At 45.9% G+C, this 144,179-nt stretch overlaps 3 protein-coding genes across 8 annotated transcripts; 2 read left to right on the top strand and 1 right to left on the bottom strand.

Moving 5' to 3' along the window:
- The first annotated feature begins 54,662 nt into the window (after positions 1-54,662).
- On the top strand, positions 54,663-64,442 carry LOC146556047 (uncharacterized). Of its 5 annotated transcripts, XM_085249805.1 has the most exons (7): positions 54,663-54,817; positions 55,480-55,552; positions 58,390-58,472; positions 59,916-60,109; positions 60,192-60,347; positions 62,211-62,303; positions 63,310-64,442. In XM_085249805.1, exons 2-7 carry the CDS (start codon positions 55,488-55,490, stop codon positions 63,625-63,627), a joined length of 909 nt encoding a protein of 302 aa, XP_085105931.1. In that variant the 5' UTR covers positions 54,663-54,817; positions 55,480-55,487; the 3' UTR covers positions 63,628-64,442. The 5 variants fall into 5 exon arrangements, with proteins under 5 accessions (XP_085105931.1, XP_085105930.1, XP_085105928.1 ...); XM_085249804.1 differs by lacking the exon at positions 54,663-54,817 and having other exon boundaries at positions 55,096-55,552; XM_085249803.1 differs by lacking the exon at positions 54,663-54,817 and having other exon boundaries at positions 55,520-55,552; positions 58,768-60,109.
- A 2,004-nt stretch (positions 64,443-66,446) lies between these two features.
- LOC146556045 (heat shock 70 kDa protein 12A-like) lies at positions 66,447-137,198 on the top strand. 2 transcript variants are annotated; one of them, XM_085248672.1, is made up of 8 exons: positions 66,447-66,754; positions 66,983-67,204; positions 67,526-67,697; positions 67,815-67,988; positions 75,489-75,584; positions 77,950-78,019; positions 78,106-78,180; positions 137,042-137,198. In XM_085248672.1, the coding sequence occupies exons 1-8, from the start codon at positions 66,473-66,475 to the stop codon at positions 137,172-137,174; spliced, it is 1,224 nt and encodes a 407-aa protein (XP_085104798.1). In that variant the 5' UTR covers positions 66,447-66,472; the 3' UTR covers positions 137,175-137,198. The 2 variants fall into 2 exon arrangements, with proteins under 2 accessions (XP_085104798.1, XP_085104797.1); XM_085248671.1 differs by lacking the exons at positions 75,489-75,584; positions 77,950-78,019; positions 78,106-78,180; positions 137,042-137,198 and having other exon boundaries at positions 67,815-69,366.
- On the bottom strand, positions 112,069-113,751 carry LOC146556046 (uncharacterized). Its single transcript, XM_085248500.1, has one exon. The coding sequence runs from the start codon at positions 113,749-113,751 to the stop codon at positions 112,069-112,071; it is 1,683 nt and encodes a 560-aa protein (XP_085104626.1).
- Positions 137,199-144,179: the final 6,981 nt, after the last annotated feature.

The raw sequence follows: 144,179 nt of genomic DNA, 5'->3' as shown, positions 1-144,179 counted from the left end.
TTCGAAATTTCCAAAATGTCTCTCAAATATAGTGTAGAGTACACCCAGCACAGACGCACGCACACACAGGCAGGTATAGCCAACTTCCACGTTTATTGATATATTTGTAGTTTGACAGCTGACTCAGTCGCACCGTCTGACAGCTCGAGCCCAGCTGATCTCCCTTGGCCGCTCCTCCTCGTCTCACTATAAACACAGCGGAGGAGACCATCATTAGTCCATAAACAATATCAGCTGTTCTTACCAGCCTCGCGGCGCCGCCCCGTTGAGCCTTCCGCTCCACTCCTCCCCTGCAGCTGCGCCCGGGGCCACGCCTCCGCCACACACCCCCACCGCCCGTTCGAGGCCGGGGAGCCGTCCGGCCGAGCCAACTCCCCCCCCCGCGAGCGAGAGAGGAAATCGGCCACTGCCATCTGCGCCCCCGGCCTATGGATCACCTTGAACTTAAAGGGCTGCAACGCCAGATACCACCGGGTGATCCGGGCGTTGGCATCCTTCATGCGGTGGAGCCACTGCAGCGGGGCGTGGTCCGAACAGAGGGTGAATGAGCGTCCCAGGAGGTAATAGCGCAGGGAGCCGACCGCCCACCGGATGGCCAGGCACTCCTTCTCCACGGTGCTGTACCGGCGCTCGCGCTCCGCCAGCTTCCGGCTGATGTATAGGACAGGGCGGTCGGCCCCCCTTACCTGCTGGGACAAAACGGCTCCCAGCCCTCTGTCCGAGGCGTCAGTCTGCAGAACAAAAGGGAGGGAAAAGTTAGGAGTGTGAAGCAGCGGCTCCCCACAGAGAGCCTTTTTCACCTGCACAAACGCCGCCTGGCACGGCCCCGTCCACTGGACCAGATCCGGGGCACCCTTTCGAGTGAGATCGGTCAGGGGGCTGGTTAGCTGCGCAAACCCCGGCACAAAGCGACGATAGTAACCCGCCAACCCCAAGAACCGTCTCACCTCCTTTTTCGTCCTGGGGCGCGGGCAGGATGCGATAGCCGCCGTCTTCTCCACCTGTGGACGCACCTGCCCGCCCCCCAGGTGGTACCCCAGATACTGCACCTCCCTCCGTCCAACCGCGCACTTCTTCGGATTGGCCGTGAGCCCCGCCCCCCTCAGGGACTCCAGGACCGCGGCCACCCGCAGCACATGCTCCGCCCAGGTGTCGCTGTGGATGATCACGTCATCCAGGTAGGCGGCAGCATACGCTGCGTGCGGACGCAGTACCCGGTCCATGAGACGCTGGAAAGTGGCCGGGGCCCCGAACAGGCCGAACGGAAGTGTCACGAACTGGTACAAACCGTACGGAGTGGAGAAGGCCGTTTTCTCCCTGGCCTCGGCAGACAAGGGAATCTGCCAATAGCCCTTGGTTAAGTCCAGTGTCGTGAAAAAGCGGGCCGTGCCTAACCGGTCCAGGAGCTCGTCGACCCGAGGCATGGGGTAGGCATCAAAGCGTGACACGTCGTTCACCCTGCGATAGTCGACACAGAACCGTATAGACCCATCCTTCTTCGCCACCAGAACGATGGGGCTACACCAGGCGCTGTGCGACTCTTCTATTACTCCCATCCTCAGCATTTCCGCCAATTCCCTCTGCACGATTTTTCGCTTGTGCTCCGGGAGCCTGTAGGGCCGTGAACGCACCGTCACGCCAGGCTGCGTCACGAAATGGTGCTCGATGAGGGACGTCCGGCCGGGCAGGGGGGAGAACACGTCCGCAAAACGCTGTTGCAACGCGACAACATCCGCTCTCTGGGCCTGTGTGAGATGGTCATCACAAGGGAGGGAGGCGGGAATGATAGAATTTGGCACCTCCGGCCCCAACTCATCTCTCTCCTTCACCAAGCTCACCAGAGAAGCGGTTTCAACCTCACGCCACAGTTTGAGGAGATTGAGGTGATAAATCTGCGTGGCTCCTCCCCTGTCCGACCGAGCGACCTCATAGTCCACGTCCCCGACTCGCCGTGTGACCACAAAGGGTCCTTGCCACTTGGCGAGCAACTTCGAGCTGGAAGTAGGGAGTAACACAAGCACTTTATCTCCCGGTGAGAATTGCCTGAGCCTAGCCCCTCTGTCATACAGGCGTTGCTGACGCTGCTGAGCCTGGAGCAAATTCTCCCGTGACAACCTCCCCAAAGTGTGGAGTTTTGCTCTCAGGTCCAACACGTACTGAATCTCATTTTTGGCGGGGCTCGGACCGTCCTCCCAGCTTTCTTTAATCAGGTCGAGCACCCCACGTGGCCTCCTGCCGAACAGCAGTTCAAAGGGAGAAAATCCCGTGGAGGCCTGGGGCACCTCCCGCACTGCGAATAACAGAGGGTCTAGCCAGTGATCCCAATTGCGTTCATCCTCGTTAATGAACTTCCGAATCATGGACTTTAAGGTCTTATTCAGCCGCTCCACCAGCCCGTCAGTCTGAGGGTGGTAGACGCTGGTCCGAATAGATTTAATGCCCAGTAATTCGTACAGTTCCCGCAGTGTACGAGACATAAACGACGTGCCCTGGTCAGTCAGTATCTCTTTCGGGATTCCGACTCGGGAGATGACCTGAAACAGTGCCTGCGCCACACTCTTTGCAGAGATGGTGCGCAGCGGAACTGCTTCCGGGTACCGCGTTGCGTAATCCACCAGGACTAACACAAAGCGGTAGCCGCGTGCACTCCGGTGAAACGGCCCGATGAGGTCCATGCCGATGCGCTCAAACGGGACCTCAATGAGGGGGAGAGGGCGCAGCGGCGCCTTCGGTATGGCCGGCTGGTTAACAAGTTGGCAGTCCGGGCAGGACGCGCACCAGCGGCGCACATCCGCTCGGATGCCCGGCCAATAAAATCGGGCCGTTATTCGCTCCAGAGTTTTCTCGTAGCCCATATGCCCTGCCATGGGGTTATAGTGGGCCGCCTGGAAAAGCGTTTCCCGGCGGCCCTGCGGCACCAACAACTGGGTGTGTGTTTCCTCGGTCTGAGTGTCACGACTCACTCGATATAACCGGTCGTTTAATAAGACGAAACGCGGGTAGGTCTGCGCGGCCTCAGGGCGCACCACGTGACCATCAATAGCCATCACTTGGTCAAAGGCTGAGCGTAGGGTGCCGTCACGAGACTGCTCCAGTGGGAAATCACCCATGGGGGACACTTCCGGGGCCGGCGGGACGTCCCGTGAGGGACCCGCCGGCTCCTCCCCCCCGGAGTCGGTGTCGGACGACCCCGCGTCACCGCTGAATGCCGCGCACACGCTACACCCCGCTTCCGGTCGTGATCGCACCCCCGCGTACTGCCCCAGTAGCTGATGAAACCCCGGCCAATTGGTACCCAGAATCAGGGGGTGCGACAGGCGCGGGCTAACCGCCGCCGTTACTCTATGCGTTTTGCCCTTATACTTTAATAACAGCGGCACAATGGGATACCTGTGAACGTCACCATGCACACACCTCACCTCCACCCATTCTGCCTCCAGCAATGCCCCGGGGCGAACCAAGCTTTGGTGTACGAGGGTCTGCGTGCAGCCCGTGTCCACCAACGCCTGGCGTATACCCCCTCGAGTCCTTACCGGAATACGGTATGTCCCTCCTGGACCGGGGGAGGGTGCTGGGGCGCCAGCAACACGAAACACCTGCCCCACTTCCATAAGCGGACAATCCCTCCTCAGGTGCCCCGGCTGCCCGCACTTCCATACTCCGGCCCCGGCGTCTGTGCTGCTCTCCGTGGCTCGGGGGCGGCTCCACTTGGCTCGGCTGCCCTGGACGGCACCAACGCCGCGAAAGGGTTAGTGGGGCTCAGCGCCGGCAGCCGCTCTGCCTGCCCTGGTGCCGGCACACGGCGTCTCGGGGCCGGCACTGGGGCCTGTTTGTTCGGCCTCCGTCCGGCGTCCCCGGGTTCCCCGGCTCCAGCGGCAAGGTGGTCTTCCGCTAGCGTCACCGCTACCTCCAGGCTTGCGGGCCGGTGGCACCGGACCCACCTCGCCGTCTCCGCTGGCAATCCCTCCGTGAACTGTTCCAGCACCACCTTGTCCACCAGCTTCGTCTCGCCCTCCGACGGTCCCGGTTGCAGCCAGCGAACCGCCGCGTCGCGCAGCTGCCGGGCCCAGGCGAATGGTCGGTCCGTTGGAGCCAGCCGACTGGCCCGGAACCGCCGGCGATGGTCTTCGGCGGTGAGCCCCAGCCTGTCCACCACCGCCCGGCTCACGTCCGGGAAGCTGCTCCTCGACGCCGGAGGCAGACTCAGGGCCGCTGTTTGTGCCTCCCCAGACAGCAGGGGGAGCAGCCGCGGAGCCCACTCCTCCCGCGGCCATTGGCAAGCCTCCGCCGTAGCACGGAAGGTCTCCAAAAAAACTTGTGGGTCGTCCCCGTCCCCCATCCGGGGCACCGACACCGACAGCGGCGAGGGCTTTGGCGTGGCAGCGGCCCCGACCAGCCGTTCCAGAACTTGCGTCTGTCGGTCCGTCTGCTCCCGCAGCGCGGCCAGGTGGGCACGCTGGTCGGCCGCCTGATCCCGGCTCATCGTCGCCATCTCCGCCAGCATCTGCGCCAAGAATTGCAGAGGCTGGGCGGGTGGCGTGGCCTGTGGGTCGGACATTCCCCCACCCCACTCCTGGGTTTCGGCACCACTTGTAGAGTACACCCAGCACAGACGCACGCACACACAGGCAGGTATAGCCAACTTCCACGTTTATTGATATATTTGTAGTTTGACAGCTGACTCAGTCGCACCGTCTGACAGCTCGAGCCCAGCTGATCTCCCTTGGCCGCTCCTCCTCGTCTCACTATAAACACAGCGGAGGAGACCATCATTAGTCCATAAACAATATCAGCTGTTCTTACCAGCCTCGCGGCGCCGCCCCGTTGAGCCTTCCGCTCCACTCCTCCCCTGCAGCTGCGCCCGGGGCCACGCCTCCGCCACATATAGGTTTTCCCTTCATCTACCATTTTCAACAAATTACCATTCAGCCTCTAAAATACTTCTGTCAATCTGAGAACATTCATCATCAAAATTAAGGGTTAGCTTATGTAAATAAATGCTAACATATATATATATATATATATATATATATATATATATATATATATATGATATGCAACTCTTCCAACGCCGGGAAAACAAAGGAGTTGGTGGTGGATTTCCGGAGACGCAGACCCACCACAATGACACCGGTGAACATCCAGGGAGTGGACATTGAGATAGTGGATTCTTATAAATGGCCTGCATTTGTATAGCGCTTTTCTAGTCCTTAGGACCCCAAAGCGCTTTACACTACATTCAGTCATCCACCCATTCACACACACAGTCACACACTGGTGATGGCAGCTACATTGTAGCCACAGCTGCCCTGGGGCGCACTGACAGAGGCGAGGCTGCTGGACACAGGCGCCACCGGGCCCTCTGACCACCACCAGTAGGCAAACATGGGGTTAGTATCTTGCCCAAGGATATTTGGCATGCAGCCAGGATGCAGCCTGGGATCGAACCACCAACCTTCTGATTAGTGGCTGACCTGCTCTGCCACCTGAGCTACAGCCACCTGGGTGTTCACCTGAATAATACGCTAGACTGGAGCCAAAACACTGATGCTCTTTACAGGAAGGGTCAGAGTAGACTCTACCTGCTGAGGCAGCTGAGGTCATTTGGAGTACAGGGAGCGCTTTTAAAGACCTTCTATGACTCTGTGGTGGCATCTGTCATTTTTTACTGTGTTGTATGTTGGAGCAGCAGTTTATCTGCAGCTGAGAGAAAGAGGTTGGATAAACTCATTAGGAAGGCCAGCTCTGTGCTGAGATGCACCCTGGACCCGGTGCAAGTGGTGGGAGACAGAAGGACTCTGGCCAAAATAACATCTCTGATGGACAGAGTCTCCCACCCCATGCATGTAAATGTTGCTGAACTGCAGAGCTCCTTCAGTGACAGACTGCTGCATCCTCGATGCATGAAGGAGCGTTTCTGCAGGTCCTTCCTCCCTGCAGCTGTCAGACTGTACAATCAGAACTGCTCCCAACAAACATAGATGTTTACATCTGTGCTGTAACTTGCATTATTTTATCAACCGATTCACACTATAACCAGGGTCACCTCTTATCTGTATTTAATTTTATGTAATTTAACAACAGTATGGTACTCAGTTTTTGATAACCATTGTCCTTCATGTAAATATGTAAAAAATTGTGTATGTTTCTGTTCTGTGTCTTGTGTACTGTTTGTTTGTATATGTGTTTTCTTGCTGCTGTTACACCCAAATTTCCCTTTGTGGGACAATTAAAGGATTATTCTATTCTATTCTATTCCTAAAATGTGGGTATACATAAAGATTCCCCAGGATATTTAAACAGGTTCCATGCAAATTATAACAACAACAACAACAACATGTGACAACATTAGTTATTCAAGATTTGGTTTGATACAGACAAAAAACTACACTAAAATTACTAACCAGTACCAACCTTTAAAGAGGATGCTTGGTTCTTCATTCAGTTAAAGAGGTGCCCTGAGGACAGACTCCCTCCCCTTTTCAATAGTTTCCTTCTGTAGAGATGGCAGAGATACAGGAAGAGAAAACAGAAAGACTTTAGGATGACAGAAACTCACATTATTTGCAAAATGAATGACATATTTACTGCAGAGACAGACATGTACAGAAGACCAACTAATCATCACATGAACATGAATGGTTAACATGTTGGGCAGGGTTTTCACCACATTATGTATGTGTAGCACCCCACTCAAGTAGCTCAGGATTAACTCTTGGTTAAGTTGGTGATAGTACTATGGGTGCATTACTTAATTTTACTGGTAAACAGGAGAAACAATAATTAACCAGTTTTAACCTTTGTAATTAGAAGTTTTAATATTGGCGGTGCCTCCACTTGGTGATCATGATATGAGTTCTGTTTAATCTTCACAAAGAATAAAGAATTTATCTAACATGTTAACCCATTTTTACTTTTTAGTAACCATTATCACTTATAAACTCTGTAAATAATAATTGTGACACAACACAAAACTTTAAAGTCAAGATGTGAAATATAATCAAAATAAAGTATGATTTAAATAAAAAAAAATACAATATTCAAAGTCTTGAAGTGTTTCCTTAAAATTCAATTGGATGTTTTTTCTTCACAAAGCACATTCAATGTTTTAGAAAACACATTTATCCAAAATGCTCCCCTTTAAGTTCAGTTCAAATTTGTAACCTTTGTGAGCTCATTTACTGAATCCATTGCAGGCCTGGTCATTGCTCGGGCTCGTTGGGCCAGAAAACACACAAATGGCCGCTTCACTTGTTAAACAAGCAGAAAACAAAAAGCACATGCTCAGGTATACTCAAGCTGAGGGCAAGCTGAGGGGCAGGCTCGGTTTGTGACCATGCGGTCTCCACTCAGCAACATGGTCGGAATTAGTGGCATACCTGCTGAGTACACTGGGACAAACTCACGGAAATCCTATACACAGCAGAAAGGTCCAGAGAATTCCTATCGGTCCACTGTGCATTAGAAATTACTATTTAGCTCCATTGAATAATCTGTAGCTTACATACTCGACATACACAGCTATTACTGGCTCTAAAATGCTAACATGCTAACTCGCGATTAACATCATACCTTTTAAGTACTTCCACATTTTGTTTAAGCTCAATACTAACTCTACATTCAGTACTCACTCATCACAGGGTAAACCAGTACATAACAAGAACGTAGATTCTGCATCCACGGCTACTGTTTGACTATTCTCCGTTAGCTCTGGTATACAACCACCTCCAGTAACGTGCAGAGGCCGACTCTAACGTTCTTCCCTGCAGCGCATCCATTCTTCTTGAAGACTTTTATGAGCTGGTCAGTGTATTGGCCAAGTTGCGCAAAAAGCCTTGGAACAAGTGGAGCAGTAGTAATCCTCACAAATTCTGCTTCCACCTGAAAACATGCCAACAAAAACAACATACTGTACTGTAAATATACATATTATATGTATACATATACATACTTTACAACTAAAAATAATGTAGAAAGACCTGATTAAAGCTATAATTTCACACAAACATTTACACAAAATGCTAATGGAGCCATTACAGCTTATATCATTATTTATCAAGATCAAAAAAAATATTCATCACAGTTGATCTGAAAAGAATTTCATACCTCAGGTCTTTGAACTGCAACCTTTACACTGGTTCAGATCTGGAGAAGAAATAACAGGGACATGGGTTGGGTCACTAAAGAAAATTTAACTTGTAAAACAGTTTTCTTTTGAAAAGTATAACAGTCACATAACACATACACGCTCAGCAGTACCAAACACCCCACATCAGTATAGGAGGTAGCAGGTAAAGGCCAGGATCTGAAAATTAGAAAGTAAAACAAGAAATTCATTACTTAACTTCAAGCCCAAGCCATGAAACTTTGTTGTTCTTCGGGGTTTTATTACAACTGTTTTTGCATTAGTGCCACCTTGTGGATATACTAAGTATATATGAAGTATCGATCCTAATTAACTTAACTTAAATCTTATGCCATCAAGTAACACATTAGTATACTGTACAGACAATAATAAACACAATTACGCAGACTTTATTAGATAAACATATTTTAACTTAACAAAAACATGTATTTTAAGTGAAATGAAAATAAATAATTAATATACACTGAACAATCCACCTCATTAATTTTTGGAGTGTACCGTGGAATAACCTCCCTCTTGATATCCGTGCCTCCTATTCTATTGCATTGTTTAAATCACGACTAAAGACCCACTTATTCCATCTTGTTTTTTCTTCTAGTTAACATTTCATTTGTGATTTTACATTATGTACTTTTATGCTCATTTTAATTCTTTGTTTGATATGTATCTGCTGCTTCTCCTATGTATCAGTGACAGTTATCTGCTAGCATACCTAGTACTTGCTTTGGTCCTATTTCTATTTACCTTTCTTTTATTCTGTGTTTACTTTTTAAGCACCTTGGTGTACCCTTGGTTTTAAGTGTGCTTTATAAATAAAAATTATTATTATTATTATTATTATTATTATTATTATTATTATTATTATTATTATTAATAATAACCCAATATAATAATTTTGCCATTCAGACTTTGCTTTCTACAAAGTATAATTCCTTTGATCCATAACAGACTTGCCAGTTTATTGAGTTAATAAGATGAAAGTTTCCACAAGCTTCCTGAATTTACTGAAATTCAAATTTGCTCAAATGAGCACATTTTTAGAACATTTTCTGCTCAACTTTCTCTGATATACATAAAGCTTTCATAGTCAGAAGTCTAAACCAGTGGTTCTTAACCTTGTTGGAGGTACCACACCCCACCAGTTTCATATGCGCATTCACTGAACCCCTCTTTAGTGAAAAATAAAATATGATTTTTTTCAAATTCAAGACATAGATATGTTTTTTACTGGTGCACAAAATGAGGCGTGCATGTCATGGCGGAGGCTCTGTCGAACCCCAGAGACTGACTCACCGAACCCCTAGGGTTCGATCGAACCCAGGTTAAGAACCCACTGGTCTAAGCTAATATTTTTATTGACCATTAAAATAGTCAATATTGTTTGAACATGAGTACCTCAAAAACTATTAAAGATAAAACATTAGAAATTGAAAATGGATTATTTGGCAAATCATTTGGCAAAATGATACATTCATCAATCCATTCAGCCATTCATCCATCTTCTTCCCCTTGTCTGAGGATGGGTCATGGGGGCAGCAGCCTAAACAGAGAAGCCCAGACGTCCCTCTTCCAGCTTATCCAGGGGAACACTAAGGCATTCCCAGGACAGGGAAGAGACGTAATCTCTCTAGCATGTTCTGGGTCTGCCCTAGGGCCTCTTTCCGGTGGGACATTCTCAGAACGTATCACTCAGGATGCATCCTTACAAGACGCATGAACCAACTCAACTGGCTCCTTTCGATGTGTTGCAATAGCAACTTTATTCCAGAAAATCTTGAATGATTGAGCTCCTCACCCTGTCTCAAAAGTTGAGGCTAGCCACTCCTCACAGAAAGCTAATTTCTGTCGCTGGAGTCCAACATGTACCACGAACAAGTCCGACTTACTTCCATTGCTAACGTGGACCAGTGAGACAAGGATTGAATGGCTTGTAAGTCCAAAAAATATGTAGATGGATTGGACAAACTCCCACCCACCCTGGCATGGACTTCAGAGGGAAGCTGAGGAGTGCAATCCCCCTGAAATCGGAGCACACACTCCGGTCCTCCTCCTTTCAGATAGCAACAACCACCTCAATCTGCCAATCCAGATGCACCACCCGAGATGTCAAAGCATTGTTGTTGTAGAGTTGCTTCACCCAACACAGCCCTAAAATATCCAGAGCCTTTAGGAACATAGAGCAAACCTTATCCACTGCAGAGGCCTTGCCACCAAGGAGTTTAACGACCTTGGTGACCTCACCTCAGTGATGGAAGAGCTGTCCCCATCCCCTACAGAATGCGTGTCAATGGGATTAAAGATGTCCTTGAAGTATTATTTCCACCTTTAATATGTCCTTAGTTGAACTAAGCAACTCAGCATGTCCTGATTTAACACACGGATGGCCTGAGGAAAGAAGCTCCTTTTGAGCCTCTCTGTTCTTGCCTTGATAATGCGGAACCTCCTGCCTGATTGCAGAAGTTGGTACAGTTTGTTGCTGGGATGGGATGAGTCCTTCAGTATCTGAGCTGCTCTGGACCAACATCTCCTGGTGCAAAGTCCTGCAGCAGCGTTCTGTTGTACAGATCACTCTCTGAAGAGCATTTTTATTATTCACGCAGCTGTTCCCATACCAGGATGAGATGTTCTGTGTGAGGATGCTCTCCACAGTGCCTGTATAAAAAGTCATGAGGATCACTGGAGAGACCCCGAACTTCTTCAGTGTTCAGAGGTGGTACAGGCGCTGTCCAGCCTTTTTGGACTGCACCTGAATGTGGGGAGACCATGTCAGGTCTGAAGAGATGTGGACAGAGACATACTTCAAAGACTGCACCCTCTCCACTGAAGCTCCATTTATGATAATGGGCTTCTAGTCTCTGTGCTGACTCTTTCTAAAATCAACCACCAGCTCCTTGGTCTTGCCGACATTCAGCTGGAGGTGGTTGTCCTGGCACCATGATGCCAGATTCTTCACTTCATCCATGTAGGCCGCCTCGTCATTGTTGGAGATGGCGCCCAACACCACTGTGTCGTCAGCAAACTTCACAACAGTATTGAAGCATGGGTGGCCATGCAGTCTAAAGTGTATAGGGAGTAGAGCAGCACTGAGACTACACACCCTGTGGTGCTCCCATGTTGATGGTGATGCTGTCAGAGACGCACCTACCTACCCTCACCATCTGAGTTCTGCCAGTGAGGAAGTCCAACACCCATGCACACAGACGGCTGTTGAGTCCTAGATCCCTCAGCTTTGTGAACAGTCTGCTGGGTACTATTGTGTTAAACACTGAACTGTAATCAACAAACAGCAGTCTCACATGGTTAACCTGTTACCCATGTGGCTGAGAATGGTATGCAGGACATGGACGATGGTGTCCTCTGTGGATCTGTTGGGTTGGTAGGTAAACAGAAGCGGATCTGTGATGTTTGGGATGGAGGAGATTATGTTGTTGAACAGCCTCTCGAACACCTTCATTACGACCAAAGTCAGTGCAACTTGCCGGTAGTTATTCAATGAGTACCAGCCGCTTAGTGCCACTAGGACGTCGTGCTCTGCGATCCTAATTGCCGGTCCCTCACCGATGATGTCACCATCCTCAGTTTTCAGGCGGTTGTTAACATTAGCCACCTAGCTACCCTCGAAGCCGGCATGTAACTTGTTCAGCTCATTGATGAAAGCAGAGTCGGCGTTGATCGTCGCAGTGTCCCTGGCTTTATAATGCGTGATTGTAGGCTGAGGAGTGTGATTCCCCTGTAGCTGGAACACACCCTCCGGTCCCCTTTCTTGAAGATGGGGAACACCACCCTGGTCTGCCAATCCAGGGGTACTGCCCCTGATCTCCACGCAACATTGCAGAGATGTGTCAACCGAGACCGCCCTACAACATCCAGAACCTTCAGGAACTCGGGTCAGACCTCTTCCACCCCAGGGGCTCTGGCACCAAGGAGTTGTTTAACTGCCTCAGTGACCTCGCCCCCAGACATTGGCGGGTCTTCTCCTTCGTCCCTAGACTCTGCTTCCGCCACGGAAGACGTGCTAGTGGGATTGAGGAGATCCTAGAAGTATTCCTTCCACCACCTGACAATTTTCTCAGTCGAAGTCAGCAGCACTCCACCCACACTATACACAGTGCAGGTAGAACACCGCTTGCCCTTCCTGAGTCACCTGATGGTTTGACAGAATCTCTTCAAGGCAGTCTGAAAGTCTTTTTCCATGGCCTCTCCGAACTCCTCCCACACCTGAGTTTTTGCTTCCGCCACCGCCCGCGCTGCATTCCGCTTGGCCTGTCAGTACCTATCAGCTGCCTCCGGAGTTCTACAGGCTAACCAAGCCGATAGGACTCCTTCAGCTTGGTGGCTCTCCTCACCTCTGGTGTCCACCATTTGGTTCGGGGATTACCGCCACGACAGGCACCAACTACCCTGTGGCCACAGCTCAGTACAGCGGCTTTGGCAATGGAAGTGCTGAACATGGTCCATTCTGACTGAATGTCCCCTGTCTCCCTCTTAATGCTGTTGAAGCTCTGTCAGAGGTGTGAGTTGAAGATCTTGTGGACCGGGGCCTCTGCTAGACATTCCCAGCACACCCTCACTGTACATTTGGGCGCGCCAGGTCTGTCCAGCATCCTCCCTCGCCACCTGATCCAACTCACCACCAGGTGGTGATCAGTTGACAGTTCAGCCCCTCTCTTTGCCCAAGTATCTAAAACATATGGCCTCAGGTCTGGTGATATGATTACAAACTCGATCATCGGCCTGTGGTCTAGAGTGTCCTGGTGCCACATGCACTTATGAACACTCTCATGTTCGAAGATGGTGTTGGTTATGGCCAAACTGTGCTTTGCACAGAAGTCCAATAACAAAACACCACTCGAGTTCCGCCGCACGGCTCATTTTGCACCCAACCACTTGTGGAATATAATACACATAAAGATAAAAAATAAAATGAACTTAATAGAGAAATAACATATTAAAGTGTCAAAGTTTTTTTTTTAAAAATGTTTCTCTTTAATGTTGAATGTTGAATCATTCAAGATGCTAGAATTAATTCTCCAAGTTGTTGATTTGCGGATTTTGTTTACAAATACAGGAGGGTTTATGGGAGAGTGATCTGATAGGTCAATTGAGCCAGTATCGCAACTTTATGTTTATCCTTATTAAATGAGCAAAAAAATAATAATAATTCTTGATTATGTAGACTGAGTAGCCCAAATATATTCGTAGTCCTGCCCATTAGGTTTATCATTTCTCCAGATATCAATAATTCCTGTTTAATCTATAATACAGTTTTTTTCTGTATTGTATCTGCTTTAGGATGATCTAATTGGGATAGCCATATATTCATGTCCCATCCACATATCAAGATTCCTTTAGTTTCAGATGTAATCAACTCACATGTGTTTATAGAAAGCCCAGTCACTCCCAGGAGGTGCATATATATTGAGGCTAGTCAAAAACAGAAACAGCCAATATTCCCTTTTACCAATACATAACATCCCTCCCTATCCCTCATCAGATTGTTTGTTTATTAAAAAAATGGTTTGATGTAAATAAGTTATCATTAAATATAAAGAAAACAAAATTGATTATTTTTGGCACTAGACAAATGAAAAATGTATCTAAAATAAGGGTTAATGGAATTGAAATTGAAAGAGTGTACGAAAATAAATTTCTTGGAGTGATGATTGATGATAAGCTGAGTTGGAAGTCTCATATAAACCATGTGAAAACAAAAATGTCAAAAACCATTGCTATTCTCTATAAAACAAAGCATGTCCTTAACAAAAAATCATTATACACACTTTATTGTACTCTGTTGCTTCCATATATGACTTACTGTCTGGAGATATGGGGTAATGCATATAAAACGAACACTCTTCCTATTTTCAAGTTACAAAAAAGAGCTATAAGAATTATAAACCAATCAAACTATATAGAACCAACTAACATTTTGTTTATTAATCTGAATACCCTGAAATTTTATGATTTAGTTGAATATAAAATGGCACAGATAATGTATAAAGCACAAAATAACTTGCTTTGCCCCAGTACTCAGAAGCTGTTCAAAGTCAGAGAGAGTCAATATGACTTAAGGGGAACAGATTTCTTTAAAAAAACAAAAACAAGATAAGGACAAATATAAAGCAGAGATGTGTTTCTGTTAGAGGAGTTAACCTGTGGAATAGTTATGACAGTAATTTAAAAAGGTGTAGTTCATTTTCCTTGTTTAAAAATATGTTTAAAAACAGAGTATTAGAAAAATATATAAATCATGAATGAAAAGAGCAAAAGAAAAAAAAACCCTCTTGATTCTTTTGCTTTGATGTAGATACTTATCTAAGGTGGAAAGGTTTTTTGTTTGGTTTTTGTTTTGTTTTATTATTTGCTTCAAGCCCTGTGTACAGGAGCTGCATGCAAAAAGATATTTTGTGAAAAGGGTTGGCGTAATAAGCAAATGCTTCAGCCAATACCTTTTGATTAGCCTTGTCTCATGCTTTCTAGTGATGTGCGATACCACTGATTTCCTTTCCGATCCGATACCAAGTAAAATTCAGGGTGGTATCAACGATACTGATCCGATACCGATACTTTGTACAAAAACGTATTTCAGTTATTGTATCTCAAATTATAGCGTCATAATGATTACAGGACATCGAATTACTTGTTCTTATCGCTTAATAATGCACAGTTATCATATAGAAATAAAATAAACTGAAGTTGTGCGCTATTTGAACACGTTGCCTGCTTGCAGCAGTAAAGGATTCCGTGAGAGACGTCTGTCTCGCCCTTGCAGCACCTGTCCCTGTCCTCCTCTTCAGTTCACCTCAACATAAGCTTGTCATATTCTGTGATATGACTTACTCTGAAGTGCTTGATGAGGTTAGTAGTGTTGCCACAACACCTCCCATTCTTGCCACATGTATTGCAAACTACGTCTCAACCATTTGTGGAAGTAAAATACGTCTGCACATGACTCCATTTATGCTCAGCCATTGTTGTGAGTGTGCACAACAAGGGGCTGGACACATTTATACAAACATATGTCACACATGACTATGACAGGCGGAAGACTAAGTAGTTCCTTCCAATGTAGACAATCCAAATGATATAGTTTATTTGCACTCTGTTCCTGTTAATGATAACCTACAAATTTACTCTAAATTACTAAAATATCGATATTTTAATATGAGTATCGATTCTACAACATAAATGACTGGTATCGGAGGAATCGATATTTCAGTATCGATCCGCACATCACTAATGCTTTCTTGCTTTGTAGTAGATCTTTGTTCTGTTTTCACTGAGATATTTGAATGCTAATCAATAAAGAGCAATAAAATCAATCAATAAAGATAAATATTCAATACGGATCTGTGGTGCCCAGATCTGGATGATGACATAGGCATATTTATATAAAACTCATTCTAGTTTTTGGTAGTCTTGATCTGACAAATGTGTCTCCTGTAGAAAGGCTACATGAATCATTTCTTTTTTAATTTAATCTTGGACCTTTTTTGTGGGATGACTACTCTGTTCACATTTTTTTTTAAAAAGGGTCTGGAACCTGTTGTTTTAGGATCGTCTTAGCTTTTTTGTATGCCTTTCTCTGTTTGAAGACATTGAGTGCATTGTTGTGATCCATATTGATCCGTTTACCCTTTTATTGGAACCCCATGAAAGATTTTCAACAAAGTCTATCACAGTGTGAGCACTTTTCTCTTCATTCTTAACTACATCATATGTCCTGACTGTCACAGCTGTGGTGGTAGACATGGAGGTTAGGTGCAGAGACCAACAAAACCAGGCACAAACCAAATGCCGGAGTCCAGAAAAACAAAGTCGAAAAGTCAAAATCCCTGGAGCTGGAGACCAAACCAAAGTAGTCCAGGAACCAGCCATGTACCAGAAAATCAGTCCAAAAATCAAACCGTGAGTGTGGCCGGCCAAGTGACCAGAGCAGAGATAGGTCCAAAGCAAAGGTCAGGGGGCCGGCCTGGAGGTCGACAGCACCAGAGTCCATGGTCCACAAGTCCACACACTCTAGCAGAGGCAGACGCAGGGTCAGCAGGTATGGAGACCCTTGGCTGAACAGATAACTGAGCTGCGGGGAGACCTAATGGCTGCGCTCCAGGCAGAGATAATGGCTGAGCTGCAGGCTGAAAAGAAGGCTGAACAGATTCCAGAGCTGGTGACAAAGCAGATGGCTGCGCTAACAACTGAGCTAATGACTGGACGGGAGACTGAGAAAGTGACTGGACAGGAGAGTGAGCTGGCGACCGAACTAGAGACAGCACTGAAGACTGAACCAGTGCAAAAACCGACACTGGGCAGCTGACGGGGCTACAGGCTGGGCAGCTGACTGAGCTACAGGCTGAAGTGGGAGCTTAGTAGGAACACAGATCGACAGGGGAGCGGGTTCAATGAAAAGAGACTTAGTGAAATAAACTCTCTGTTCAGAGTGAGCAGATACAGATGAAAACCAGTCCTTAACAGTGGTTCCCCAACTTCACCAGTGATCACAGAGACTCCCTTTTCTGAAGCCACTCCTGAGACGGTTAACCCTGTCTCGGGAGTGGCTTCAGAAAAGGGAGTCTCTGTGATCACTGGTGAAGTTGGGGAACTCACTGTTATCCCTGTGATTCATCCCCGTGATCCATACAACAAACAGCCCCAGAATAAATAGTCCCAACATCCGAAAAAGCAGAAAAAGTGTCTCTTTCACTAAACACAGCCAGTTGCTCTGAAATCCGAGGATCCGGTTGTGACAAGGGGCGATGGCGGTGTCAGCACCGGTGCCTTCCTCAAGTCAGCCTCGACGGGCCGGGCAAAATATCTCCCGGTGGGCTGGGCATGAATTCTCCGCTGGGCTGGGAAGGCAAGCGGCTTTGGCTGGGTGGAGATAATCCTTTGCCAAAGGGTGCAGCGAACGTAGTAGACACGGCAGACCGGAAACGAACCGCTGTAGATGGTTCGCTACAATGTGATGAAAATCTCTCCCCCCTCATGATTCAGCCACAGATTTATCAACTTCTCTTCTGAGTAAATAATGTCCTCACAAAGATCCTCGGACGGGCTGAATGCTGCTGGGTCCATCATGGCTGGTTTGTACAGTCAGGGATGTGGTGGCAGAGGTGTGGGTGTTTGTGAGAGAGGACCCAAAATGCAGGCACGGCTGAGATGTGAGTGAGCTTTACTCCAGGGGGTTAAAGAGGTGGAGAGGGCATGAACAGAAACTAAGGCTAACTTATACCGGAAAGGTAACAAAACACATCTGAAACCTACGGCAGAAAAACAGCGAGACAACAAAGACAAACCAGGGACGAGCTCGAGATAACACACACTATAAATAGACAAGCAGGAACATGAGAGAACAAGAAACAGGTGGCAACAACTGGAACTAATTGGGCAAAATGAGACAAGGAAGCAAAACAGCATACACTAACATAAGACACAGACCATCAAAGTAAAACAGGAAATCCACAGACACTTCTCAGTGACACGACACAGAGGGAACACAGAGTACAGGGACCAGAGTGACAGGAGAGGCATAATTGGCCGTTTTTGAGTACTTGTGATTTTTCTTTTATATTTGTATGATGGTTGGCTTTGTGGCAGGCAGGAGGAAGGACACAAAAGTAGGAGTTGAACATGGAGACATAACTTGAAATGTCAGCTTTATTGCTGGAAAAAAACACTCAAAATAATGAACTTGTGAAAAACAAACAAAAGGACCTGAACATGGAATCTAACGATTAATGCCAGAAAACTATGAACTGAAACTACAAGGAAACAGGGAACATGGAGACCACACACAGCATGAAGAGGGTACGACGCAACACTGACAGAAAGGAACACAGGGCTTAAATACCAAATACATTGAGGGAAATGAGGGAATGAGACACAGGAGGGAAAAACATCTGGGAGAATTTGACCTAACAGGACAAGGTAAGCAAAACTAGAGACACTGACATGAGACAGACTGTCAAAGTAAAAGAAGTAGTAAATTGTAGTAATAGTAGTAATAAATTAAGATGAAACAAAAATTTATATATTTTTTATATATTATATCTTTTAGACATATACAACAAACCAATATATAAACACATACACATGCTCAAGCACACACACACATATACATATATAAATATATATATGTGTACCCTCCATGGAGAAGGAGGCTCGAGGCTGAGATCAAGGTATCATGGAGGGAGGTTAGCCAACTATCGGAGTTGCAGAAAGGTGCAATGAAGAAGGTGCCTAAGAAGTACATGACACTGTCCATGCCTGAGGCCCTGGAAACTGCCAAACAATGAGTCACAGCCTTGGCCAGCCGCTTAAAGAGGTACACCAGAGACAGAGAAGGCAGGAGATAAACCAGCTGTTCTTCACACAACCACCTAAGGTGTACTCTCAGTGGCAAGGGGAACAATATGAGAACAGCACCACCAAGGCTGGAGACCCATAACGGCAATACTCAGTGGCTAGTGGATCTGAGAGCAGACCACAGCAACCTCCCTGAACAGGGTCCAGTAACCATCACAGTGATAGACATCCAAGAAAGGGTCTCCAGTATGAAGAGTTGGACAGCACCAGACCCCGACATGGTTCATGCCTACTAGCTGAAGAAGCTGACTGCACTCCATGAGTGCAGCTGGCAGGACAAATGAACCAGCTGATAATTGACGAGAGACACCCAGAATGGTTAACCGAAGGCCGGACAGTGCTGATCCTCAAGGACCCCCAGAAGGAATCAATCCCCTCCAACTACCAACCAATAACCTGCCTCAGTACCACATGGAAGCTCCTGTCAGGCATCATACACTGACATAAAGACAAGAAAGCTCCTTACCATGCATGGAGGGTTTCACCCCAAGTCCAGCATCCTGAGGCTCTATGCTAAGCGGAAGGAAGGAGGCCGGGGACTGGTGAGTGTCAGCACCACAGTCCAGGATGAGACAAGGAACATCCACGAATACATCACAAAGATGGCCCAGACTGACAGCGTGCTCAGTGAATACCTCAGGCAGCAGAAACCCAAGAAAGAGGAGGAAGGCGAGGAACCATCATGGAAGGACAGGCCCCTGCACGGTATGTACCACCAGCAGATAGCGGAGGTGGCTGATAACCAGAAATCCTACCAGTGGCTGGACAAAGCTGGACTGAAAGACAGCACGGAGGCACTAATCATGGCAGCACAAGAACAAGCTCTGAGTACAAGATCCATAGAGGCTGGGGTCTATCACACCAGGCAAGACCCCAGGTGCAGGCTGTGTAAAGATGCCCCAGAGACAATCCAGCACATAACAGCAGGGTGCAAGATGCTAGCAGGCAATGCATACATGGAACGCTATAACCAGGTGGCTGGCATAGTGTACAGGAACATCTGTGCCGAGTATAACCTGGAATTCAATTCAATTCAATTCAATTCAATTCAATTCAATTTTATTTATATAGCGCCAAATCACAACAAAAGTCGCCTCAAGGCGCTTCATGATACAGAGAAAAACCCAACAATCATATGACTCCCTATGAGCAGCACTTTGGCGACAGTGGGAAGGAAAAACTCCCTTTTAACAGGAATAAACCTCCGGCAGAACCAGGCTCAGGGAGGGGCGGGGCCATCTGCTGCGACCGGTTGGGGTGAGATTATAAAACTTATAATCTAACACAGTCTAGGATGACTGCTCGGTCTACCAGCAGCAGCCCCTCTGGTGTTTCTGCCTATCCCTTTCTGTGCCCTGCTTATGTATTGAGAGACATGTGCCTGTTCATCTTAGCCACTATGGTGCCTGACAGGAGCTTCCATGTGGTACTGAGGCAGGCTATTGGTATTTGGTCCTTTCTGGTCCCTTCTGGAGGTCCTTGGGTAACAGGACTGTGGCCTTCAGTTAGCCATTCTGGGTGTCTCATCCATTACCAGCTGGGTCATTTGTGCTGCCAGATGCTCATGGAGTACCTGAACATCTGGAGCCTGGTTATGTCTAACTCTTTTTACTGGAGACCTGTTCTTGGATGCCTACCACTGTGATATATATAATTTCTTTCTTTAATTCCCGTCTCACCCCTGCGGGCAGTCTATCCTTCAAGCTTGTGTCCTCTACCAAAGGCCTGGGAGGCTGAGGGTCCTGTGCAGTAGGTTAGCTGTTCCTAGGACTGCGCTCTTCTGGACAGAGATCTCCAAACTTGTTCCTGGGATCTGCTGGATCCGCTCACCTAGCTCCAAGTGCTCCGATTACCACTGGGACCACTGTTACCTTCACCCTCCACATCTTCTTGAGGTCTTCTCTAAGACCTTGGTGCTCCTCTTAAGTACAGGGTGGGCCATTTTCCTCAAGATGGGTGGTGACCATGGTGGCCATTTAGTCTTGGATACAACTTTTGTTTTTTCAATAGGAAGAGGACCATGTGACACATCAAACTTATTGGTAATGTCACAAGAAAAACAATGGTGTGCTTGGTTTCAACGTAACTTTATTCTTTCATGAGTTATTTACAAGTTTCTCTTTGTTCACAGCCATTGATATGTCGAAGAGGCTAACACGTGAGGTGCGGATCAAAATTGTGCTGATATCTGGTGAACGCAGTAACCGGGTCATTGCAGCAGATTTCAATGCAAGATACCCTACGAGACCACCCATGTCCCATGCTACAGTTAGCAAACTGCTTGCTAAGTTTCGTGAAACTGGTTCAGTGTTGGATTTGTCAAAATGTGGACGCAAGAAAACTGTCACTAATGAAGAAACATCAGTGGCTGTCCTAGCTTCATTCAGCAGGAGCCCACAGCGTAGCACTCGCCTTATGTCACTGGAGAGTGGCATTAGTTGAACATCCCTTCAGCGGATATTAGCTACTCACAAATGGCACCCTTACAAACTCCAGCTGCTGCAGCGTCTCAACGAGGATGACCCAGATCGGCCACAGAATTTGCAGAATGGGCAAAACAAAAACTGGAACAGGACCCTCAGTTCACGCAGAAGATTTTGTTCAGTGATGAGGCAAACTTTTATGTGAATGGTGACGTTAACAAACAAAACCACCGCTATTGGTCTGACACTAACCCACATTGGATGGATCCCTGCAAGACTGTTGGCACAACAAAAGTGATGGTTTGGTGTGGTATATGGGGTACAACGATAGTGGGGCCATTCTTCATCAATGGAAACCTCAAGGCCACTGGATATTTGAAATTGCTACATGATGATGTGTTTCCCTCTTTATGCACTGAAGCTGGCACGTTCCCTGAGTTTTTCCAGCAAGATGGCGCACCACCACATTATGGGTGCCAGGTCCGAGCATTCCTAGATGAATAGTTTCCTGGAAAGTGGATTGGTCGTCGTGGGCCAGTTGAATGGCCCCCAAGCTCTCCCGATCTGACCCCCTTAGACTTTTATCTTTGGGGTCATCTGAAGGCAATTGTCTATGGTGTGAAGATACGAGATGTGCAGCACCTGAAACTATGGATACTGGATGCCTGTGCTGGCATTTCTCCTGCGATGTTGCTATCAGTGTGTGAAGAGTGGGAGAAGAGGGTTGCATTGACAATCCAACACATTGAACACATTTTATAAGTGTTTTTTTTTTATAAACTTGTAAATAACTCATGAAAGATGGCCGACTTCTAAATGGCCACCATGGTCACCGCCCATCTTGAGGAGTTTGCCCCCTCACATATACTAATGTGCCACAAACAGGACTTTAATATCACCAACCATTCCCATGTTATTACGGTGTATCCATATAAATGGTCCACCCTGTACTTTTGGTCTAATCCACCAACTTTCTCATGGAGCAAGCTCTTGCACCAGACTGAGGGTAATTGATGGTCTTTAATATTTCTCCCATTTCCATTTAATTGCACCAGCAGTTGTTACCTCCTCACCAAGCTTCTTGCTAATGGTCTTGTATCCGATTCCAGCCTTGTGCAGATCTATAATCTTGTCCCTGATATCCTGATCTAAACAAACAAACAAACAAACAAACAAACAAACAAACAAACAAACAAACAATGAAAACTGTAATAACTTTAATTTTTCAATCATATGTCTTTCACTTCCACTCTTCTGTTAATACCTATTAACACCTAATAAAGCATACTGGTGGGCAGGTTTAGGACTGAATATAAAGGAAGTAGCTCAAAGGGCAGCTTTATTGTTGGCACTCACAGGTAAAACCAATAGAAATACTAACAAGGCTGGAAAGGCGCCAGGAATGCAAACACTAATATCAGAAGAAGGGAGAACACAAAACAAGGGAACACTTTAGAATTGAAAGTGAATTAAAAATAAATAAATAAATATGACAAAAGATAAAACACATTTCAGAAATACACATGGAAACACTCACTGCACAGCAGGAAATTATTTCATATGGAAACACTTTCTTCTGTGTTCCCTTCACAGTCAGCCGATTTGTCAAATATACTGGATATGGCAATGCTGCAGGGCTGTTGGCAGCTCGGGGACTGCTTAATGGTAGAATGAGTTCTAGTAACAGCCAGTACTCCAGCGACTCAGACTCAGACACAGAAGAGTACCGAGAGGCCAAAGCCAAGATTAACCTGGTGACTGGCAGGGTAGAAGCAGACCAGCCTGATCCAATGGAGGGCATGACGGACGAAGAGAAAGAAGAGGAGGCACGTCACCTCATCAGTATGATCAACAAACTGTCACGGTGAGTGTGTTAATAATGCAGAACACACAGTATGGTTAAAGAGAAGCTTTCATTTATAATAATGTATATACTGTTTCTTACTCAGTGAACAAATCATTCAGCCAATGGGTGTGACAGCAGAGGGCAGACTGGCTCCACTTTGGGGCCAAATGAGTGACTGCACGCTGGAAGAAGAGGAAGAGGAAGAATTGAATCTCATGCCAGAGGGGGGCAAAGACAGTCAGATGGAGTAGGATGATGTAAACAAAGAGTGAGGCAGAGATGCTAACACATGTATATCCAGTGTTGGGAGGGTTACTTTTGAAATGTACTCCACTACAGATTACAGGATACATGCCCCAAAATGTTGTTTGCAATGTATTCTATTAAGTTACTCAGTGTGAGTAATGTATTCTAAGTACTTTGGATTACATAATATTGTCATGCTTTTTACAACTACGTAAATGTACTATTACTGAAGGCTACTCGCAAACAAGCTAACATTGCTAGCTGGCGTTAGCTGGGGTTAGTTCCAAGACTGCATTCAGAAGTGCACATTTGCAGCTAGCAGGTTGTTAATGCTATCCAACAAGTCTAACAGTCTATGAACTAACCTCAGCTAACGCCAGCTAACAATGTTAGCTTGGTGACGAGTAGCCTTCAGTAATAGTAGTAAATCACACAGCAATAGTACATCGAAGATATTAAAGTGGCACATAATCCAGGTAGCTACCAGAACTAAAACAAGCTAGCTGCAGTAGGCTAATGTTAGTGTTTTTAAAAAAACAACTTACTTCCAGATGTTTTTTAGGTTGGAGTCTTTTGACGCTGAGAGCAGATTGGTTGCTGGCAAACAAAGTTTGCATTGCACACTCAGATTTCATCCATCCCTTTCTTCTCTAAATGTAAATTGGTGATTGCTCTGGCTCCGGGTCCATTGTGTAACTGAGGCCATTAACAGGACACTTACATTAGAGCCTCTAATTGTGTGTTTTGTTGGAGACTTAGAGAGTGGATAGCCTAACATATGAAACAGGAAAATACCGCCATGTAATCCATTTATTTCAACAAAGGAACTGCATTCTAATTATCGCCTTTTAAACGGTAACTGTAATGGAATACAGTTACTCATATTTTGTATTTTAAATACAGGGAGTGCAGAATTATTAGGCAAGTTGTATTTTTGAGGAATTATTTTATTATTGAACAACAACCATGTTCTCAATGAACCCAAAAAACTCATTAATATCAAAGCTGAATGTTTTTGGAAGTAGTTTTTAGTTTGTTTTTAGTTTTAGCTATTTTAGGGGGATATCTGTGTGTGCAGGTGACTATTACTGTGCAGAATTATTAGGCAACTTAACAAAAAACAAATATATACCCATTTCAATTATTTATGTTTACCAGTGAAACCAATATAACATCTCCACATTCACAAATATACATTTCTGACATTCAAAAACAAAACAAAAACAAATCAGCGACCAATATAGCCACCTTTCTTTGCAAGGCCACTCAAAAGCCTGCCATCCATGGATTCTGTCAGTGTTTTGATCTGTTCACCATCAACATTGCGTGCAGCAGCAACCACAGCCTCCCAGACACTGTTCAGAGAGGTGTACTGTTTTCCCTCCTTGTAAATCTCACATTTGATGATGGACCACAGGTTCTCAATGGGGTTCAGATCAGGTGAACAAGGAGGCCATGTCATTAGTTTTTCTTCTTTTATACCCTTTCTTGCCAGCTACGCTGTGGAGTACTTGGACGCGTGTGATGGAGCATTGTCCTGCATGAAAATCATGTTTTTCTTGAAGGATGCAGACTTCTTCCTGTACCACTGCTTGAAGAAGGTGTCTTCCAGAAACTGGCAGTAGGACTGGGAGTTGAGCTCGACTCCATCCTCAACCCGAAAAGGCCCCACAAGCTCATCTTTGATGATACCAGCCCAAACCAGTACTCCACCTCCACCTTGCTGCCGTCTGAGTCGGACTGGAGCTCTCTGCCCTTTACCAATCCAGCCACGGGCCCATCCATCTTGCCCATCAAATTCAAATTCAAATTCAAATTCAAATTTTTTATTTGTCACGTACACAGTCATACACAGTACGATATGTAGTGAAATGCTTGGACAACTGCTCGTGACCTAAAGAAAACAAAAAAGGAAAAGGCTATGAATAAGATAGGAAATAAATATGAAAAATTAAAAATGGTAAATTTAACTAGGAAGGAATAAAATATAAATTAAGGTTAAAAATGAAATAACTGTACAACAAAATACACAATATAGAACTATATAAGAATGTATGAACAAAATACACAAGAAGTATAAATAAATATATACACAATAACAGCAGCAGTGATTTAAGTGATGAGGTGAAAACAATGTCCAGAATGTCCAGTGTGTGTGTAAGAACTATATGTGTGGGTCAGTACTGTGTGGTGGTGTGATTGTGATTGAGAGACCGTATCGCCTGCGGGAAGAAGCTCCTCCTCAGTCTCTCTGTGTTGGTCTTCAGGGAGCGGAATCGCTTTCCTGACCTCAACAGAGAGAGCAGTCTGTTGTTGGGATGGCTGAGGTCCTTCACGATCTTCCTGGCCTTGGTCCAAATCAAGACTCATCCATCCATCTGGCCCATCAAGACTCACTCTCATTTCATCAGTCCATAAAACCTTAGAAAAACCAGTCTTGAGATATTTCTTGGCCCAGTCTTGACGTTTCAGCTTGTGTGTCTTGTTCAGTGGTGGTCGTCTTTCAGCCTTTCTTACCTTGGCCATGTCTCTGAGTATTGCACACCTTGTGCTTTTGGGCACTCCAGTGATGTTGCAGCTCTGAAATATGGCCAAACTGGTGGCAAGTGGCATCTTGGCAGCTGCACGCTTGACTTTTCTCAGTTCATGGGCAGTTATTTTGCACCTTGGTTTTTCCACACGCTTCTTGCGACCCTGTTGACTATTTTGAATGAAACGTTTGATTGTTCGATGATCACGCTTCAGAAGCTTTGCAATTTTGAGACTGCTGCATCCCTCTGCAAGATATCTCACTGTTTTTGACTTTTCTGAGCCTGTCAAGTCCTTCTTTTGACCCATTTTGCCAAAGGAAAGGACGTTGCCTAATAATTATGCACACCTGATATAGGGTGTTGATGTCATTAGACCACACCCCTTCTCATTACAGAGATGCACATCACCTAATATGCTTAATTGGTAGTAGGCTTTCGAGCCTATACAGCTTGGAGTAAGACAACATGCATGAAGAGGATGATGTGGACAAAATACTCATTTGCCTAATAATTCTGCACTCCCTGTACGTAACGCCGGTACATGTATTCCATTACTCCCCAGCACTCCCCAACACTGCACATATCTGTGTTGAAGATGATTGTTAAAGAGAGATAATCCATAAAGTGAAGGGTATCAGTCAATAGATGGCGAGTGAGCTGAATTTGTTTCCTATGTTACTTTGTATTTTACTATTTTATAGTAACCCTGTTAGCAGCTTTGTAAAAATATAGTTTCTTTTGTAGAACATGGTAATGTGTTATTGAATGTGGAAATTGTGTAATGTAAGCTTATAAAATGAAAGCGTTTTCTGTATCATCCTATAATACTGTACACATCATTACAGTTAGTACACATGCAGAACTGCAGCATCTGATCCATTTATAGAAGGCTTGCATCCTAACAGTTGAAGTATTGTTTGGATCCTAAAAGGCACATGAAGTATCTTAGATTAGCTGTACTCAATGACGAGTGTATAAATATACAATGCTGTCATGTCTCTTTTCTTTCTTCGTCTTTTTTTGGCTATTCCCTTTGGGGGTTGACGCAGTAGATCATCTCCCTTTATGCCACCCGATCCCTAGCATACTTTTCTGTCACAAAAACCCTTTGCCTGTCCTCCTACATCCACTACATCCCTAACCTCCTATGAAGGCTTTCTCTTTGCTTCCTGCATGGATCCTTTGTCCAATATATCCACTATCCCTCCTCTGAACATATCCAGAAAATCTCAGTTTTTCTTCTCTTACTTTGTCACCAAACCGCTCAACCTGAGCTGTCCATCTGATATACTGATTTTGTCCTCCTGATCATAACATCTTCAGCTCTTCCACCTCCAGCACCTCCTTTGGTCAGTGTCACAATCTCCAAACCATACATTGTAGCAGGTCTTGAATGCCCCTGATAACATCTCCACCCACTCAACCCTGCATGCCTGTGTCTCTCCTTCACCTCTCTTGGGCACGGTCCCTTGCTTTGGATGGGAGACCAGGAACTTAAACTCATCTACCATAACTGCCACTACTTGCTGTAGCTTTGCTGTTACACCTGTGCCCTTCACATCATCATTCTCACTCACCAGTATTCTGTCTGGCTCTGGTGACTTTCATTCCTCCTCTCTTAGAGAAGAGAAATGAAAATGTAGCATACTTTCACTTGTCCAGGTTTCAGAATTGGAACACTTTATTAGTTATTATTAATTATTATTAAGGAAATTATGTATGTTATGTTTCAATTACATACAGTCTATGGAGACTATATGTACATCATCTTTACATCAACTTTACATCATCTGCCAACCTATTCATCACCATTGCAAATAGGAAGGGCTCAAAGATAATCCCTGATGTGATTGCTCCCCCACTTTGAACCAATCTGTCACTCTTGCTGGACACCTCACCAACGTCCCACTGTCCTTATACATGTCCTATACCAGCCACACATACCTCTGCTCCTCCTGGCTTCCTCATGTAGTTCCTATCATATGCTTTCTTTAAATCCACAAAGTCCCAGTGACGCTACCTCTGACCTTCTCTATACTTCTCCATCAGCACTCTCTCAAAACAAACATTGCATCTGTAGTGCTCATTACTCACTATAAGCCTTCTCCTTTGCTGTACACCCAGCATTACAACACTCCTGTCTACTTTTTTCACCTCCCTGACTCCCCCACATTTGTTTGCTAACCTCTTCCTTTGAATACTTTGCTGAAATACAAAATAAATAATAAATACATAAACTGTCAAAGGATTTTTGTTTTTATATAATGTGATCAGCTTCATGAAATGTATTCTTTTATTTAATCACTAAGCAAACGTTTACGTGACTTTTGACATGTACTTTTGTGTGATAAACAACTGATAGCTTCCTCTTTTTTGTAAGAACATACAGAAATAGAAAAAGGGGAACCTCAGCTCAGAGTTCTTAGAATAAGAAGCTATTTGTACACACACACACACACACACACACACACACACACACACACACACACACAGACATGTATAAATAAAGAACGCATGCAGTGATGAGACGCAGATCGCAGAGTGTGCGTCACTGCCCACGCGTGTAAAGACGACTGCAGTGTTTGTGTTTTCTAACTCAGGTGTCTTAGCTGAAGAACTGCGGGGTGATTTTTAGAAATCCCCCGTCATTTAAATTGGTCCTTCGAGCTTAGCGATGGAAACAACAGACACGTTTCTGTGACTCCAATTCAAGATCTGACTGCTATATCCTGACGTCGTGGGAAGCCAGCACCGAAGTCTGTCGACAGCCCTCTCTAGGTAGAGGTGAAAGACCTGGGACGTAAATTCGGGTCCAGGCCGGTGAAGTTTTCTGGTCCATGACCTTGGGATCCAGCCAAGACAACTTGAATAACCAGCAAAAGACAACTGAGGGTGAGAAAACACTGTTTAGGTTTAACCTGCCGCAAGGGTCTAAGGTTTAACCCGCCGCAAGGGTCTAAGTAGGTCTAATCCGCCGCAAGGAATAAAAATAGACGCGTGAAATAAGGTTTAAGTTTGCCACAAGGAACTGTGTTTAGAGTGGTTTTAGAAGTGGCCGTGAAATACTTCGTGACAAATTCACGCGCAAATGTCTATGTGTGTGTATGTATATGTGTTTTGGAAGTAAGTTGATTTTACAGCACAACACGCTGCTGAACTACTTCCATTGTTTTTTATTGTTTTCTTTGTGTCTCCTGCAAAAGCCCATGTACTGGTGACAAAGGGGAAATGTTGAGTTCCGTCTCATAAAACTGACACCGCTCCGTGAAGTAGCGCGGAGTAGAAGGGCATGTCAGCCACCACCCCCGAGTCTAGTACCAGAGAAGCCTCTGCAGTTCTGTGATAATGGGGAATCAGCCCACAAAACTCACTGCTGACGAGCAGTGGCTAGAAAAGAAATGTCCAGGCGCCGGACAAATCAGTGCTAATAGATGAAGAAATCCTAAGAAAACAAATCTTAAGAAAACAAAATGTCCCACTTGGGAAGGAAATTGCAGCCCCTCAGCATTAACACAACTGAAGGACGCTCTTTTGAAAGAAATAGGAGAAACAAAAAACTTTAAAAAGAAAGGAAAACGTACGCAAGAATTACAATATTTCCAGGCCTGGAAAGAAGAAGCAGTTAGGCGAGATGAAAATAAAAAGATAAAAACAAGAGAAAAAAGATAAACAGAAAAACAGAACTTTTTTTTTAAACTTCTATTTTAAATTTTTTTTTTCACAAATCATGGTCACAATTCATAATGAAAATGTTGCCATTATACAAAAAACCCCAAAACAAAAAAAAGAGAAACCCCCCTCCCTCCCCACCCGAGGCTCATGTAAAGAGAAACAAAAAAAACAAGCAAAAAATGTATGTCACACATCTGGAAAATACGTTTTTATATAGTCAATAAATGGGTTCCAAGTCGCAGAGAATTTTTGTTGTGATGAGAGAACTCTGTATCTAAGTTTTTCCAGTGGTAAAAAGAAAAGTACCTCCTTTAACCATTGTATGTATGAAGGAGCCTTATCAGACTTCCAGTGGAATAGAATAAGTCTACGGGCAAGCAACGTAGCAAATGCTGTGGCATTTTCCTGAGATTTACTAATTTTGTATTGAGATGGCATAACTCCAAAAACGCCAATGCGGAAATCAAGCACTAAATTCTGCGCACTGATGTGAGATAATGCTTTAAATATATTTCCCCAGTAATTATCCAGGTTCGGACAAGACCACATCATGTGACCCTCATTTGCTGGATTATGTCCACACCTGGGACAGGCAGGATCGACTTCTGGGAAAAATTTTGAAAGCCTCTCTCTTGTATAATGAAGACGATGAAGAATTTTAAACTGAATTAAACCATGGCGAACGCAAAGGGAGGAAGTATGTATACGATTCAGACAAGATCTCCACTCATCATCAGATAAATCCACCCCAATGTCTTTTTCCCAATTATTTTTAGTTTTTTTCCCAAGTAATAGGCCTTAAGCTCTGCATCAGTTTGTATATGACGGAGATTCTCCTTTTGCCAAAAGGATCCATTTCCAAAATGGTATCCACTTGATTTTTAGGAGGTAGGTAAGGGAAAGAAGGAAACAATGTTTTTGCAAAACTTCGTATTTGCAGGTATCTAAACATATGTGAGGTTGGTATATTGTAATCTCTCTTCAGAGCATCAAAGGTGTTAAAAGTTTCTCCTGAAAATAAATTGTAAAAAAACTTCAAACCATTATTGTGCCAAATTTGGAATGCTTTATCTGAAATGGATGGCAAAAAAAAAAAGGGTTAAAAGCAACAGGGAAAAAATTACTAACCTGTTGCAAACAGAAGTGCCTTCTGAATTGAAGCCATATTTTAATAGATGTTCTTACAACTGGATTTGTTATTTTCTGTTTTTGATTTAGAGCCAGGGATGAGGTTAGGCGGGGAAGTGGATTCGACATCAGTTCCATTTTTACCCAAGCCTCACCCTCGCTGTTCTCATAAACATATTTCCAGTGCAATAATTTGGTGATAATAGCCGCCCAGTGGTAAAAGATAAAATGTGGCAACCCTAGCCCACCAGCCTCTTTTGGTACTTCCAAATATGTTTTTTCTATTCTGGGAATTGTTATTGAATTTTTCCAAATAAATGTTGCTATTAATCTGTCTAAATCTTTGAAACTTGATTTGGTTATAAAAACAGGAACCATTTGGAAAACATAGAGAAATTTTGGTAAGACTGCCATTTTAACTATATCTATTCTGCCTGCTAATGAGATTGGAAGTGTTGCCCATTTTTTTAAATCTTGTGATGTTTGTTCTAACAAAGTGTCAAAATTATGAATCCGCAACTCGTTCATTGTAGGGGTTATATTTATTCCATCCATCCATCCATCTTCATCCGCTTTATCCGACGCCGGGTCGCGGGGGCAGCAGCCTAAGCAAAGAGGCCCAGACCTCCCTCTCCCCAGCCACCTCCTCCAGCTTATCCGGGGGAATACCAAGGCGTTCCCAGGCCAGCCGAGAGATAAAGTGTAAAGTAAAGTAAAGTGTAAAGTGTGCGTGTTAGTCCCCATAGGGAAATAGTTCCTCTGCATTTAACCCATTCACCCAGTGAAGCAGTGGGCAGCCACCAATGCAGCGCCCGGGGAGCAGTGTGTAGGGACGGTACCTTGCTCAGGGGTACCTCAGGGTCGCCGTTCAGTGGAGTCGAACCCCCGACCTTCCGATCATGGGGCCACCACTCTACCTACTGAGCTATCCCTGAGATATAATCTCTCCAGCGTGTCCTGGGTCTGCCCTGGGGCCTCCTCCCGGTGGGACATGCCTGGAACACCTCACCCAGGAGGCGCCCAGGGGGCATCCTTGTCAGATGCCTGAACCACCTCAGCTGGCTCCTTTCGATGTGGAGCAGCAGCTGCTCTACTCTGAGCCCCTCCCGGATGGCCGAACTTCTCACCCTATCTCTAAGGGAGAGGCCAGCCACCCTTTGGAGGAAGCTCATTTCTGCTGCTTGTATCCGCGATCTCGTTCTTTCGGTCACTACCCACAGCTCGTGGCCATAGGTGAGGGTAGGGACGTAGATCGACCGGTAAATTGAGAGCTTCGCTTTTACACTCAGCTCCCTCTTCACCACGACGGACCGGTGCAGCGTCCGCATTACTGCAGCTGCAGCCCCAATCCGTCTGTCGATCTCCGGCTCCCTTCTCCCATCACTCGCGAACAAGACCCCGAGATACTTGAACTCCTCCACTTGGGGCAGGAACTCATCCCCGACCCGGAGTGGGCACTCCACCCTTTTCCGGCTGAGAACCATGGCCTCAGATTTGGAGGTGCTGATCCTCATTCCCGCTGCTTCACACTCGGCTGTGAACCGTTCCAGTGCGAGCTGGAGGCCCTCACCCAATGAAGCCAATAGAACCACATCATCCGCAAAAATCAGAGATGAGATTCTGAGGCCACCAAAGCGAAAGCCCTCCGCCACTTGGCTGCACCTAGAAATCCTGTCCATAAAAATTATGAACAGAACCGGAGACAAAGGGCAGCCCTGGCGGAGCCCATCACCCACTGGGAACGAGTCCGACTTATTGCCGGCAATGCGAACCAAGCTCTTGCAACGGTTGTATAGGGATTGAATGGCCTGTAGCTATGGGCCAGACACCCTATACTCCTGCAACACCTCCCACAGGACACCTCGCTAGCAGCATGTCCTCTTCACCTGTCCCTCCTGCACTTTACTGAATCGGAGACTCGGCTTCGCACCCTTCATTCACCCGATTTGTCTTGTCAAACAGAACCAAAGGTGTTACGTAACCGAAGTTGTTATGGTAACCAACAAGTTGCGGCACGGTCTAGCACGGTGGGTTTCAGCATGTGCTTTATCCCATGCATTTTACCTTTAGACCACACTGAGCAATCAAAGATTCAGTTCAGTTCAATTTCATATATCTATACCAGCCAATTAGAACAATAGTATGCTCAAGGTGGTTTATATTGTAAAAGCCTTAAACAACACTCAGGAAACTCTAACAATCAGACAACCCACAATGTGCAAGTACTTGTTGACAGAGGAAAGGAAAACTCCCTCCCAAGCAACCAGACTTTAAGATTAAGTTCCATATGGGCTGTGGCTCGACAATGTTAAAAGATAAATATATATTCTTAGTGCGTATTTTCTGATTATATTGTTTTATGTATTTTAATAAGAAAAGCCTGTAAAGCAAGGCCAGCTTTGACCCACAAACCAAGTGCTCAGCCAGACTGAAGAACAGGAAGTTTAGTGCAGAGCTGCAGAGGTATATTACTAAAATACAGGAAGCCAGACAGAAAAAGCGGAACTAAGTAACACACACACACACACACACACACACACACACACACACACACACACACATTAGTCAGACCAGGAGTTGTTCTGCTCGAAATTGCGTGTGTCTGTGTGTGACATATAGCAGAACTATATATACGTATTTTTCCTGCCATACTGTGCGTGGCAGGCAAAACTTTGCGTGCGTGTTCGTGTCTGCAGTCCTCCATTTCTGGAAATGTACAATAAAGATCATTTTTTGAGCTTTGACCACTCTGAGTCGGAAGTCTTTCTGTGTGTCGCCAAAAGAATTCAAAAGAACAGGATTTAATAATTGGTGCCAGCGACCCGGATTCTTTTGCGGCTGAGAGGACAAATTCAGCTTAAGGTGGGATCTGATATGAGGCAAACAGGAGACCGGTCTAAAAAGATTTAAAGGTAAGCACAAGCCTGTTCAAGGTAAAAGCAAAATGTGCAGATTGGATGAATTTTAAATTCTCTGTTTGACGAGTTGATGATCTTCACCATTAAATTGGCTCAGTAGTGGTGAAATGAAACTAAATTATAAAATCTGTTAAGTAAGATTTCGGGTGACATGTCCATGGTGATTTTGGGTAACTTGTGATAAATAAAAGTAGTAAAGTCTGGGGAATATTTGAAGTGTGTGAATGTGTGTGTGAATGGGTGGATGACTGGATATGTAAAGCGCTTTGGGGTCCTTAGGGACAAGTAAAGCGCTATATAAATACAGGCCATTTACCATTTAATGCTGGGGTGAAGTTGATGTGACGTGTGTGTGTCAATTGAGATATATCAGCTAAGGAAAGAGATTAGATTAGGACATTCGGTTAAGGGATTTAATTCCCAAATTTATTAGAGGGTTGGACCCGAACATCAGATAAATAAATTCGCGGCTAGAGTCGACAGTGGTGTTTCTAAATTTATTTAAATTAATCTAGGACAGGAGTTAGACTCCGAGGAGTGCGGTTGTTCAGCGTGTGGCAACGACTCCAGATCGTGGATGTACGGTCAGGCCCGGGGGCGTCCGGATTAGCTCGGGTGGTTCCCACGGGGATTCAAACTCCCGTTAAAAACCAAGTGGTCAAGGATCACTTCTTTACTGTGCTGTTTGAGTGAAGAGCTGGGCTCAGGCGTGACCATTTCAACGGGGGTGACCGGTAGAGCTTTAAGTAAAGCTTTAAGGCGCCAGTTAAATACGGAGATGCTGGTCAAGTGGAGCTTCCGGTCAAGCTGTGACGGTGACGGCGTTCCCGAAGCGGGTTGATTGACCAGCAAGGTTGGACCTAGGCTTAGAGACTTTTAAATTTGTTGAAATTGTGTTGAAAGTCTGGTATCAGCAGAAGGGGGCATAAGGGTTGGATCCGGGCGTTGGACGCCAGAAAACCCCCGTAGGGATCATGATGTTTATGTCTGTATGTAGTTGGGTTTTCTGATAATTGTGTATTGCTGCAAGTGTAAAGTCCTGATTATAAAACTCGATGTTGTCCAGTGTGTGTGTGTAAGAAGATTCGGTAAACGAAATTGAGTGAATTGTGCTAAAATACCTCTGAAAGAATTGTGATGTGTGTGGAAAAACTGTTAATTGTGCTGAAAATTTGTACCAAAAGAGTTCTGCTAATCACGCTGAGGATTTTGATGTGAATGCTTGCAAATGCAAAGATCTTAGTATATGTGTGTGTGTGTGTGTGCGCTGAGGGTGCATTCTTTTATATTAAAATTAGTAGAGTTACAGAGGGTATATAGAGTGTGAACATAAAATAAGAGCTCGATTAAGCTGTAGAAAGGGATGAAAATCCAGTAAAGTGAAGAGTGTGTGTGTGGCTGGGTGTGTGTATCTAGCAGGAAGTAAAGCAGGAAGTCTGAAAATAGCTTGTGAGCTTGTGAAAGACGTTTCAAAATGAAAATAGAGGAATTAGAGAATAAAGGTGCTAAGAAAGAGTAATGAAAATGAGATTAAATAAATGTCTTAGTGTGTTAATACAGGTGCCCATGGTGCCCATGCAAAGATGCATGAATTAAATCTGATTATAAAACACGTAGATGCAATGAAGATCAGCTTACACTTATGAATATGAATACATGACATAAAGACATAAATGCTAAATGGTGTAGATTTAACACGCTTAAAGGCTGAAGCTGAGGGATAACTCGGGGAAGTTACATGACAATAGAGTGACTTTTGTGAAAAGGAAAAAGAAACTGGGATGACCAATCAGTGATTAGAAGCTTAAAACAGTTTTAAAATAGTGAATTGGAAGTGCTCTTGTGCTGACTGAGCAAAAGAAATGATTACTGTAAAAATAAAACTGAAAATAATTTAATTATGCGGCAATGTTTTGAATATGCATTTCTCTTGTCAGGGCAACTTGTTGAGATATGACTAAATATGCAAATCAGTTGAATGAGTGGAGAAAGAAAAAGAAAGAAAGAAGAGAAGACATGAGTGATATTATACCCCTTATGTCAAACTGAGTGATTTATGGCCCCCAATAAAGTTTTATGGCTAAAGGAAGTAATAAAGTAATAAAGGAAGTAATAAAAATATGATATTCATAAAAATATGATATTCATCAAAAAATATGCTAGTTCATAGCTCATTGCTTCCCCCCCCCCCCCCCCCCCCCCCTAAAAACAACTAATCTATTATTTGGAAAGTTTCTTATATATCAAATAACATTCTTTTATTTTTTAAGCCATTAAAAAGTTTTCACTTTTTATGCTCAAAAAACGCCATCTGGTGGCGGGTCAGTGTGTGTGCGTGCACGTGCACACACTGGCTCCGCACACACACACTAATCAGCCTGTTAAGGATCTTGCATAACAAGGATCTTGCATAAAAATGGATAATAATAGATTTATAGGGTATTATCAAACGCAGGCTGGTAACGGTCTGCCCGGCTTTTCAGGTGTGCCTGTAATTTACGGGCGCGGAATAGCATCTATTTTCTCTAAATTGTTTAGATTTGTAACCCCGTTCATAATGAGGGGTGTGAGCATCGCAAAGCCTCACCTCAAATCTGCTGTCAAAGGTTTTGCTTCTGATATTGTCACCTCATCACTCTCAAATTTAACTCGGTCGAACACACCAGAACAGCAAGAGGGTTCGGGGTTGACCCTAATTTCACGCAGACCGTTGAGGCGACCCCCTGGTCAGAGGTTGAGAGAGTTTAAAAAGCGGAGGAAAACGGTGAAAAAGAGACAGACTGGGAAAACCGTCAGACGGACAGGACACAAGTCTAAGACTGATATATTCTAAAAACAACATCAACTAAGAAGCAAACAGCAATGTCTTTACTTCACGAGAGATCAAACGAATGCACCTTGAGTGAATTGGATTTGTTTACAGGCCCATTGACCCAACTTTCTAGGACAAATGTTATTCAGAAATTCTACCAGTAACAGCGCTCACAGATCGGGGACATCTGGAATTTTATGTCCCCGGAAATGGCTTGCATTACTTAGATCTGAATGATACATGATACTGAGTTTAAAAAAAAAAAAAAAAAAAAAAAAAAATTACACATAACATATAATGTAATTACAAGGAGGTATTTCTGTAGTCTATTGATACTAGATAGTGGAAAAGGGGTGGGATTAAATAAGCTTATGCTTCTTCCTGCTCCTTTTTGAACATGGACGTTATTTGGAGTTGTGGTTGCTCGTTTTCCTTTTGTTTGCTTTGTTCATTTGTCTCTTTTAATTCTATTTTTTTTTATACTTTTTCAACATGTTCAAAATAAAGATTCAATCAATCAATCAATCAATCAATCAAAGGCTGAAAATAACAAACCATGACGGTAGCGATATCGAAGCAGACGCTAATGTTGGAATTATAAATTACCCTTTAAACACCATCTTCAGTCAGTGTGACGTCACATTGGGCGACAGACTGATTTCACAAGCGAGTTCGACACATGCATATAGAGCGATAATTGAAACATATTTAAATTACTCAGAAGAAAGTCTGAAAACTCAATTTAGTGCAGGTCTGTTTTACAAAGATACAGCTGGCTCACACGACTCCCATGTTGTCAATAACGGGCCGAATAGGGGCTTAGTCCGGAGGGCAGTTTACAGTGAACGCTCGCGAGAGTTCCACGTGATCGGTCCGCTACATTCAGACATATTTTTCTGCGAAAAACTCTTATTAAATAATGTGGATCTACGGACTAAACTCACAAGAGCCAACGATGCTTTCACCCTCATGGCGCCTCAAAATGCCAATTACCATCTCAATATTGTGGGGGCGTCATTGTTCGTAAGGAAAGTCACGGTGTCCCCCGCTGTGCGTCTTGGCCACGCGTCCGCTCTCATGCAAGCGAATGAATTGTATCCCATCTCCCGGATTAATGTAAAAACATTTTCAATACCCGAGAACTCGCGGTTATCACATCATGAGAATCTGTTTCTGGGCTCACTTCCCCGTTACCTAGTCATAGGCATGGTTAACCATGAGGCTTTTACAGGTCGACATGATTTATGCCCTTTCAATTTCCAACACAACAATCTAGAGTTTTTGGCTCTGTGTCATGAGACTAAGCAAATACCAGCCAAAGCGTTTCAACCCAATTTTGCTGAGAATCAGTCCGTAAGAGAGTTTTACAGCCTGTACACTGCTACCGGGAGAAACCTGAAAGATTTGTCCTTGTGCATTGACAGACAGGAGTTTCAACAAGGATATACATTGTATGTTTTCAATATGAATCCTTCAGATGACAATCAGGCCTTGTCACCTGTGATAAATGGCAACTTGAGACTTGAAATGCGCTTCAGAGTGCCACTGCCTCACACAACGACACTGATCGTTTATGCTTGTTATGATTCCATTCTCGAGATCAATTCCAAAAGACAAGTTTTGGTTGATTATTACTGAGAGGTTTCACCTTTTTTTATTGAATCATGAACAATCACAAATTGGAAAGTATTATGAGACTGTTAGTGGGCGATAGTTTTTTGGAGTACTGTATATGCAGAAGATGAATTATTAACATTACTCAAACGCTCGTTTAAACGGCCTACATGTATGATTATAAATACAGATCCTAGGAACAAACCTGGAACTCACTGGCTGGCTATTTCTTTAGATGAAGATGGAGGTGCTAGTTTTTATGATTCGTTTGGATTCCCACCAGATTATCCTTTTTACCCGAAAAGTATTGTAACATTTTTGAAAAAGCATGCTAAACGAGTATCTTTCCATCAAAGACAGCTACAAGCCACACTGTCCACTGTATGTGGCCAGCACTGCATATTTTTTCTGGCTAACAAATCGCGTGGAAAGAGTTATGAGGATGTACTTGCTTTATATAGCTCTGACCAAATCAAAAATGATAGCATGGTTAGGTGTTTTGTAAAACGACTTATCAGATGTGTATTAATATGTAAGGCTAGCAATTTTAATCAAACTTCGTGTTCTCTGAAAGCTTTTAATGATTGTCATTTGTGCTAAAAAAAATATTTGAATAAAAACTAACAAACGTTTCTTGGGAAAAAAGTGGTGTATTTGTGCTTTTTTGTTATATAAAAAAAAAACCATGAGAGACAATTAACTTTTAAAAACAATAACGTTTTTTTTTTTTTGGTTTTTTGATTACATCAGAAATATTCGATGCTCTTGCTTTTCTTCTTCTTCTTTTTTTTCTTAATAATAACATCATCCTCAGATGATGTGTGGTATTCTCCTGTTTCTCTTGAACCTTTTAACGCTGCTATTTCCCTTCTGGCCGATAAGTTTGCAATAGTTGATAGGGGTATTTTTACATCCGCCAACATTCGCGCGAGCGAGCTCCAGCCTATGGGTTTCACACTTGCACGGGAACTATCTAAAAATTTCATCAGGTCCAACATCTGACTTCCTGGTATAGGCTTTTGTCTATGCATCAATTCGCTGTCGTCACTCACCCACCCTGTATGCAGAGGCATTAAAGAAATCTGTCATTATGCACGCTCCCTGCCACAGGTCAGTTTTTTCTATACGTTGATGATATTCTCGTTACAGGAGACACGCAACACAACTGCAGAAAAAACACCATGACTGTGTTGCAACACTTAGCAGAGCAGGGTCACAAAGTCTCACAACACAAGTTACAGTTGTGGAGCAAAGAGGTCACGTACCTCGGACATAAGCTTACAGGAGAAGGCAGAACACTGTTAGACAGCAGAAAACTAGCAGTGCAGAATGCTCCAAAACCACTCACAAAACAACAAATGATGAGTTATTTAGGTCTCTGCAATTTTTGCAGATGCTGGATACCTGAATATGCTCTGTTAGCTGAACCATTGCAAAACTTAGTTTATGGAAAAAATCTAGCACTGAAAGATAAAATAGAATGGACACCACAGGCTGGTTTCGTTAACATCTTTGCAAGACGGTTCAGCGTTCAAAAATAGTCTCGGGCGAAACTGTGTAGGTTACGCAGTCACCGCAGTAGACACAGTTTTAGAAGCAAAAGCTCTTACTTCCTCTTTTTCAGCACAGAGTGCAGAACTAACGGCTGTCATACGTGCATGCTGCACAAAGGTCAGGATATAAATATTCACACTGACACACCAAAAAAGATAATTCAGAAATTACTAAAGCCAATAACTTCGCAGACCAAGCCGTGTGAGCAGTTGTTGGTAGACATAAAGCCCATCTTGAACATCCGATGGCCTGTATAGTGCACTCTATGTAGTATTTTGTATTATAGGGTTAGGGGCTAACCCTAAGATTGAAACATTCCCCCCAGAACAAATTTATATTTGTGTCATCTGCAAATAATACTAATTTTAATATATCAGATGCCTTACAAATATCATTTATATAAATAATAAATAATTTTGGAACCAGTACAGAGCCTTGTGGAACACCACAAGCAATGTCCAAGCATGATGAGGAATGGACACCCAGCTTCACAAATTGTTTCCTGTCAGTTAAATAATTTTTCACCCAGTGCAGTACAACCCCCCTAATCTCGTACCGTTCCAGTTTATCAATTAATATGTCATGATTGATTGTGTCGAATGCTTTCTTGAGATCCAGAAATACTCCAGCTGCATACTGTTTCTGATCTATAGCGTTCGTAATCTCCTCAATTGATTCGATTAAGCGAAGTGGAAGTGGAGTCACAGCTGCTTCATCTACGCCAGGGCAGCCGACCCGTCTGTCACTTTGCCTCTCAATTCCGCACCCTGGCCGCTAAGCTACAGTGGGGAGACGCTTCTCTGCGCTCTATTTTTCTGGAGGGACTGGCTGACTACATCCGAGACGAGATGACCGGCCGTGAGGCCCCTAAAACCCTGGATGAGGCCGTGGACCTCGCGCTGAAGATTGACCAATGTGTGATGTCGCGGCCTCGCCATACCCCTCGGGCCTTCAAACCCTTCCAGCCTCAGAGGACCACGTCTTCGCGACCTGCTCCCCCCTCTGATGGAGCCACGGCTAGCCCAAGCAGCACATCCAGCGAGGAGCCCATGCAGCTGGGTGGACTCCCCAAAGAGGAGAAAGAGAGACGCTGGCGTGAGGGCCTCTGCGCCTACTGTGGATCAGCTCGACACCGTCGTCCCCAGTGCCCGCTACGGCCGGGAAACGACGACGCCAGGCAGACTGCGGGGGTGTCCCACCTGGCCCTTCCCACTCCTCTGACCCCTCTCATTTTCTGTTACCGGTAACATTTCACCTGAAACACCAACGGCTCTCATCCGAAGCCCTCCTGGACACCGGAGCCGCTGAGAACTTCATCGATAAAAAACTAGCCTCTCGGCTTCGCATTCCGTTGACTTCCGTCGACCGATTCCTCCCAGTGACCTCAGTAGACAGGCGACCACTCCAACCCTACCCGATCCAGTTCCAGACCCAGCCAGTCCGCATGTCTGTCGGGGATCATCAGGAGGAGATCCAGTTTTTAGTAGTCTCGGCCACTTCCTCTCCTCTCATCCTCGAAAACCCCTGGTTCCGTCAACATGACCCCCACATCTCCTGGTCTTCCTGCCAGATCCTGGACTGGGGTCCCCAGTGTTCACGCCGCTGCCTTCTCTTCCGGAGTGGAAAGGACTCAAAGTCAGAAGAGGCGTCACCCCCGGAGCCCATTGATCTGGATAAGATCCCTCCGGCTTTCCATGACCTGTCTGAGGTCTTCAGTAAGAGGCAAGCCTCTGCTCAAATCAAATCAAATCAAATCAAATCAAATCACTTTTATTGTCACATCGCATGTGCAGGCACACTGGCACAGCACATGCGAGTGAAATTCTTGTGTGCGAGCCCCACAAGCAACAGAGATGTGCAAACACAACAACACAAACCAGCAAATACAAGAATGGCTACATCTGAAACTAATAAATATATGTACAATATATAATAGTGTATGCATTTCTGGATGTGTATACTAAATATTATCCTACATGTGTGTGTGTGTGTGTGTGTGTGTGTGTGTGTGTGTATACACATTTTACAAATTAAATAGTAAAAAAAAAAAAATAATAATAATAAATAAAATATATAAAAATATACAGAGTTGAATATGTGTAAAACAAGTGGCATTTATATACAGTGTGGAGTGCATAGTGTTGCAGTTCCCGTAGTGAAGCTGAGGTGTCTATGAAGTGTTCAGCAGTCTGATGGCCTGATGGAAAAAGCTGTCTCTCAGTCTGCTGGTACGGGACCGGATGCTGCAGAACCTCCTTCCTGATGGAAGCAGTCTGAACAGTTTATGGCTGGGGTGACTGGAGTCCTTGATGATCCTCCCCGCTTTCCTCAGGCACCGCTTCCTGTAGATGTCTTGGAGGGAGGGAAGCTCACCTCCAATTATCCGTTCAGAGCACCGCACTACTCGCTGGAGAGCTTTGCAGTTGTAGGCGGTGCTGTTGCCATACCAGGTGGTGATGCATCCAGTGAGGATGCTCTCAATGGCACAGTGATAGAAGGTCCTGAGGATGCGGGGGCTCATGCCGAATCTTTTCAGTCTCCTGAGAAAGAAGAGGCGCTGCTGCGCCTTCTTCACTGTTTTGTTTGTGTGTACTGACCACGTAAGATCCTCAGCCAGATGTACTCCAAGGAAACGGAAGCTGCTCACTCTCTCCACAGCAGCGCCGTTGATGGTGATGGGGGTGTGTACTTCTCTGCACCTCCGGAAGTCCACTATCAACTCCTTTGTCTTTGCGACGTTGAGGGTGAGATGGTTGTCTTGACACCAGTGGGTCAGGGCGCTGACCTCCTCCCTGTAAGCCGTCTCATCACCGTTGGTGATAAGACCCACCACTGTAGTGTCGTCCGCAAACTTCACAATGATGTTGGAGTTGTTAGTGGCTGTGCAGTCGTAGGTGTAGAGTGAGTACAGGAGAGGGCTCAGTACACACCCCTGTGGAGCACCAGTGTTCAGTGTGATGGGGGATGAGGTGATGCTGCCCAGTCTGACCACTTGGCGTCTGTCAGACAGGAAGCTAAGGATCCAGCTGCAGAGGGAGCTGCTCAGTCCTAGATCCTGCAGTTTCCTGTCCAGCTTCGAGGGAACGGTGGTATTGAATGCTGAGCTATAATCTACAAACAGCATTCTCACATACGTGTCTCTCTTCTCCAGGTGTGACAGGGCAGTATGTAGTGTCAGGGCTATGGCATCATCAGTGGACCTGTTGTGGCGGTATGCGAACTGTAGAGGGTCCAGTGAGTCGGGTAGTGCAGAGCGGATGAAGTCCCTGACCAGCTTCTCGAAGCATTTGCTCACGATGGGGGTCAGGGCTACAGGTCGCCAGTCGTTCAATGAGGAGATGGTGGAGGATTTGGGTACAGGGCGCTGACGTCATCCGCGGTGCGCACACTGTCCGGTCTCATGGTGTTCGCTGTGTCGAATCTAGCGTAGAATACGTTTAGATCCTCACACAGAGAGGCCGTGGTCTGCGGTGTGCTGGTTTTCCCTCTAAAGTCTGCGATCGTGTTTAGTCCCTGCCACATACTCCGAGGGTTGTCAAACTGTTGCTCCACCCTGTCCCTGTACTCACGTTTGGCTGCTTTGATCGTCTTCCGGAGTTGGTAATGTGCGTGTTTGTAGTCCGATGTGTTCGCGGAGGCAAAGGCGGTGTTCCGTGCCGCCAGTGCCGCGCGAACATCTCCGTTAATCCAGGGTTTTTGATTTGGGAAGGATTTAACTGTTCTGGATGGGACGACATCTTCCACGCATTTCCTGATAAATCCACAGACTGAGTCTGTGTATTCATCAATGTCTTTTGCAGCTACGTGAAACATTTCCCAGTCCACGTGATCAAAACAGTCCCGCAGCGCAGACTCCGATTGGTCCGTCCAACAGTGCACCGCCCTCCGGGTTGGAGCTTCCTGTTTCAGCTTCTGCCTGTAGGCGGGCAGGAGCAGGATGGAGCAGTGATCTGATTGGCCGAATGGGGCGCGGGGGAGGGCTTTGTACGCATCCCGGAAAGAGGTGTAACAGTGGTCCAGAAGCCAGTTCCCACGTGTATTAAAGGGAATGTGTTGATGGAGTTTTGGTGAGACTTTCTTCAGGTTTCCCTTATTAAAGTCTCCGGCTGTGATAAACGCTGCCTCTGGGTGTGCGGTTTCCTCACTGCTGATCGCGCTGTACAGTTCCCTGAGTGCACGGTCAGTATCGGCTTGTGGGGGGATGTAAACAGCCGTAATAATCACTGCTGTAAATTCCCTCGGTAGCCAGAATGGCCGGCACTTAATCATCAGGTACTCCAGGTCCGGTGAGCAGAAGGATTTGACCGGGTGCACGTTCGCATAATCACACCAGCTGTTGTTGATCATGAAACACACACCACCGCCTCTGCTTTTCCCAGTAAGATCCTGTGACCTGTCCGCGCGGTGCACAGAGAACCCCGGCAGTTGTATTGCGGTGTCCGGTACCTTGTCCGATAGCCAGGTTTCTGTGAGGTAGATCACGCAGCAGTCCCGCATCTCTCGCTGGAATGAGATCCGTGCCCGAAGCTCGCACAGCTTGTTCTCCAGAGACTGCACATTAGCCAGTAATAAACTGGGTAACGGTGGTCTGTAAGTGCGCCGTCTCAGTCGAACCAGAACGCCAGATCTTCTCCCTCTGCGTCGGTGTTTGCGGCCTCCAGGGACAGAGAACAAAGGCGTCTCAGGTGAGATGAATGGGGGGTCTGCAAACGGAGCGTCCGTGTTGCAAAACTTGAACTCCGGAATGTTATAAGAAAGACCGTCTTTTATGTCCAGTAAGGTTTGTCGGTCATACACAAGGAGACAAGTGCTGCTCGTGAAAAAATAAAGGAAAAGTAAAATTAAACACAGAAGAAAGCTGTTGCTTGGGGGAGCTCGCGACGAGGCTGCCATACTCGGCGCCATCTTGGTAGACCTTTCTCCCTCCTAATCGCTCCTACAACATGGCCATCGAGCTCCTCCTGGGAGCGGTCCCTCCTCGTGGTCGCCTGTTCTCGCTGTCACCCGCAGAAAACAAAGCCATGGAGGAGTACGTCGCTGAGGCTCTCCAACAAGGCTTCATTCGCCCTTCTACCTCCCCTGCAGCTGCGGGATTCTTCTTTGTCAAGAAGAAAGACGGCGGGCTTCGCCCCTGTATAGACTACCGGGGCTTGAATAAAATCACTGTTAAGAACCACCATCCTCTTCCTCTGCTATCCACCGCACTCGATTCCCTCTCCCATGCCTGCATCTTCACCAAACTAGACCTACGCAGCGCCTACAATTTGGTGCGGATTAGGGAAGGGGACGAATGGAAGACGGCCTTCATCACCCCTAACGGGCACTGGGAGTATCTGGTGATGCCCTTCGGCCTCTGCAACAGCCCTGCTGTCTTCCAACACCTGATCAATGATGTCTTGCGGGACATGCTGGGCCGGTGGGTGTTTGCCTATTATTGAGGAAAACATCTTATTTTACTGGCACTGTATATCATTCATAAAGCACCGTCATTATTTCATTATTATTTCATTAGTCCGCATCAGCTTATCATCAATATTATCATGTATCACTTATCATTTAGTAAATCTGCTACAATAGAATTCTATATACAATACTCTATCAGTTAGTAAAGCACCAGTTTAGCTGGGGGTCCAGTCAGCCCGCAGTAAAGTCATATGAGGACACGGTGAACTTTTGTTGGCCGGAAACGGACACTCTCACACAACTACACATTCTACACACTATTGGTTATGTTCCCAGGAAAGCCTGAGTGGAAACATCTGGAAAATGTTGTTGTTCTGGAGATAGGGGAGATAGGGGAATTCTGCTGAATTCTGCTGACGTCATATTAGGCTATAAAGCTTTCTGTATCGAGCAGAGAAGCTGGAAGACCGGCCTCCCACACTCTGTCTGCGCTCCCTGCGGGGGGAGATGGAGTCTGATGTTTTGCAGTGCCTATCTTCCCCATATGTACATATGTATAATAAAATCACTATTCTGACATCTACTGAGAGACCATGCAGTCGTTTGTCTCTTCCTCAAATTCGAACCGTGACACTATCTGGATGACATCTTGATCTACTCCCGCACCGAAGTGGACCATATTCGCCATGTGCGGGCCGTGCTGAGCAGGCTGCTCGAGTACCAGCTGTTCTGCAAACTGGAAAAGTGTGCCTTCCATCAGCGGTCCACCACCTTCCTGGGCTTCACCATCTCCTCCAATGGCCTGACCATGGACCCGCAAAAGCTCCAAGCCGTGACCCAGTGGCCTCAGCCCTCCAGCCTTAAGCAGCTACAGAGCTTCCTGGGCTTTGCCAATTTCTACCGGCGCTTTATCCGCAATTTCAGCACCATTGTCGCCCCACTGACATCCCTCACCAAACCAGCTAACCTGCCCAGGCCCTTCTGCCTCCCCCCTGGTGCGAAACAGGTATTACGAGACCTTATCTGCCGGTTTGCTACGGCTCCCGTCCTGCTCCACCCTGATCCTGCCGGTGATTTTGTGGTGGAGGTGGATGCTTCCGATGTTGGCACTGGCGCCGTCCTCTCTCAACACGGCCCGGATGGGAAACTTCACCGGTGCTGCTATTTCTCGAGGAAATTCTCTGACACGCAGCGACGGTACGGTGTCGGCGACCGGGAACTCCTGGCCATCAAATGGGCCTTGGAAGAGTGGCGGCATTGGCTCCTGGGAGCAAAAGAACCGTTTCTGATCTGGACTGATCACCAGAATCTGATCCATATTTGTTCTGCCAAGCAGCTCAACCCAAGGCAGGCCCGTTGGGCCTTATTCTTCGAACCTTACAACTTCCACCTCGCCTACCGCCCTGGCTCCAAGAACACCAAGGCAGACGCTCTCTCCAGGCAGTTCGCCCAGGACGGCCTCACGTCAGACCCTGGACCTATCCCACCGTCTCGTTGTTTCGCTGCCCCCCTTCGGTGGCCCTTGGAGGACTCTATCCGGGATGCCCTGACCGCCGAACCGCCTCCACCTGACACCCCAGCTGGGAGGCTCTATGTGCCATCCCGGTGCCGTCAGGAGGCCTTGCTCTGGGCTCACTCCTCCCCGCTCTCTGGTCACCCTGGGCCCGACAGGACCCTCCAGCTCGTCCGTCGTGCCTTCTGGTGGCCCTCCATGACTCGGGACGTCCGTGACTTCGTTTCCGCCTGTGACACCTGTGCTCGGGCCAAGTCCTCCACCCAGCCGCCCGCTGGCGACCTTCGCCCTCTCCCTGTGCCAAGACGTCCCTGGTCCCATGTCGGCCTTGACTTTGTTACCGGCCTCCCATCTGTGAACGGTCTTGACACCATCCTCACCTTTGTGGACCGATTTTCTAAGGCGGTGCACCTGGTTTCCCTGGCCGGCCTCCCCTCTGCCAAACGGACGGCCGAGCTCCTCCTGGACCATGTCGTCCGGCTTCACGGATTCCCCAAGGACATAGTCTCCGATCGGGGGCCCCAGTTCACCGCCAGCTTATTGAAGGCCTTTTGCCGCCTGATAGGAGCATCTCCCAGCCTCTCGTCCAGCTATCACCCTCAGACCAATGGGCAGGTTGAACGGACCAATCAACAGTTGGGGCGCTTCTTACGGTGCTTCGTCTCCGCCCAACCGCCGCTTTGGCCTCGTTACCTGGTGTGGGCTGAGTTGTCTCATAACCTTCACGTCTCTTCCGCCACCGGTCTCTCGCCCTTTGAGGACTGTCATGGTTTTCATCCTCCCATCTTCAGCCATCAGGAAGCGGGGGTCGACGTGCCTGCTGCTGAACGGATGGTCCGCCGCTGTTGTCAGGCCTGGATCAAGGCGCGGGCTGCCATTACCCGGGCCAACGCTCTGTACACCCGGCAGCATCGCCGCCACCGCCCGGGTCACCCCTTCCAGCCGGGGGACCGCGTCTGGCTCTCCACAAGGCACCTGCGGCTGCGCGGTGAGTCCAAAAAGCTCACTCCCTGGTTCGTCGGCCCGTACGAAGTCACTGCCCGGCTCAACCCCGTGGCTTACCGTCTCCGGCTTCCACCCGCCATGAAGGTCCATCCGATTTTCCACGTCTCGCAGCTTAAGCGGCACGTCACTTCCTCGCTGGCGCCCCCCTCCCGGGCCCCGCCCCCGCCCAGGATCGTCGATGGGGGTCCTGTCTACACTGTCCGACGGATCTTGGACTCCCGTCCCCGGGGCCGGGGGGTCCAGTATTTGGTGGACTGGGCTGGCTACGGCCCTGATGAGCGCTCCTGGGTGCCATTCCGCTTCATCTTGGATCCTTCCCTCATCTCGGATTTCCGTCGCCGCCGTCCTGGCCCGTCGGGTGCCGGTCCTCGGGGGGGGGGGGGGGGGGGTCCTGTCAGCCGGTGATCAGCTGATCACAGCTGATCACGGGGCCGGGGTTAAAAGGGAGACGCCACCCACCTGTTCGCCGCTCAGACATCATTCTCTTCGTGTCAAGGAGCTCCGAAATTCTGCCGACGTCAGTCTCCGCCTGATTCAGCAACCGTGAGTTTATTTCCCTTCAATCCTTTTTCTCTTCCCGGCTCTGCTCGCTCTCTGTCTGTAACGACAGTTCCGAAGCCACGCTTCGTCCACTGATCGTTACTAGAATAACTGCGTGTCTGCTCCAAACCCACCGCTAGCCGAAGCCGCGCTTGGGTCTAGTCAGCACGCTACACAGGCACGCCGAACTACTGTGCGTAGCTCGCCCCGCCGTGACATAAACTCAAACTGTACATAGTGTTTAGGAATTCGTCGGTCATTTTATGCTTTTTCGGATTCAACAGGTCAATATTAAAATCACCACAGATAAACATAACTTTTTGATTTGTTTTAGAGAATATTTCCTCTATGAAGTCATTAAATACTTGAATACTAGAGCCAGGTGTTCTATATATACAGCTAATTATTACATTTTTCTCTTTTTCCTTATAAATTTCAATTGTTATACATTCTACTAACTTATCAATTACAGTTGTCATACTTTCTACCACCTTGTAGTTTAGGTTTTTATCCACATACACAGCTACTCCCCCTCCACTCTTGTTCCTTCTATTTACAAAATTCACTTCATATCCCTCCAGTCCAAAGTCCATTCCTTTCTCCGCATTGATCCATGTTTCAGAAATGGAAATAATTCCAAATGGATTTGTCAACTCATTTAGATATTCCTTTATATTGTTGAAGTTGGCATACAGACTTCTGCTATTAAAATGGATTATTGATAATTTATTTTCCGTACTGATGGTGTGCTTAAACTGTTCATCAGTGAAGTAGCAGCAGTTACTGCTGATGTTGTAGAAGAAATTATTTTCCGGGTCTATATCCTTTTCTAAGTCTAGAGCATTATGGTCTGTGTATCGAAATGTTCTCAGTTCCAGATTATCATAAATAGAATTCCAATGAGTTATGTTGATATTGTTGCCGGATGCAGATGAAGTTCTTTTGGACTGTGCCATGTGTTGTGTGTCATGTCACATGTGTATTCATACCTCCAGAGTAAGTTGACCTCAGTATTTGTCCAGCTCTTCCATATTTCTGATGACCAACACTTTGGATTGTTCCGGTGTTCCATTGAGTTTAATGAATACTTTGCAGTTGGTAGTCCATGTATTTTGAATTTTTCCCTGTTTCTTCAAGTAACGTGCTTTCCTGGCAATGTCCTCATTTCTTTTTATCAGATGTTCGTTCATGAAGACATCGGATCCTTTCAGTTTCTTTCCTTGTTTTAACAGTGCTGTTTTGTGTTTTCTGTTTGAAAATCTCACAATGATGGCTGGTTTGTCACTGTCATTTTTTCGGGGTAGAGTGTGGCAAGCCTCAATGTTGTTATAATCCACACCTTTGGACCGTAGAAAGGTAACCACTTGATGCTCCGTGGAGTTGAAATCTTCCTCTCCTGGCCCTCCTACATTGTCAGCGGCGACCGCCCGGGCGTATGACCGGGGTTTGATGCAAAGCCCCAATTCATTCTTTTTGTCATGGTCCCTGTGCCCTGCTGGTCAATCCTCTATTGGGCAATATGTTTGTGGTTTGTTTTCTCTCTCACTCTCTCTCTCTCGCCACGGCGATGCTCACTGCGGGCTCCCGCTGCTGGCCCACACACCTGCTCATCACCACACCGGCCGCTGATCCCAGCTGATTACTGCACTACTTAGATGGCGAGTCTGCACTAGTCTTCGCTGGATCGTTGAACTATCAGCGTCAGTCAAACTTGTGTATCTGCCAACCTGTATCTTGAAAGCCCTTTGTTATTATCCCGCTAACCCGACCTTTTGTGTTTAGATCGTTTTTGAACCGGATTCTGAGAGGAGTGACTGAGGAGGAGTTTTTGTACAGAAAGTGTGGAGCACCTTTTCCCCTAACCCTGTTTCCCACGGACCCTGGCGACCCGGACCCTTTTCCCCCTGCACATTGTACATAGCCACTTGGTGATTGTGTTCACTGTGAATAAACGCACTGTTCTTCGCTTAAAGGGAAACCCTGGCCTGCGCCTGAGTCTCTTTCGGAACCCTTAACAGAACGATCCAGCCATTATGGACTCAGCAGGACAGGACCCCGCAGGACAGGACCCCGTGGGCCGGGCTCTGGCCGCCCAGGAAGCCGCGCTGGTCCGCCATGAACAAATGCTCGGGCAGCTACGGCAGGATGTCGCCGCATTGACCCTGGCAGTGGCGCAGTTAATACCGCTGGAGGGAAATGCGCAACCAGGGAATCCCCAGCCGCCCAGCCCGGCTCCCCAGGCGGCACCGCCCGCCGTAGCGTCAGGTAGCTCACCGCGGGTCGGTACGCCGTCTGACGGACCTTTACCCACACCGGAACCATTCTCGGGGGAGTCTGACAAATGCGCCGGATTTTTGGCTCAGGTGTCTCTGACGTTTCGCGAGCTGCAGCGTTTTCATGGCAACGATGGGGCGAAGATAACTTATTTAGTTCAACTTCTGAGGGGCCGTGCACTAAAGTGGGCCCAGGTTGTGTTAAACTCTGATCCTGTCATCACCTACGCTGACTTTCTCTCCAAGTTTAAGAATGTGTTTAACCCAGGCACCGGGGCAGAGGCCGCTGCTCTCCGTCTCCTCAACTTCAAACAAGGTAGGAGAAGCATGTCTGAATACGCTATCGACTTCTGGATTCTGGCAGAAGAGGCAGGGTGGAATCAGGAGGCGCTACGGAGCACGTTGCTGAACAATGTCAGAGAAGAATTAAGGGACGAGCTAATCATGCGTGATCTCCCTGCCTCCTTTAATGAGCTAATGTCCCTGTGCATTAAGGTGGATGAGCGGTTACGGGCTCGCCGGTCGCAGCGGAACTACAACTTCCATGAGGCTGCGGGAGTCTCTGGCACCGGCGCCATGGCGGATGCCGGCCCCTCCCGGACTCACGAGAGCGGGGACGGAGAGGAACCCATGCAGCTGGGCGGCTCCCATCTCACCGCGGCGGAGCGTCAGCGCCGGATTACCGCCGGTGAGTGCCTCTATTGTGGTCACAGGGGACATGTTGTGGCTACCTGCCCTTCGCGGGCAAAAGGGCGCGCCCGCCAGTGATGGTAGGAGTACTGGTGGGCGAGCTGAGCCAGGAAGAAGCTCCTCCCCGTTTAACACTACCGGCCACGCTTTCCATTCACTCTAAGAGCCGCTCCCTATCGGTGTTAATCGACTCTGGGGCGGAACAAAACTTTATTGACTGTCAGTTAGCCCGGCAACTTGGGTTACTATTGGAGCCCCTGCCTCATGCATTACGTGTTACGGCATTGTCAGGTCAACGCCTTCCAGACATCACTCTGGTGACGGAGCCTGTCGAGCTCACCCTCTCTGGTAATCATTCTGAAGAAATCTGTTTTTTGGTGTTTAAAGCAACTCGCACTCCACTAGTTCTCGGCCATCCTTGGCTACAACAGCACAACCCTCACATAGATTGGCTAAAGGGGCGTGTCACTGGGTGGGGGGAGGACTGCCACATGACCTGCCTTAAAGCAGCCTCGCCTCCAAGCGTTGAAACGCCCTCTTCTGGGGTATTGGAATCAGCTGATTTAACTAATGTGCCCTCTGTTTATCACGACCTAGCTGAGGTGTTTCAAAAGGCCCGCGCCCAGTCACTCCCTCCGCATAGACCCTATGACTGTGCTATCGAACTGCTCCCGGGAGCTCCTTTACCCACCAGTCGGCTATATAGCATCTCACTTCCAGAACGAGACGCTATGGACAAGTACATCACGGAATCCCTGGCTGCCGGCCTCATTCGGGCCTCCACCTCTCCAGTCGCGGCAGGCTTCTTCTTTGTCGAAAAGAAGGATAAAACCCTCCGGCCATGCATTGACTATCGCGGATTAAACAACATCACAGTAAAGAATAAATACCCTCTGCCGCTCCTCAGTTCTGCCTTCGAGCTCCTCCAGGGGGTTACTGTTTTCACCAAACTGGATTTGCGAAACGCATACCATCTGGTTCGCATCCGTAAGGGCGATGAGTGGAAGACCGCCTTCAACACCCACCTCGGCCACTTCGAGTACCTTGTCATGCCCTTTGGTCTCACTAACGCCCCTGCGGTGTTCCAAGCCCTGGTGAACGACGTGCTCAGAGACTTCATTAACCGTTTTGTTTTTGTCTATCTAGATGACATCCTGATCTTTTCCAGAAACCAATCCGAGCACGAGACCCATGTCAGACAGGTCCTGCAACGACTCCTCGAAAACCGATTGTTCGTCAAAGGAGAGAAGTGTGAGTTCCACGTCTCCACCGTTGCATTCCTGGGGTACATAATCGACCAAGGAAACCTCCGCCCGGACCCTGTGAAGGTAAAAGCCGTTGTTGAGTGGCCGGAACCTCCTAATAGGCACCAACTGCAACGTTTCCTTGGATTTGCCAACTTTTACCGGCGGTTCATTCGGGACTTCAGCCGAGTTGCCTTGCCGCTGACCCAGCTAACCTCTCCCAAGCTTCCTTTTCAGTTGAACAAAGAAGCTCAGGCAGCTTTCCAAGAACTGAAGAAACGATTCGCCTCAGCCCCCATCCTGATCCAACCCGACCTCACGCAGCCATTTGTGGTCGAGGTCGACGCGTCCGACTCAGGGGTTGGAGCGGTTCTGTCGCAACGGAAGGACGGTAAGCTCCACCCTTGTGCCTTCTTCTCCCGCCGTCTGTCCCCTGCAGAGAGAAACTATGACGTCGGGGATCGGGAACTGCTGGCGATAAAACTAGCCCTGGAGGAGTGGCGGCACTGGTTGGAGGGCACGGCTCAGCCTTTCCTCGTCTGGACAGACCACAAGAACCTGGCATACCTACAATCAGCTAAGAGGCTCAACGCTCGACAGGCCAGGTGGGCCCTGTTTTTCACCCGTTTCCACTTTTCCATCTCTTACAGACCCGGTTCCCGGAATGTCAAACCCGATGCCCTGTCCCGTCAGTTCTCAGTCTCGGAGGACACCACTGAGCCCGCTCCCGTTCTCCCCGCCACCTGTGTCGTGGGCGCCATCTCCTGGGGGATCGAAGCAGCCATTCGGGAGGCTCAGGTGTTGGAACCGGATCCGGGAGGCGGGCCAGCCCAACGGCTCTACGTCCCTCAATCAGTACGTTCTCAAGTGCTTCAATGGGCCCACACTGCCCGCTTTACGTGCCACCCAGGGGTCCACCGCACTATCAACTTCCTCCAGCGCTACTTCTGGTGGCCCTCTCTGACTAAAGATGCTCGGGAGTACGTCTCCGCCTGCGCGACCTGTGCCCGGAATAAACCATCTCATCAGCCGCCCGCTGGACAGCTCAATCCCCTGCCGACTCCGTCCAGGCCGTGGTCCCATATAGCTTTGGACTTTGTAACCGGACTGCCGCAATCAGCAGGCAACACTGTCATACTTACCATCGTGGACCGTTTTTCTAAAGCTGCCCACTTCATAGCTCTACCCAAGCTTCCCACGGCCATGGAGACCGCACGACTGCTTACCCGTCATGTGTTTCGTTTGCATGGGATCCCGGAAGACATTGTGTCTGACAGAGGCCCCCAGTTCACGTCTGGCGTCTGGAAGGAATTCTGCTCCTCATTAGGAGCAAAGGTCAGTCTGACCTCCGGTTACCATCCCCAAAGCAACGGTCAGTGTGAGCGAGCTAACCAGGAGCTCGAGGCAATGTTGCGGTGCACAGCGTCCTCCAACCAGTCCATCTGGAGTGATGAACTACCCTGGATTGAGTACGCCCACAACAGTCTGACTTCCTCCGCCACTGGTCTGTCTCCCTTCGAGGTCTCACTGGGTTTCCAGCCGCCTCTCTTCCCCTCTGTCGAGGGTGAGCATTCTGTGCCATCTGTCCAGGCCCATCTACGGAGGTGCCGACGAGCTTGGCGGGCCGCACGGACGACGTTGCTGCGCACGAAGGACCGAACCAAACAGACCGCAGATCGCCGCCGCACACCAGCTCCAGCATACAGCGTGGGACAAAAGGTATGGCTGTCCACGCGCTTTGTTCCTCTCAGGACTGAGTCCAAGAAGCTCAACCCAAACTTCATTGGTCCTTTTGAGGTTTCGGCGCTGATCAACCCCGTCTCTCTGAAACTCCGGCTGCCCCGCAACATGAGGATTCACAATGTGTTCCACGTCTCCCAAATCAAACCTGTACAGAATAGCCCCCTGTGCCCTCCGTCCAGGCCCCCTCCGCCCGCCCGGCTTGTGGACGGCTTGCCCGCCTATTCCATCACGCGGATTATGGACTCTCGCCGCCGCGGGCGTGGCTTCCAGTACCTTGTGGACTGGGAGGGCTATGGCATTGAGGAGCGATCCTGGGTTCCGCGGGCCGCTGTCCTGGACAAGCGTATGCTGCGGGCCTTCCATCTGTCTCATCCTGGTAAGCCTGGTGGGTCGCCGGGGGGCTCCCGTTGAGGGGGGGGTACTGTCATGGTCCCTGTGCCCTGCTGGTCAATCCTCTATTGGGCAATATGTTTGTGGTTTGTTTTCTCTCTCACTCTCTCTCTCTCGCCACGGCGATGCTCACTGCGGGCTCCCGCTGCTGGCCCACACACCTGCTCATCACCACACCGGCCGCTGATCCCAGCTGATTACTGCACTACTTAGATGGCGAGTCTGCACTAGTCTTCGCTGGATCGTTGAACTATCAGCGTCAGTCAAACTTGTGTATCTGCCAACCTGTATCTTGAAAGCCCTTTGTTATTATCCCGCTAACCCGACCTTTTGTGTTTAGATCGTTTTTGAACCGGATTCTGAGAGGAGTGACTGAGGAGGAGTTTTTGTACAGAAAGTGTGGAGCACCTTTTCCCCTAACCCTGTTTCCCACGGACCCTGGCGACCCGGACCCTTTTCCCCCTGCACATTGTACATAGCCACTTGGTGATTGTGTTCACTGTGAATAAACGCACTGTTCTTCGCTTAAAGGGAAACCCTGGCCTGCGCCTGAGTCTCTTTCGGAACCCTTAACACTTTTGATTTACTAAAGGTTTTAAAGACTATTGAACTTTTTGTGTCATGATTCAGGGTTTGAGGGTTTATGTAGCCCAAATTCCATTCATCTGGGAGTGATATGATTCTCATCTGCCAGTGTGGTTGTTACTGAAACTCTATTCTTCGCCATGTGGACTGGTTCAGCCGCATTTTTGTCCAAAAATCAGGTAAGAAGTCATTTTTCTTGTAAAGCCCGTCTACATATATATGTTCACACGTCAGTTAATGTCGCAAGTGCTACTAAGAAAAGAGTACAGGCAGGGTTTTGACCGGTAAAGGTTTGCTAACGTGGACTTGCTGCACGTGAGTTTCCAAATGATTTTGGAGGGGACTCCATTGCAATAGCAAAGCTCTGTTTTCAGCCCAAATGTAGTGTAGCGCTAGCATCGGTATGCGTCGGTACAGGCAGCGCATTCGGTCAGGCACGCACTTTCGCGCCGAGTTTATACTCGGACGCTTGATTGCGTTGCACTTTAGCCAACAACAGTGGAGAAGCGCTCCTCGCTAGCAGACAGGTTAGGGTGTATTTTCTGTCTAATATTTCAGCTTACGTTTTGATGTAGCTTGCAGAAAGCATTTAGTAAGCTGGTGTAAGATGAACTGCATTAATGTTGTACAATGTCCATGGGATTTCTCACTCGACTTTTAATGTCAGATTACACACACATTTACACAATATGCAGTTGTGATGATGTAGATCAATAAATTCATTGTTGTAGCATACAATATTAAAAATAAAACTGATTAATATGAAACATTAACAATGTGCAAATTATTTAGTTTTTTCAGGGACAGTGTAATGAAAATGTCTTTTGTGCTTCTCCCCCAGATACGTTGATGTGGCAGTGCAAATTGTGCAAAAAAGTGGTGTCATCACGAGCTCTGTTATTAAAACACTACAGGTTAGTTCATAGTAGACAGCAGTATCCATGTGCCTATTCTGATTGTGTCTGTGTTTTCAAAACATGGAATGCTCTACATAGCCACTTAAGCAGATCACATACCCAAAGAACTCTAGACAAGTCTGTGAGTTTGGCAACATTTAACTGCCATTTGTGTTCCTGCTGCAACATAGCTTCAGAGCAGAAGTATTTTTCTCACATTAACAACCATCTAAAATGTAACGAGACTGTGCATTGCATGTTTGAGGGTTGTTCTTTCAAAACAAATATCTATGGTACATTCAAGTCTCATCAAAATAGGAAACACAATCCTTATACCTTAAAAGACTTTAAAATCGGTATTGCTAACACTATTGTAGGCCAAACATCAGCTGATGACAGTACAGACACTATTGTAGAAGAGGACATAAGTGCAAATATTGATCACGATACAACTACAAGTGAGACTGAAGATTTGGCAAATGTAATAGAACTTAATTTTGCATCTCTTTTACTTAAGTTGGAAAACTATTTTCATGTTCCCAGCATAGCAATTGACAAGTTGCTTTCAGAATTGCACTACCTGATAAGCTGTACATCAGTGCCTTTGACAAATCAAGTAATTGTAGACATACTCAAGAATCATAACCTTTGTCTAGACCAGCCTGTTATTGAAGAACTGACAAAGGCAGTTTCTTTTAACCCTTTGTTAAAAGCCATAGAAAAGGACGTCACACTTGCCACTGCCTTCAAACGCAGACAGTATTACAGAAAACATTTTGAAGTAATTGATCCAATTGAATACATTCTCGACTCCCAAAGCAAGAGGACCTTTCAGTATATTCCTATTCTAAAATCATTACAGCAGATATTTAAACAAGAAAACATACTGAACAAATTTGTCACTAGCCACAATCAGAATCCTTTTGTAAATAAGGAAAAGTATACATCATATAAAGATGGTCTACATTTTCAAAATAATGAGTTTTTCTCAGGTGGTGAACTAAGAATCTCTATTTGTCTTTATGTTGATGATTTCGAAATTTGCAATCCATTGGGGACATCATGGAAAAAGCATAAACTTTGCTCAGTTTACTGGATTTTAGGTAACTTGCCACCAGGTAGTCATTCATCCCTCTCGTCTATTTATTTGGCTCTCTTGTGCAAAAGTGAGGACCTTAGGACCTTTGGCTATCCAAAAATATTTGAGCCACTTTTGCAAGACCTTGTCATTTTAGAGCAGCAGGGAGTGTTCATTGACAATTTAGGGGTCAACTTTAAAGGCACTGTCCAATATGTAGTGGCAGACAACCTCGGAGCTCATGGATTGGCCGGTTTTGTGGAAAGTTTTTCTGGAGATTACTTTTGCAGGTTTTGTACCGCTACACGCTCAGAGATTGAATCAAAAGCTACAAATAGTGACTTTTCTCTGAGAACTGAGGAGCTCCATCGTGTACACATAGCAACTGCACGTGAGACAGGGGTAGCTTGTTGTGGTGTGAAAAGCTCGTGTGTCTTGGCAGACAGTCTGTCTTTCTTCAAGGTCACTGCAGGATTCCCCCCTGATCTTGCACATGACCTTTTTGAAGGTATTGTGCCTTTTGAGATAGCTGAGTGCCTTCGAATACTAATAGGCAAGAAGTACATCACTTTTGAAAATCTAAATAGACTTGTTCAGTCATTTCCCTACAAAGGAGGGGATCAGACTAATCGCCCTCAGTAATTGCCTCACAATTTTCTTAGTAAAAAAACTGTTGGTGGCAATGCACATGAAAATTGGTGTTTACTAAGACTTCTGCCACTTATTATTGGACAACACATACCTGAAAACGAACCAGCTTGGGGACTTCTACTAGATTTGAAGGATATTGTTGAGCTTGTCGTGTGTCCCGTTCATAACAGTGACTCAGTTGCATACCTGGAGAGTAAGATTTTAGACCACCATCAAAGGTACAAAGAAGTATGCCCAGATAGAAGACCATTGCCAAAACATCACTTTCTGGCTCATTATCCCTCAATAATTCGCCATTTTGGTCCACTTGCCTTATTATGGACAATCAGATTCGAGGCAAAGCACACATTTTTTAAAAAAGTTGCTAGACACACAAACTGCTTCAAAAACATAACCCTGTCTTTGTCAACCAAACACCAGCTCATGATTGGCCATTACATGCATTCATCAGGCTGTAGCAAAGCCACTTTTGAGGTTTCACGAGTCTCGGCAGTCCCAGTAGAACTTCTCAAACGTGAAATTGCACATTGTCTTGCTGAAAAGTACCCTGACACAGCTGTAGTTAGCCTTGCCCAGAGTGTGTCTGTTGCGGGCATCTACTACAGGAAGGGCATGTTAATAGTACATGGATCACTGGGGGGTCTGCCAGAGTTTGCTGAAATCCTGCAGATGTGTATTTTGGCAGATTCGTTGGTGTTTATAGTAAAAAAACTGAGCTCGTGGTACACTGAACACTATGGATCCTTCAAAATTGACCCATCTCCAAAGGAAATTTCTCTTGTTGCACATGAGGATCTGGTGGATTGTTATCCACTTTGTGACTACCAAGTCGGAGCTTCTCGCATGGTTACATTAAAGAGATACATACACTGTTCAGGTAATTTTAATGTCCATGTTGCCGATGTAATTTTTGTGCTGTATAGCAGTTCTTCTCAAAATTTGGTTCTTAAAAGTAGTTGGACCAGAACTTAAATCTACTCGGATATGTTTCAAGCCTTGTAGAAATACTAGAAAAAAAATTGTGCTGCAAAATTCTGAATACCACTAAAAAAATACCTGCTTCACCATTGTAACATGTACTGAAGTTTGGGAACCACCTGCTCATGTTCTTGCACTTATTTTTTAGAGTAACAGTTGGAGATTGGGACATCAGAAATGACAGCCCCAACAAAGCTTCTGATAATCCTGGGGGAGAACAACGCACTCAAGGTAACCCTTCCTTTGGGGATACCAAAGAATGTTAACAAGCTCAAAGCGGAGATTGAAAATCAGTGCGGAGTTTCTGAACAGTTCAGATTGCAGTACATGGACACAGATTTTAATCAGTTCCTTAACTTGACATCCACATTTGATCTAAAAGACATGGACAAAATAAAAGTGATTAAAACAGGTGTACCAGAAACATCCACTGGTAGTAATGAAAGCAGTGTGTCCTCATTTAACTTGGGTAGCCCCTGCTCTGGCCACAACCCTGATTATGACACAGATATACTGTCATCGCCAGAATCCAGGTCATCAAGCTCCTCGAGCTCAGCAAACTCCACGCTGCGATCAGAAGCCTGGCCACTGGACTTTCGCATACCTGAGTTTAGCTTCGATGTAGAGCTTGTTACGTCTGGTTCAGTTTGGGTAAGAAGGAAAAACAGCCGAGTCCGTGTAGGTGACAAAAATAGTGATTTTATTACATACTTCTAAGACAGAAGCATGGGAAGACAAGCGTACAGCCACAGATCTCCAAAGAGTGGACCGTTCCCCATCCTTATGTAACCCATGATGACATCACACAGTTAGACCTTAATGGAAATGATAACAGTCTCCCCATAGTCCAAAGTTCTCCTTATACAAACATCAGATGATACTTTAGAGAAAAAGAAGTGTGTGACATGTCATGTTGTGCAGTTCTGTGAGCCTGCGTGTCCAACTAGAGAATGTCCTGACATGACCTCCCTGTGTAAATAAGGGTGAACGTGCGTGTTTACATAACTCTCTATGTGCATGTTCTGATGTAGGCCTGCAAATGAATTAGAACAAGGTCCTGCTGGACCCTCCAGTTATGGACGGTGAATACAATGCTGTGGATACCATTTGAGACTTGATTACAATGATGATAACCTGCATACATTAATCTTTACTCAGATTACCATAGATATAAAACAAAGATTATACTGTCATCAGATTCCACAATGGTAAATGATTAATGATTGATACTTCTAATTATAACTGTGATCATAAGAATACAAAATAAAATATCTCCTGGTCACAAGCTGCAATTGACAAAAGGCAACCAGGAATTCCAAGCCAATGGAACACTTTTAACCCTAAAACCAAAGCTCAAGTCTGACATTTTAGAGAGCTTGTCTTCAGAAATTATGAAGTACAAAGCTTACCCTTCAGACAGCAATCTTAGTGATGTTTGCCAAGCTTTGGTTGTAAAGCATCCATGCTTGAAAGAGAAGGGTTCAGAAACTGGATTTTCTGCATGGAAGATCAGTTTGAAGTATAAAATGTCAAACTATCGTGGAAAACTGAAGAACTTAGGGTGTAGTGAGTTGGTCATCAATTCTCTCAAAAGAAGAGGGAACAGTGATGTGCATCCCAACCAAGTCAAGAAACCCAGGAGAGCGGAGGTGAATTTCTGCCCTGATTATCCAGCTGGAGAAACCCGAGAGAGTCAGGAAGAAGAAAGGTTGGTGCTGCTTTCAGAGTTCAAGAAGAAGAACAACGATGAAACCATCAAAGCAAAAATGGCCCAAACCTTTCCTCACCGGAGGCAAGAAATTCTTCAGGACATGCCCTTCGTAGCTGACTTTAAAAGCCGATGGCCAGCTCTTTTTTCTCCACGTGAGGTAACTGAATCAGTTGATCTGCAAATGCACTCCACATGCAATATTTTAAACCCATCACGCTAAACATTTGTTTATTTTACAGATAAATGCTGAATTCCAGCGCATCACTACGGTCTCGCTAACATCCACATTTATGGCACAGCTGGACAACAACACAACCAAACTGACCAAAGTCTTCAGAAACAAGGGAGGAACATCTGGACGCAAGATCACAGAAATCATGGCTGCAATTGATGAGGTTTGGAATTAATTTTTTGAATGCTTCATTCCCTCTTTTAATACATATGATTTTGTTGTCTCCTTCTATTGTAAGGTAAAGTTTAATGTTGGTATTATGGGATTGTTTATTCTTTGTCCTTTTCATGATAGTGTTGTCACAGTAATAAAGTTTTAAGTTGATTTTGATACTTCATAAAAAAAATTGCCAGAATTAAAAGCTGTTTTTACAGGACCGTAGCGTTTCCAAAACGGGATTTGCCGCGGCTCCCTGGGGAGAATTTTGGCATTTACAGTAGAAAAGCTGAAGCTAGAATAAACTGCCATCAGGCACCTTTCAAACCAAGACGGGATAAAGGGAGGTCTCTGAGCCCCCCCCCCCCCCCCCCACATGTGACGTACAGGGTCACGCATTCAGCGTCAATTGCAGCGACCATGGTAAACAGACAGTAGTTTTAGCTTGGAGCTCACCTGTTGTCTCTCCCGCTCCACGCTCCGCTCTGTGAGTGTTTTTACCACTCAATTGAACCGCTGGCTGTCTCTCACTGTCCCTAAACAGACGAGCGATCTTAACGGCCAAAAGAACGTAGTATCACTGCGTCCGTCCAGTTGATCATAAACAAGCTGAGCAGCCCATGGTCCGCCTGTGTTATTTACTTCTGCTGTCAACCGAGGCAGCGCGCTGCTCTGGCTCCACTACGGGGGACTTCCCTCTGTGACAAGAACGCTTGATGTGCGTTCAGCGAACAAAGGTGAGGGACTCAAGCAGCAATATTACTACGAGGCAAAACGTATCAGAATCGAGTTTTATCACTTTTCACCTTTGCGCCTTGCCGCATTTACGCAGCTCACAGATTCGGATTTATCACTCTGTAATGATGCGATGGTCTGTCTTATAAAATCAGCTCAAAAGTAAAGCTATTGCACCAACATGCTTTACCTTACAAACAGTTTTGAATCTGGTACTTGTTGGTGTTGTCTGTAATATTCAGATTGTGGTCCTGGATGTCCTCTGCTGTTGGTTGTTTTGTGCCGGGATCACACCGTGCGTTTTTTCGGCCGTCGCACACGGCTGCCCATGCCACACTCTTAGGACTCTAGAGACGTGACACACTGTGCAACACACGAGTTCAGTGACCCAAACTCAAGCAGAGACATGGAAAACATGCAGAACAGTGGGCCCTGAGGACCAGGGTTATGGGAAACCCTGGCTTAGTACTACAACTGTTTTTTTCATTTGTCCTTGCAAAACCTCCTGTTCAAGTCCTCCAAACACACCCACGTCACCCCGCTTCTCTTCCAGCGTCACTGGCTGCTGGTTAACTTCAAAGTTCATTTCAAGATCCTGGTTCTGGTCCTTAGGGCCTTACATGGACAAGCACCATCATACAATGGAGATCTTCTCAGTCACAACACCCCCAGCAGGTCCCTGAGGTCCAGTGATCAAAGCCTCGTAGTGCACAACAGTCTAAAGACCAAAAGTGACAGATCATTGCTGCTGTGGCCCCCAAACTCTGGAACTCTCCTCCTAAGCCTTAGATCAGTGGACTCAGTGGTTTACTTTAAAAAAAAAATCCTCTGTTCAGGCTGGCTTTGGTGTGACCTCTTGTTCATCCTCTTCCTCACTGGATTCTTCATGCTGCTGTTTTTGGTCGGGTTTCTGTTTTTTTTGGGATCCTGTGGTTACCTTTTTTTGCTCGTCACATTTTTTCAAATGATAATGTTCCTTCTTTCCTTAATTTTTTTTTTATTTTAAATTTTGTTGTTCTTCTGTAGTGTGTCATGGACTTTTTTTCTCAAAGCATTATATACATTTATTTTGCTGAAGTTAACTGAAAATGTCTTTAAAGTTAAGCTAAGTCAAATTTGCTTTTATGTTTTACAGAACGACACAGTTGCAATGAGAAGAGTGTGTACACTGAAAGGACTTGCAGTCTACCTCAATGAAGATCCGAACAGCTTGATCAAAGAATATCAGGCAAGTAATCAAATAGAAACAATTTCCAGTAATAAAAATTTAACTGACGGTAATTTTTCCTCACACACATTCATTAGATTATAACAAAAAGTTAAAATTAGAACATTATTGGAGATATAAAAGCACAAGCTTATGCGGGAGTGACCCTTGCCATTACAGTTGGGGTGTAATGTGGGCTGAGTGTACTGTCTTTCTGCTTTGTTGATCTGCCGTGTAATCTAGATGATGGACCAACACCTCTCATCTCGCTCTGAGCTGTCTACTGTTTTGCAGCTTAAAGGGATATTCCACCCCAAAGTGAAAATTGGTCTATTACCATATTACCCAGAGTAAGATAAGTGAGAAAAAATAATTTTGTAACCAGTGCAATAATTCTCCTGATCCGGCAGCAGTCTATTTGCTTTTGCCTAGCATTTAAAAAATGGAGTGAATGGGAACTATAAGCATTTTGGTTGCAAATGACTCTTTAATGGTACGAATTATTCCTGGTGAGCTCAATAATCATGTCGACTTTAAATGAAAAGTAATAAGTAACTTGAAGGATTTGGAGGAGTAGATTTAGACTTGGGAATACATTATGGTTACCACATACAACACTGTAAGCCGCCACTGCATGGTGCATGGATATTCAAATATGTGTTTATTTATGGAAACCAGAGGCTTTTTCAGCCACTGTTGTTGTATCCAAGTGCTATGCCATGGCGGGTTACAGGGTGCTTTGGCGTAACCGTAATGTAGGCCCAAGTCTAAATCGCCTCCTCCTGCAAATCCGTCATGTTACTTTTTACTTTTCATTTGCAGTCAACATGATTATTGAGCTCACCAGGAACAATGGGTATAAGATCAGAAATGTACTGTGCTGGTTACAAAATGCTTTTTTCTCACTTATCTAACTCTTGGCAATATGGTAATAGACAAATTTCCACTTTGGGTGGAATATTCCTTTAATTGATAAGAAACCCTGCAACTTGTATTATTATGTTTATTTATTTATTTATTTTTTTAGGATGTGGACTTCCATGAGGCCGAAAGTGAAATGGAGAAGACGCTCATTGGCATCTACGTCATCAAACCAGAAGGAGAGCGTGACCTTGACCCGGCAGAAGACATTGGTATCATAATTGAGGGTGTCGCTGTGCTCAGAGATCTTCCTGATATTGCCACTGCTGTTGTGTTGTTGTTCGGCCTGATCTACACTTTAAACATAAGCTACCCATCCAACCTCAGGTACACTTTTGAGTTTTTTCAGAAAGTACTGATGGGACTTGATGCTAAGAAGCTATCAAACAAAGTTCAAGTGCTCAGAAACAAACTCCTTGAATAAAGAGGAGGAAGCGGGAGGCCCTTATTGCTTAACTTAGTTTGAATGTTTTACGTTCAGGTATAGTTAAGTTGTTCATAAACAGTTTTTTTCATTGTCAGTACTGTTTCTTGGGAACATTCACCAGTTTTAGAGAACAATAATGTTCATTTACATTTTAGCAAAATACTGTTACTTAAAAAATTGGTGTTGCACTTCTTCTACTGCTACTTGACAACATACAGAAAATGACAGACATTTTAAAAAGTTTTAGCGGTTAGGCCGCTGTGATTTGATATTTCAAAGAATGTGACATTTGGCAGCTGTCTGCAACTTGGGATGTAACCATAACTTGAAAAACTGAGTAGCACTGTTTTACAGTACAGTTTTTGAACAAAACAGCCAATTTTCACTGTTTTAAATGAGTTTAGTTTGCTCTTTCATGCTTATCAGTGTTTGAAAATAATTCCTGAAACGTCTTGTAAAATGTAGGATTTTTTTTTGATAATTTGGATGCTTTCTGGACCAGTTGAAAGACAAGTTGGTTAGCACTTCACTGATCTTTGAAGTAAAATATTGTTTTATGCACAAAGTATTTACAAGTTGTCTGCATTGATTGCACTTTGTGTTAAGCTCTACAGTCTTTTCAGTCTGTCAACAAGTATTTAATATGCACTGAATGTGCTTAGTAAAGACAGGACTTTGTTGGATCATTTTTTTTAATCATTTTAGTTTGACGACAAGTTGGTTAGCACTTTATACAGATCTACATTTTCTGCACAAAATATTCACTTGGAATTTGTAACAAGTTGCATTGATTGCACTTTGTGTTAAGCTGTTGTGCTTGGAAAAAAGTATTTTATATGCACTGAATGTGCTTATTAAAGGATTGTGTTTGATAATTTGGGTGCTGTCTTCATTTCTTCCTAAAAGATCTCCCTAAGATTTACTTAAAAATGTTATGTCAAGTGGTTCCACATAACTGCTTTAAGTAACTTTTAAGAAACTTTGCTATTTTGTATGGAAGTAACCAGTGTAAATGATTTATTTGTAATTGTATTAAATAGAAATTACTTAACATTTTTATGTAATTCAAAAGCAACAAAGTTATGTAGCAGCTACATAACAGTTTTACAAAGATACTACCTAACCAGGTTATGTCCTTCTAAAGCAGAAAAGTTATGTACCAGCTAAGTAACCGTATTACAAAGATATTGCCTAAACAAGTTATGTAGGCTTAAAGCAACAAAGATAAGTATCAGCTAAGCATTGCAATTAAGTTACATTTAGCCAATACACTTACGTAAATCTAACTTAACTGTATTGAGTTCAAACTAAGTAACAACATTTCTTAAAAGTTACTTAAAGCAGTTGTGTGGAACCACTTGACATAACTTTTTTAAGTAAATCTAATGTTTTATTTTTTTGAGTGTACAGACTGTAAATGCTCTGGTCATAGCAGTAACTTACAGTCAGTAGATTTTAGGTATACTTGACATATCTGCCAATGCTTTCCTCACTAAAAAGATTGTGATTTAAGTCCATTGTGGTAATGGTTATGTCCTTTCAGAACTGCTTTGTGCATTTCTCAAAAACTGAATTATTATGATTCAAAAGAGAAACAAAAATTAAAGTGAAGAGATAACAATCGCAAATACCTGAAGAAAATGAAAGGCCATGTCAGTCACACTGGATCTAATGATAACTCACCTTTGTCTTTTTTCTATTTAAACCCATGCTGTTTCGTCTGCCAAGTTTCTCTTTCATTTCAGTTTGTTATCTGGAATCTGAAGGATGAGTCACATAAAAATGAGGGTGCTCTGTGAGGTGTGTCAGTTTCTTTACATTCCTGATTGTTCAGTCTCCCTGTGCATTCATGAAAGGGGTTTTTAAAACACACAAGTTCTGGATGTTAACCTAAACTATAAAACATAAATGTTGACCCCATATGATGCTTTAAACCCTTGGATCCGCAGGTGATATTTCCTATTAAATATAAATTCTGATTGACCAGCTACCAAATTAATTTACAATGTTCATGGTTTAACAGAACTTCTGCCCAACCACCTTCATAGTTTGTCTTCCAGTTACAGTCATTGATCAGTGATCATTACAATTTTGCAATCAGTCAAGCAACGCTCTACTGATAAAAAGAGAAAAAATGGGGGGGGGGGGACCCTGAAGAAATGTGCACCTTGCTGCTCTCTATAAAAATCAGAAAATAAGATTGTCACCATATATCCATGTAAATGAACAAAAAAATCTATCTAGTTGAGTATTGGGCCCAGTCAGTGGTATTGATTGTTTTATCGTCCAACAGCTGCCTACATACTCTCACCACATGAGACCAGACATGTTCATGAACCAACAGGAACCCAGGACCCACTAAACCAGCTGATTGTTAGACAGTGTTAGACATTTTTCACTGAAGTTGTAATAATGAAGATATAATAATTCAATAATTCAACATGTCAATATATGGACTTAAAAATCATGAAGGGAGCAGCGCTAGTGGAATGGATGTGGGAGAATGTATAAAGCAGGAAAATTGGAGCGATAAATGTATTTAGCTGAAAAAAAAGACCACATCAAAGAGAGGGGAACCACAAGGGAACAAAGTCTCACAATTTTATTTCATTATATCATGTTAGGCATCACATGTAAAACACTGGAATGTGATCACAAAGTTACATTACCACATAGTGTATGATATGTAGGGGTGTTGTAGGCTCTTTCTGACAAATCAGCATCAATGCTACTGTGAAGAAAACTATGGGTGTGGCTTAGAGAATATTGTATAAATTCACAGTTACTACTGCTCATTACCACTTTCTTTCAACAAGCTCAACAAGTTGGATCTGTTGCTACAATGGGTGACTCATGCATTATAGCAATAGATTTTGGCACTGCATACAGTGGCTATGCCTACACTGTAGCATCCAAAGAAAAGCAAATTGATCCATTTTTGAAGAAGTGGGGAAAAGAACATGGATACGACACACCAAAGACCCCAACGTGCATTCTACTCAACGAACATGGAGAGTTTCTCAAGTTTGGTTATGATGCTAAAACAACGTACATGAACTTGCGTGGAGAAGAGGCAAAAACAAACTATTTCTTCCAAAACTTCAAAATGGACCTCTATAACACAGTAAGAGCAATTTCTTTTTGTACTGATTGCTTGTGCTTACAATTGTTTTTTACTTTAAAGCCTATAGTGAGTCAAAAACCACAGATTGACAGGGAAAAGTAATTACATTTTGTATGATTGCTAAACTTAGTGCTTAGTCAAAATCAGGTTAACAGGCATGTTAAATTATGTACATGGAAAAAGTTGGCAGATACAAACATCAACCAAAATCTTTTGAAATGTCTCCAGAAACTCAACAATGATGTGACAATTAAAGCTGCAAATGGGAAGTCAATGAAGGCCTTGAAAGTGTTCACAGAAGCTCTGAGATACCTGAAGGAAGACGCACTAAAAACCATCATTAATAATACAAGGAGGGAGTTCATAGCCTCTGATTTCACTTGGGTGCTGACTGTACCTGCCATTTGGGATCCTTCAGCAAAGCAGTTCATGAGAGAAGCTGCAACTCAGGTAACATCATCTTCTTATAATAGTTTGTATAAAAAGTGACAAAATCTGATTTAGTAATTTGTTTTATGAACAGTATATTGCATATTGTATATAGTATATGCATATTGCTGTGAAAAAAAGAAACAATTGCCACTAGAAAAAGTTTGTGGTGGAAGTGTAATAGGCCACACAAGTAAAATAAAGTAAAGCAACCAAAGAAGAACACAAACAAACATTGAAAAACCCGAAATAAATAATAATAAATGAATTGCATTTTATGAATACTTCATTGAGACAGAGCCATGATTTTTTTTTTTAATTGAGTTTTTATTTCACCGACAGGCAGGAATTGTGAGAAAAGAAACTGAGCACAACCTGATCATCGCACTGGAACCAGAGGCAGCCTCAGTCTGGTGTAAGAAGCTGCCAGCTGATGGCTTCATCACTCAGAACCATGATGAAGGATCACTGGATCAGTCTCCAGGAACACAGTTCATAGTGGTGGACTGTGGAGGTACTGTGTGTTACTCTGTTACACTCTGTCAGACATTCATCCACAGACATGCTGGAAACATATGACTGTGTCTGCCACTGCAGAAAGTCATTCTTTTCATTGTTTTTTGTGTTGCAGGTGGAACCATTGACATCACTGTTCATGAAGCCCTTGATGGAGGAGCCCTGAAGGAGCTGCACAAGGCCTCAGGAAATGATTTGGGAGGACAAACTGTGGACAGAAAATTCAAAGAGTTCCTCAGAGAAATCTTCAGTGATGGTGTCTGGGATGAATTTGAAGAAAACTTTCCCAGTGAGGTTCAAAGAGTGATGTATGAGTTTGTGTTTTTCAAACAGGTAGATGATGATATTCAGATGGCATGTCCATTTAAACTGGGAACACTGGCTCAGAAAAGACAGGAAATAGAACAGTTCTTTGAATCGGTGGAAGGTGCTTCCTGGGATGAGGGATCAATCAAAATCTCTAAAGGTAGACTAAGGTCTTTCTTTGCTGAGAGTCTGAAGGGCATCACTGATAGTCTCAGAGAAATCCTGAAGAAAGATCTAAACGTCAAGTACATTCTGTTAGTGGGGGGCTACGCGGAAAGCCAGATTCTACGTCAACATGTTATCGATCAGTTTGCTGACCAGTGTAAAGTCCTGTGTCCTTTTAGGCCCCAGGAAGCAATTGTAAAGGGAGCTGTGCAGTTTGGAAGAAACCCAGGTCTGGTGGCATCTCGAAAATCTGCCTTTACTTATGGGGTTTCTGTTTGTGAGAAGTTTGATGAGTCCAAGCATAAGAATGAAAAGAAATTAACAAATACAGAGGGTGAGTGGTGTAAAGACATATTTATGAAACTGGTGGAAGAAGGTGAAGACGTTTGCTGGAATGAAACTAGAAGTCACATCTTACAACCCTTAGAGAGCGACCAGAGAGCAGCAAATTTCACATTTTATCGCACAGAAAGAGAAATACTCTCTTATGTGGATGAATGGGGAGTAGATGAAGTTGGATCTTTTCTCGTTGACATGCCTGATGCTGCAGGGGGCATGAATCGAAAAGTCAAACTGGAAATCAAATTTGGCTCCACGGAGATAACAGCCACAGGTACCGACTTGATGTCTGGGATGACAAAATCTGTCAAGATTGATTTCATGACCAAAGCATGAAGATGTTTCAGAAACATGCAGAATGTGGCAGCTAGCTCAGTTGTTTCCTCTAATGGCCACATGAAAAAATGAAGCTAGAAACTAGAAGTCTCATGAAACTCCTTTGTCTTTTAATATGATCACAGGGTGGAAAGGGTTTATGATTTCATCTTTTTTAGTTTTAATTTTTATCATATTATGAATCCAATATACATTTTATATTAAATTATATATATTGTATATATTATATAAATATTTTACTTCTATTTGGCTGTTTTACACAACTGACAATAACACCTGACATGAATGTTTTATCAATTTGTTATGATGCAGATATCATAAAAAATCTAATGACGGACAATTTGAATTTTTTTAGTTGAGCAGTTCATTAATCTTGACTTGACTAAACCCATGAGATTATCTAACTTTAATGTAAGAACAGGAACATTAATTAAGCAATTTTCTGTTTGCTTTTAGAGTAGTACCTTGTTTTTATATTATCTACTGTAACAGAAGAGGTGCTAATTAAATCACTGTTCTGTTTGCTTCTTCATGATGAAAAACATTGTGCCTGTGTGCATGTGTTGTTTTGTGGGGATGTGTTGGTAAGGGAAACAAGAACAGATAATGTTTTCAATGGTCATGAGAATTTGCATATTAATGCATATTTGCATATTAATAAGCAAGGAACTGACCTCACAGCGCTGATCCCACTGGGTGGCACTGTCACTTGGTGTTCGCTCTCCCTGCAGCAGAGTATTACTTCCTCTTTCAGTTCCAACACACAGTGGTGTTTTTGAGTAGCTTATCTACATAGCAATTTAATTAAAACCGGATAACTTCTTCTTTCATAGTATAATCTTCACGTCGTTCATCCAAAGCACATTATCTGTGTACTCACTCCTTAATATATAGTCAAAGTATTCACTCACTGTGTCTTCACTATTTCGATAGCTTAGCTTACCTTGTAGCCGACTCGCTAGCACCATGGCTACTTCACCTACTTCCCTCCTGCACGTTCCTGCTCATTGCGTCAGATGTTTATGGTTTAATGGTTTAATTATTTATATAGCACATTTAATTACAACAGGAGCGTTGACCAAAGTGATGTACAAGAATACAGCATACATAGCAAAATAACTTAGAGTATTGATAGCAAATACCAAATATGAATTAACAAATAACTCTCATGCTGTATTAAAAGCCAGTAAATAAAAATGCATTCTAAGATAAGATTTAAAAAGATTGACAGTGGGAGCCTGTCTGATGTATAGGGGTAAATTATTCCACAGCTTAGGCGCTACGACTGCAAATGCTCGATCGCCTCTATGAACCAGCCTTGACCTTGGTACGGCTAAAAGCAAAAGATCACTTGATCTAAGAGATGTAAAGGGGTTATAAGTCTGCAAGAAGTCAGACAAATACCCGGGAGCCTGTCCATTCAGGGCTTTGTAAGTCAACAATAAAATTTTAAAGTTAATTCTGAAGCGGACAGGGAGCCAATGAAGAGAGGCGAGCACCGGGGAAATGTGTTCACATCTTTTAGTACGTGTCAGAAGACGAGCTGCAGCATTCTGGACCAACTGCAGCCTTGTCAGGCAGGTCTGGCTAACTCCAGAATATAAGGAGATACAATAGTCCAGCTGGGATATAATAAAAGCATGAATCGCTCGTTCAAAGTTTTTAAAAGATAAAAATGATTCTTAGATAAAAGCCTCAGTTTGAAGAAGGACCACTGTACGACTGAGCTAATTTGTTTTCAAAGGTGAAATTGCTGTCAAATATAACCCCCATATTTTTGGCATGTGATTTGACAAAAGGCTCAAGACTGTGCAGGTTAAAATTACAGGTGCTGGTATTGCCGCTTGGTCCAAAAATTAGCACTTCGGTTTTGTTCACATTGAAGTTAAGGAAGTTAGAGGCCATCCAAGCTTTAACTTCACCGAGACACTGAAGTAAAGGTTCTAGTGAGGCAGGACTGTTTCCCTTCAGTTGAAGATAGATCTGAGTATCATCGGCATATGAATGAAAACAAATGTTATATTTTCTAAAAATTAGACCTAGAGAAACCATATACATGGAGAACAATATTGGCCCCAGTATAGATCCCTGGGGAACACCACAAGTAAGGGGAGCTGAGGAAGAGATAAAATCACCAACGCTCACAGAGAAGGTCCTATCAGACAGGTATGACCTGAACCACTCTAATGGGGTGCCCTTTACCCCACAATGCTCCAACCGTGAGATTAAAATGCTGTGGTCAACAGTATCAAAGGCAGCGGTCAGATCTAAAAGCAGAAGCACAGCTGAGTCACCTGGGTCAGTGGCTAATAAAAGATCATTAAGAACTTTTAAAAGTGCAGATTCTGTGCTATGAAGAGTTTTAAAACCAGACTGAAACCTCTCAAGAACATTGTGCCTGTTTACAAAAGATTGCAGCTGAACAAACACAATATTTTCCAAAATTTTCGACAAGAAGGTGAGCTTTGAAATAGGCCTGAAGTTAGTGAGGACAGAGGAGTCAAGATTAGGTTTTTTGAGTACAGGCTGTACAACAGCATGTTTAAAGCAGGCTGGCTGCTATTAAAAATAGCTAAGATGTCAGAGCTTACAACCTTAAAAATCTTTATTAGAAGATGTGTTGGAATAATGTCATTTGGACACGATGATGTCTTAGTGCCACTTCCTCCACCTGATCAATACAGGGAGTGCAGAATTATTAGGCAAGTTGTATTTTTGAGGAATAATTTTGTTATTGAACAACAACCATGTTCTCAATGAACCCAAAAAACTCATTAATATCAAAGCTGAATGTTTTTGGAAGAAGTTTTTAGTTTGTTTTTAGTTTGAGCTATTTTAGGGGGATATCTGCAGAGATGGGCAGTACTGTAATCAGATTATTTTTTTCAAGTAACGAGTAAAGTAAGGGATTACTATTGCAAAAACGGTAATTAGATTACTGTTACTTTCCCATATTAAGGCTGCGTTACTCCGTTTCTAAAACCGTGATTTTTTTGCGAGAATATCTCACGACAGTGACGTAAGCGAGTGCGCCGTTAGTGACAACAGCTGTGTGCAGATCAACAATGGATCACATATCGATTGTGGGAGAGAGTTTGAGCGTGCAGCGTTTAAAGCGTGGAAGTACTGACCTTACTTTGAGTTTGATGGATTATGTAGAAAAAGTAGAATTGGGCTAAAAGATCTATCGCTTTATCACCTCTTCAGGTTGTAAATCATGTTTTAAAAAAGTAACTAAGTAACTAAGTAATTAATTACTTTTGAAAATAAGTAATCAGTAACGTAACGGGATTACTTTTTGGGGAAGTAATCAGTAATTAGTTACTGATTACTTTTTTTTAAGTAACTTGACCAACACTGGATATCTGTGTGTGCAGGTGACTATTACTGTGCATAATTATTAGGCAACTTAACAAAAAACATATATACCCATTTCAATTATTTATTTTTACCAGTGAAACCAATATAACATCTCCACATTCACAAATATACATTTCTGACATTCAAAAACAAAACAAAACCAAATCAGCGACCAATATAGCCACCTTTCTTTGCAAGGACACTCAAAAGCCTGCCATCCATGGATTCTGTCAGTGTTTTGATCTGTTCACCATCACCATTGCGTGCAGCAGCAACCACAGCCTCCCAGACACTGTTCAGAGAGGTGTACTGTTTTCCCTCCTTGTAAATCTCACATTTGATGATGGACCACAGGTTCTCAATGGGGTTCAGATCAGGTGAACAAGGTGGCCATGTCATTAGTTTTTCTTCTTTTATACCCTTTCTTACCAGCCACGCTGTGGAGTACTTGGACGCGTGTGATGGAGCATTGTCCTGCATGAAAATCACGTTTTTCTTGAAGGATGCAGACTTCTTCCTGTACCACTGCTTGAAGAAGGTGTCTTCCAGAAACTGGCAGTAGGACTGGGAGTTGAGCTTGACTCCATCCTCAACCCGAAAAGGCCCCACAAGCTCATCTTTGATGATACCAGCCCAAACCAGTACTCCACCTCCACCTTGCTGGCGTCTGAGTGGGACTGGAGCACTCTGCCCTTTACCAATCCAGCCACGGGCCCATCCATCTGGCCCATCAAGACTCACTCTCATTTCATCAGTCCATAAAACCTTAGAAAAACCAGTCTTGAGATATTTCTTGGCCCAGTCTTGACGTTTCAGCTTGTGTGTCTTGTTCAGTGGTGGTCGTCTTTCAGCCTTTCTTACCTTGGCCATGTCTCTGAGTATTGCACACCTTGTGCTTTTGGGCACTCCAGTGATGTTGCAGCTCTGAAATATGGCCAAACTGGTGGCAAGTGGCATCTTGGCAGCTGCACGCTTGACTTTTCTCAGTTCATGGGCAGTTATTTTGCGCCTTGGTTTTTCCACACGCTTCTTGCGACCCTGTTGACTATTTTGAATGAAACGCTTGATTGTTCGATGATCACGCTTCAGAAGCTTTGCAATTTTGAGACTGCTGCATCCCTCTGCAAGATATCTCACTATTTTTGACTTTTCTGAGCCTGTCAAGTCCTTCTTTTGACCCATTTTGCCAAAGGAAAGGACGTTGCCTAATAATTATGCACACCTGATATAGGGTGTTGATGTCATTAGACCACACCCCTTCTCATTACAGAGATGCACATCACCTAATATGCACATCACCTAATATGCTTAATTGGTAGTAGGCTTCCTGATCCCCAAGGATCCCCAGAAGAGACTGGTCCTATCCAAATACCAGCCAATAACCTGCCTCGGTACCACATAGAAGCTCCTGTCAGGCATCATAGCAGCTAAGATAAACAGGCACGTGGCTTGACACATGAGCAGGAATACCAGAGGAGAAACACTGGCTTCTGGTAGACATAGCAGTCACCCAAGACTGATTACCTGAAGGCCTATGACTCGATGCTCTACACATGGATCCTAGAACTATATAAGATCAACGGGACCCTAAAAGCCTTCATCAGAAACTCAATGGGGATGTGGTGTACAACACTAGAGGCCAACTTCAAGCCAATAGCACAAGTCACCATCCATCATTTAGACTGGAGAAGTGTAGTCTGATGGTAACAAGAGAAGGAAGGTAGTCAGAGGGGACTGAGGGGATCGTGCTACCAGAAGGCAACATGTAGACACTGAGGACAGTTACAAGTACCTGGGGATCCCACAGGCAAATGGGAAAGACTAGGAAAGCTGCAACCACCAAGTACCTGCAGAGGGTCAGGCAAGTCTTGAGGAGTCAGCTGAATGGTCAGAACAAGATCTAGGCTGTCAACGCCTACAACCTGTTGGCGATCAGGTACCCTGCTGGGATAATAAGGTGACCAAACGAGGAGATAGAAGCCACTGACAATAAGACAAGGAAGCTCCTTACCGGGCATGGAGGGCTTCACCCCAAGTCAAGCATCCTGAGACACTAAGTGGAAGGAAGGAGGCCCGGGACTACTGAATGTCAGAACCACAGTCCAGGATGAGACAACGAACATCCACGAGTACATCAGGAAGATGACTATAACTGACCACGTGCTTAGTGAATACTTCAGTGCCAAGTATAGCCTGGAAGTCCTAAGGTCAAAATGGGAGACGCACCCTAGGGCGGTCAAAAATGACTGAGCTAAGATCCTGTGGGACTTTTAGATACACATGGACAAACTGGTGATGGCAAACGAACCAGACATAGTAGTGGTGGACAACTAGAGATAGCCGCAGTAATAGGTGTAGCTATTAGAGATGGACCGATACCGATACGTAATATCGGATCAGTCCATCTCTAGTAGCTATACCAGCAATGTCAGGAAGAAGGAACACAAGAAGCTGGAGAAGTACCACCGGCTGAGAAAAGAACTCGAAAAATGTGGAAGGTGAAGCTAACAGTGGTTCCAGTGGTAACTGGAGCAGTGACTCCCAAGCTAGGCAAGTGGCTCCAGCAGATCCCAGGAACAACATTGGAGATCTCTGTCCAGAAGGATACTGTCCTAGGAACAGTAAAATACTGAGCAGGACCCTGAAGCTCACAGGCCCACAGGGGCATTTGTTGTGTTTGGAATTGAATTGCTTCTTACTGTGGAAATGGTGTGGAACAGTGACATAGTGGTGGAGTGGTGATTTAGTGTACGGGGGAAGTGCATTAAAGTAAGAGTGCTTTACATAAAGCTTGATCTGGTCATAAAGACTTTCTTCTATGCTTAGTGGTTGCAGTGGCACAGGTTTCAGAGACAGGAAAACACAGTCTAAATGCACACAGTCCAACCAGCTCGTTTTGTTTCAGAAATTCAATTAAGTTTTATTTATATAATGCCAAATCATAAGAGCAGTCACCTCAAGGGTAAAGACATTAATGCAGAGGGAAGCCCGTCAGTCAAATGAACCCCTTTGAGCTGTAAGAAATGTAACCAGGTCATAGATGGAAGAAATCTGACAACAGTGTGCCAGGAGACATGAACCTCTGCCTGTTGTGCTTGAGCAGGTTTTTGCAGGACTGTCATTAGCCTGGAAATCAGAGTGTTCCCTATGATGCATTGTTTCCAGGCAGTGACTCCACTGTCATCATTTTTTAGAAGGCACAAAGTGGCTGGAGAGCAAAAAATCATTAAAGAAACACTGGAAAACCCATTAAAGTACTCTTTTTCTATCTCTCTCTCTACAGGAATTAAAGTGATAGGTGGCGTGAAGGAGCTAACAGGAGAGGAGTTTGGAGTCTACGTCAAACGGATTTTACCAGGCGGCCTTGCTTCAACTGATGGTAAGACTTGAAATCCAGAAACCTTTGGTCAGGGTGTGCTAGAACAGCACAGTCTCCCATTTGAATTTAGACTCGTTACTTTGACCCCCAACACAGAAGATAATATTTCTAGAACAAAGGCAGTAAAAGTTTCTACTTCAGCCTCTGAATTGGGGCGATAAGAAAAAGAGAAAATACTTGTGGGACTATAAATGTTCAGTCATTCTCCAACATCTCTGTTGGAGAATGACTGAACATTTATAGGCTCTATGTGAAGCAGTATTACTGAATGGGTAATTCCTGAATATTTCCCAGAAAGTTCAAAAGAGGTGAAGAGGACCAAGGTGGCTTGGCCTATAGAAAAGCCACATAACAGTACAGCAGTTATTTGTGGACATTTCCATTGTCTCCTCCGATATTTCACAGCAACATCTTGAACATGTCGGTTGAGACCAAGCATGCAGTCAGCAGCGGTGCTGGTGTTATTTTAAATGCACAAATCCTTTGTTTGTGCCTTTACTACATAATGTAGAAATTTAGCGAGCCCTTGTGCTAAATTTTCCCATTCATGAAGATCATGTGAATGACTCCAAAAGCCAAAGAATAGAAATGAATGTTGACAGTGGCCTGACTGAAGACCTTTGCAGTGAGAACAAGTATTTTTGGAGCATCTCCTGTGAGTATTAAAACATGAATAATATACACCACAAGATTGTCTTGGCCTACTTTTTGTGTATCGCACCATGAATGATGGATATAGGGCAAAGAGAGAAGTGTCTGTAAAAATTGTTGTTTGTTTCTTACAGCTTGTCCAGATGCTTGACTTTAGTTAGGCCACATTCTTCTTCAGCTGCTGGTATACAGATCAAAGGGTTTTGCTGTATTGTCGCAGTGCTGGTCTCTTCCTGACCCACCAGTCTGACATTTAAACTGCAGTCAGAAGAGCTGAGCTCACAGTTCACATCCCCGACTCCTCACTAAGAGTTTCATGTCAATTCCAAGTGAGTTCACACTAAAATCAGAATCGTGTTTATTGGCCAAGTATATGTGCAGGCACATACAGGGAATTTGGTTCCGGTAGATGGTGGCTCTCAAGCACAGCAATGTAAATCACACACACACACACACACACACACACACCACACACACACACACCACACACGTGTCTATATATACACATTACACATACATACACAAAGCTGTGTAAACCAACTATAAATAACGAATCTAAACTTATATACATAAAATACAGAAATGAATGAGGTGGAATGAATACTACAAATGTACATACGTTGCAGCTGCAGTCTGGCAGTGGGAGCAGTGTGACAGGTCAACTGTTTAGGAAGGAGATGGCGAGGGGAAAGAAACTGTTCCTGTGTCGGGTGGTCCTGGTCTGCAGGCTTCTGTACCGTCTGCCAGAGGGCAGCAGATCAAAGAGTCTGTGTGCAGGGTGTGAGGGGTCTGTGATGATTTTCCCTGCCCGTTTCCTGGTTCTTGAGAGGTACAGATCCTGGATGGAGGGCAGGGGGGTGCCGATGATCCTTTCTGCTGCCAAAAATGTGCAAGATGTTGCTGTTTAACTCATAACTGAGTCTCATGTTGGTTTAAAGCTGAGGTACGCAGCATGTTTGGTGTCACTAGAGGGAAAAAAATCCATCATAACCATTCAGCATGTCTGTCAGACATCTATCTCAGTGAACACAGTCTTTGAAGGGGCCAGATAAATGTTACCATGAGCAGGTTCAGAATACGGCACACAATGTGCAGAATCAAAGTCCTCAGCATCAAACGGATGGTCTTTAATCCCAGTGGAACTCTCTACAGTCTTCTTGTTCTCATTTACTGTACAAGGATATTTGGCCTGCAGACTAGGGTGGAGCCACGGATCAAACCACCAAGTAGATGTAGATGACTTGCTCTACCTCCTGAGCTACAGCCACCCCCCATGGCTGGATGGACTTCATATCATAAATCCTTTTTTCTGTAAGACACATCCATGGGTCCTATAGGATATAAGGCAAAAAGAGAGTTCATTTAGTTCCAGTGAATTTGAAAGGGAATATTTCCATTACTTCTTGATACAGTAATGGATAATTGTTATTGATTTAGAAATAACTGAGCATGAATAACTTGAGCTTTTTATATAATATTATATTGCATTATATTATTATTTTATTTATATTTATATATTTATATTATATCATTATATATTGTATTATATTTCAAACTACCCTGGCAGCTCTTGACAACACTTTCTTTAAAGATATAACACGTTTTGGGGTCAACCCGAAAGAAAGAAAGAAAGAAACATCCAAAATGAACCACTGCTGTCCAGCTGACAGCTCCCCTCTGGACTTGGATGTAATCTGTGTTTAACCTTTCACAGGAAACCTGATGCCAGGGGACCAGATCTTGGAAGTGAATGGGGACAGCCTAGTAGGTGTCACAAGTGAAAGGTAATCTGCTAAAGTCACTGCTCTCATGTTAACAGTAGTGATGCTGGAAGACAATCTGTGTAAATGTCTTTGCATGTGTTTCACAGAGCTGTGGATATCTTGAGAGCAGCCTCTGCAACCAATCACATGCGACTTCTTGTAGCCAGAGATGAGGAAGCAAAGTAAGCAGAAGTCTGTCTACAGTCCTGTGTGTTAATGCCACTGTTTCTCTGCAGACTATAAAAATGAGCTTGTATGTGGTAGTCAAAATCATTTTTTTTGCCCTAAACAGCAGTGCTGCCCCCTGAATGCTGTTCAAAAAGGAGTACTGTCTTGGTTTACTGTAGGTCCTGCTTTTGTAGAGGGCCCAAAGGTTCTGTGAGTGATGTCAGGGAGCCAGGCAATTAAATGATCAGTTCTCAGGCCTTGCTGTCTAGTCGAGCAGTGGAGTATTTGGATGCATTTCATGATGCCTACAGAAAGACCATGAACTTGCACCTGCACAACTGTTTAAAGGGAATCAAACTCCCAGCAGGTTTGAGAGTTGATTATTAAATCCTTCCTTAAGCCACAAAGTTTACTATGGACTATCTGTAGTGCTGGCAATGCAGAGCGAGTGCCTGTGGTTTGTGGCTGGATTAGTGATGCAGCCACAGGCCGATGTATCTGGTCCATCCAGTCATCCACCCATTCACACACACATTCACACACTGGTGATGGCAAGCTTGTAGCCACAGCCACCCTGGGGCGCACTGACAGAGGCGAGGCTGCCGGACACTGGCGCCACCGGGCCCTCTGACCACCACCAGTAGGCAACGGGTGAAGTGTCTTGCCCAAGGACACAACGACCGAGCCTGTCCAAGCCGGGGCTCGAACCGGCAACCTTCCGAATTACAAGGCGAACTCCCAACTCATGAGCCACGATCACCCCGGGTGTCACTAGGGGTGGGTTTAAAAAATCAATTTCCCTGATTTCATTTTGAATTATGCATTCATTAAATCCTGAATCGATTTTTAAATATTTATGTATTTTACCAGAAATGCCAGAATCTCAGGTTAAAGCTCACAAAACTATTTCAACAATCACCAAACAGCTAAAACAGTAAATGAGAGCAGGTAAACAAGTTCCCTTCAAAAATGTAAACACAGAGCGTGGAGCTCCCCCGTTCTACTCACAGATTCTGATGCTGCAGGTGTTGGGTCTGTGTTTCCACAAGCCCCGCTAGTTTATAAACGTATTCTCGTTAACGACAAAAACAAGACAAACATCTTTTACTTGCTAGCAAGGGAGGCCCCGGCCGGTGTCTCAGAAAGCACTCTGAATCCTACCGTAGACTGACCCCAACAACGGCCTCCTCTTGCTGCCTTTTATTGGCATGACAGTTACAATACAACACAAGCACCTCCCACCGCAAAACCCCCAAATGGTTCTAAGACAAGGCACTGTGTGTGTGTGTGTGTGTGTGTGTGTGTGTGTGTGTGTGTGTATTTGAGTGAGTGTGTGAGAATGTGTGTCTCTCTGTGTGTCTGTGTGCGTGACTTCCAACTGTTTCTTTCTTTATTCTTTTTTTTAAGGATGAAGTTTTTATCCACGTTTTTATTTTATTCTTTTTTTTAGTGAGAAAGGGCACTTAAAAAGAGAAAGAGAAAAAAAAGAAGAGAAAACAAGCAAAAAAAAACAGAGCAACATACTAAACACAACACCATCACGTTAATCTAGCTAAGTGTAAACAGCAGTAAATACTAAATACTGAATGTTGTTGATAGAGGTGTAGTTTATGTCTATGAACAGCGAACACCCGTGTGCACACCTGTGTGGATCAGCGCGCTTGTATTCAAAAGGTTTCCCCATGTCATGGTCTGCTAGAGCAGACTCTGTATTCCTCGTCCACACGTAAATGCAAAAAAAGAGTTTTAAAAAAAATCTCAGTTTTCGGTGATTCGAAACGTCGTTTATGTGTGGACGAAACAGCTGCGTTTTAAAAAATACCGTGTAGGTGTGGACATAGCATAAAAGAGTTAGTAGTTTATTTTCTTACTATCTGTAATTTATTGCAGATTACTTGTATTTGCTTAATTGTTTACTAAATGTTTGAGCTGTGAAATAAATCGCAATGGAGCAAAATATGGTTGTGTGTGGTTGGAGGATGTGTGCGTGCGTGTGCATGCACATGGGGGGGGAGCGAACATTTTTCTTGTAAAACAAAGGGGGGCCCAGCAAAAAAAGTTTGGGAACCACTGTGCTAGAGGATGTAGAGAGCCATAGCCCCGTCCCCCAGGGCATGAAGCAGGCATGGAGGCGATCCAGCCTCCAGACATCCAGAGGCCCCAGAGTACGAGAGGCCAAGGGGGACCACCGGAGGGGCATCTGTGCCACCCTCCCCTCCTGGGAAGAGCTGAGGAGAGCCCCAGATGAGGGGTCACCCAGTAGCCACGGAGCAGAAGCCAGAGGGGGCTGCAGTGGCGTGCCCGCCGGCTCTGCCGGCAGCCAGCTGTGCCAGAGTGAACCGAGCCGCAGGCCCGGAGGCCCGAGGGCCCCCTTTGCCCCAGGAAGAGGCCTGACCGACCAACAGGCACCAGGCCCCACCAAGTAGTCACCGGGAGTGAGCTGGTACATACCTGAGCGCCCAGCCCCGGACACCAAGAACCACCAACGTACCGACCCCTGAGGGCATCAGTTACCGGCAGGGAGTTTGGTGAGGGGAGATAGGCCTTGGAGGGCCTGGGAGTTCCCAGAGAGGTGGAGTCTAAGACCCGACCTGACATATAGACACAGACAAACAGGCACACACAGACACAAACATGCATTCCCACCCTCATGCACACATATACAAATACTCAGCACTCACTCAACGTAGGGATAGACATACATGGACACTGTACACGCAATCACACTCCCCAAACAAACTCTATACCCCGGGTCCAGGTACCCTCACCCCTGGAGGGGGAAACGGCACCTAGACCCAGGAGATGTTACCCTTTCCCCCGGGGTGAAGGCAAGCAGACCGCCCCAGGCTCCACAGCAGCAGGGAGGCCCCGCATCCCAGATCCCAATTGGACGGCCAACACCTTCTCCCAGCCCCCCCGCCCCGATGGCCAGCAGAGAACAGGGGTGTGTGAAGACCCCATACCTCCCCCCTCTAGCTCATGTGTAGTGTTGCTGCGTGTTGTTCTAAGGTGGATTTAAAACACGGGAGAGCATGGTGCTGCTGCCAGAGAGCAGCAGGTGTTAGCACGGCCCCTCCCGAGAACCCTCAATGTCTACATGGATTTAAAATTGAGAGGTGGGCACAGGCGCCAGAGGTGGGGTTGAATACACAGACCGTCCACTGGACGCCGTTAACGTGCCCACCCTCAAGGCCCTATATGTATGTGTTATGAGACTGTGAGTAATGTGGATGTCTAAGTTGTGGAATAAAATTGAGGCACAGGTTGCCAGAAGGGGACGGGGGGGGGGACGGGGGGGGGAATGCCTCCCCTGCACCCTGGTGACACACCCGCACCCCAAGGCCCTACTTGAGTGGGTGGGTGTGTTGGAGCGGGAAGAGGGAGGCAGCCTGGGATGGGGAGGAAAAGAAGTGAGGAGCAAGATGCCCCTCCCTGGGGCCAGCTCCCCCGCTGACCCCAATAGGCACCCCCGTCCTTCGGCACCCACCAAGGCAAGGGAGCCCAGGCCCATCAAGATCTGGGCCTACGGCAGCAGGACCGCCCAGCCCCATAGGACCCGGGGCAGCCCAGGTCCTGCAGCCCCCTCTGGCTTCTGCTCCGTGGCTACTGGGTGACCCCTCATCTGGGGCTCTCCTCAGCTCTTCCCAGGAGGGGAGGGTGGCACAGATGCCCCTCCGGTGGTCCCCCTTGGCCTCTCGTACTCTGGGGCCTCTGGATGTCTGGAGGCTGGATCGCCTCCATGCCTGCTTCATGCCCTGGGGGACGGGGCTATGGCTCTCTACATCCTCTAGCACAGTGGTTCCCAAACTTTTTTTGCTGGGAAACTGTACCCACCCTAACATTTAATCATCTCCCAGACTGCACAAGACAGTAGAGACCCAGGTTAAGTTTATTCCCCACCTCTCCTATACTCTCCCCCACCTGCAGAGTGGACTCCTGCAAGGATGGAACAAACTCCCTGTCAGTTGAAGAGCCCCCTAGTTAGGCAGATGCGCCAGAGGCCCCCTGCGCCAGGGCTGAGCCCCCATGCACCCACCCGCCCACAACCTTGGTGACACACCAACAGCCCCCAAGGCCCAGCCAGAGCCCCAGCACAGAGGCGAAGCACCCCCGAACCCCAAGCCCCCACACCTACCCCGGATTCACTCAGGGGCAGTCAGGCTACCAGGCCAGTAACCTACGTCCGCCAGCCCAGACCCTCCCCAGCCCTGCTGCGCGCAGCCACAAGGAGAACACCCTCTAAGAGCAACCAGAGCCACTAACCAGGTTATGACCACAACCCCTGGGTTAAGCCCTCCAAGGATAACGTCCCTAGGGATTCTCCAGACGCCCTAAGCACGTCCCTACCTCCATATCAACCACAATGGCGAAGGCGGGACCAAACCATGACCCCCCACCCCCGCTAGGTGATGGCGCCTATCTGGTTATTCCAGATAGGTGTACGTTTGCATGGGATTAATGAAGACTCCGTTATTTTTAGAAACTCCCACCATGCTGTTAGAGAAGAGCTGATGTTGATGCTTTTGAACCATTCATGTCTTTTGATGTTTGAGCTGATAAATGGTAGGTCTGAGATCTCTAGATCCATGCATAGTGCCTGTTCAACATCTAGCCAGGGCTCATCTAAGAAGGTACGTTTTAACCATCCTGAGATGAACTGAAGCCTGTTGGCTAAGAAATATTGTTGAAAATAAGGCAGTTCTAATCCTCCTTTATCCTTGGTTCTTTGAAGTGTTTTTAAGATGATACACGGAGGTTTATCTTTTCAAAGGAATTTAGAATTATACGAATCCAGAGATCTGAACCAATCTTGTGATGGTTTGTTTGGGATCATTAAAAATAAGTAATTTATTTTTGGCAAGATCATCATTTTTATAGAGATTTCCAACTAGTCAGATCGCCTTCTACTTTCTTTAGAAGTGGGATGTGGTTTAATTTTGTTAAGTCTAAAAGCTTAGGAGAAACATTAATACCTAAATATTTAATATTTCCGGATTGCAGTGGGGCAGAGGAAGAATTATGGAAGGAGCAGTTAATTGGAAGAACTGTAGATTTTGACCAGTTAATTGAATAATCTGAAACTCTTGAAAACCAGTTTATTAGAGTAATTACCTGAGAAAGGTTGGTTTGTGAGTTTTGGGGAAAAAGCAACACATCATCTGCATAGAGACTGATTTTATGTTCTACGTTCTTACATTTTATGCCCTTAATTGTTGTAGCCTGTCTAAATGCTGCTGCTAGAGGTTCGATAAAAATTGCAAACAGTGAAGGGTAGAGTGGGCATCCCTGCCTGGTGCCCCTCAGGAGACAGAAGCTGGAGGATGTCTGGTCATTTGTTCTGACACAAGCTGTTGGGGAATTATATAATATTTTTAACCAGTTAATGAAAGAGGATCCAAAACCAAATTTGTGTAAAGTTGCAAATAAAAATTTCCAGTTAACTCTGTCAAATGCTTTTTCTGCCTCTAGAGATAATATTGTGGTTTCAATGTTTTTACTGTATGAGTAGTCTATTAAATTAAGTAATCTACGAGTGTTTGTTGATGAGTGCCTATCTTTTATGAAACCAGTTTGGTCAGGATGAATTAAGAGGGGGGTTATTTTCTCCAGTCTCTTTGAGAGAGCTTTGCAGATTATTTTGAGGTCTACATTTATAAGGGATATTGAACGATAGCTTGAGGGAAATAAAGGGTCTTTGCCTGGTTTTATCAGGAGACTAATGTTGGCAGAATTCATATTTGGTGGTAGTCTGCCATTTTCCTCGATTTCCTGCAACATTCCGTGAAATACTGGTGCCAGAATTGTCCAGAATTCTTTGTAGAATTCTGCAGGGAAGCCGTCTGGACCTGGAGCCTTATTATTGGGCGTACTTATCAGGGCTTCCTGGAATTCACTTGGCGTCAGTGGCGAATCCAATGCCATTGCTTGACTGTCTAGTAATTTTGGAAGAGTTACTTTGTCAAAAAACTGATCAATATCATTTTTAGATGGGTTTATTTGTGGTGAATATAGAGTTTCATAGAAATCTCTAAAAATGTTGTTTATTCTTCCAGGGTCATATATTGTGTTTCCAGATAAATCTTGAACACCCAATATAGTTTTTTTCTTTATTTATTTTTAACTGGTTAGCTAGAAATCAACCTGATTTGTTACTGTGTTCAAAGTTCTGCAAGCGAAGTCTTTGTACTAGGAATTGTGTTGTTTTTATTAATAATTTAATTTAATTCTAGTTTTGTTTTGCGTATTTTGTTCATTATTTCTTGATCTTGGTCGCACGCGTAGGTTTCTTCTAAGGATTTGATGTTTTTTTCTAATTCCTGAATATTTTTGTTTTCTTCTTTCTTTTTGTGTGATGAGAAAGAAATTATTTTACCTCTCATCACAGCTCTCCCTGCTTCCCATAGAACAGAAGCTGATGTTCCGGGAGTGTCATTAAAGTCTAAATATGAAGTCCACTCTTTTTTAAAATATTTGATAAAGTCTTCATCTTTGAGCAGCGATGTATTGAATCTCCAGTTTTTACTTGGTGTAGCGTTCTTCTTATGTATTAGTGTTAAAGATACAGGAGCATGATCGCTGACAGCTATAGGGTGAATCTCAGTGTCTGAAATATCACTCAGCAGTGAGCTGCTGACCAAAAAATAATCCAGACGAGAGTAGAAGTGATGGACATGTGAGAAGAAAGAATATTCCTTACTGGTGGGGTGAAGGGAGCGCCATGCATCGCAAAGACCAAAGTCGCTCATATACGGTTTGATTATAATTGTGGACTGCCAATTACGCTGAGTTCCCGCTGTATTGAGCCTATCCATTTCTTCATTTAGTCCAAGGTTGAAGTCGCCTACAAGAACAAGTGTGCCATCTAAGTGTTCAGAGAGTGCACTGAAAAAACAGTGAAAGAATGAGGGTTCATCAACATTTGGACCATATATACTTACAATACATAGTTTTTTGTTAAATATTGATAATTTAATAATAAAGATTCTGCCCTCTGGATCTATAACTGTATTGAGTACTGTAAAATTAACATTTTTATGTATCAAAATTGCTACTCCCCTTTGTCTAGAATTATAACAGGCTGCAAACACGTTAGGAAACTCATGTGTTTTAAATTCGTTTAAACCTGTGACAGGTCTGTGAGTTTCTTGTAATAAAACAACATCTGCCTGTAGTTTTTTAAGCTGGTAAAATATCTTTAACCTTTTTCCTCTGGTGCCAGCTCCATTTACATTCCATGTGACAAACCTTAGTGTGCCCATAATTGTGTGTGTATGTCTAATGATGTACGCTGGGTGTTTCGTTTAGACAGGTGGAGAGAATGTGGAAACATCACTTGTTTGTAAATAGAAAGAGAAAGAAAAAAGTGTGGTGAGAGGCTCCATAAGTCTGACTATGTGTGTGTATATTCACTAATATGAACAAGCGTGGCTTGTGTATGTGTCCTATAAGTCTGTGTGCGCTGTGAGGCTGGTGTAAATGTGCTGCCGTTGAGCACATGTGTTTGCGTGATCGTGGTGTGTGAATATGCAGAAATAGAGGGTGTTGTTTGTAGGTGAGTGGGGAAGTGGGTGATCACAGCAGTGAAAGAAAAGAGAAAGAAAAAAAACACGAGAACGGTGAGGGTTAACAAAAAAAAGAAAAGAAACGGAAACATTCCAATTAAAGCAATGACGGAGGGTGACGGTGTTATATCTGCTATGACATCATACTGATATTACTAGGTTAAACACATGTTAAAGGAGAGAGTGTGAATGAGTAAGAAAAGAGTGTAGCGGGTTCTTATCTGGAGTGCAGTCAATATCACCACGGTGTGGTGCCGGGGTCGCGGTAGAGCTTTCCGTCCACATACAGCCGGCGATGACAGCGCGGGAGCCTTTCTGGATAAAGCTACGTCGAACTGGGAACAGGACCTTGCGTCGTTCCAGGATCTCTTTGGGGAACTGGTTGTTCACGCTGAAGTCCGTTCCTTTCAGCTCCCTACCGCGACTCTTCACCTGTTCCTTCTGTTTGAATTGGCCGAATTTGGCCACAATTGGATGTGGTCTCCCACCTCACGGCCCCTAAGCGATGCACTCTTTCGAAGGTGATGTTCTTTACAGTGTCCTCCGGCAGCTTCAGGTGGGTTTTAATGAAGCTTTTCACCATTGCCTCCGCGTCCTCTCCGGCAGATTCTGGAATACCAGAAAACACAAGGTTGTCTCGCATGCTACGGGCTTGTAGATCGATAATGGACTCTTTTATTTTTTTATTTTCTATGTTTAACTGGGTCACGTTATTGGTGAGAGATTTGACCGACTCCCGTAGCGTTGACTCCAGGATGTCTGCAATGTCTTTGCCAGCAGGCGATGTTATGCTGGGGGAGTCTGCCGGGCGACATCTCTTCGATGACGGTGTCTCAATTTTGGCCGGAGAAGATGCACTCTGGGCCTTCTTCATTACTAAATCTTGGAAGCACCGGTCGATGTAATCTTGGAGAGCGTCTAAACTCTCCCCGTTGTCCTCCAGGGTGTTAGAGATGATAGGACAGATGTTGTTAGTTATATGACAATTGGTTAGTTTATTTGGTAATACTGAAGCTTAAAGAAACTTTATTAAATTCTACGCTACCATTCGCTTTTTTTCCGCCAAATCTCCGGCGTCTGACGTCACCTACAACATGGGTCGCTTACCTTTTCCGGTCACTTCCGTCACTTACCTCTGGCAGTGTTCCTTCCTTACCTCCTCAGTGTTCCTACTTCCAACTGTTTCTAACAACATCCTCCCCCACACCCAATATATGGTTCAATTCCTGTATTGGTTCACCATGCACAACACAGTGAAGCCATAAAAAGGGCAGGAAGCTTACCAAACATCAAACAACCCTTCACAAGGATGTGCTTGTGAAGGGACCTCGAGAGGCTGGGGAGGGGGACAAAGGAATTCCTTTCATCACAGAGTTGAAACAATGTAGAGATGGTAAGCATAAAAATGACAACATTTAACAATTCACTTTAACAGCAGGTTTCGTTACTCTCCGACTAAAATTCACTGAACCAACAGCAAAAGAAGATCAAACTACGCTTCACGTTTGAAAACCATCATCATGAATTCTCTCTTACTGTTTTGCTTCCACCACAATGAAATCACACTTCCTGCACAGCTCTCTCTGTACTTCAAGACTAGTTTACCATCAAAAATCTGTTTTCTGCATTCTGCACCAGTCTACTGTTGTGTGCAGTGTTGTCGCCCGCTGTTTTTTTTTTTTTTTTTTTTTTTTTTTTTAAAATGACCTTTGACAAGAAAGTCTCATTTCTGCTGTTCAATACGAAAAAATATAAACTTTTACAAATGATGCCATGTTGCAACTCTCTTAGCTGGGTCTCTAATCAAACCTCTGTAACTTTGCTCTGCTTCACTTCAGCAGCAAATGATGTTCAGATGTTGGTTCATGCTTTTCTTCAGTTTTTGTTCTACTGCAGAATATTTTTAAGGTTATCTGCTAAAAAAAAGCCAGGCCAGGAAAGTCGCCTTCATGTTTCTCTCCCATCCAAGTACTAACCAAGCCCAACGCTGCTTAGCTTCTGAGATCACGGCCATAGCACCCTGAGATCGCCCGATCTCGTCTGATCAGTTACTTTGACACAAAGGCATCCGCTGTGGCCTGGGTGGGTGGCTGGACCCCCCCTTAGAGATAGGGTGAGAATTTCAGCCATCCGGGAGGGGCTCAGAGTAGAGCTGCTCCTCCACATCGAAAGGAGCCAGCTGAGGTGGTTCGGGCATCTGACAAGGATGCCCCCTGGGTGCCTCCTGGGTGAGGTGTTCCGGGCATATCCCACCGGGAGGAGGCCCCGGGGCAGACCTAGGACACGCTGGAGAGATTATATCTTTCGGCTGGCCTGGGAACGCCTTGGTTTTCCCCCGGACGAGCTGGAGGAGGTGGCTGGGGAGAGGGAGGTCTGGGCTTCTCTGCTTAGGCTGCTGCCCCTGCGACCCGGCCCCGGATAAACCGGAAGAAGATGGATGGGTGGATGGATGGATGTCGTCCGCTGTGATGCTCACACCTCTGATAAAGTCTCACAGTGTCAGCTTTCTTTTTATACATAGATATAAATTATGGATATGTGCTGATAAATGATCAGAATTATAATCTTTCTGACTGAAAATTGAATCAAATTGAGACCTTGTGAATCAGAATTGAATCCGTTATAGAAATCAGTGAAATCACACAGCATCTTGAAGCAAACTCAACCACTACCAAATGACACCAAATGAATTTTAGGTGTAGAAGCAACGAACAACTTTCTTTGAGTGGGTTTCATGTCTCACTATTGAGGCATCTGCCAGTGTTGTCACAGAGTTATGGTTACATTAGGGATACATGTCCAAAAAAGGTGTTCGTCTTGGGCTCAATTTGGGCCAGATCTAATGGACTTAAAACAGTTTTTGATGACGTTGAACTAAAAGAAATTGTGGGTGTTCCAGTTGCAGCCTGAACAGCAGTGTTTTCTGGCCTTATTGTTTTTGTTTGTTTTTGTTTTGGGGGGGGGGGGGGTACATGTGAAAAGCAAACTAGCACCAAAAAAGATGGATCCATTTTTATTCCTTTTGTTTAACACACCAGCTCCACTCAAACAACTCGTGAATAACAAGCTCAAAATGAGTGGAACACATGATGCCTGAACTGTGCTGACAGTACCATACTAGCATTACTCCTGGCTGGTAGTATTAGTGTTGAACCAGCTTTCTAATCTGACTATGGCCAGTCTGAGTGAAAACAAGGTCAGTGCCAGCTGTCAGCATTGGCCTTGTCTTCCCTTCAAATCCACTGCACACAACGTGATCCGTGACAAAGGTAGTAGAGGATTTGCATATTTAAACAGTGAGACTTTGCACACTAGTGTCATCCATGAGCTTTACTTAAAAATGCAATATTCTGCGTGTTCAGTGAAGACAGCGTGACAGTTGGGATTTATACCTCGGCTGTTGGAGAAGATACATGCCAGACTGAAGTCATCACTGGCAGAGTCCTCATATACAGGGTGGATATATAGAATTACAATGTTGTGTGTAGTGTAGTACCTATTTCTCTGAGGCCAAGCTGTGTCAGCAGTGAGGTTGCCTGAGCCACTCTACCCTCCCTTCTCCATCTCTTTCTGTTCTGCGCAGAGGATGTGACAGCAGAGTCGGGGAGGGGGAGAGCTTAACGGAGACGATGCTTTGGATGATGAGCATTGTATGTTAATCTGCACTGTGTGCTTTAACTACCCTGCAGCCCAGAGGAGCTGGCGGGCAGACAGCAGTAGTGCTGGGGACTGGGAGTCGGGATTATTCGTCTCTATCTTTATATCTGTCTACACCCCCACCCCGACACAAATACAACCCAGAAGTGTCCCAGCATGTGCTGTTTGCTTACCGGCAGTAAATTACAGTTAAAAGGAAAAACACTTATTGATAAGTTAAGCCTTTTCATCTGCAGGATTGTGCTTTCTGAGAAGCATTCTGTAAACACATTTGGATGTTTTAGTGAAAGAGAACAGACGGCAACACAAACTAACCCAAAGTTCAGTTCAATCCATGACTCTGAGATCACAACAACAGCCAGCTAAAGGTGACTGAGCCTAAATATGTCTCTCTCTCACAAAGATGCACGCACACGCACATGCAGAGACACACGCACATGCAGAGACGCACGCACATGCAGAGACGCACACATATGCAGAGACGCACGCGCAGACGCACACACATGCAGAGACACGCGCATGCAGAGACACACGCGCAGACGCACGCACGCACGCACATTCAGAGACACACGTACATGCAGAGATGCACGCACATGCAGAGACGCAGCACGCACATGCAGAGACGCACGCACATTCAGAGACACACGTACATGCAGAGACACAAGTACATGCAGAGATACACGTACATGCAGAGATACACGTGCAGATGCACACACGCACACGGATGGTGAACGTTGCTGAACAGGCACAGGCGTGTCATGGTGCTATATTAGACCCTAAACGTCCTGTCAGTCAGCACTGACAGCACATATCTGCTCATCCTTCACTGTTAAACGGCACCTTTAACCCAATTGTCTGTTGCTGCTGATAATAGCAGGTGTGAGGTGTTTTTATTTTTTATTTTCTTTCCAAGCTCAGTTTGTGTCTTTATTTTTCCACAGCCAATGTGACTGCTTATCATAATCCGCTAAGAAATGCCAAATTTAAATCAGCATCCACAGGGACGATCATAGTGTGGTGTTGTAAGATTGTGGCCCGTCTCATGAAACAAGGATTTCCATTTTGAAAAAGCTGCAACACTGTTTTTCACAATAGAACATAGAAAATAATTTATTTCAAATGTTTAAACTGAGAAAATGTTGAATTTGATGGCAGCAACATGTGTGAAAAACACTGGAAAAGCGCATTTTTCCCACTGTGCAGCATCCCTGCTTCCATAATGGTCTGTGAGCTAAGGAGGATTCTCAGCAGTCCCGGCTCTTGTCTTTGTCTTTTTCATTTCATAAGGCTCTAAATGTTCTCAGGTGGTGAAAGGTCTGGACTGCAGGGAGGCCAGTTCAGAAGCAATTCTGTTCTAATAGCTGCAGTATTCAAATATGAAGGCCTTCATTTTTATTTCAGTTAATTACAATGTTTTTCACACCTAGTTTTAGTTTTTTAGTTTAGTTGTGGTTAACTAATATAACTGTGACGTGTCATTAAAGCAATCTTATTCTAAAATTGTTCTGTTGTTCTATACACAGTGATGCTGCTGACCTGTTACCAGTTAACATGATTAGCTGCAGCTGTGACCCTGACCTAACTTTGTTGTGTTGTTGCCTTCTTTTTTTTTTCTTTTTTTTTTTCTTTTTTTTTTAAAGTGACATCAGAAACAGCAGCATGTGACATCACGTGATGGCGGAGCTTCAGTTCATCCTTTGTCATCTTTTTTTTTTTTTTTTTTTTTTTAATAGGACAGGGGGAAAGAATGAAAGAAAGAGGGGGAGAGAAAGAAAGAAAACCAAAAGGGGAGAAGAGACGGTGAGAAGGGGGGGAAGAGAGAAAAAAAAACCAAACTCCTGGGTCACCTGTATGGAGAAAAAAACAAACAAACAAACAGAGGAGACAGCAAACAACAAAGAGCAACATGATAATAGAAAAAAAAAAAAGCACCATCACAATAAACTACCTAGTCATAAATATCAATAGTTACTAAATAATAGATGATATTGTTCAGCACGCAAGATAGACAGCGCACAGTGTGCTTTGAGGCAGCAGCCAAGAAAGCTTTAGTCCGCGTCTGTGAATACCCATGTGTACACCTGTGTGCATACCTGTGTGGATCAGCATGCTTGCATTCCAAAGGTTTCTCCATGTAATGATCTGTTAGGGAGTGTGGGGAGCCACAGCCCTGTCCTTTATGGTATCAAGCGGGTATGGAGGAGATCAAAACTCCAGACATCCAGAGGCCCCCAGAACACAAGAGACCAAGGAAGACCCACAGAGGGGCAGCTGTGCCACTGTCCCAGTTAGAGCTAAGGAGAGTCCCAGATGAGGGCTCATTCAGCAGCCGCGGAGCAGAAGCCAGGGGGAGTTGCAGTGACGCGCCCGTGGGCTCCGCCGGCAGCCAGCTGTGCCTGAGTGACCGAGCCCCAGGCCGAGAGGCCGGGGGCACCCCACCTCCGAAATGGCCCGAGCGAGCCCCAATAAGCGGCCGCCAAGGAGTGAGCCGGTGTGTACCCGGACGCCCACCCCCAGATACAAAGAACCACCAATGCACCGACACCTGAGGGAGTCCGCCACCGGCAGGGGAAGTGGTGGTGGGTGGAGATAGGCCTCCAAACCTTGGAAGGCCCGAGATGTCCCCAGAGAGGTGGCGTCTGATACCCAACCTGACATATAGATACAAACATACAGGCACACACAAACACAAACATCCATTCCCACCCTCATGCTCTCATGTGCACTTCACACTCAACCGACGTGGAGACAAATATAAAGAGACGCTGTATACACAATCACACTCCCCAAGCGTACTCTACATACTGAGATGATGTGATCTAGTAAATTGTGGTAAGTTCTGAGATTTAATTTTCACCCTGGTGTCATCCACATACCTGAACCAATGGCTTGGTGGTGTTTGGTGGTTGTGGTTTGGATTAACATGCAGCTTTTCAACAGTGCTGTCCGTTTCTTAGGGAGCCTGGTTAGCAGTCACACCATGGAAACAGTGGAAAATGGCCTTAAAGTCCATGAGAAAGTCATGTCTCAGTCTATTGATTATGCAAATATTATTTTATTATTATTTGGTATTATTTTCCTGATCAGTTTGTGTTTAAAAGTATACTTTCAGATATTCTTCAAACTGTTGTCCAATTTCTAAAGCAAAGACCAACATGACCTTTAACATTTGAAATCGAAAATAGAAAACAACCGTTCTATTTTAGTCAGAGTACTCTGCCTATAGGCAGGAAGCAGTAAGTCGACCTTAAAATGCCTTACGACAAGTGCACATTTACCAACATCTGTTTGACTTGGAGAGGAGACAGCCAGCTGCTGCAGAGCTGTTAAACAGAGCTCCAGCATGTGAGCAGTGCTGCTGATACATCAGGCTTCAGCTCCAGAATAAAGAGAGATAGCACTATAATGTGGTTTGCGTTAAGAATTGTTAGTATGGATGGTTCACAGGAATATACTGCAAGAGCCTGAAAGTCTCTCTAGAGACACAAGAACAGCGAGAAAAAGATCCTCACTAACAGCAGTGATGAGCTGGTCCATGCTGTTGGCTTTGCTGCTATAGGCTGGATGGACCACTCCTCGCTTGGTGTAAAAACACTTGTTTATGAGGAGAAATTTGATGGTGATGTGTCTGGTGTGCTAATCTAAACAGCCCTCACTGATGCTAAAACATTGCACTGAGGTCTTTAAGCTAGGGTTCAAGTACGAACTAGAAGAAAAATAACGTTCTAAAAACAGAGAACACTATGTTATATGTGTAGTATGAGACCAGTTTGCTCGTGTTAAATATTTATAGGAATTAAGAGCGACTCAAGCAGAAATAATGTTCTAAAAGGAAAAAATGCAAAATGGGGCAATTTAATGAAGACATACTATGAGACAATTTTTATGGAAATTAATTTAAAAAGAGCAAACTGACTAAGTCGTGATCCTGATTTTTGCAGAGAAAATTGTGAGAGTAGAGAGCAGGTGGAAGAGAGCCTTAAGAGGTGGAGGTATGCTCAGGAGACTGGACTAATGAAAGTCTGTACAAGCCAGACAGAATACTGGAGTATGGAGGGAGATGGGTGGTAAGGTCAACATGAAGGTGCAAAGGTAGTGAGTTTAAATACAGCGATCAAGCATCCAAAGCAACAGGCAGTGAGGTGGAGTGGGTGGAAGTGAGTTCAGGGGTTTGGGATGGTTTTGGAAACAAGCAGAGGAGGGAGAGTGGATATATCGGACAAAGGAAGCTGAGGTGTTTTTTCTTTTATCAAACTGTTCTCCCACTAGGAGCTCAGTCTGAGTGGAGTTTTTTTTTCTCCTCCTCTTACCTCATGTAGTGTATTTTCGTTGTTTTTTTCCTATCAGCCTACCTTCTGACATGTCTGCCCAATGTGATGTTTGTGTAAAGTTGGTCAGAAGGTTCCTTTGTGAGTGCGCATGCGCCATTAGCGTGCTGCCTGCTGTAACCCCTAATTTCCCTCGGGATGAATAAAGTATTCTGATTCTGATTCTGAAGATGAAGCTGCTATGCTCTAACAGCCTCTGCCATGATGGACACATGTTCTTTGGATCATGTTCTCCTTTCTGTTCTCCTTCAAATGTTGTGATCAGAGTTCATCCTGGTTTCATCTGTCCAAAGACACTGTTTTTCCATTTCGAGAGCAAAGTCCTGTTTCTGTCAAAGTCTAATCTGGCCTCCAGTTCTGAGTGTAACCTGTGGTTTGCACCTTGTTGTATTGCATTCATTCATCTCTTGATTGTACACTGTTGCCAATGATACACCTAAATCCTCGAGTGAGTCCCTGAACTATGTTAAGCTTTTTTTCTTAACCATGGAACTACTTCTGCCATTATCCACTCTTGAATCTTGCGATCAGCCTTTATTGTGTTATTTTCATCATTTCCCTGTGTTTCTGTCCAAAGGCATATACGTTAGCCTGATCTCATTCTAAATTGGCTATAGGTGTGGACTCAAGCTAAATAAAAACCCTCCGAGTTGCCAGTAACACTGGACGCAATTTTAGTTTTTGTCTTCCACCCAGCTGTTAGAAGCAGGTCCTGTAAGTTGAGGTGTAACACAGACCCCTTTTCCTAACTTCCAGAATTGATTATCCGTGTCTTTGTGTTCTTAGTCATCCAGGTGAAGGGGTGATTCAACTTATTTCAATAGCACGATCCGGCAGTTTAGGCATCACCATTGGAGGAGGTTCCAACAGGCCTGACGGCCCTGCAGTCTTCATCCAGGAGGTCCTGTCAGGAGGAGACTGTCACCGGGTAAGAAAAGAGGACAGCAGCCTCAAATAAACCTAAAGTGCAATGAGAGGGAAAGATGAGCGGTGTGATGAAGTGGAAGACATGCCATCATGGAGCAAAGCCTTTGCTTATTTAAATCGCAGTTTGTGTTCGCTAAAGGTCCTATCACCTTTCTTTTTACACAAACTGCTGAACAAGACGTACAAACTACACTTACAGCTAACAAATCTCCTACAGTGAGACTTTGCCATCATCTTTGTCAACATTCAGTTTCAGCATGCTTGCTTGAGCCCTCACTCCTTGATCTCTGAGTGGAAGGCCATGAGATAACTGAATGAAACATGAGTAGAGAGGAAGAGGAGAAATGAAGCACCGTTTAGTCTCCTTTTCCTCGCTCTTCCGCTCTCCTCATGCTTTATCCATAAGAATAAGAAAGAAGAAATTGAGGCGTGCATATGCAGACTAGTCACAAAGTGTTTTGAGCGGATAGTGTCTCAGCAAATCAGAGACTGTACCCCCTCCCTTGACCCCCACCAGTTTGCTTGCTGTGCAAATTAGTCCATGGAGTATGTTGTTCCCATCACCCTTCAGAGAGCGCTGAGCCATTTGGAGAACAGGAAGCACTACATGATGTTCTTCTTTGACTACAGTTCAGCCTTCAACACCTTAATACCAGACATCCTCACCACCAAACTGATCCAAACTGATATGGAGTTCCACAGGGTTCATTGCTAGGACTAGTTCTTGGAGATCATTTTTCTGAATTTCAGGAGCAGGACCTTCACACACACCCCTTCTTTGTCTATACATGACCCCCCTCTTCCCCACTACAAGCTGTTCGTTCGTGTTTTCTTTCTCTCATTGTTTACTAGAAATTGTACTCGGCCCTGAAAATCTTAGAAATATGGTATCTAACCAGATTCTTACTCTGGATGGCATTACCTTGGCCTCCAGTAACACTGTGAGGAACCTTGGAGTCATTTTTGACCAGGACATGTCCTTCAACGCACATATTACACAAATATGTAAGACTGCTTTCTTCCACCCCTCTGAGAATGAGAATATCGTGGTGGAGGGGTTTGTGTGTCCCAGGGATCCCAGGGGCTATGTTGTCTGGGGGTTTTTGCCCCCTGGTAGGGTCTCCCATGGCAAATTGGTCCTGGGTGAGGGACCAGACAAAGAGGGATTCAGAAGACCCCATCAAGGGAACAGTTCACCCTGCCCGCGATAGGGTTACCGGGGCCCTGCCCTGGAGCCAGGCCTGGGGAGGGTGCCCGAGGGTGAACGTCTGGTGGCTGGGCATTATCAGAATCAGAATACTTTATTGATCCCTGGGGGAAATTATTTTTTGTTACAGTGCTCCATTTTAAACCAACATTAAGACAAGACAGACAATACACTAACTAAGAATAGTACAATATATACATATATACACATACATACGTCACTCATAAATAAATAGTTGGAAAAGAAACATGTGTAGTTGTAGCAGTAAACAGTGTGTTAAGTGGATGCGTGGTACAGGGAGATGGCCACAGGCAGGAATTATTTCCTGTGTCGTTCAGTGGTGCTTTTCGGTAATCTCAGTCTCTCACTGAACGTGCTCCTGTGACTGACCAGCATGTCATGGAGTGGGTGGGAGGTGCTATCCAACATAGTCTTTATCTTGGACAGCATCCGCCTCTCCGACACCACCTTGAGGGTGTCAAGCTCCATCCCCACAACATTACTGGCCTTACGGATTAGTTTATTAAGTCTGTTGGCATCTGCGACCCTCAGCCTGCTCCCCCAGCATGCAACAGCATAGAGGATCGCACTGGCCACAACAGACTCATAGAAAATCCTCAGCATTTTCTGGCAGATATTGAAGGACCTCAGTCGACTCAAAAAATAGAGACGACTCTGGCCCTTCCTGTAAAGTGCTGTGGTGTTTTTAGCCCAGTCCAGTTTATTGTCAATGTGAACTCCAAGGTATTTATAGTCCTCCACAATGTCAACACTGACCCCCTGGATTGAAACAGGGGTCAAGTGTTTCCTGGTCTTCCTGAAGTCCACGATCAGTTCCTTGGTCTTTGCCACGTTGAGCTGCAGATGATTCTGCTCACACCACGTGACAAAGGAGTCGACCACAGCCCGGTACTCTGTCTCATCATCCCTGCTGATGCATCCAACCACCGCAGAGTCATCAGAAAACTTCTGAAGATGGCAGGTCTCTGTGCAGTGGCTGAAGTCTGTGGTGTAGAGGGTGAAGAGGAAGGGGGAGAGGACAGTCCCCTGTGGTGCCCCTGTGTTGCTGATCACCTTGTCAGACACACACTGTGGGAGACGTACATATTGTGGTCTTCCTGTCAGGTAATCAACAATCCAGGACACCAGAGAAGCATCCACCTGCATCGCTGCTAACTTATCACCCAGGAGGGTCGGCCTGATGGTGTTGAAAGCACTGGAAAAGTCAAAAAACATGACCCTCACAGTGCTCGCCGGCTGGTCCAGATGGGTGTAGACACGATTGAGCAGGTAGATGATGGCGTCCTCAGTTCCGAGACGAGGCTGATAAGCGAACTGAAGGGGATCCAGATGTGGTCTTACAATGGGTCGCAGCTGGTCCAGGATGAGCCTTTCCAGGGTCTTCATGATGTGGGAGGTCAGTGCCACGGGCCTGTAATCCTGGGGGCCACTGGGACGTGGCGTCTTTGGTACAGGGACAAGGCATGATGTCTTCCACATCACCGGGACCCTCTGCAGACTCAGACTCAGCATAAACAGTTTATGAAAGACTCCACACAGCTGGGGGGCACAGGTCTTGAGGACAAGGGGACTCACTCCGTCTGGTCCAGCAGACTTGCCTGAGTGAAGTCTCCTCATTTGCATCTCAACCTGGTATTGAGTGAAGGTGATGGGTGGGGGAGGGGTGTCAGGACTCTCACAGGAGGCAAGAGTCCTGACACCCCTCCCTCACCCATCACCATAGGGCCCGGCCGGGCACAGCCCGAAAAAGGGACATGGGCCCATCTTCCTGCAGGCCCACCACCCGCAGGAGGCACCGTAGGGGTCGGGTGCAAAGTGAGCCGGGCAGCGGCCAGGAGCGGAGGCCCTGGCGGACTGATCCCTGGCTACCAAGACTGGCGATTGGGACATGGAATGTCACCTCTTTGGTGGGGAAGGAGCCCGAGCTAGTACGTGAGGTTGAGAGGTACCGGCTAAATATAGTTGGGTTCACCTCAGCGCATGGCCTGGGCTCTGGAACCAGTCTCCTGGAGAGGGGCTGGACTCTGTCTCAGTCTGGAGTTGCCCCTGGTGAGAGGCGTTGAGCTGGGGTGGGTATCTTGGTATCCCCGCGGCTTGCTGCTGGTATGTTGGGATTTCTCCCAGTGGACGAGAGGGTTTGTTCCCTTCGCCTTCAGGTGAGGGAACAGTACCTGTGTCGTCAGTTCAGAGTACCCAGCCTTCTTGGAGTCCCTGAGTGGGGCACTGGAGGGTGCTCTTCCTGGGGACTCTGTTGTCCTACTGGGAGACTTCACTGCTCACGTGGGCAACAACAGTGAGACCTGCAAGGGCATGATTGGGAGGAACCGTTTCCCAGATCTTAACCTGAGCGGTGCTTTGTTATTGGACTTCTGTGCAAACCACAGTTTGGCCATAACGAACACCATGTTTGAACATAAGAGTGTCCATAAGTGCACGTGGCACCAGGACGCTCTAGGCCACAGGTCGATGATTGATTTTGTAATTGTATCACCAGACTTGCGACCATATGTTCTGGACACTCGGGTATGGAGGGGCTGAGCTGTCAACCAATCACCACCTGGTGGTGAGTTGGATTAGGTGGCAAGGGAGGACGCTGGACAGACCTGGCATACCCAAACGTACAGTGAAGATGTGCTTGGAATGTCTAGCAGAGGCCCTGGTCCGCGACATCTTCAACTCACACCTCCGGCAGAGCTTCAACAACATGCCTTATATATACTTATAAAGCAACAAACTATTTCTCCAGTGTAGATCATTGGTTAAATGATCACCAAGGAATATTTGTTTGTGCAGACCTGCTATAATTGTGGGGGACTAGTCCAACCGGAATAGTATGGTGGGGGGGAGTTTTGTTCTTCCGGTGCGGTCTATGTGTTTTGTCGTGTGCTGGAGTACGCATTAAAAGTTTTACAGCGGACTAACATCGAGAGTGATTATTGGCTCGTCGCATCACACGAGAGTGCAACATCCAGGCTAAATGATGATCCTCTAAATTTGTGACACGCCATTTCCTCTCCAGCTTAGGAGTCATCTGCTTTAGGCTACGTGTTTGAGAATTATACCACGGAGTCAGGTACTTCTGCTTAGAGACCTTAGTTTTCACAGGAGCAACAGTATCCAGAGTCGTACGTAGTGAGGAGGTGAAATTATTAACAAGATAATCGACCTCTGTTGGGGTAGCGTTCAGATAGCTGCTCTGCTCTGTGTTGGTACTGGGCATTGGAGATGATAACAGTGGGTGGATTATATTCTTAAACTTAGTTACAGCGCTTTCAGAAAAACATCTACTTTGATAAAGTCTACTCTCCACTGCTGTGTAATCAATTATTGTAAATGTAAATGTTATCAGGAAATGATCAGACAGGAGAGGGTTTTCAGGAAACACTGTTAAATGTTCAGGTTCGATGCCATATGTTAAAACACGATCTAGAGTGTGATTAAAGTGGTGGGTGGGTTCTTTTACATTTTGAGAGAAGCCAGTTGAGTCTAATAACAGATTAAATGCCATGTTGAGGCTGTCATCTTGTACTCAGAGCTTGTCCTTGTGCTGCCATGATTAGTGCCTCTGTGCTGTCTTTCAGTCCAGCTTTGTCCAGCCACTGGTAGGATTTCTGGATATCAGCCACCTCCTCTATCTGCCGGTGGTACATACAGTGCAGGGGCCTGTCCTTCCATGATGGTTCCTCGTCTCCCTCCTCTTTCTTGGGTTTCTGCTGCCTGAGGTATTCACTGAGCACTCGGTCAGTTGGGGCCATCTTCCCAGTGTATTCTTGGATGTTTGTTGTCTCATCCTGGACTGTGGTGCTGACACTCACCAGTCCCCGGCCCCCTTCCTTCCGCTTAGCGTACAGCCTCAGGGTGCTGGACTTGGGGTGAAACCCTCCATGCATGGTAAGGAGCTTTCTTGTCTTTATGTCAGTGGCTTCTATCTCCTCCTTTGGCCAGCCTATTACCCCAGCAGGGTACCTGATCACGGGCAGGGCGTACGTGTTGATGGCCCGGATCTTGTTCTTACCATTCAGCTGACTCCTCAGGACTTGCCTGACCCTCTGCAGGTACTTGGTGGTTGCAGCCTTTCTAGCGGCCTCTTCATGGTTCCCATTTGCCTGCGGGATCCCCAGGTACTTGTAACTGTCCTCTATGTCTGCAATGTTGCCTTCTGGTAGTTCAATCCCCTCAGTTCTGACTACCTTCCCTCTCTTTGTTACCATCCGACTACACTTCTCCAGTCCGAACGACATTCCAATGTCATTGCTGTATAGCCTGGTAGTGTGGATCAGTGAATCGATGTCTCGTTCACTCTTGGCATACAGCTTGATGTCATCCATGTACAGGAGGTGGCTGACAACTGCTCCGTTCCATAGTCGGTATCCGTAGCCAGTCTTGTTAATGATCTCACTGAGGGGGTTCAGGCCTATGCAGAACAGCAGTGGGGACAGAGCATCTCCTTGGTAGATCCCGCACTTGATGGTGACTTGTGCTATGTGTTGGGGTGAGGGTGAGACATTCTATACATAAGCAAATCAGTATCAACAGTTCAAAAACAGGAATTAATATTTTCAAAAGAAGATGCCACCAAGGACCAGACGGTAACCAAGCTATCCAGCCTTGTGGCGGATCTACTCCTGTCGTGCAAAAGTACACAACTGAATGTCAAAGGTCAAACAAGACGAATCATCATTCTCAAAAATCATATGTCACTACAATCCAACTGTATACAGACATAGGTATTTAAACGCATCAGTTGACTTTATTGTTTGTCCATGTGGCTCTCAGCTAACTTCAAAGCTGCAGCCTAGCCAACACCCTTCTTTATGACTCCTATCAACCCCCCAAATCTTCTCACTGTAGGCATCCTGTGGGGGTTAGGGTCAACTGGTAAATTATCTGCATTTACAACTCTTCTCCTGTCCTGTTGTCACCACAGAAAAAGCTTTGTTAAGGAAATTGGATCAAGGTGTTTTGATCTTCTTGGCTCAAAACCTCAAGTGTTCATGATGTAAATGTAGACAAAAGGCTTCTCTGTTTACATCCTTCTTGCAAAAGACAAAAGAATAGGTGATGTTGCCATGTTCCATGGTTAATCTCCAGCTTGGGCTAATCCATTGTCCTTCGTACACATAGGCAATTGGCCTGTTTCCAGTTCGTTTAACTGTATAATGTCCTGCAACAAGTCATATTCTTTAAGTCAGACGAGCAGGTCTGTCTCACCAGAGCAGTTCACCTTCCCAGCTACTGGTGAATCAACCTTCCATTCAGGTTCAGAGCAGCTGAAAAGTTGGCAGGGTTCCTGGATGTGTTACCAAAGCAACCAAACAAACTGTCTCGCTCTCAGTGATGCTATAGGGCCACAGTCCAGAAGAATGTGTAGCCAGTGGCATCACAAGCATAACCATTGGTCTCGTTGTTTATGTGAGCGGTTGTGTTCTTAAACTGCCACCAGTAGTTGTTGAAAACCCATGCGGGTACTGGGTGTGGTTTGCTCTGTTCCAGTGCGTTCCCTGTCATCCCACTCAGGGTCCACAGGCACAAGAAGACGCAAAGTAAATTCCCAGCCATTCTGATGAGTACCTGTGGCTCAGTTGGTTTCTTCACCGGATTGAGACGAGGGGCCCTGGAGGCTTTCCCCCCCCTTTGTTCCCGGTCTTCCTGCCACTTACTCCGAGCTGGCCTGGATGTGTGTCACCTTCTTGCAGTGCGCTTGATATATCCAAGTGTTCCTTCCAGCAATCTTCACTGCTGTGGTCGTCGTCAGCAGCATCCGATATGGATCTTCCCATCGTGGACTGGACCAGCACTTCCTCTCCATGGCCTTATCATCATCCAATCTCCAGACTTCAGGCTCTGCTCCTGCAGAGAAACAGAATCATCTGGCAGATCATTTGTTCTCATAACTACTTTAATTTTAAACATTTTCAAGCATCTAATCTGCTAATATGCTCTCTCTTCTGCTTTTCTATCATCACTACAGAAGACTGGAACTCTAAATGCTCTAACATGTGTAATCTCAAAGAGTCAGACCATTCTCTGTTGGAGTAATCCTCATGTACTTATTCTATACAGTCTAACCATGTCCTGCCTGTCTTCCTAAATCTTAACTTTACTGTTCCATTAGTTCTCTCTGCAAAAAAGTTTTTTTTTAAAAGTATTTAATAATCCTAGAGTGAGTATAACGACTGCTCATCTCCCTCCTGTTTGAGACATGGCATAGCCAATGGCTCAAAATAGCAGCAGTCTTATACAAATTATTAGATAGTATTGGTTTATCACACAGATAAAAAAAATCATCCTGCAAGCTTGCTCCCTCTGTAAGTCACAACTGTTTTCCTGCTGTAGGTGAGTGGATGTGCATGTCTGCTGATGTTGTACTGATAAAAGGTTAACACCATGTTTAACTACAGCTGCCTCTTTTGTGATCTTATCTGCAAAAACTTTCCCTAATGCAACTGGATCTTTCCCTCACATGTGTGCTGCACATTTACAAACGGCAATTCCACTGGTTTATAACGCTGCATCCAGCAGAATTTGCAAGAGTTTGGTGTGTTCTGCAGGTTTCCCTGTAGAGGTTGTCTCACCTCGTCTCACTCACTGCACTACAAAGAAATGTACAGTAGCAAATGTATACTGCCTATCAGTGTATAATGTCTCTCTACAGCTTTACACGCTTCCGTTAAAGCTAGCATCTCTGCTGCTCAAGCAAATATGAAACATGCTAGTTGTCTTACATAGATAACTCTCTCTCACTGTCTGCTACAGTAAAACCTGTTCTAGTCTGTCCCTCTGCTGTTGTAAAACTCAAACCATCAACAAACCAAACCTTTCCCTCAACGAGTGGCACATCTATTAAGTCATCCCTCAGCTTACACTTCTTCTCCTCGCGCTCTCTACTCTCATGAGAAGTGTCCTCCTCCGTTGGCAAAAAGGGTTGGACAGATTCAGAATTGTGCACCACTTTATGGTAATATGTGTGGTTGTGAGAGTAACAGTAACATTAAAGACAAGTGTCTTGTAGGTGACAGAAATGTAAGTTTAGTCTGCAATAGTAAACATCTACCTCGTGTGGAACTAACAATGTCAAAAGGTGAAATAAACTATTGAAACATTGTACAGCTTAAGCTGCTGCACATACTGATCTCACGCATGGAGGTAAAGCACGAGCAACTAGAGCTAATCTTTTAGGATAGTAAGTTACTGGCTTCACTTGTGGAAAAAGTGCTGTTAGTTATTTTACAGTCACCTGGCATTTGTGCTGTTCAGAGAACCACAAGTCCATCGCTGGACCTCCTCTGCGCTGTCACTTTTTGGAGCTTGGCACGTTCCCTCAGCTTCCATTTTGTGGGCGATCCTCTCAGTCACTCCTTCTCATCATGGCACCTCACGACATCTACAAATTGAAAAAATGACACTCCTCTCGCCACACGGCTTTCGCCATGTGTCAACTCCCCAATGAGACATGTACAAGAGTGTTGCAAAGTCTCCCTAAAACAATCTCCAGGGTTGGTCCCTTGGAGCAGCTTCACTCCAAGCTGTAACCCTGTGTAAAAACATTAGTCAGCACTTAAATGTTCAGCTTGTTTAACTCCCAGCTCCTGTATCACAGAAGACAAAGTCTTAAAATTAAAACAACTTCACATTTGCAACCAACTATAGATAATAAGAGTAATAAGGTATTCAGCATCACAGAGACAAGTATCATTGCAGGTTTATTCTAAACTCATTAAACTCCTACTTTTTCCCATAATTTGTTCCAAATTATTTAACATCTCAATGTTATTCCACATTGTAATCAGTGACTTCCCTTAAGTTTGTCACTCACCATGAGCCCAACAGTGTGGTCAGATAATGAGCTCCATGTAACTATTCTGTAACCACTGCACATCTGTTCAATCGTCACCTGTCTGTCTGTGCTGAATCCTTTACAAATCACATGATTAACCATCTGCTGTAAAAAGAAATGTAAATGTTAGCGCTGCGCAGGTGTGTACACTTTCTCACAGTAATGTCTGTGAGCACACAAGTTAGTGAATGACACACACATGGTAAATTCACAGACAGAGAATTTAAACTAAAAAGGTTAAATTTTCAGAGTTCACATAGTCATGTGACCCACAGGAGGAATCCTGTGGTCTCCTTCTGCTCCTGCAACAGAGACACACACAGAGATACATCCACACCTTTGTCAGGTGGGGGTTGACTTCACACAATGGTGTTAAGTCAGTCAGTCTTGTCAGCTTTTGTCAGTCAGTCAGTTCCCCATTTATTTTAAAATTCTTACTCATTCACTCAGTGATTCCTTCTTTTGCTAATTGTGGAAATTATCATCGCATTCGTTTCCACGCTCAGCAAAACAACGTCATTTCAAAAAGAAAAACAATTTAGACTGGATTTCCTCGTTGAATCCTTTTGGACAGGAACTTGTTTCCTGATTGTCCCAAATAAGAGCCCATTTTAATTTTGGAGAAGCTCACTTTGCAACAGTTTTCTCGACGACGCTTCGATTCTAATCGTGCAGATCTGCTTAAACAGAGATCATCAAACAAAACTTTCAGTGCACCATGAAAGTAACAAAATAAAAGAAAGAAAATAAAGGAAATCAAAGAAAATAATGGAAAGAAAGGCCTTGTTTAAATCATGACACGTGTTCTTCATGCCAGGGGGATAAATCGTCACAACCCAATTGGCAGGTTCAACTTTAGTAATAAAAGACAAATCAAACAGCCAGTTTAATCTCAAACATTCATCCAATCAGCCATACACACAACATACAGCATAACCCTGTTGTCTTAGCACATAATAAGTTTTAGTTCTCATGTAACTAAATGTGTGCCATGGTAAAACTTCTTCACACACCAGAAACTCACAATCAGCTCACTCAACTCACTCATTTAAGACCTCTCATCAGCATTCTGTTTTCTCCTCTATGATGCAACCATCTGTCCTCCTATAATATTCAGTCCACTAGTCTATGTATCACTTTCATCTTACTAGTGACTTGGACAAGATGACAAACAGAATCTCATGCTTAAGATGCTGTCTGGTCTCATGAGTATCATTGTATGTGTATATGCATGTAGGGTTAGTATAGTTAATGCATTTTCAGTATGTTTTTGTGTTCATCTCTCATCACACTTCCATTATTCTCATCACTGCTTAAAACAACACACATCTCTCTCTCTTTTTTTATTTCTTTAACTGTACTTTTCTCCAAAACAGAAAATAGCATTACAGCTGTTTCAGACTGAGAAACACCAAGCACTCTTCATGCTATCATTCATCCACACAACTATTTTATTTCTTTTTGTCCACTGGGCAGGTGACCTGCAGAATCACGTCTGCCTTTCACACCTTTCACACACACCATGACGTCAGACACTCTCACACTCGCGGAATTGATCAGGAGAAAAACTTTCTTCATCTTCACACTCTGTTACAGAAACACCATATGTTTGTTTTTGTTTTTTTTTTTGGTTTTTTTGTGTTGTGTCAGGGATGGATATGTAGTTGTAACGTTTGTGTTCACTTTCTTTCCTTTCTGTCTCCTCTCTTGCCTAGTCTGTCTTGGACTCAATGCTGCTCCTAATATGCCTTTAATCTCTCCTCCACTTCTGCCTCTGCTCTCTCACCCTCTTCTCTGACTCTACTTTCTGCTAACATTCTTGCTCTTTCTAATGCTTTTCTACGGTGTTGTTCTAGAGTAGTTGCAGTGGATTGAGCTGTAGTTTCATCCTCAGGTTTCACAACTACTGCTTGCAATATTGCTCTTTTAACATTCTGTGCTTCTCTCCTCTTCTGAGCCTGCTCCAGCCACAACTTAGCAACTGCTAACTGCAATTCCTTCCTCTGCTTCGCTTTACCTGTTTTACCTGCTACACTTACAGCTATTCTTTCTACCAGCATTTTACACTTAACTTCCACTAATGTCCCTTCAAATCCACATTTCTTACACCAACAACCTACATACTGCGTGCTGCCTGGTAAAACTTTCTGCATAAATTTTACATCTCTTTCTAAGGCAGACTTACACATTTTATTCTCCATTACAAGACAACAATCAGCCACACTCACGCAGACCACGTCTGGCCCGCACACACACAACATAGGCCTATCGCTTGCGTCTGCACGCACAGCTAGCGCTCTCTGTTGAAAACTCTCAAACGCCCCATATGGCGGAGAATTCAACCTTCGGACACTCTTGAACGCCCCAAATGGCGGAGATTCCGGACTCTGAACCTAGGTTCTCTCCACGCCCCAAATGGCGGAGAACTCTCTACGCCCCAAATGGCGGAGAAGCCTGCGTCTCTCTCAGGCGGCTAGCGCGCTCCCGGACTCACGTTTAACGCACAGCCCGTAGCCGCTCTCTATTGTTTTGGGTCCACGTGCGCTCTCGTGACCAGCGCTCCCCCGGACTCAAGCGTTTCACGCAGAATCACGGTGACGCGTTTCTAGGATCCCATTCATTCATTCACACGGTTATAGAGACGCTCTCTGATTGCTTACCGTTGTGTTGCGTTTCGTTCACAGGAGAGTCCTAGAATTCCGTCAGTCGCCGTCCACGAGGGGAGTTCAGACGCTATTCCACCGGCCTGGTCGCGAATTTAACACTCCAGAGCTTTGTCAGGCGTCCTAACGGCCTGGTTGTCGACAGTCTGCGGCGTGTCCTCTCTCCCCTCAGTGTGCGGCGAAATTCTTGGAATCCGGCTCGAAGGACCAATTAATGTTGGGTCTAAACTCAGACCCCGCTGTCTCTAAGACTTATTCCCATGAAAGAAAAGCAAGGCAACGATCGATTTCTTGCGCAAGGGAAGCCCTCATCTGTGTCCAGCACGACAATGAACCCCAAATGGTGGCCTCCTCTCGCTGCCTTTTTATTGACAAACTTCAAACAATAGTTTACAAAACACCTCCCCTTGCAACCCCTTTTGGTTACATAGACAAGGACTGTATGTAAGTGTGTGTGTGTGTGGGTGTTATGTGAGAATGTGTGTGTGTGTGTGTGTGTGTGTTATGTGAGAGTGTGTGTGTGTGTGTGTGTGTGTGTGTGTGTGTGTGTGTGTGTGTGTGTGTGTGTGAGACCTCCTGCTGACCAAAGGGTCATATAACCTAAAAGCAGGAACAACATCCTTGGTCATAAAGAGGGTAGTCTTCCCCCACACCCAATGTATGGTTTACCAAAGATAACACAGTGAAACCATACAAAGGGTAGGAAGCTCTACCAAACATCAAACAGATCTTCAAGTTAGGATGTATCTACAATAAAACCTCCCCCAGCACAGAGTGGCTGGAGAGGTGGTCAGGATCAAAGGAATGGCTTTGATCCTACTGCTTAAACTAAGACTATACAAATTTAAGAAACACAATGGCAACATTCAACAATTAGACTTAACACTATGGGCTTGGAGTTGGGCTCGAGTGTTGTACGCCACATCCCCATTGAGTTCCTGATGAAGGCTCTTAGGGTCCCATTGATCTTAGACTGTTCTGTCTACCAGTAGCTGGTGTTTTGCGCCCCTGGTATTTTTGCCAATTCCCTTCTGTGTCCCACTCATGTATTGACCCATGTGCCTGTTCATCTTAGCCGATATGATGCCTGACAGGAGCTTCCATGTAGTACTGAGGCAGGTTATTGGTCGGTATATATATATATATATACCGACCAATATATATATATATATATATATATATATATATATAAAAACAAAAACACCCAGCACGCCCCTGCGGGCGGTTTATCCTTCAAGCTCGGGTCCTCTACCAGAGGCCTGGGAGCTTGAGGGTCCTGCGCAGTATCTTAGCTGTTCCCAGGACTGCGCTCTTCTGGACAGAGATCTCCGATGTTGTTCCCGGGATCTGCTGGAGCCACTCGCCTAGCTTGGGAGTCACCGCACCTAGTGCTCCGATTACCACGGGGACCACCGTTACCTTCACCCTCCACATCCTCTCGAGCTCTTCTCTGAGCCCTTGGTATTTCTCCAGCTTCTCGTGTTCCTTCTTCCTGATATTGCTGTCATTCGGAACCGCTACATCGATCACTACGGCCGTCTTCTTCTGTTTGTCTAACACCACTATGTCCGGTTGGTTAGCCACCACCATTTTGTCCGTCTGTATCTGGAAGTCCCACAGGATCTTAGCTCGGTCATTCTCCACCACCCTTGGGGGCATCTCCCATTTTGACCTCGGGACTTCCAGGTTATACTCGGCACAGATGTTCCTGTACACTATGCCGGCCACTTGGTTATGGCGTTCCATGTATGCCTTGCCTGCTAGCATCTTGCACCCTGCTGTTATGTGCTGGATTGTCTCTGGGGCATCTTTACACAGCCTGCACCTGGGGTCTTGCCTGGTGTGATAGACCCCAGCCTCTATGGATCTTGTACTCAGAGCTTGTTCTTGTGCTGCCATGATTAGTGCCTCTGTGCTGTCTTTCAGTCCAGCTTTGTCCAGCCACTGGTAGGATTTCTGGATATCAGCCACCTCCTCTATCTGCCGGTGGTACATACCGTGCAGGGGCCTGTCCTTCCATGATGGTTCCTCGTCTCCCTCCTCTTTCTTGGGTTTCTGCTGCCTGAGGTATTCACTGAGCACTCGGTCAGTTGGGGCCATCTTCCCAATGTATTCTTGGATGTTCCTTGTCTCATCCTGGACTGTGGTGCTGACACTCACCAGTCCCCGGCCCCCTTCCTTCCGCTTAGCGTACAGCCTCAGGGTGCTGGACTTGGGGTGAAACCCTCCATGCATGGTCAGGAGCTTTCTTGTCTTTATGTCAGTGGCTTCTATCTCCTCCTTTGGCCAGCCTATTACCCCAGCAGGGTACCTGATCACGGGCAGGGCGTATGTGTTGATGGCCCGGATCTTGTTCTTACCATTCAGCTGACTCCTCAGGACTTGCCTGACCCTCTGCAGGTACTTGGTGGTTGCAGCCTTTCTAGCGGCCTCTTCATGGTTCCCATTTGCCTGCGGGATCCCCAGGTACTTGTAACTGTCCTCTATGTCTGCAATGTTGCCTTCTGGTAGTTCAATCCCCTCAGTTCTGACTACCTTCCCTCTCTTTGTTACCATCCGACTACACCTCTCCAGTCCGAACGACATTCCAATGTCATTGCTGTATAGCCTGGTAGTGTGGATCAGTGAATCGATGTCTCGTTCACTCTTGGCATACAGCTTGATGTCATCCATGTACAGGAAAATATATATATATATATATATATATATTGGTCAGTATATATATATATATATATACCGACCAATATATATATATATATATATATATATATATATATATATTGTGACACACGCTAGGCACAGATACACCCACACACAGGTCGTTGTCGTCAGTTTCCACATTTATTAAGAGTGTGCACTGTATTACAAAAGAACACCGTCTGACGGCGGTCAGTTTCCCCAGCGTCTCTCTTCTCCGCTCCTCTCCGCCTCACTATATAAAGGAAAGGAAAACCGCCATCAGTCCAAAATCGCCATCAGCTGTTCTTACCAGCACCGCCCCGTTGAGCTCACTGCACCACTCCTCCCCTGCAGCCGCGCCCCGGACCACACCTCCGCCACACACCCCCACCGCCCGACTGAGGCCGGGAAGCCCACCGGCCGAACCTACCCCCCCCCCCGCGAGCGAGAGAGGAAATCGGCCACCGCCATCTGCGCCCCCAGCCTATGGACCACCTTGAACTTAAAAGGCTGCAAAGCCAGATACCACCGGGTGATCCGGGCATTGGCATCCTTCATGCGGTGGAGCCACTGTAGCGGGGCGTGGTCCGAGCAGAGGATGAATGAGCGCCCCAGGAGGTAATAGCGAAGGGAGTCGACCGCCCACCGGATAGCCAAGCACTCCTTCTCCACGGTGCTGTACCATCTTTCGCGCTCTGCCAGCTTCTGGCTGATGTAAAGAATGGGACGGTCGGCCCCCCTCACCTGCTGGGACAAAACGGCCCCCAGCCCTCTGCTCGAGGCGTCAGTCTGCAGAACAAAAGGGAGGGAAAAGTCAGGAGTGTGAAGCAGCGGCTCCCCGGAGAGAGCCTTTTTCACCTGCACAAACGCCGCCTGGCACGGCCCCGACCACTGAACCAGATCTGGAGCACCCTTCCGGGTAAGATCGGTTAAGGGGCAGGTCAGCTGCGCAAACCCTGGCACGAACCGGCGATAGTAACCCGCCAGCCCCAGAAACCGTATCACCTCCTTTTTAGTCTTGGGGCGCGGGCAGGATGCGATAGCCGCCGTCTTTTCCACCTGTGGACGCACCTGCCCGCCCCCCAAGTGGTACCCCAGATACTGTACCTCCCTCCGTCCAACCGCACACTTCTTCGGGTTGGCCGTGAGCCCCGCCCTCCTCAGGGACTCCAGGACCGCGGCCACCCGCTGCATATGCTCCGCCTAGGTGTCGCTGTGGATGATCACGTCATCCAAGTAGGCAGCAGCATACGCAGCGTGCGGGCGCAGCACCCGGTCCATGAGGCGCTGGAAGGTGGCAGGGGCCCCGAACAAGCCGAACGGAAGTGTAACGAATTGGTACAAACCGTAAGGAGTGGAGAAGGCCGTTTTCTCCTTGGACTCGGCAGACAAGGGAATCTGCCAATAGCCCTTGGTTAAATCCAGGGTCGTGAAAAAACGGGCCGTGCCCAGCCGATCCAGGAGCTCGTCGACCCGGGGCATGGGATAAGCATCAAAACGTGACACTTCATTCACCTTGCGATAGTCGATACAGAACCGTATAGACCAGTCCTTCTTCACCACCAGAACGATGGGGCTACACCAGGCGCTGTGCGACTCTTCTATCACACCCATTCTCAGCATTTCAGCCAATTCCCTCTGCACGATTTGCCGTTTATGCTCAGGAAGCCTGTAGGGCCGTGAACACACCGTCACGCCAGGCTGCGTTACAAAATGATGCTCAATGAGAGACGTCCGGCCGGGCAGGGGGGAGAACACGTCAGCAAAACGCTGCTGTAACGCGACAACATCCGCTCTCTGGGCCTGTGTGAGATGGTCATCACAAGGGAGGGAGCCGGGGATGATGGAATTTGGCACCTCCGGCCCTGACTCATCTCTCTCCTTAACCAGGCTTACCAGAGAAGCGGTTTTAACCTCTCTCCACGCTTTAAGGAGATTGAGGTTATAAATCTGTGTGGCCCCTCCCCTGTCCGACCGAGCGACCTCATAGTCAACGTCCCCGACTCGCCGTGTGACCACAAAGGGTCCTTGCCACTTGGCGAGCAACTTCGAGCTTGAGGAAGGGAGTAACACAAGCACTTTGTCTCCCGGTGAAAATTGCCTGAGTCTAGCCCCTCTGTCATACAGGCGTTGCTGACGCTGCTGAGCCTGGAGCAAATTCTCCCGTGACAACCTCCCCAAAGTGTGGAGCTTTGCTCTCAGGTCCAACACGTACTGAATCTCATTCTTGGCGGGGCTCCGACCGTCCTCCCAGCTTTCTTTAATCAGGTCGAGCACCCCACGTGGCCTTCTGCCGAACAGCAGTTCAAAGGGAGAAAATCCCGTGGAGGCCTGGGGCACCTCCCGCACTGCGAATAACAGAGGGTCTAGCCAGTGATCCCAATTGCGTTCATCCTCGTTAATGAACTTACGAATCATGGACTTTAAGGTCTTATTCAGCCGCTCCACCAGCCCGTCCGTCTGAGGGTGGTAGACGCTGGTCCGAATAGATTTAATGCCCAGTAATTCGTACAGTTCCCGCAGTGTACGAGACATAAACGACGTGCCCTGGTCAGTCAGTATCTCTTTCGGGATTCCGACTCGGGAGATGACCTGAAATAGTGCCTGCGCCACACTCTTTGCAGAGATGGTGCGCAGCGGGACTGCTTCCGGGTACCGCGTTGCATAATCCACCAGGACTAACACAAAGCGGTAGCCGCGTGCACTCTGGTGAAACGGCCCGATGGGGTCCATGCCAATGCGCTCGAACGGGCCCTCTATGAGTGGAAGCGGACGCAAAGGCGCTTTTGGTATGGCCGGCTGATTAACAAGTTGGCAGTCCGGGCAGGACGCGCACCAGCGGCGCACATCCGCTCGGATGCCCGGCCAATAAAATCGGGCCGTTATTCGCTCCAGAGTTTTTTCGTATCCCATATGCCCTGCCATGGGGTTGTAATGAGCCGCCTGGAAAATCGTTTCCCGGCGGCCCTGCGGCACCAACAGCTGGGTGTGTTTCACCTCCGTGCGAGCGTCACGACTCACTCAATATAACCTATCTTTCGATAAAATGAAGCATGGGTAGGTCCGCACGGCTTCAGGGCGCACCACGTGACCATCAATCTCAATCACTTGGTCAAAGGCTGAGCGTAGGGTGTCGTCACGAGACTGCTCCAGTGGGAAATCACCCGTGGGGGGAACTTCCGAAGCCGGCGGGGCTACCTGTGAAGGACCCGCCATCTCCCCCTCCCCAGAATCAGTGTCGGACGACCCCGCGTCACCACTGAGCGCCGCGCAGACACTACATGCTACTAGCGGTCGTGACCGCACCCCCGCGTACTGTCCCAACAGATGACGAAACCCCAGCCAATTCGTACCCAGATATAGGGGATGCGACAGGCGCGGGCTAACCGCAGCCGTTACTCTATGCGTTTTGCCCTTATACTTTAATAACAGCGGCACTATGGGATACCTGTGAACATCACCATGCACACACCTCACCTCCACCCATTCTGCCTCCAGCAATGCCCCGGGGCGAACCAAGCCTTGGTGCACGAGGGTCTGCGTGCAGCCCGTGTCCACCAAAGCATGGCGTATACCCCTTCGAGTCCTTACCGGAATGCTGTATGTCCCTTCCGGACCTGGAGAGGGCGCTGGAGCACCGGCAACACGGAACACCTGCCGCACCTCCATCAGAGGACAGTCCCTCCTCAGGTGTCCCGGCTCTCTGCACTTCCAGCACTCCTGCCCCGGCGTCTGTGCTGCTCTCCGTGGCTCAGGGGCAGCACTACTCATGTCTGCTCCCTGGGAAGGCACAAACGCAGCAAAAGGATTAGTGGGGCTCAACGCCAGCGTCCGCTCTGCCTGCCCTGGCACAGGCATCCGGCGCCTTGGTGCCGGCACCGGGGCTTGTCTGTTCGGCCTCCGGCCGCTGTCCCCGGGCTCCCCCGCTCTAGCGGCAAGGTGATCCTCCGCCAACGTAACCGCCACCTCCAGACTCGCGGGACGGTGGCACCTGACCCATCTCGCCGTCTCCGCAGGCAGCCCCTCCACGAACTGCTCCAGCACCACTTTGCCCACCAGCAGCGTCTCACCCTCTGGCTGAAGCCAGCGTACGGCCGCGTCATGCAGCTTCCGGGCCCAAGCAAACGGCCGATCCGCCGCGGCCAGCCGACAGGCCCGGAACCGCCGGCGATGATCTTCAGCGGTGAGCCCCAACCTGTCCACCACCGCCCGGCTCACGTCCTGGAAGCTGCCCCTCGAAGCCGGCGGCAGACTCAGGGCTGCCGTCCGAGCCTCCCCCGACAGCAGAGGAAGCAAACGCGGAGCCCACTCCACCTGCGGCCACTGGCAGGCCTCCGCCGTGGCACGAAAAGTCTCCAGAAAAACCTGAGGGTCGTCCCCGTCCCCCATCCGGGGCACCGCCACCGACAGCGGTGGGGGCTTCGGCGAGGCACCGGCGCCAACCAGCCGCTCCAGAACCTGAGTCTGCCGGTCCGTCTGCTCCTGCAGCGCAGCCAGGTGAGCCCGCTGGGCCGCCGCATGGTCGTGGCTCATCTTCGCCATCTCCGCCAGCATCTGCGCCAAAAACTGCAAAGGCTGGGCGGGCAGCGCAGCCTGCGGGTCGGACATCCCCACACCGGCAGGCTCCTGGGTTTCGGCACCACTTGTGACACACGCTAGGCACAGATACACCCACACACAGGTCGTTGTTGTCAGTTTCCACATTTATTAAGAGTGTGCACTGTATTACAGAAGAACACCGTCTGACAGCGGTCGGTTTCCCCAGCGTCTCTCTTCTCCGCTCCTCTCCGCCTCACTATATAAAGGAAAGGAAAACCGCCATCAGTCCAAAATCGCCATCAGCTGTTCTTACCAGCACCGTTGAGCTCACTGCACCACTCCTCCCCTGCAGCCGCGCCCCGGACCACACCTCCGCCACATATATATATATATATATATATATATATATATATATATATATAATACCCTCAAGTTACTACCGACCAATAACCTGCCTCAGTACTACATGGAAGCTCCTGTCAGGCATCATATTGGCTAAGATGAACAGGCACATGGGTCAATACATGAGCGGGACACAGAAAGGAATTGGCAAGAATACCAGAGGTGCAAAACACCAGCTACTGGTAGACAGAACAATCAGCCGAGACTGCAAGACCAGACTGACCAACCTGTGCACTGCCTGGATTGATTACAAGAAGGCCTATGACTCAATGCCCCACAGCTGGATACTGGAATGCCTAGAATTGTACAAGATCAATGGGACCCTAAGAGCCTTCATCAGGAACTCAATGGGGATGTGGCGTACAACACTAGAGGCCAACTCCAAGCCCATAGCACAAGTTACCATCAAGTGCGGGATCTACCAAGGAGATGCTCTGTCCCCACTGCTGTTCTGCATAGGCCTGAACCCCCTCAGTGAGATCATTAACAAGACTGGCTACGGATACCGACTACGGAACGGAGCAGTTGTCAGCCACCTCCTGTACATGGATGACATCAAGCTGTATGCCAAGAGTGAACGAGACATCGATTCACTGATCCACACTACCAGGCTATACAGCAATGACATTGGAATGTCGTTCGGACTGGAGAAGTGTAGTCGGATGGTAACAAAGAGAGGGAAGGTAGTCAGAACTGAGGGGATTGAACTACCAGAAGGCAACATTGCAGACATAGAGGACAGTTACAAGTACCTGGGGATCCCGCAGGCAAATGGGAACCATGAAGAGGCCGCTAGAAAGGCTGCAACCACCAAGTACCTGCAGAGGGTCAGGCAAGTCCTGAGGAGTCAGCTGAATGGTAAGAACAAGATCCGGGCCATCAACACATACGCCCTGCCCGTGATCAGGTACCCTGCTGGGGTAATAGGCTGGCCAAAGGAGGAGATAGAAGCCACTGACATAAAGACAAGAAAGCTCCTGACCATGCATGGAGGGTTTCACCCCAAGTCCAGCACCCTGAGGCTGTATGCTAAGCGGAAGGAAGGGGGCCGGGGACTGGTGAGTGTCAGCACCACAGTCCAGGATGAGACAAGGAACATCCAAGAATACATTGGGAAGATGGCCCCAACTGACCGAGTGCTCAGTGAATACCTCAGGCAGCAGAAACCCAAGAAAGAGGAGGGAGACGAGGAACCATCATGGAAGGACAGGCCCCTGCACGGTATGTACCACCGGCAGATAGAGGAGGTGGCTGATATCCAGAAATCCTACCAGTGGCTGGACAAAGCTGGACTGAAAGACAGCACAGAGGCACTAATCATGGCAGCACAAGAACAAGCTCTGAGTACAAGATCCATAGAGGCTGGGGTCTATCACACCAGGCAAGACCCCAGGTGCAGGCTGTGTAAAGATGCCCCAGAGACAATCCAGCACATAACAGCAGGGTGCAAGATGCTAGCAGGCAAGGCATACATGGAACGCCATAACCAAGTGGCCGGCATAGTGTACAGGAACATCTGTGCCGACTATAACCTAGAAGTCCCGAGGTCAAAATGGGAGATGCCCCCAAGGGTGGTGGAGAATGACCGAGCTAAGATCCTGTGGGACTTCCAGATACAGACGGACAAAATGGTGGTGGCTAACCATAGTGGTGGTAGACAAACAGAAGAAGACGGCCGTAGTGATCGATGTAGCGGTTCCCAATGACAGCAATATCAGGAAGAAGGAACACGAGAAGCTGGAGAAATACCAAGGGCTCAGAGAAGAGCTCGAGAGGATGTGGAGGGTGAAGGTAACGGTGGTCCCCGTGGTAATCGGAGCACTAGGTGCGGTGACTCCCAAGCTAGGCGAGTGGCTCCAGCAGATCCCGGGAACAACATCGGAGATCTCTGTCCAGAAGAGCGCAGTCCTGGGAACAGCTAAGATACTGCGCAGGACCCTCAAGCTCCCAGGCCTCTGGTAGAGGACCCGAGCTTGAAGGATAAACCGCCCGCAGGGGCGTGCTGGGTGTTTTTAATACCCTCAAGTTAGGGTCCTCTCTTAAATTATGTTCAAGAGAACTGAGTAAATCTAGGGAGTTCTTGGCAGTGACCCTTATCTTCCTGAAAATTGGCTGCACCCCCCAAAAAACAAACAAACAAAAGAAAACAAAAAAAGAAACAGCATCAAGCTCTTCAAACGTACATTTTCCAAGTCCTATTCTTCCTGTCTCTCATAGGTGTTGAAGCAATCGTACCACTGCTCCAGTTAGACATAGAATATTAAGCTGGAACCCCTTACAGTACTGTTAGCTTTTAAATCTTTGTATTTGTCACCAAGTCCAAATATCAAGACTGGAATATTTCAAAGCATAGTGCAAATATATTTGTTTGTTTATTTTTAAAGTGCATATAATTCAGTAAATACTACTGATAAAACCAAATTATTAAATGAGAACAATCGGTAAAGAAGGCTTTGGATAAATAACATGAAGCTCCCAATCTCCAGCCAACAGGAATTACATTCTTAGTCCACAGTGGGGAAAAGGTTAATGAGTTTACCTCCTTCATTACCAGGTATATTATGGAATTAAAAGGAACAAAAAAATTCAATGGACAATCATCCAGGTAATTAAAAGCCAGAAGCTTGATTCTGTTGATTGGACATATTATTTTCAGTGGGAGTTCACTTCAATGGAGTCTTTTGGATGAGTTCATCACTCATCCAAGTGACTTCTTCAGTCTCAGCTGTCTGCAAGTTTCCGCAACCTTATAAACAGTACATTTGCACAATAACTGAAACCAGCCCACCGAATGAACAATGGGCTGTGAGGTCAGTTCCTTGATCATTAGTATTCAAACTGTCATGACCATTGATCAATGGCCATGAGTACCACAGAGCATTACAGAGAGTTGGGAATGGCTGCATTTACAGTATTGTAAATGGACTACTGGACTCAAGTGTGAGACTGACATGCAGAGGTGGTTCAGCTAACTTAAAGAAAAACTTTATTTTACAACAAACACAAGAATGTATTGACATGGAGACAAAAACCTAGAAATTTAGAATAGAATAGAATAGAATAGAATTCAACTTTATTGTCATTGCACATGCACAGGTACAGGGCAACGAAATGCAGTTTGCATCCATCCAGAAGTGCTTTAGTGATATTATGACACTATGTTTGCACTGAAGCACCGCAGCAATTTCCTAATGTTGTAAACCTCAACATCTGGCAATAAACCCCATTCTGATTCTGATTCTGATTCTGATATAGATATATTACAATATATATTAGCAATAATATAGATATGTGAGTATATTACAGAAATGGGTCTATTATGGTATGTTATAATGTACATGGTATGAAGTATGTTGTGAATATTCTATAACTATAAGTACGTACAGGCTGTAGTGAGTACAAGCTATGTACAGGCTATGAACAGGATATAAATATGAAAAACTATACAGAATATGAAATAAATAACTTTACAGAAATCTGAGATATACAGCTATACAGAAATGGAAACTATGCAAGTTGTAAACAGTTGTAGGGTTAAAGATTATCGTATGTACAGAATGATTATTTACACAGAGCTATACAGTAGTGCAGTTAAGATAAGTGAGATATAATTCCTACAGAGGCTATATAAAGTGCTAGTGGTTGTGAGTGGTGGTTCAGTCCATGTTATTGTGTGTTTGAGGGTACAGTTGTCCATTGTGGGGGTGTGTATGTTCAGTCCATGAGTTTAACGTGGGTCAGATGTCAGGAGGCAGAGTTCAGGAGTCTGACAGCTGTGGGGAAGAAGCTGTTCCGGTACCTGGTGGTCTTAGTCCGGAGGCTCCTGTAGCGCCTCCCAGAGGGCAGGAGGGTGAAGAGTCCATGTGATGGGTGACTGGGGTCTTTGATGATTTTCCCAGCCCTTTACAGACACCGCTTCCTGTAGATGTCCTTTATGGCAGGAAATGGTGCTCCGGCGATGCGCTGGGTAGTTTTAAGACCCTCTGCAACGCCTTCCGGTCCGAGGCAGAGCAGTTCCCGTACCAGACTGTTATACAGTTGGTCAGGATGCTCTCGATGGTGCAACGATAGAAGTTCACCAGGATGTCTGAGGACAGGTGGTTCTTCCTCAGAGTCCTCAAGAAGAAGAGGCGCTGGTGAGCCTTCTTGACCAGCTTATAGCAGTTGGTTGTCCAGGTGAGATCCTCGGAGATGCGGACTCCCAGGAACTTGAAGCTGCTCACACGCTCCACAGCCGACCCTTAATGTGGATGGGTGGATGTGGGTCAGCATTCCTCCTGTAGTCCACGATGAGCTCCTTCTCTTCTCGGTGTTAAGCAGTGGCGTGGTTTAACACACAATATAATACTTGGCATGGAATTCAAACGTGGTGGCCTGGGGTATGTTACACAACGGGAGACTGGTGTCATCATGGTTGCAGGGTCACACTGAGGAAACAGAGAAACTGAGTTAGTGCATGCATGTGTAGATCCAGAGATGATAGCGGAATCTGAGTTAGTGTGGCTTACTTTGGCAGGTGGAGCTTGGAGCTCCAGTTGGGCTTGGAGGGTGTGGCAGAGGTCCGAGTGGTAGGCTGAGAGCAGCTAAGATGGGCTGACTTGAATTTTCCAGAATCCTCATGAGCTAAGATGACAGAAGGGCAGGCAGGTAAGTGTGGCAGGTGTTTTCTCCCTAGAGTGGGCCGAAATCCAGTGAGGTTGTGACCAGTATTAAAGAGGTGAGCTATGCTGCGGTGTGGTTTAGTGGTGAGCCAACGAAGCTGGAGGAGATAAAAGGCCAAATAAGCAGACTTGGATCTTCAGCTAGAAGTGTGAGCCTGTTACCAACATAGGTGAGCTGATGAACTGGTGGTGAGACAACGGAGAAGCTGGTCATAAATACCCTCCATTGACTGTCAAAGATTAACTCCGGGTGAGCTGCCCATATTAGAAGATGGCAGACTTGCCCAGAAGCAGGCACCAGAGGCAAGGACCCACACGGGAATTCTCCCAGCTGCTTACATGGGCCATGACGGTCTTTCTCCCCTCACCTGGTTGCAGCTGGTCGTGGCAGATGGCCGGCCCTTCCTGAGCCTGATTCTGGTGGTGTTTTCATCTTGTTTACAAAATAAAGTACTTTGAGGCAGCTGTTGTGATTTGGTGCTATATAAATAAAATTAAAACTAAGAAACTAAATTGCTCGATTCCTAAAGACTTCATAACCAGCTTGAAAAGTTTGGATGTAAAATTAGTATATTCGTCTGTCTGGACTACTCTGGGGAGTCTAAAGGTAGTGAAAAACTTTAAGGCCTTAGTAATGAGCGGTGCAGAGAACCTCCTGAGAGGGACAGCCTCTAGAAAATACGTAGCAGCACAGATTATCAAGGTTCAAGGTTCCAGGTTCTTTATTTGTCACATGCATAGTTATACAAGTATAACACACAGTGAAATGTAGCCTGACACGCTCCTCGACATGTGCAAAAATTTGGGGGGGGGGTGTAGAGGAAGAACATTATATATATATATATATATATATATATATATATATATATATATATATATATATATATATATATATATCTAGCAGACCCTCAGAAGGTCTGCTAGATGATGTTAATGCAGCACTACGGGCAATACCTACAACCACGATTACCGACACTAACAAGCTGATCTACAATACGGCAGCAGTGATCAGTGAGATGCTTGGCTACAAGTTGAACAGCCACAAGGGGCAGTACCCTCCATGGAGAAGGAGGCTAGAGGGCAAGATCAAAGTAGCACGGAGGGAGGTTAGCCAACTAACGGAGTTGCAGAAAGGTGCGACAAATAAGGTGCCTAAGAAATACAGCAAGTTGTCCATACCTGAGGCCTTGGAAACTGCCAAGCAAAGACTCACAGCCTTGGCCAGCCGCTTGAGGAGGTACACCAGAGAGATAGAAGGCAGGAGAATAAACCAGCTGTTCTCCACAGAACCAGCAAAGGTGTACTCTCAGTGGCAAGGGAACAATAAGAGAACAGCACCACCAAGGCTGGAGACGGAGCAATACTGGAAGAGCATATGGGAGAAGGATGCAACCCATAACGGCAATGCTCAGTGGCTAGAGGATCTGAGGGCAGACCACAGCGACCTCCCTGAACAGGGTCCAGTAACCATCACAGTGGCAGATATCCAAGAAAGGGTCTCCAGTATGAAGAGTTGGACAGCACCAGGGCCCGACATGGTTCACGCCTACTGGCTGAAGAAGCTGACTGCACTCCACGAGCGTCTGGCAGCACAAATGAACCAGCTGCTAGTTAACGAAAGACACCCGGAATGGCTAACTGAAGGCCGGACGGTCCTGATCCCCAAGGACCCCAAGAAGGGACCGGTCCCCTCCAACTACCGACCAATAACCTGCCTCAGTACTACATGGAAGCTCCTGTCAGGCATCATATCGGCTAAGATGAACAGGCACATGGGTCAATACATGAGCGGGACACAGAAAGGAATTGGCAAGAATACCAGAGGTGCAAAACACCAGCTACTGGTAGACAGAACAATCAGCCGAGACTGCAAGACCAGACTGACCAACCTGTGCACTGCCTGGATTGATTACAAGAAGGCCTATGACTCAATGCCCCACAGCTGGATACTGGAATGCCTAGAATTGTACAAGATCAATGGGACCCTAAGAGCCTTCATCAGGAACTCAATGGGGATGTGGCGTACAACACTAGAGGCCAACTCCAAGCCCATAGCACAAGTTACCATCAAGTGCGGGATCTACCAAGGAGATGCTCTGTCCCCACTGCTGTTCTGCATAGGCCTGAACCCCCTCAGTGAGATCATTAACAAGACTGGCTACGGATACCGACTACGGAATGGAGCAGTTGTCAGCCACCTCCTGTACATGGATGACATCAAGCTGTATGCCAAGAGTGAACGAGACATCGATTCACTGATCCACACTACCAGGCTATACAGCAATGACATTGGAATGTCGTTCGGACTGGAGAAGTGTAGTCGGATGGTAACAAAGAGAGGGAAGGTAGTCAGAACTGAGGGGATTGAACTACCAGAAGGCAACATTGCAGACATAGAGGACAGTTACAAGTACCTGGGGATCCCGCAGGCAAATGGGAACCATGAAGAGGCCGCTAGAAAGGCTGCAACCACCAAGTACCTGCAGAGGGTCAGGCAAGTCCTGAGGAGTCAGCTGAATGGTAAGAACAAGATCCGGGCCATCAACACATACGCCCTGCCCGTGATCAGGTACCCTGCTGGGGTAATAAGCTGGCCAAAGGAGGAGATAGAAGCCACTGACATAAAGACAAGAAAGCTCCTGACCATGCATGGAGGGTTTCACCCCAAGTCCAGCACCCTGAGGCTGTACGCTAAGCGGAAGGAAGGGGGCCGGGGACTGGTGAGTGTCAGCACCACAGTCCAGGATGAGACAAGGAACATCCAAGAATACATTGGGAAGATGGCCCCAACTGACCGAGTGCTCAGTGAATACCTCAGGCAGCAGAAACCCAAGAAAGAGGAGGGAGACGAGGAACCATCATGGAAGGACAGGCCCCTGCACGGTATGTACCACCGGCAGATAGAGGAGGTGGCTGATATCCAGAAATCCTACCAGTGGCTGGACAAAGCTGGACTGAAAGACAGCACAGAGGCACTAATCATGGCAGCACAAGAACAAGCTCTGAGTACAAGATCCATAGAGGCTGGGGTCTATCACACCAGGCAAGACCCCAGGTGCAGGCTGTGTAAAGATGCCCCAGAGACAATCCAGCACATAACAGCAGGGTGCAAGATGCTAGCAGGCAAGGCATACATGGAACGCCATAACCAAGTGGCCGGCATAGTGTACAGGAACATCTGTGCCGAGTATAACCTAGAAGTCCCGAGGTCAAAATGGGAGATGCCCCCAAGGGTGGTGGAGAATGACCGAGCTAAGATCCTGTGGGACTTCCAGATACAGACGGACAAAATGGTGGTGGCTAACCAACCGGACATAGTGGTGGTAGACAAACAGAAGAAGACGGCCGTAGTGATCGATGTAGCGGTTCCCAATGACAGCAATATCAGGAAGAAGGAACACGAGAAGCTGGAGAAATACCAAGGGCTCAGAGAAGAGCTCGAGAGGATGTGGAGGGTGAAGGTAACGGTGGTCCCCGTGGTAATCGGAGCACTAGGTGCGGTGACTCCCAAGCTAGGCGAGTGGCTCCAGCAGATCCCGGGAAAAACATCGGAGATCTCTGTCCAGAAGAGCGCAGTCCTGGGAACAGCTAAGATACTGCGCAGGACCCTCAAGCTCCCAGGCCTCTGGTAGAGGACCCGAGCTTGAAGGATAAACCGCCCGCAGGGGCGTGCTGGGTGTTTTTTAGTATATACACTGGGTGAATGTGCAGTAGTAGCAGCAAGCAGGTGAATTCTGTACATTAATATGAATAGACATCTGACTATTTTACAGGATAGACAATATAAACATATTTAAAATGAAAGGAATTTGGAATGTACATTGTGCCTGGGTTTAGAGTGTCTGGAAGAGAGTCCTGTCTCAGTCAATTATAGATGATGTAAGAGGGCGGGTGTGTGTGTTTAGGGCACGGATGGCTTGGGGATAGAAGCTCCTCTTGAGTCTCTCTGTCCTTGCCCGGATGATGCGGAACCTTCTACCAGATTGCAGAAGTTGGAACAGTTTGTTGCCAGGATGGGACGGGTCCTTCAGTATCTGCGCTGCTCTAGTCCGGCATCTCCTGGTGTAGGTGTCCTGAAGCGGGGGGAGAGCAATTCTGCAGCAGCGTTCTGCTGTACGGATCACTCTCTGGAGAGCTTTTTGGTCCTTCACACAGCTGTTCCCGAACCACGATGTCATGTTCTGTGTGAGGATGCTCTCCACAGCGCCTGTATCGAAAATCCTGAGGATCTTTGGAGAGACCCCGAACTTCCTCAGTTGTCGTAGGTGATACAGGCGCTGCCTAGTCTTTTTGGTCTGGACCTGAATGAGGGCAGCCCATGTCAGGTCTGAGGAGATGTGGACACCAAGATACTTGAAGGACTGCACCCTCTCCACTGGAGCTCCATTGATGATAATGGGCTTGTAGTCTCTGTGCTGACTCCTTCTGAAGTCCACCACCAGCTCCTTGGTCTTGCAGACGTTCAGCTGGAGGTGGTTGTCCTGGCACCATGATGCCAGATTCTTCACTTCATCCATGTAGGCCGCCTCATCGTTGTTGGAGATGGCACCCAACACCACTGTGTCGTCAGCAAACTTCACAATGGTGTTGGAGCCATGGGTGGCCACACAGTCTGAAGTGTAGAGGGAGTAGAGCAGTGGCGAGAGGACACATCCCTGAGGTGCTCCTGTGTTGATGGTGATGCTGTTGGAGAAGCACCTGCCCACCCTCACCACCTGAGGTCTGCCAGTGAGGGGGACCTATGCTGTCCAACACCCATGCACACAGACGGCTGTTAAGTCCCAGATCCCTGAGCTTTGTGAACAGTCTGCAGGGCACTATTGTGTTAAACGCTGAACTGTAATCAACAAACAGCATTCGCACATAGTTACCCTGTTTCTTGTCCACATGGCTGAGAGTGGTGTGTAGGACGTGGGCGATGGCATCCTCTGTGGATCTATTGGATCTGTAGGCGAACTGCAGCGGATCTGTGGTGTCTGGGATGGAGGAGGAGATGATGTTCTTCAGCAGCCTCTCAAACACCTTCATTACTACCGAGGTCAGTGCAACTGGCCGGTAATCGTTCAGGGATGAGGGTTTGCTGTTCTTTGGCACAGGGATGATGGTGGATCTTTTGAAGCATGTGGGGACCACAGACTTTGCCAGGGACTCGTTGAAGATGTAAGTGAACACACCTGCTAGCTGGTCAGCACAGCAGCGCAGCAGACGGCCGGTGATGCCGTCTGGCCCCGCCGCTTTCCTTGTGTTCACTCTCCTCAGTGCCGCTCGGACGTCATGCTCCGCGATGCTGGTCACCGGTCTCTCGCTGATGACGTCACTGTCCTCGGTAGTCAGGCGGTAGATAGCATGAGCCGCCTGGCTAACCTCGAAACGGGCGTAGAACCGATTCAGCTCGTTTGTGAATGCAGAGTCGGCGTTGATCGGCGCAGTGTCCCTGGCTTTGTAGTCCGTAATGGTGCGTAGTCTGTGCCACATACTCCGTGTGTCGCCCTGGTGGAAGCGGGACTCCACACGTTCCCGGTACCGGCGTTTGGCATCTCTCACCGCGCGCCGCACGCCGTATGAAGCCGCTTTGTAGGCGCTCATATCGCCAGTGGCGAGACCCGCGTTGTAGGAGGCGGTCCTGGCGTTTACTGCAGTGCGGATCGATCTGTCCATCCACGGTTTCTGGTTTGGGAATGTGGTGACTCTCGCAGTGGGGATAGCATATTGACGAAGCATACTGCTACTTCCGTAAACTCGTTGATGTCGACTGCGCATGCTCTGAACATGTCCCAGTCGACGTCGTTGAGTGCGTCCTGTAGCGTAGCTTCTGATTGGGCAGTCCACCGTTTTACCTCCCTCGTGGTCACGTCTTCCCTCCGTATGCTTTGTTTATACTGGGGAATGAGGAAGATGGCGTTGTGGTCAGACTTCCCAAAAGCCGGGTGTGAGACAGCTTTGTAGCCCTGCTTGTATGGCGTGTAGCAGTTGTTAAGATTCGTTCGTTTTGGGTAAGAGAAGAAAGCAGGCTGAGTCCAGGCAAGGTGTCAAACTCACCAGTGTCAAACTCTGCCCAGAAATGTTACTTCTGGTCGGACCAACTGCAACTTTTCTTTACTGACTTTGAATCCGCAATCAGCGAGTCTCTTCAGTATGGTAAGTGAAGCTGCCGTATATGCCGAAGCAGACGGAGCCGCAATGAGCAAATCATCAACATATTGCACCAGTGAACATCCCTCTGGTAGGTGGCATGGCGATAGAGCCTCTTTCAACACTTGGTTGAAAATGCCAGGGGAGAGTGCAAACCCTTGTGGCAACCGTGTGTATCTGTACTGTTGCCCCCTATATGTGAATGAAAAAATGTCCCTCAGAGACTCATGTAACGGGAGACAGAAAAATGCATTCGCTAGATCAATACATGTAAACCACTTCTGTTCTGGTGTTAATGCCGTCAATGCTGTGTATGGATTTGGGACAGGTACCGTGTCAGTACGTAAAATGGCATTAATGGCTCTTAAGTCATGTGCCATTCTGTACTTTCCTGTCCCGTGCTTCTCTACTGGCAAAATAGGAGTGTTCCAGTAGGATTGAGAGGGCTCAAGCACCCCTACTTTCAATAGTCCTTCAATGGTTTCTGCAATTCCCTCCTCAGCTTCTCTCTTTTGCCTATACTGCGGTTTCCAAATTGGCGTTTGCGACTTCAGCTGGAACAAAACAGGCGACCAAATTGCCAGGCCCACATCTGTAGACCCTGATGACTATAAGGTGTCAGGAAGAGTCGCAAGTGCGGCAACTGCATCCGCATGGTCTATTCTTTCTCTCCCATGGATTCTTGAGATTTGTTCATGCTCCAAAATCACTGTGTCCTCTGATTGACAAGTGATACGGTAAATTTTGCATTTTGGCGAGTACCAAATGTCTGGAATCTGAGTAGCTTGCCAGTCAGGTTCGTCGAGGGCTTTCTTGACCATTGTTCCCAGCTCCTTCGCCCGATGACCCTCATGGACCGCCAATGTAATGTGGGGCACTGAATCAGGTCCCATTTTGAACCAAGGCCGTTGTTCTTCGGTTAAATTTACTGCTGCAGCGACGCCTTCAGGACCGATATAGATGTTCTGAGAACACACATTCCAGGTCTGACCTTCAAGGTCAGACTGGAACAGGTCCCTATAAATTTCATCATCGTTCCTATCATAGAAGAGGGTCACATGGAATGGATCTCGGGGGGGAGAATAGACCGCCAAGGCCATAATCCAAGGTTTCCACAACTGATACTGTCTCAGAATGCCTTCTTCCACCAACCGACCCCAGTAAATGTCAGCCGTCGTTTGTTCACAGTCTTTCAGCAAGTACTGGTTCTTTGAAAAAGTCCCCAGGCAAAGGAATTATTTTCCTCCTGGAAGTGTCACTGTTAGTCCATCAGCTGAACACATGATAGTGGCCCCCAGTTTAATGAGCAGATCCCTGCCCATCAAGTTCACAGGCACATGGGGAGATACCACATAGCTGTGCTTCAATGTCTGTTTTCCCAGCACCGTCAGGGCTGGATTGGTTGTCGGCAGAGTCATCGGGACCCCAGAGAACCCCACAACACTGACCACGTGATTGGAAAGCGTGGCACTGCTTGGTTTTTGTCTCAGCGTTGAATAAGTCGCTCCAGTGTCCACAAGGAAGGTCATTTCAGTTCCTTCCACGGTCATCGGCAACAGAGGGTCTGCCATTCCCCTGCTGCCGAGTCTCTGTGGGTCCCGTCAGTACAGCTCCTCCTCTCCGCCCCAGTAGGCCAGGGGATACTGAGCCACCGGCGCCATACCTGGGTTTGGAGCTTGAAGTCCCCTTGTCTGGAATGTCCTGCCTCGCGGCACTCTCTGTGCCTGGGGTGGTGGTTGATAACTTGTTTCTGGTAGCCATGGCGTAGGACAGTTACGAGCCCAGTGTCCTTGTCCTCCACACCTTCTACACAGATCAGGGTCCAGCATAGGTCCCCCCAAACCACGACCCCTTGGTCCGCCTCCCCTTTGAGATCCACCACGCCCCCTCAACGACCTAGTAGCCCCCCAATTCCCTGCGGGTCTTCCTTGCCTTGCTCCATTGGCGGGCCATCGGTCATCAGGGTACAGAACCGGATCCAAATCTGGCCAACCAGGCCCCGGATCGCCCTGCGGCTGTGCCACCAGCATCTTCTTAGCTCCATTTTTGGTTTGCTTTTTCTTTTCGTTTAGTTTTTCTCTCGCCTCAGCCAATTTCAATTTTACTAACTGCCCTTGCGCCTCCTCCAGCTCCTGTTTTTTCTTGTTCACCTCATCTTTTTCCAGCTCAAGTCGATGTATGATATGCCTCTCCCATTTTGCTGAATCCGCCACCGCAAAGTCTGGATTCTTCTGTAGATCTGCTCTCACTCGTTCTGGCAGACCTGCTAAAACCGCGCATCGGAACCACGCCCGCGGTTCCCCATCCTGCCCAGGATGTTCTCCAGTTTGGAGAATCCACTGTTCTTTTGCGTGCTCTATAAATTCTCTAGGGGAATGTTCTGGGCTCCACACAATCCTAGGGATAGTGCCAATATTATGGGTCGGATACTTCTCACGCACTGCGTCAGAGAGAGCATTTCGCACCCTTGCATAGGGGACATCATTTGGTTGGCATACTGTTCTTGCTATCTCCTCCACATCTGCGAGGCCTCCAACTCTAAAGGTCCTCCCACCGATAGCCCTAAAATCTCCCAGGGCAAGTTCCTCTCCTTCTGTAAGACTTGCTAGTCTTCTCAACCAAGCCGCTCCTCCCTCTGTGATCGGGGGCAGCTGCTTCACCAGAGCCTCAAGATCCCTGATATTATAGGGGTGGTAGACTGGTTCGCACTGTGAACCCGTCAGTAAAGGCATTGTGAGGGACAATTCCTCCTCTGCGTCACACTGCCCTTCTCCGGTTTGCAATGCAACATTCTGTTTCCGATTCTTTTCAAAAATCGACGGTCTTTTATCTCTTCCTCCATCCAGAACCCTCCCAGAACGAAGCGTTGTCCTTCCTGGGGGACCCTGAAACTTTGGGGCGAATCCTCCCTTTTCCAGGTTCGACACCTCTCTAGATTTTCGTGTTTTGTTTACAGAGGCCGCCAAGTCCTTTTCCAATGCCTCAAGCGTTTATGCTACGGTTCGTGGTGATGCTATGCCTTTTTCCTCCAGTCTTTTCAACATCCGTTCCAGCTTTATCACAGCCTCTCGGTTGTCAGATACTTTCCCAACAACGTGGCCTTGCCACTGTTCTTTCTCCAGGTTGTCAACCGTCAACCTCTGGCTGGTTTTTTGGCTCGCCTTTGATGGCGCCCTCTGATACTGCTGTGAATGGTAAAATGGCCTGTATTTATATAGCGCTTTACTAGTCCCTAAGGACCCCAAAGCGCTTTACATATCCAGTCATCCACCCATTCACGCACACATTCACACACTGGTGATGGCAAGCTACATTGTAGCCACAGCCACCCTGGGGAGCACTGACAGAGGCGAGGCTGCCGGACACTGGCGCCACCGGGCCCTCTGACCACCACCAGTAGGCAACGGGTGAAGTGTCTTGCCCAAGGACACAACGACCAAGACTGTCCAAGCCGGGGCTCGAACCGGCAACCTTCCGATTACAAGGCAAACTCCCAACTCTTGAGCCACGATCGCCCCGTGAAGGTGAATCTTCCTCAGAAGTCCAGAACTCCTGGGATTGATTTCCCTGATTGGGCTGTTGCGGTGTCACCTGACCTGTACTCGTGGAAGCCACAGGTTGAGCTTCTTCTGTAGCTCCATCTGGGCTGAAAATAGAGGGAGGGATCAAGATCACCCCCCGTGTAGTGCTTCCTTGTGATGTCCCAGCAGCTGGGTGGGACTGACTCACCTGTGATGCAGCTGCCGATGATTGAGGCTGCCCCACTCTTGTGTCTGCCTCCTCTGCACTCCGAGCAGATGTCGATGGTATAAGATTTTCCTGTACATTCACAATCCCTCCTTTAACGGTCCATGTTCTTCCTCCGGACCCCAGAGGGTGCCACCCTCCAAAGTTACCACTGGACAGACATAAGGAGGGGGTGGGGCACTCAGGAATTCCTTCAGGCTAGGATATAATGTTGCCTTAGCCTCGGCTTCCTTTGTTAAGACTGGTTTGGTGTCCTTCACTTCCTCTTGCATCCAGTGAGAAACGCCTTGGGAGACAATCATAAGCTTGCAATACTTACTTTGTTTTTCAATCATGAGCTTCTTTTCGGCCTTTAATTTTCTCCCCTGAAAACGTCCTCTCTACCTTTTTCCAGGTCAAGGAGGAAATATGACCCAACCAGAAAAATCTCCCAGCAATCACACAAAGTTCTCAATTTTCACCAATATATTTAGCAACACACTCCTATTTTACGGGTGTCTTACACGAGAGATCATTACACATTAGATCCCATTAAACCATACTCACATTAGGAAAACACAAACACAAGACTACAAGGTTTAGTTTATTTAATATACTGATATCTTTTAACCACACTTCTGAAACACACCTTCACCTAACCAAAAAAAAATAAAAAAATAAGGAGCATAGAAATGGAGAAATAGGGAGATAAAACAAAGCCAGCAGCTACACACACACAGCACTCGGCCCCCACCTTCTCTTTCTCTCGCAGACACACATACCGCTCGGCACAGGCACGCTGCCCCTCCTTCTCCTAAGAAGAGGCCTCTGTATGTTGCACACATACACACACAGAGTCCCTTCTCCTCCTCTTCAGAGAGAGAAAAGAAAAGAGTTTTCCTTTTTTTTTCCACTTTGCAGCCACACAGGAGAAATTCAACAGACAGTTTATACAACTAATTTACACTTTATTTACATAGACGCACACAAGTAATTTACATTCTATTTACATAAAGGCATAGACATAAGAAAACACCATATGCCAGAACAACTTATCTTCTCTATTTCTCTGCTGGTGTTCCTAAACTTTTTGACTAATTTAAAAGCATCTTTCAGCCCAGGGCCGCGCCCTTCCTGATCAATATTCGCTTCGGGAACGCCCTCCCGAAAAGCGTTCAAATTCCTAAGCCCTAATTAATTTATAACTGCTCCCCGCCAGGAAAAACCAGGACCTCCACCAGCCGCATATCCCAGTTCACGCTTTTGGCTTTACTTAAAGTTCACAAGTCCCCAGCGTTAAATGGTCACAGCCGAGTCCGACTCTGTCAATCAAACAATGCAGTATAAGGCCGTCCCTCATAGATTGCCTAGCCTGTTTAGGGGGTCCCAGGTCCCCACGGAAGACCAACTCCGGGCTTAAACATAACCACGCGTCCGTAGGTATGTGGCGTTTGCCAAAACGCTGAACACAACTGCATTCCTAGGGGCCACGCCCCCGTCCTAATTAAATTTACTCAAGATATTATAAGCATCAAAGTGAGGTCTCCACCCTCAACTATTAATTACCTGACGCCCGAAACCGCGTTTCTGCTGATCAATCAAACCAAATTACCCTAGACTACTATTTGTCCTCAACCCACATCAAAATAAACACACTTATTGACTTAAAACATAACCTCTTAACTCAATACATCCATTAAACAGCAATATATTTCATCAGTCCAATATTCCCCACAGCTTTAACACTAATTACCCCACCAATCACTATTGACAGACATCAGAAGCCTATACTGAGTGAATATTAATTTATTAAATTTAGTTTTAACTTCCAATTTTAGCGCCTTTGAATAAAAATCAACAGGTGGCACTCACCTTTATGTCGCCTGGCTTATCACTCAGATATGCTGCTGACCTCCGTCGTTTTGGCACCTTCCACAGAGCAGCCGCAAGCTCCTCTCCTCCCCACCGGAGTTTCGGCACCAAGAATTGTTAAGATTCGTTCGTTTTGGGTAAGAGAAGAAAGCAGGCTGAGTCGAGGCAAGGTGTCAAAATAGTGATCTTTATTTTACACACTTTGCGCAGAAGTGTGGGAAGAAAACTTGCAACAGATTCTCCGCCGGGCGGAGGCTCTCCATCCTTATATTACCCATGATGACGTCACACAGTTAGACCTTACTGGAAATGATAAGTTCTCCACACTCCAAAAGTTCTCCTTATATAGACATCAGATGATACTTTAGAAAAACAAAGTGTGTTATTGGTGTGTATTTTGTGAAACTGTGAGTCCAACTCAAAGAGTCCTGAGACGACCTCCCTTTGTTAATAAGTGTGTGTGTGAACGTGCGTGTATTTGCGTGTTTTACATAACTCTCTATGTGAGGCCTGCAAGTGAATCAGAAGAAGGTCCTGCTGGACCCTCCAGCTCAAGCGGTGAATACAATGCTGTGAATACCATTTGAGACTGATTAAACTGATGATAATATGCATACATTAATCTTTACTCAGATTACCATAGATATAATTCAGAGATTATGCTGTCATCAGATTCAACAATGATAAATGATTAATCAATGATAGTTCTGATTATAAAATGTCATCATAAAAATACAAAATAAAATATCTCTTGTCCACACAGTGATCCAAAATCCGATCCCCTCTCGTTGGACACGAGACATGCTGGTAAAAGTTTGGCATGACTTGTCTGAGGTTTGCTTTGTTAAAGTCTCCTGCTACAATGAGGGCTGCGCCTGGGTCCTTGTTTTGAAGCGAGCTCAGCACATCATGTAATTCGGACAAAGCCATACCTGTGTCCGCTTGGGGTGGGATGTAGACCACCGTGGTGATGACTGAGGTGAACTCACGGGGCAGATAGAAAGGGCGGCACTTAATGCTCAGGAACTCCAGATGTGGCAAGCAGCCGCTGGAGAGAGTAGAAATGCTCCTGGCATCACACCACTTTCTGTTTACCATGAAACACACTTCTCCACCTTTGGTTTTGTTCGACTCTGCCGTTCTGTCCGCACGGAGCACAAAGAATGAATCCGACGGAGTTACGGCCTGGTCCGGCACGGTGGGGGTCAGCCGGAAAAGGGTGGAGTGCCCACTCCGGGTCGGGGATGAGTTCCTGCCCCAAGTGGAGGAGTTCAAGTATCTCGGGGTCTTGTTCACGAGTGATGGGAGAAGGGAGCCGGAGATCGACAGATGGATTGGGGCTGCAGCTGCAGTAATGCGGACGCTGCACCGGTCCGTCGTGGTGAAGAGGGAGCTGAGTATAAAAGCGAAGCTTTCAATTTACCGGTCGATCTATGTCCCTACCCTCACCTATGGCCACGAGCTGTGGGTAGTGACCGAAAGAACGAGATTGCGGACACAAGCGGCAGAAATGAGCTTCCTCCGAAGGGTGGCTGGCCTCTCCCTTAGAGATAGGGTGAGAAGTTCGGCCATCCGGGAGGGGCTCAGAGTAGAGCAGCTGCTGCTCCACATCGAAAGGAGCCAGCTGAAGTGGTTCGGGCATCTGACAAGGATGCCCCCTGGGCGCCTCCTGGGTGAGGTGTTCCAGGCATGTCCCACCGGGAGGAGGCCCCGGGGCAGACCCAGGACACGCTGGAGAGATTATATCTCTCGGCTGGCCTGGGAACGCCTTGGTATTCCCCCGGATAAGCTGGAGGAGGTGGCTGGGGAGAGGGTGGTCTGGGCCTCTTTGCTTAGGCTGCTGCCCCCGCGACCCGGCCTTGGATAAAGGGGATGAAGATGGATGGATGGATGGATGAATTTATAAACAAAGGAAGGGAGCGAATTATAACTTCGGGGTGAACCCAAGGCCAAAACAACAAACAAAAGGGAGCCTATCTCAGGAGTAAATCAAACTTACCTATTCAAAAGAACTAAACCAAACGACAATTACTTACCTACCTACCCTAACAAAAACAGGAGAAAACTGTAATCGAACAAAAAGGCGGTCCACTCCTACATGCTCCTACATTAAACCAACATAGTTAAACAGTGAACACATGGTCTGCTGGTTGGGTTGCGCCGAGGATGAATGACCTGGCAGTCCCTGGCGGTGTCTTCTTATGCGCTGCCTCCCGGTCAGTAGCCAGTCGGTACAATTTGTCCACTCTGGATGCACCAATCATGGAGGAGCACCTGCACACTCAGATTTACATATTAAAATTGCAACAACAGTCGTGACACATGGGATAAATGAAGAATTAGTCATTTTTTAAAACTCCCACCATGCTGTCAGAGAACACCTGATGTTGATGCTTTTAAAGCATTCATGTCGTTTGATGTTTGAGCTGATAAATTGTAGGTCTTCAATCTCTAGATTATTGCATAATTCCTGTTCTACATCTAGCCAGGGCTCATCTAAGACAGTATGTTTTAACCATCCTGAGATGAACTGTAGCCTCACACAAATAAATAATAATCCAAACACATAATTTAGGGTACTGGTTAGTCCTACAAACTACAAACATTAATGTATACAATGGCATCAATAAAAAAGTCTAAAACAGATTTTTAAAAGTCAACAAGTTATAAAGCGCTATTTTTGAAATCATATCTGAACCTGATGAGCAGCAAGGGTCTGCTAAAGAAACTGTCAGTTTGTTTGTTTTTTTCTTATAATCTCAATAATAAATTTTTGCTTTCAAGGTGTTTTTAACATAATTACCTCCTTTTCCCAATCTGCTTCCAGAATCCAAATAAATTCCACCAAGGAAGGTTTCTAATCAGAATCAGAATCAGAATCAGAATCAGAATGGGGTTTATTGCCAGATGTTGAGGTTTACAACATTAGGAAATTGCTGCGGTGCTTCAGTGCAAACATAGTGTCATAAATAGCACTTAAATAGACATGAAAAAAAAAAAAAAAAAAAAAAAGTAAGAATAAGAATTAAAAGTGCTATGTAGAAAGATATGTGCATGGGATATACATGAGATATATACATGAGAATAAGAATTATGAGTGCTACGTAGAAAGATATATACATGAGTGCAGGTGGTGATCAGTGCCAAACATGAAATGATGCAGTGACACAGCGTAGGGTCATGTGTTAGTGGCGGGGACAGTCATATGGTTATTGTTCATGTGACCAACAGCAGAGGGGAAGAAACTGTTCTTATGGCGAGAGGTTCTGGTGCGAATGGACCGGAGCCTCCTGCCTGAGGGGAGCAGGTCAAACAGACTGTGTCCAGGGTGAGAAGGGTCAGCTGAGATCCGGGCTGCACGCCGCAGTGTCCTGGAGGTGTACAGGTCCTGCAGAGATGGGAGTCTGCAGCCAATCACCTTCTCAGCAGAGCGCACAACACGCTGCAGTCTCTGTTTGTCCCTGATAGTGGCTCCAGCGTACCACATGGTGATGGAGGAGGTGAGGATGGACTCGATGATTGCAGTGTAGAACTGCATCATCGTCCGTGTTGGCAGGTTGAATTTCTTCAGCTGCCTCAGGAAGTACATCCTCTGCTGGGCTTTCTTGATGACGGAGGTGATGGTGGGCTCCCACTTCAGGTCCTGGGTGATGGTGGTACCCAGGAAGCGGAATGAGTCCACAGAGGTGATGGGGGTGTCAGTCAGGATGATGGGGGGGAGTGGGGCTGTGTGCTTCCTGAAGTCCACAATAATCTCCACTGTCTTCTGGGCATTCAGCACCAGGTTGTTGTGGCTGCACCAGGACACCAGACGTTCAACCTCCCTCCTGTAGGCAGACTCATCCCCGTCCGAGATGAGCCCAATAATGGTGGTGTCATCTGCAAACTTGATTAGCTTGACAGACTGGTGGGTGGAGGTGCAGCAGTTGGTGTACAGGGAGAAGAGCAGAGGAGAAAGAACACAGCCCTGAGGGGAGCCGGTGCTGATGGTCCGGGAGTCCGAGACATTCTTTCCCAGCCTCACATGCTGCTTCCTGTCCGTCAGGAAGTCAGTGATCCACCGGCAGATGGGATCAGGCACATTCATCTGGGAAAGCTTGCCTCGGAGATGGTCTGGAAGGATGGTGTTGAAGGCAGAACTGAAGTCCACAAACAGGATCCTGGCGTAGGTTCCTGGGGAGTCCAGATGCTGCAGGATGAAGTGTAGGGCCATGTTGATGGCGTCGTCTACAGACCTGTTGGCTCTATATGCAAACTGCAGGGGGTCCAGGAGGGGGGCCGTGAGGGTCTTGAGATAGGAGACAACCAGGCGCTCAAATGACTTCATGACCACAGATGTCAGAGCCACGGGTCTGTAGTCATTTAGTCCAGTGATCCTAGGTTTCTTGGGGACAGGGATTATGGTAGAGGACTTGAAGCAGGCAGGCACATGACATGCCTGCAGTGAGGAGTTGAAAATGCCAGAAAACACTGGGGCCAGCTCGTTTGCACAGTGTCTGAGGGTGGCAGGAGACACACCGTCTGGGCCGGGAGCTTTCCGAGCATTCAGACTCCTAAACTGCTTCCTCACATCTGCTTCATGAATATGAAGAGTTGTGGTGGGAGGAGGTGGTGTGAAATCCTCTTTTGTGTGGGGTGAGGAGACGGGTGTTGCAGGTGAACAGTTTGAAGGTGGTGATGGCTCTATGGAGGGGGGAGAGGTGGGGGAATGAGTGTCCAAAGTGCCTCTATTGTTGGGGCCGTTGGAGGTGTGAAGGCTGCCTGATGGCTCGTCAAAACGGCAATAGAAGTCGTTAAGGGTGTTGGCCAAGAGCAAGTCGTCAGTGGAGTGGGGGGTTTTAGGCTTGTAGTTTGTGATATTCCTAAAACCTTTCCACACAGAGGCCGAGTCATTCTCTGAGATCTGCTGCTGCATCTTCTCAGAGTGCTGATGTTTAGCAATGTCCACTTCTTTAGTGAACCTGTACTTGGCCTCTCTGTAGCAGTCGCTGTCTCCGCTTCTGAACGCCTTTCTCTTTTCCAGCCACAGCTTTTTGAGTTTAGGAGTAAACCAGGGTTTGTCATTGTTATAACTCACCCTGGTGCGTGATGGCACAATGCTGTCCTCACAGAAGTGGATATAGGAGGTGACAGTGTCCGTAAACTCGTCCAAGCTGTTAGAAGCAGCCTTCATTGTGTCCCAGTCTGTGGTCTCCAAACACGTGCGAAGCTCCTCCACAGCCTCGTTGCTCCACAGTTTTTTAGTCCTCACGACAGGTTTGGAGAGCTTCAGCCTCTGCCTGTACGCGGGGATCAGGTGGATCATGACGTGATCAGAAAGTCCGAGTGAAGCGCGGGGCACCGCGCGATAGGCCCCGCTGATCGTGCTGTAGCAGTGGTCCAATGTCCTCTCCTCTCTGGTCGGGCATTTAATATACTGCTTGTATTTCGGAAGCTCATGGCTCAGATTGGCTTTGTTAAAGTCCCCAAGAGCAATGATGAGAGAGTCCGGGTATGTCCGCTCCATGTGGAGAATCTGCTCTGCGAGTGCGCACTGAGCTGCCTGCGCATCCGCGTCTGGCGGGATGTAAACAGCGGCCAGGATGAATGAAGCAAACTCCCGCGGAGAATAAAACGGTTTGCAGTGAATAAAAAGGTATTCCAGAGAGGGAGAGCAGTGCTGAGCAATCACTGTTACATCTGTGCACCAGCCACTATTGATGTAGAAGCAGACACCTCCACCTTTGGTTTTACCGGAGAGAGCGGCCTGCCGGTCCGCGCGCAGCAGATGAAAGCCCTCCAGCTTGAGCGCGCAGTCCGGGATGTCCTCACTGAGCCACGACTCCGTAAAACATAAGACACAGGAGGAGGCAAAGTCTCTGTTCATGCTTCTCATCAGGGCCAGTTCGTCTATCTTATTCCAGAGTGAGCGTACATTGGAAAGGAAGATCCCCGGAAGGGCCGTTCTCAGTCCGCGTCTCCTCAAACGCACGAGTACGCCGGCCCGCTTACCTCTCTTTCGACGTCTCACTTTCCTGATCAGAGTCTGCAGTAAATCTGCCGCAGATGCGACAAATATTGGAAATAAATCCACAGGCGTTGTAGTCCTGCAGTTAAGGAGCTCTTCTCTGGTGTAAGAGTATCCAGAGGAGTGCCCAGACACAGAAGAAATGCACAAAAACAAAACAAAAGTAGCGCACTGAAGCACCAGGGCATCCATACGCGGCGCCATCTTGGTAACATACAGAGAACCAGACAGGACACTGAACTTGACAGGCAGACTCATGAGCAGACCCAATAACACCATGGACAGACAGAGGGAACACAGAGAGTGGGAGCAGGCAGGCAAAGAACAGAAACCTAACAAATGGCAAAATCACAACAGAATACACACTCCGAATGAACAAAAGCATAAGGAAACACAAAACACTGAGTCCTCAGACTCAGAACCATGACAGAAGGTCTATCTTATAAAGTCTTTTTTTTTATTATTTAGACCTGGTTTAATTCTGGTATAAAACCAGTTGAATATTTGTATATAATCCCTGCAGCTGTCAGACTCTATAACAGGGGTCACCAGCCTTTCTTAAAACTGAGAGCTAGATAAAAATGTGAAGAGTTTGGTTCATCTTTAGTTATATGATAATAACAATTCAATCTTGATATGCTGTGTCTTATCACAGGTTAATTTTTCAAAAAAGGCCTGGGTCGTGTAGCAGCCGACAACTCCTCCAGAGAGGCTGTCCTGGTGAGAAAGAGAAGTTCAGGGCCCACTTCTCGGCAGAGGGAGCAGCGTCTTGGCAGCCAAAAGAATAGCCAATTTGAAGTCCCAGTGACTTCACCACAACGGCTCTGAGCCACCAACAAACCTCTAAAGCGCGTTCCTGCCTTTTTAAAATTTTCTTAATAAATAGAGCTCTACTCCAAAATAAACTAACATCTCTTTATTCTCTTAAAAAACTGGTTTTCACTATGTTCCTATATAGTAGTATATTTTTTCATTAGTATATTATGAAATTAATTGTACATGTGTCAAGTTGTGTGCCAATATTTGCTGTGTAGTAGAACTGAGACATTAGTCATTAAAAAAATTTATTTGAAATAATATTAAAATTCTCAAACGGAAAATGTTAGACATCAATATATAAAATATAACTATTTACAGAGAGACAGGAATAAAAAGGACCCTGTCACGGCCTTTTATTTTCCAAACACCAAAAAAGTCCAAGAAAACGCTGTGGATGGCAACAGGAGAATTGTTTTAGAACGTACTTCTGACTCCATTGTTTGAAAATCATATGGCGTTTATTTCGTGGAAAATTATAAACGAAAATCAACCAAATAACCTCTTACAACTTAACCCTTGTGTGGTGTTCATATTTTTGTTACTCAGCCAGTGTTCATGGGTCTGGTGGACCCGCTAGAGTTTTGGCTTTCCAAATTAACACTATCAAACAATTTTATGTTAAATTACTCAACAGATGTTTACTTCATCCCAATTACAAGCCATATGAACAGCAAACATGGTTATTTTTTCCCTTTACCTTTGTTAGATCACATTTATGAATTAACGTGCTTCTCGTTTTTTTGGGTTTTTTTATAAAATGTTATACAAAAATAAATCAGTTATAATCAAGTGGAGTGAGTGGAAAGACACAACACATTTACACGTGAAGCAATATGTTTCACAACTAAATGGGATCAGCTGCTCATCAATGGTGACATTAGGCCCAGGGTAAAAAACAGGTGGAGGTGGTGCACCCACTTATCCCACACTGTCCTGATGGCAGCTAGCTTGTCTCTCTGCCGTCGAGCTAGTCTGTCGTCTTGGTTATCAAAACGGATAATCCGTTTTGATAACCAAGCAGAGTTGCAGTCTTACACGCTTCTCTGCAGCTTCTCTCCTCCTGCTACCCCCCCAAAAACCCATCTCCATAGAGACTGTGTCAGCTTCCAAAAAGACAAAAAACAAACTAAAAACCAGCAACAAACAACTTAAACATAAACAATCACAAAGAAAGAACAATACAGTATCCACATCTGAACCAAAGAGTAAAACAGTGAAATGTGGATTATTAAATATTAGGTCTCTCTCCTCCAAGTCTCTGTTAGTACATGACTTAATAATTGATCAACAAATTGATTTACTCTGCCTTACAGAAACCTGGTTGCAGCAGGATGATTATGTTAGTTTAAATGAATCAACACCCCCGAGCCATTCTAACTACCAGAAATCTCGAAGCACAGGCCGAGGGGGCGGTGTGGCAGCAATTTTTCACACCAGCCTATTAATTAATGAAAGACCAAGACAGACTTTTAATTCATTTGAAAGCCTGATGCTTAACATTGTCCACCCCAGCTGTGAAACTCAGAAACCAGTCTTACTTGTTATCATCTATCGTCCACCTGGGCCTTACACAGAGTTTCTGTCTGATTTCTCAGACTTTATATCTAATTTAGTTCTGAGCTCAGATAAAATAATTATTGTGGGTGATTTTAACATCCATGTAGATGCTAAAAATGACAGCCTCAACATGGCATTTAATCTGTTATTAGACTCAATTGGTTTCTCTCAAAATGTAAAAGAACCCACCCACCACTTTAATCACACTCTAGATCTTGTTTTAACATATGGCATCGAACCTGAACATTTAACAGTGTTTCCTGAAAACCCTCTCCTGTCTGATCATTTCCTGATAACATTTACTTTTACAATAATTGATTACACAGCGGTGAAGAGTAGACTTTATCAAAGTAGATGTCTTTCTGAAAGCACTGTAACTAAGTTTAAGAATATAATCCACCCACTGTTATCATCTCCAATGCCCTGTACCAACACAGAGCAAAGCAGCTATCTGAACGCTACCCCAACAGAGGTCGATTATCTTGTTAATAATTTCACCTCCTCACTACGTACGACTCTGGATACTGTAGCTCCTGTGAAAACTAAGGCCTCAAATCAGAAGTACCTGACTCCGTGGTATAATTCTGAAACACGTACCCTAAAGCAGATGACTCGTAATCTGGAGAGGAAATGGCGTGTCACAAATCTAGAGGATCATCATTTAGCCTGGAGAAATAGTTTGCTGCTTTATAAGAAAGCCCTCCGCAAAGCCAGAACATCTTACTATTCATCACTGATTGAAGAAAATAAGAACAACCCCAGGTTTCTCTTCAGCTCTGTAGCCAGGCTGACAAAAAGTCAGAGCTCTTTTGAGCCAACCATCCCTTTAACGTTAACTAGTAATGACTTCATGAACTTCTTCACAAATAAAATTTTTATCATTAGAGAAAAAATTACCAATAATCATCCCACAGATGTAATATTATCTACAGTTACTCTTAGTACCATTGATATTAAGTTAGACTCTTTTTCTCCAATTGATCTTTCTGAGTTAACTTCAATAATTACTTCCTCCAAACCATCAACGTGTCTTTTAGACCCCATTCCTACAAAACTGCTCAAAGAAGTCCTGCCATTAATTAATTCTTCGATCTTAAATATGATCAACCTATCTCTAATAATCGGCTATGTACCACAGGCCTTCAAGCTGGCTGTAGTTAAACCTTTACTCAAAAAGCCATCTCTAGACCCAGCAGTCTTAGCTAATTATAGGCCAATCTCCAACCTTCCTTTCATATCAAAAATCCTTGAAAGAGTAGTTGTCAAACAGCTAACAGATCATCTGCAGAGGAATGGTTTATTTGAAGAGTTTCAGTCAGGTTTCAGAGCTCAGCACAGCACAGAAACAGCTTTAGTGAAGGTTACAAATGATCTTCTTATGGCCTCTGACAGTGGACTCATCTCTGTGCTTGTCCTGCTAGACCTCAGTGCAGCGTTCGATACTGTTGATCATAATATCCTATTAGAGCGATTAGAACATGCTGTAGGTATTACAAGTACTGCGCTGCAGTGGTTTGTATCATATCTATCTAATAGACTCCAATTCGTGCATGTAAATGGAGAGTCCTCTTCACACACTGAGGTTAATTATGGAGTTCCACAGGGTTCAGTGCTAGGACCAATTCTGTTTACATTATACATGCTTCCCTTAGGCAGTATCATTAGAAGACATAGCATACATTTTCACTGCTATGCAGATGACACCCAGCTCTATCTGTCCATGAAGCCAGATAACACACACCAATTAGTTAAACTGCAGGAATGTCTTAAAGACATAAAGACCTGGATGGCCGCTAACTTTCTGCTTCTTAATTCAGATAAAACTGAGGTTATTGTACTCGGCCCTGAAAATCTTAGAAATATGGTATCTAATCAGATTCTTACTCTGGATGGCATTACCTTGGCCTCCAGTAACGCGGTGAGGAACCTTGGAGTCATTTTTGACCAGGACATGACCTTCAACGCACATATTAAACAAATATGTAAGACTGCTTTCTTCCATTTGCGCAACATCTCTAAAATTAGAAATATCCTGTCTCAGAGTGACGCTGAAAAACTAGTTCATGCATTTATTACTTCCAGGCTGGACTACTGTAATTCATTATTATCAGGATGTCCAAAAAACTCACTGAAAAGCCTTCAGCTAATCCAAAATGCTGCAGCAAGAGTCCTGACAGGGACTAGAAAGAGAGAGCATATTTCTCCTGTTTTGGCTTCCCTTCATTGGCTTCCTGTTAAATCCAGAATTGAATTCAAAATCCTGCTCCTCACATACAAGGTCTTAAATAATCAGGCCCCATCTTATCTTAATGACCTTGTAGTACCATATCACCCTATTAGAGCGCTCCGCTCTCGCTCTGCAGGCCTACTTGTTGTTCCTAGAGTATTTAAAAGTAGAATGGGAGGGAGAGCCTTCAGTTTTCAGGCCCCTCTTCTGTGGAACCAGCTTCCAGTTTGGATTCGGGAGACAGACACTATCTCTACTTTTAAGATTAGGCTTAAAACTTTCCTTTTTTCTAAAGCATATAGTTAGGGCTGGACCAGGTGACCCTGAATCCTCCCTTTGTTATGCTGCAATAGATGTAGGCTGCCGGGGGATTCCCATGATGCATTGAGTTTTTCCTTTCCAGTCACCTTTCTCACTCACTATGTATTAATAGACCTCTCTGCATTGAATCATATCTGTTATTAACCTCTGACTCTCTTCTACAGCATGTCTTTATCCTGTCTTCCTTCTCTCACCCCAACCGGTCGCAGCAGATGGCCGCCCCTCCCTGAGCCTGGTTCTGCCGGAGGTTTCTTCCTGTTAAAAGGGAGTTTTTCCTTCCCACTGTCGCCAAAGTGCTTGCTCATAGGGGGTCATATGATTGTTGGGTTTTTCTCTGTATCTATGAAGCGCCTTGAGGCGACTTTTGTTGTGATTTGGCGCTATATAAATAAAATTGAATTGAATTGAATTGAATTGAATAATCCTGGAAATTTTGTGGAAGTTTTCCAGAGACATTGATGCACGGAAAGGTTCTTGCCGGTTTCTGCATCCCACAGGGATTCTGTGGATTCCCCTTTGGACCTGAAAACTCCTGCAAGGATAAGAACCCCAAAGTAGACCTTTGGAGTTCTTAGATGAATTTGGTCCATCTCCTTCCACCTCTCTCCAAAAACACACCTTCCTTCTAGATTACTGCAATCCAGAATAATTTTCTGGATGGAATCTGGGATGAAAAGCTCAAATGAAGACTTGATGTCCTGCACATGAGTACCTGTCAGCCGTGTTGGCCCTGGCTTATCACAGTAACAGCTCTGCAGGGGGGCTCATTTCTTGGGCAAGAAGACCATTCAATTTCACCAGTTATTGACATCCATATTTCTTCACTTGCTGTCTGGTGGGCTTGTTCTGGTCCTGGAGCTGGCTGCAGATGGGGTACTCGTCTTCGTTTTGTTACTAAATGGTGCTCAACCTCATCCTCTTCTTCAAAGTCACTGTCACACTCTGAATTTTCAGAAATGTGAAATATTCTGAAACCTCTTTGTCAACATCATCATCCGAAGCTCCTCTCTCTTCCAAAATCAATTGGATGGCCCTCGCAGCAGATAATCTTTTGCCATCTTGATCAGTTGTGATAAAGAACCACACCGGCAAAGTCTTATTTATTGTATTATGCCCCTAATTTGCAGGTAGGACAGGGTATGAGAAAATAAAATTTGGATCCCTCAAGAAAGAGGGTAAAATGTGTGGGAATGTCAGAGCAGACGGTGTTGATAGTTGAATTTTCAACAATGTTGCAACTTTGTGCGCGAGCAGGAGGAGAAGAAAACACTATCAGCAGCACCAGAAAGGAGGAAGACAGTGTGGGAACACAGGACCTGCACTTTCAACACTTTTATTAGACCTGGGTCCAGTGGACCCGAACACCTTGTATGTAATGTAAATGCGTGGGGGGAGGTACAGTATGAGGTCATTGAAAATTAGTTCGGATTTATGTTCTTCACAGAAAATAAGCCAAAGCCAATGAATTTCAGGTTGAAAAAATAATTCATTGTTTAATTTTTCTTTTGAAAAGAACTGAAAACGGGTCTCACAGACCCGAACACCATACAAGGGTTAAAATTAAACGAAAGTTAACTTAATTTGCTTTAACAACTTCAAAAGTGCGTTCGAAAACAAACCTCTCGTTTACACCCATGGCCTTTTCTTGGACTTTTTTGGTGTTTGGAACATAAAAGGCCGTGACATTTAAGTCAAAACATTATTTTTAAACCCTCCCGTCCTCCCATCTGACATTTGGCAAACAAAAAAAAAACCCCACCTTTACCACACCCCTCCAGGGTGCTCTTAATCCCTTGATTAATGGTAGGGTCCATGAGCTAATAAACCAATCACTTTCCAAAAATAAAATTAATTATGAATTTACATAACAAAACTAGGTCAGCATATTCTTTCAACTTTACAGAAAAAACAAAAATGAATACAAATTGTGTTTTATAAACATTCAACAAAAATGGCCACAACAGACCCAGCTCAAAGTGGAAGAGCCTCAGGGGGAAGGAGGAGAATAATAAGAACATTGTTTCCGCCCTGGAGAACCTGCTGCCTCATCAGAAAACTACTGATTGCTAGGGTCCAATGTTTACCAATTTATCACAGCTGTGCTGTTTTCAAAAACGAATTTATAAATTTGAAATTTTACAAATTCTCTCGTGTGAGACAGCATTCTCTCCAGAGCAGGAACAAGGCTGAGGAGGAAATGCTCCATTGGAGTCTGGCGTGGCCTCTTCAGGGACTCCAGGATGGCCAGCTCCACCGCCGATGGACCGTCCTCGGACCAGTCCCTCGTCCGCCTCGGAGCTGTCCTCCTCTGTGGGCCTGTAAAACACAGCACAAAACAACACAAAGTAATGATAAGGCTGCTACTAGAATTTCATTTTCAACATCGAAAAGACAGGATATTAACAGATTGGTTGCAGATATTTAGTAAAGGTAATCAAAAGGGAATCCAACTGAGTAAAAAGCTATCAGCACTTGCTGTACATCTGTTGCTAAAATGACATACCTGTGGGTGCAGCAGCAGGAGCTGAGGGACCAGGGACTGGGGAGCCAGGAGAAGCAATATGGGATGGCTCTGCTGCAGAATCAGTTGGCTCTGTCAAAACAATATTAAATGTTAACAGGCTGAAAACAATAGTCACAGAGAAAGTATATACAGTGGTCCCTTATATATTGCAGCAGGGGTTCTCAGAATAACTAGCCCCTCGCCACGCACTTTATACACTTTTTTTCACACACATATGAACATTACTCAGAGTTCTCACAAGTTGATCCTCAAAGTGCGAACATTTGTAGATTTCAAAATGTAAAAGTATTATGATGCGTTTTTTCTTCGTCTGCGTGGTACTTTTGTGTGCCGTTCTCCCTCCCG

This window comes from Mchenga conophoros, linkage group LG16 (genome assembly GCF_057382185.1).
Source record: "Mchenga conophoros isolate Kocher_MC1m ecotype Shallow Benthic linkage group LG16, M_conophoros_male_GT1.1, whole genome shotgun sequence".
In the NCBI taxonomy this organism is placed as follows: Eukaryota; Metazoa; Chordata; class Actinopteri; order Cichliformes; family Cichlidae; genus Mchenga; species Mchenga conophoros.
This window is presented reverse-complemented; position numbering and strand designations above follow the sequence as displayed.

Excerpts from the sequence above, each read along its gene's own strand:
- LOC146556046 (XM_085248500.1), bottom strand. The coding sequence starts at position 113,751 with ATGTGGAAACTGACAACAACGACCTGTGTGTGGGTGTATCTGTGCCTA.
- LOC146556047 (XM_085249802.1), top strand. The coding sequence starts at position 59,633 with ATGAAGTACAAAGCTTACCCTTCAGACAGCAATCTTAGTGATGTTTGC. Across the intron at positions 60,110-60,191 it reads CTCTTTTTTCTCCACGTGAG|ATAAATGCTGAATTCCAGCG; the intron begins GTAACTGAATCA and ends TTTATTTTACAG. Across the intron at positions 62,304-63,309 it reads GCTTGATCAAAGAATATCAG|GATGTGGACTTCCATGAGGC; the intron begins GCAAGTAATCAA and ends TTATTTTTTTAG.
- LOC146556045 (XM_085248671.1), top strand. The coding sequence starts at position 66,473 with ATGGGTGACTCATGCATTATAGCAATAGATTTTGGCACTGCATACAGT. Across the intron at positions 67,205-67,525 it reads TGAGAGAAGCTGCAACTCAG|GCAGGAATTGTGAGAAAAGA; the intron begins GTAACATCATCT and ends TTTCACCGACAG. Across the intron at positions 67,698-67,814 it reads CATAGTGGTGGACTGTGGAG|GTGGAACCATTGACATCACT; the intron begins GTACTGTGTGTT and ends TTTGTGTTGCAG.